Below are 144,179 nucleotides of genomic sequence, written 5' to 3' on the forward strand. Positions count from 1 at the left end.
CCCGACCCTCATGAATCCAAGCTTATTGAGTACCTCTTGGCACCCGGCTCATGTCGTCAACATATTCCCAAACTCAGCAAAAGTGACATCAGACAGTCCAGGTTTTCCCAGGTACCTGTGATGTCCTAAAACCCATGCTTATTTTGAGAAGGAACTTTTAAATGCTATGCAAGACTAAAGTGATGGTGTTAGACCAAAGCCCGAGCAACTTCCTGTGTACTATCAACTGACTGATCACGGCTCATTTCTAGAAATCACACACCCAGACAGGAAAGTTCCCCATCTTAAAAATCACAGGAGTCAGACAGAAATGCTGTCCCTTGGTAGGCGGCAGCTTCAGAAAGGTCCCTCTGACAAGCGGCTGTGATACAGTGGGGCTTATACTTTTAGTGGGGCAGAGGCATAAAGCTGGGATAGAACAGAGACTGCAGACATGCAAACAGTTCAAACAGGTTTTTACAAAAATAGCTCCTACACTTGCTCTGGAAGCTTTGCTATGGGCAGAGAGCAGATTCCCCTCAATTATATGGCTATAATCACTTTTACTGGAATCACCCCAAAGGGCAAGTTCTGTGTGCATAGGGCCACAGTCAGCTTTCAGCATGTTTGCACCTTCCAGATTCAAATGTCCTTTAGCAAGGTGGGCACGATATGTGTGGTTTTAAAACTTGCAGGCTATTTTCTGATACTTCCCCCACCCCACCCCAACCCCCGATGTTTTGGAATATTTGAGGATGACGCTAATAGACTCCTCTGCTTGGCCAATATTATCTTTCAAAACTGAAATAAGTGTTATAGCAATCCAGTTGTGCTTACAGATGTGCCAGAATGCAGAAACACTTAAGGCACCCCCAGACTCCAAAACCTTATTAACATCCTCATTCTTTTTTCCATCCCATGTGTCTAGAACCACACGTGAAACTTCTTGGGAACAACTTTAGCTCTGCAATACCAATGCTGCATTAACATTGGAAGTAATTATGTTTCTAATGAATATGTGTATATGTTTGAACTGCCCTAACTACTTAAAATTTCATACACAAAGTTTTTTTTTAATAACAGATAAAGCAGACTCCATTTATGAAACTGGCCCAAACTCATTTCATCCTTTTGCCATCAGAACTAACATTCAGAAATTAATTCCTCACTTTATTTTGTATTTTATACTCTATTTTAAGGATTATATTGTATATTTTCTGACCATTGGTTTGCAATAACTTAGGGACAGAATACATAGATTTCTGCCTTGACCTCTCCAGTCCTTGCCTCAGTTTTCTTACCTGTAAAATGGGACAAATAATATCTGCCCTATTTACATACAGGGTCGTGATGAAAATCGTGAGAGGAAAATGGATTTGCAGTGAGCATGAAAGTCAAGTGTTCTCTTTGCTGATGTGGAGAATTAGTTTAAAGTGAAGTTACACACGTGCATGAACCATTCCCTTCCCCCAGCAGGATTTGGCTGTTCTGTGTGTAATTACTCAATGTGAACTGTGGGTTTCATATCACTGGTAAAATCAGCTGCCTTTGTCACTTCCTGTTCTGGCATTGCCCTGCTGAGCACCTCGTGATCTTGGGAGAGTAGAAGCCGGCTGGTAGAGCATCCCAGGTTTGGATTAAAAATACAGTTCTTGGATTGTTGGATGAGGTTTCCTCTCAGCAAAACCCCAGGTAGAGGGAAGATCACAAGTTTGCCTTTCTGCAACTGGATCCCTTTCCCTTCTCTGGTGTCCCCACCCCTCTCCACAATGCCACTTCCTTGTCCCCTGTACCTCCAAGCCCATAAAATTGGGTGTGTCATTATTTGCACACGTGTTGGGCCAGCAAGAATGGGCTCTTGAAACCACACCGCTGGTTTGTGGTCCAGAATTAGTCACCATCCCCAGCCTCTCAGCACTGCAGTGCTTTGTGGACAGCCCTCGCCCTTCCTCGCATCTTTCTGTGCCCCTCCCAAAGTGTCCCAAGTGGGCTTTGCAGCCTGTTTGGCCTTTTAAACAAGAACGGCAGGGCCCTCCTGTTCCCCTAGTTGGAGCCAATATAGCACATGTTAACCTGTTAGCTATCAGCTTACTTTCTTATTAAGTCACATGCACTGGATCTTTGAGGGCTCTTCAGGACACCTCACTTCACCAATGAAAATTATTTTCTTCTCTAACATTTGTTGAGAACTGGCTACATGCCAGAACTGAATTGACTGTTTTGGATGTATTATCTCATCTGATCTTGTCAGCTCTGTGAGATAGATATAATTCACATGTAAAATAATGCATTTTACGTGTGAGGGAAGTAAAGCTTTGACAGGTTAATCAACATGGCCACAGCCACATAGGTGGTCAGCTGAGGAAGCAGGATTCATACCCAGGGAGTCTGATACCAAGGTGCCTGCTCCCGATAGGGCTTCTCACCCCCGCTCAGGCTCCTGAACCCCCAGATCCTTCCACATCACTTATGGGTACATGAGTGCTCAAGGACAGCTGTGTAAAGCACTGTGCAAAGGACTTAGGGCAAACACGAGCGAGTGTCACTTGGTGCAGACACCCCTGGGCAGGTGGTCAACAGGCACCCTATTTCTCCACTCTCCAAACTAGGGAAAGATGAGCTTGGCCTGGGGCTCAACTGGATGCGTGTGGGCCTGTACTCCAGCAGAGGGGTACCACCACCTTTTTACTCTCTTTTTATGGGACAAGTGTGACAGTGGCTGTGTTTTGCTCTTGAGCTGGCTATTCCAGTGCTCATTCAGAAACATTGGCTATGGTTGTTACGGAGTGTGGAATAGCTGGCAAATTCCATGATGCTGGGCCCCCTGAGAAGCATTGGTCATAAATGGAGTTCCTGTGGTCAGAGCTTCCCAGCACACGACAAGGAAGTTACTTATAATCTAATAGTCGATAGCCATCCACTCAGGAGAGACAGACTTCATGCCCTGAGAACATGTTCAAGAAAGGAAAGCAGGGCACCTGTAAAGTTAGTCTGCCATTTGTGGGCCAGGCTAGCCCCTCAGTGGGTTGAGTCCTGCTCACTTAGCTGCCACAAGGTATATCTCTATGTTGATTCCTTGTTGGCCTTCCCAGTCTGTGGGGGCTGTTCCGTCCCCCGCGCTGGGTCTGAGCAGGGACCCTGTAGGCCGCTATGGTCTGCTGTGGGTGTACTATAATGGCTGCTGCATCCAGAGGCTCCTGGGGGCCTTTCTCAGAAGTGGTCCCTCCTGTAGAGCATACCCCACATGTGTGGCTGAGAAGAGGGGGACCTCAGGTATGTCCTGACCCTTCATCCCATGGCCCCAGCTTGCAACAGTGATGGTACCAGTGTTTTCTCTGGCACAGTGTGCCATTGTGGAATGAATGTTGCCCAACTTGGCATGCAGAAGGGGTCGATGGGGTCCTCCAAGGTGGAAGATATTTCCCCTACCCCAAGGGTGATAGCAGGTCAGGGGAGGGCTGTAACCAAGGTGACCAGCAAAGCCCCTGAGAAGGCTGGTCACTGGCCCTATGGAGGGGTGGTGATGTGGTGGTCATGTCATCGGCCCTCAGAAAACTTGCATGTAGATTACCCATATGGGGGGACCTGGGGCCATGAGTCTGCTGCCTTCATTCCGTTGGCTCCTCCTCACGATGGCAAAGTGCTAGGGGAAGAATGGGGCCCGAGATGCTTCCCCAGGATGGAGCGGTTACTGTACTGATACACCAGGGGGGCCTTCTGTGGAAAGAGAAGGAGGCTCCCTAAGGCCCAGGCCGCAAGAATGTCTAGATGGAGCCTCTATGCAGGTGAGTAAGGCCAATGGCTGGCAGGTGAGAGTTAATGCAGGTCTTTTTGTTGTAGAATGAAGTACCTAGGCTGGCTGGCCCAGTGGGGCAGACACACCTGCCTCAGTCTTGCACTGGACTCACAGTGAATATGTTTGCATACCTATGTGAGGCAGGTAATTTCCCAGAGACCCCAGATGCAAAGTTGAACACCCCTGCCAAGACCGCAGGCACCACCTGGGCTCAGCCTGCCCTGTCAGCGTGTACTCTAAGATTCCAGGCAGGATGGGTACAGCTCCTAGGTTCCACCCAGGAAAGAGTTAGGAGGCAAAGGCCAGAGGAAGCCCAGGAGGGGAAAAGGGGTGGGCCAAACTGCTGTCAGAACGCCTCACCTAAAGCATGATGGCTAAAAGCAGTTTTGTTAGATGAGAAATGGAGGAGTTTCTAATTCTTAAACCTGGGGAAAATACTGAAAGCCTGACAGGGAAAGCCAGGCTCAGCAGAGTCTTGGGAGAATCCCGGCAAATGCATGTGAGTGCTGTAAACCCCAGCTCTTGGCTTGGTCAGCTCACACCCCGCAGTGGGCTTGTGTTCAATGCCAGGGGGATGAATCTGGGCTTAAGCGAGCCTGTGGTCAGCCACCTAAGTGCCTGCACTGTGGCTGCCGGTTAAGGGCAAAAAAGACTCAGTGGAGCCAAGGTGAAGGAAGTGGCTGATCAGCCAGTGGATGGGGTGTTCTGGTGGATTGCCCATGCTGGGCTCCAGGCAGCCTGCCCAGGCCTATAGACTTAGTGTGGGACCAATTGTGAAGCATAAGCCACTGGGCTACCTCAAAACCTGGAGGCCTTTGGAAAATTATAGGAATGGGCTACATTTATTGGGAACCTCCTTGGGGGTGGTGTATTAGTTGGGGCAGAATAAGAAAGGGCAGATAAAGACCTAGAGCAGTTCTGAGAAGGAGGGTGACCGGCCCTCAGGACATGGTCAAGGGTGGAGGGGAAAAGGGCAGCAAGGGCTCCCTTCTTGCTCTAGGGCTCCCTCTAGGGATCAGTGAGCAAGCCCCCACTCCTCACTGGGTTTCAGGGACTTAGAGCAGAAAAAAAAGGGCACCAAATCTTGACCATTTCAATCCATCTTTGGGGTCTGGTGTGAACGGAGTGCTTGGGAAATGGTGATATGGAGTACTCCTTGAGGGCATAATTGGGAGGCCCAGGGCCCTCTGCCATGGGGACACCCCTGGATCCTTGAGAGTAGAGGCATGAGGGATGGAGAGAGGAAGGAGACCGGCTCTGTCACTGCCCATAGCCAGTCAGTCTGAGATGGACACAAATAGGACACACAGATGGGTCTTGGGTGATTTTGCTAATACACTTTCTGGTCCCTTGAGGTTACCTATGGTGGCAAGATGGAGACTTCCAGATTCCCACAGAGCTCATTGCTCCAAAGAAATGAATACATAATCTGGCTCACTTTGGAAGGAGAGAAAGAGCCCAGTTGGTTGGGCTTGGGCACGTCTGACACTGGGAAGTGAGTGGGATGGGGAAGATCACCTCCCTCTTCTTACTCCAGATACGACAGCTGTGTCCTTGATTGATGAGTCGCTGGGGTCAGAGAGCAGAATTGGGGCTGAGTGGGACGGTCTCATGAGTGACCAAAGGAGTTCTCTGGATGACCAGGAAGCATGGCTTCTCTTCTTCCAGTGGGGAAGGCTGAGACCCTCCTGGACTCAACTTCCCACTGGACTGAAAGCTCCAGCTCTCCAGGTGTTAGGGAGCTGACATTTCCCTTAGTCCCCTAAATACCTGGCCTGTAATTTAGACTGCTTGGCGTCTGAGCCTATAATGTTCATTTCTCCTGGGTAAAACCTCTCTCATACTAGTCCCATAAAAAGAATAACTGTGGGCAGCACCCCAGCTGGGGCAAGCCCCACAGTGCATCATCTCTGCAGGATGCTAAGAGAATGGAGGCCTTGGGCACCTGGGGACTCTTCAGGTTATTACCAATGACACTGGCTGATGTTCTTCCCCTGCCACTTTGGGGAACCAAAAAAATGTAAGGTCAAAGAAATGTCTTTTCACATGATCTAAAATGTCTGCCCAATAGACCTCAGCCCTGAACAACAGACTCATCTCCAACTGCCTCCTGGACCATCTCCACTTGGATTTTTGCTGGGCATCTTTAGCTTAGTATGTGCCGACATCCACTCCCTCTTCCCAACCTCCTCCTTCCCCGTCTTTCCCACCTTAGCACAAGGAAATCTGTTGTTCCATTTTCTCAGCCCATGATCCATGCACCTTCCCTGGATTCCTCTCTTTGTCTCACAACCCTCATCCAGTCTGTTAACAGACCCCATAGGACCAATCTGGGATGTAATTAGAATCTCAGCTCTTCTCACCAACTCACCAGAGCCTGTGTTGGTCCCTACGGCGCTGCTTTTGTAAAATTGAGAAAAATGTCACCCGCACAATTAATGGGTGGACAGAACCTTTGTGCAGAGAAAGGTGCCCCTTCCTCTGGAGGTATGCTGCTCCATATTAGGCCCAGGGCCTTCCAGCATTTCAGCTGCCCCTTCCCCCCGCCCGCCCCCCCCCCCAGACCCACACCTGAGTAGTGCATCAACAGCACAAACATGTGTGGTGTGCTGGCTGGTCCTTGCTGGTGACATCCTCTGTCACCTTGCACTGTTGTAACAGCCTCTAAATTCTCTGCTCCTGCCCATGCCCTCCCCATCTTTCAGACTACTCACCCCTTTCTGCTTCCTCCCTGACTGCTTGAGCTGGGACCTTACATCTCATTTTCTCCGGTCCTTGACTATGGATGCCATAGCAATCTTTTAAAAGTACAGGAAAGTCAAGTCACTCCTTTGCTCAAAACCTCACTCTAAGTAAAAGCCAAAATCCTGGACAGGTCTTGGACAGCCCTGTACAATTTGTCCTCTCTCACCTCCTTGCCTGTCCCTAACAATCTCTCCTCTTCCCTTTGCTGCAGGCACACGGTTTTTCTGCTCTCTTTGGTCCTACTTGGCTTGCTCGCACCCCTGCACTCACTCTCCCTTGTGCTGGAAGGTTCTTCCACAGATATTGACCTGGCTCTTTCCTCACTTTTTCTCCCTAGGTCTTTACTCAAATGTTGTACTGTTCAACTATTTAAAACTGTAGCCGTGCATCCTGAAGCCCAGCCCCTCTTGCCCCTTCTCACAGCACTTTTCCTTTCTTCCACAGTACTCACCACCTTTTAACATACGTACTTATTTTCCTTATTTATTGTGTTTATGTTAGTCCCTTCTCACTAGAATAATCCTCAGATGAACAGGAATTTTTGTCTATCTTGCTTTGGGCTATACTCCCAGCACATAGAACAGTGCCTGGTACCTAATAGGTGAACATTTCATTTGATATTTATTCAGTTAATGAGTGGCAGGAAGCAGAGTAGGCATCTTACATCGAATCGTATGAAATGATTGTTTTTGTGGGTTAAAAGCAGTCAACTATCAGCAACTTCATGTGGTTCAACCTAACATAATGTAACCCGTAACAGTGGCCCACAGGCGGTGTTATGTGGGGGACATTTCCCCCTGCTTTGCTCTGTGTGCTCCCATTCAGAGACTTCAGGTTCTGTTTATAATCCGTTGGTAACAAATGTCTCATTTAAATAGGCTTTTCTCTCCCTAATCTCATGATCCATGGCACAGGTAGAGCCTTGGCAGGAACAGTACCAGTCTTGACCTTTAGAACACCAGTTGTATCTTTTTTTGGCTATGAGATAGTTGGAAGAGTGAAAGTTAACAGACTATAAAACTGACCAGCCAGCAGAATTAACATCAGAAACCTTGGCTGGGGCGAGATCAGTAATGAGCAGGACACGTCCCCCTCACTGTTTAGTCCCCTGAGGAAGGAGGCTCGAAGCCAAATGTCTGTACTGAGTGCCCCAATAAAGCAGAGTGTTCAGAAAACAAGTCTCTTCCTCTGCTAGGTGGGGCTTTTTCTGTTGTTTGGTTGTTTTTTTCCTGTTTTTGCTATACAGCCAAGGGAAAGGGAATAAAACCTTGAACTTGTGCCTTCCATATTCCACTTCCTTAAAGATATAGACTCTTAAAATCCATATGAAGAGGATCTTTCTTTTGGGATCTCCAAATGCCACATTGCAGGACACACATTCTGGAGAGTGCAGGAATTCAGAGTTTCGTTTAGGGATGGTAAACATGTCCTAAAATTGATTGTGGTGATGGTTGTACAGCTCTGTGAGTTGAATGTCATTGAATTGTACACTTTAGATGGGTGAATTGTATGGTGGGTAGGTTATATCTCAATCAAGCTGCTAAGAAAACAAAACAAGAGACATGAAGAACAAACATGAGAAATTGTCTCAAAATGCAGAGGACAGTAACAGAAGTGATGAAATGAAAAACAAGGAGGCACAGACAACAATTTAGTGGTTACCAGAGGGTAAGGGGGGAGGAAGATGGTAGACAAGGGTAAAGGGGATCAAATATGTGGTGATGGAAGGAGGACTGACTCTGGGTGGTGAACACACAATTTAATATATAGATGATGTATCACAGAATTGTACATCTGAAACCTATGTAGTTTTGTTGACCATTGTCACCCCCATACATTTTAATTAACAAAAAATACTTTAGGGGAAAAAAAAGAAAAACAAGGAGGCAGCAAATTGAAGAGCTAGCATGCAGATAATTAGAGTTTCTGAAGAGATCCTAGAACGAGTGGGATGAAAATCACAAAGAATGATCTAAAAAAAAAACCCCTTCCCAGATTCCTTACAAAATCGCTCAGACACATAGATACCTAGACATATCTGACCCCTATAAATGACTACTAAGTACATTAAAAAATAACTTCAGTTTCACTATTTGATAAAGAATTTTTGCCTGAACAATTTGCAATGATTTTTAAAAAGACAAAAACGATGTCAACTGTTAGTGATCCAGGTCCCTCAGACCTCACTGGGGACATAAACAGAACCTTCCAGGGGACAGTATGGAAATACATATCAAGTCTTAATGCTTTCTTAATCCACTTTCCCACGTTTCCACCTCTAAGAATTCACCTGGGAGTCGGGGGGGGGGGGAGTGAATTGACCTAGAGATGTATAAATTTTGTGAAAATTTGTACTCATCTCAAAAGCCCAATGATACAGGGATTTGTTGAATAAATTTGGCGCTCACCATATAATGAAAAACTATGAGGTCATTAATGATGATGATTTAGAAAAATGCTTAATGACAGGTCTGTTTTTTTGTCAATGGAATATAACAGTTTATAAAACAGCATGCCCACTATTTTTTATTTTAAAATACATATATCGAGGGTGCCAAAAAATGTATACAAGTGGACACTTTGGTCAACGTTGCTTAAGCAGTAGTTCGCCATAATCAGAAGTGTCTGGACGCTGATGGTAACCACTTTGGGCACCTCTTGTAATTGCAGAAGTCAAATGTGACTTGTATTCATCTTTTGTTATCGGTGTATATTGAGTATTACAATTTTAGTAGTTTTTTTCCTTTCTTAAAATTTGTATATGTTTTTTTGGCACCCTCTGTATATTTACAGGATCTAATACACAACATGGTGACTCTAGTTAATAATAGGGTATTGTGTACTTAAAAGTTACTGAGAGTAGATCTTAAGCATTCTCACCTCATACACAAGACAAGGGTAACTACATTAACTGTGAGAGTTGATGAATGTGTAAATTATCTTGGTCTGAGTAATCATTCTACAATGTACATGTATAGTGAATCATTACATTGTACACTTTAAATATATACAATTACACTTGTCAATTATATGTTAATAAATAAAGAGAGAGAGAGAGATGCGGACTGAGAATGGGAAAAAATTTTATTACACTTTAAATGGTAACAGTGATTTTTATTTTCTTTACGCTCATTTAAAACTTGCATAAACTTCTATAATAATAAATATAACAACAAAAAAGGAATGTTTAAACAGTCCTCCATTGACTGTCACCTCAGGGTGGAGTCTACCCCCTCAGCCGGTGCCCGAGGCCCTGCTCAGTGGCTCCTGCCACTTCTGCGTCTCCTCCTTCAGCCTTACCCTGTAGCCACCCACCATTCCTCAATGGGTTTCATGTTTAAGCAGCTGTCTGCTGTTTCATCTGCCCGGAAGTCCTCCTCCTCCTCCTGTACCTTGCTTCCTGCCTGAACTACTGTCTCCTGGGTCACCTTTCCTGGGAAGCTGTCCTGGGCCACCCAAGCAGATCTCACGATTTCTTGCTCTCACCCTACCCTGTGCGTGCACTATTTTCATTCCTTTAACAGCACTGCTGTTATGTTTACACTTCTTGCTCATGAGTCATTTGAGGATTAGGTTCTTAATCATCCTTGTTTACTCAGCATCCTGCACAGTCCTGGATAAATGTTTATGGAGTGAATGAGTGAACAAACAAAGGAATCTATCTACTGAGCTCTAGGCTCACATACCTGCAGGGCATCTGTGCTCAAGTGCCCCTTAAGTCTCTAAACACAACATTCCCCAAACTGAGCCCAGCATCTTCTCCCTGGGGTACCTCGACTCCCCTCCCTTCTCCTCATTAGCAGCCCTCCATTTTGTCGTGCTCTCCTCATCTCTCCTATTGAAGTCAGACTGTGGGCATCTCTTTTTCCTCCTACAGAGATTCCCTGGGGCTAGCAATCCCACCACGTGAATGGCTCTTGCCTTGTTTTCCCTTCCTTACCTGTACGCTGCTGATTACTTTTCTCCCTCTCTCTCACACTCATCTGGATATTTGCCACACCCTCCTCATTCTGACCCCAGTTAAAATCTCCTCACTGCCTTCTATATCCTTCACCGTAAAGTCAAAACTCTCTACCAAGGCTTACCAGGAATCCATCCCCCGTTCAGCCCTGTCTATCTCTCCAGTTTCATCTCTCCTCCATCCCACCCTTTTTCATCCTTTTCAGGAGCAACCTGATGAGTTCTTTCCTGCCTCTGTGCCTCTTGCATGCTGTTTTCTTTGTCTGGAAGCCCTTTTCCAACTCTCTTACCGCCATAACTCATTCATCAAGCCTTAATTTAAAAGACACTTCCTCCAGGATGCCTTCCCTCATGCCCCACATTTCAATTAGGCCTCTCTGATATAAACTTCCATAGCTCCCTACACTTCCCCCAACATAACCCTTCTCATGTTGTATATAATTGTTTACTTAATTATTCTTCTCTCTCAACAGACTGTAAGTTGAATGGGAACAGAAACCAAGTTTGTTTGTTCATGAACATTCCTTCCATGTCCAGCAAAAATAAAGTTCCATCCCAATACATGGTTAGCATTCAATAAGCAAATAGATGAATGAATTTTTGCTTTTGCTTTTGCTATTTCAGATGCTGCTTCAAATTGTGGGACCAGACAAGGCACCCAGTTCTTCATTTTCTAAAGGTCAGGAAAAGGGGAGCCGCACTGCAGCAGAGCCTCACTCAGGCTGCTGACTGACTCACAGTGGGCTCTTTGGAGGGAAGGCTGTGTGGGGCCTTTCCGGGGGTGCTTTTCATCCGATTGCCTTCCCAAGTACTCACAACCAACTTCCCCATCAGTCACGAGTTTTTCCAAGCCTTACAGGAACCTACCATAAAGAGTAAAGGAAGTTCGCTGTATGTGCCTAAATGCTACCTTCAAAAGATTTTCAGAGTTCCCGAGTCAAAGTTCTCAAGACTGAAACTTTGCTTGGTGTCAAGTTCCCTGTGAAGATGCTACTGGGCTGGGGCTCAGGAGAGCTATTTACTGCCCCTCCCCCCAAGTCAGGATAGAAAAAAGATCAGTGGTGTTTAGGTCTGGCAGATAGTAATGCAAAGTGGGGCCTTCAAAGTCTTCAACTGGCTGAGTCCAGTTCAGAGAAATCCAGCCCCCTTGGGGAGGTTGGCAGGTAGCTGGGAAAACTAGGTTGGTGTGATGGTTTGGGGTCTTGATTAGCAAATATTCACACCTGCCTCCCTTCCCCTGCCCCCTCTGGGCTGTGTGTACTTCCTGCCTCATTCACTTTGGACTTGGCCATGTGATGTGTGTTGGCCACTGGAATATAAGCAGACAGGATGTGAGCAGAGGCTTTAAATATACCTGTGTGGTTCTTCCCTGTTGTGCACCTTTCATTCACAAGGAGCAGAATATGCCTCAGGTCAACACTCCTCCTTCAGCCTGGTCCCCTAAATATAAATGTTGGACATGTTTAGTTTGATATGGCTATTAGATCTCTCAGCAGAGAAGTGTATGATTTTGGGATGCAGAGGGTGGTCTGGGCTGGAAATCTACAATGGACTCATCAGCAGATAAATGGCATTTAAAGCTTTGAGACAGATGAGCTCACCACGGTGTGGGTATCGACGGGAAATAAGTCCACTGAGTGAGTCTTAGTTTCCTCCAATATGTAGAGGTCAGAGAGGCGAGAGAAAGAAGCATAGAAACGGAGATGGAACAGCCAGAAAGGTGGGCAGATAGGCAGGCCCGGGAGGAGTCCTGGGAGGCAACTGGGAAGAGGTCTTGGAGTTGGAGACAGTGATCAAATGTACCCAAAGCTGCTGATAGGTCAGTGAGATGACACGGAGAATTGATGAGTGGGCATAGTGACAGAGATGTCATCACTGTCTTTGATAAGAATGTATGCTCTGGAGTCATGGGGGCAAAAACATCAACTGAGGGGATTCAGGAGAGAAGAACAGTAGAGACCTTTGCAAGTGTAGAAAATTCTTACGAAAGCTTTGCTCATAAATGAAGGAGAGAAATGGGGCTCTTGCTGAAGGGGGAAGTAGCATCAAGAGAAATTTTTTTTAACCATAGGATAAAAAATAATAAGTTTGAATAATGATGGAAATGATCCAGAATAGAGAAGAAAATGCAGTAGAGATGGACGAATGATGACAGTTGATTCATCTCTGTAACAGGAAGAAGGTTGAGTGTGCAGGCTTATAGGCAGGGAGTGGGGCAGATTTAGCGGTGGGAGCCTGCAGACCTTCTCTTCTAATTGCATCAGCTTTCTCAATGAAATAGGAAGCCAGGTAATCAACAGAGGGTGAGCATGTGGGAGGTGAAGAAGAATGTATGACAGAGGCATCCAGGAGAGTCCAAGAATGAATGGACTGAGGATTTGTAGCTTGCATGCTGGCTAGCAGTGACTCTTTTACCACTAATAAAGCCTCACAACAGACCTATGAAGTAGGCTTTATTATCGTCTCACTTGCAGCTGAGGAAATTCAAGCACAGAGTGGTCAAGAAACATGTCCAAAGTCATACAGTAAGAAAGTCAGAGAGCCAAGATTTGAACACAGGCAGTCTGGCTCTGGGCCCAAATACTTAATCACTAGGTTAGGGTGACCCAGTTAAACACATAAAAGCCTGTCACGGAACTGAACGAAATGGAATGAGGGTTGAATTAACATTTGTGGTGCAACCACTGTGTGTCAAGTTCTGTACTAGATGCCTTCACAACTCTGTGCAGTGGTGGTTGTTATCAACCCTATTTTACTGCCAAGGACATTGAGGCCCAGAGACATCCAGATGCTTGTTGAAAGCTGCAGAGCTAGGAAGCGGGAGAACTGGCTTTGGAACCCATGTCAGTCTGATTCTCAAACCCATACCCTGTACACAATGTCAAAGACCCATTATAACATGTGAGAAGTCTCCCCATCTAAAGTGAAGTTATTAGCTAATTATATCACAACCCTCTCTACATCAGTTTGGGGTCACTTGGAACCTTGATTCTGAGCAGGTGGAGAACTTACTATGGGGTTCTTATAGCAGGAACATTTTAAAGGAAAGTGACGTTAGGGGAATGCTGGTTGTCTGACGATTTGTGGATACCTCATGCATTTAGTGAGGAGGACAGCTTAGAGGTATATAGCAAGAATCTTAGAATTTTCTTTCTTTTTATTTTTCTTTTAATCAGTGTTATAGCCTTATATCAGAAAAGCACTTGTACTACTTATACAAGCATTTCCAAAAAACATTGTCTTAAGAAAGTGTTCTCATAATGCATCATCTACACTGAACAGCCACCACTTCCTCAAATGCAAGGAAGCAGACAGTTTAAAAAAAAAAAAGCCAAGAGGCCGCCGTTGTTTATCACGACCTCTCCTCAGTGAGGCCTGAGATTCTTTAGAACAGGAGCTTTGCTTCCCATGACGCAGAGCAAAGTATCAACTGGGATATTTCTGGTAAAACTGAAAGCAAGGGAAGCAGGGTGCACGCTTCGCAAGGTTCCAGCCCCCCGGGGGCTGTGGGTGGGGTTTGGTGGGGGTTCGGGTGCCATCCTCAAGTCACAGATGAATGGACCTTTCATCTGAAAGAAAGGAGGACCCGGACTGGGAAATCAACCTCCAGCCGAAGATTGCCTGTGAAGCAATCATAAAGGGGAACACACACACACACCAGCTAGAGGGAAAGATCGAAAAGGCAAGAAGGGTGCGAATTGTGACTAACTCACCGCTTCAGCAGCTACTCACCCGAACCAGAAGAAAAATGTCCCTCAAGTTGCCAAGAAACTGGGATTTCAACCTGAAAGGAGAGGCTGGGAAAATAGGTATGGTCCATGTCTTTTGGTTACCTTTGTGGCTCTTCTACTTGAGCACCCACCATTTGCATGTTGGTCTGCAGGGAGCATAGTCTACTTGAAAATGGATCTTGGCCAATCTGGGTTTGGGGGAAAATTTGCATTCAAGTTGATAAGATGGCTCCAAGTTCCCAAACACTGGGAGGGGGTTCTCTTTTGTTTGGAGGTGGCGGTGGAATGGAGCTCCCTCGTGTGTGGGTTCTGGAGTATGTTGGATGGGCTAAAGCTACAGATCACACAGGAAACTGTGAGTTTTTCTCTATGTATCATGGAAGTCTTGTTTGAACGCTCATCCATATTTTGAGTGGTTTTTGATAGGGGCACAGAGAGTAGATAGAATCTTTTGAAGTGTTTGATCTGTGAGTAAACTCAAGGCGTCCCGTTTTGTGAGCCCATGGGGTCTCCAGGCCCTCTCTGTGGACTTGAGCTGAGGTGGGGTTGCTTGTAGCAAAAAGTGAACAATGAGGACGAGACAGGAACATGGAAACATTTGAAGGTATAATAGACAATTTTAGCTAAAAGGACAGAATGGAAGGGAATTTTTAGATAGAGGAGTTGAAAAAGAACAGTGCATTTTAAATTAATTATCTTAAGGGATCCTGGCATGTTTTTCTGAGATGTTGTAGCCTTTAATCCATACCTCTTTTCGTTAATGATGATAGTGACACATTGATTTTATTTATTTTTATTGTATTTTTAAAATATTTTTTATTAGTTTCAGGTGTACAAAACAATGTACTAGTTAGACATTTATCATTTATATCCCTCACACAGTGATAACCCCCCTCCCCCATCTACTACCCCTCTGACATCGGATACAGCCATTACATTTCCACTGTGACACGTTGATTTTGATCTGTTATATAATTGTTATTATGAATTTGTTTATATGGGTGTCTTCTACTATTAAGTTAATCACAGTAATTTAGGGTAGAACAATTGGGCCCAAAGTGATTCCCTGTGTTTTATACTTCTACCTATATGATGAATTTGATATTCCTTGATTTTAGACATAGATAAGTGCTAAGGTGTTTCTAATGGCTTAAAAAAGTTTTGCTTGGAACAAGGTTTGGACTTGGGCTTTTAAAGACAGTTAATGTGCTGCCAAAATAAGTGGTCCATCACAAAGTCATGAAACGATGTATTAATATGTAGATCTGAGAAAGGATTTGAAAGAAAATCAAGAGTAATCAGAGATGCCATTTATCTTGGTAACGAGGGAGGAATAGCAATCCTAGTCGAGGTTGGAATCATAGCATGCGGAGGTCAGTTCAGAGAGCAGGTAGCGTGCCTACCTCTTCCATAAGCAAGAGATTCTTCTAATTGCTGTTGACACCACTATATTTGGCTACTGCTTGTTCTATTATATGTGATAAAAATTTGTTTTTACAAGTAAGATTTCTATGGTTCCGTTCCTTTGAAAGGATCCTGCTTCTGTTTACATGGGGTCCTTCTATCCTCTCACCATTTGTGTTTGTCTTACTCCCCTTCTGTTTAAAAATGGGAAATGTGAGATAATGGATGATTAAATGATTGAATGGTTACATTTTCTTTTTCCCCCAGAGGTATAGGGAATTACCACATTAGAGCTCAGGTTTGCATATTCTGAGACTTGGGATTAGGTTGGGTAGATTTCATGAGTACTACTAATATTTCTTAAATCATGGTCCTGGGGAAAGCCCATGTCAGAGTCACCTCAAGTGGTTGCTCAAAATGAACATTCCTGGGCACCATCCTTGTTTGTAAAATCAGAATCTCTGGAGGGAGGCCCAAGCCTCTGCAATTGAACAAACACTCACCTCCATCCCACTGAGGAAGAAGTCCCGCTGTAGGGGCTGCGGCCTCAGTGAGTAGTCTCGGAGAGTTACACTCATCCAGCATTGAGCATGGTGCTGGGTCCTACTGGGCATGTGACAAATATTTGTTGTCTGAATCAATGATTGACTACAAGCAGATGATATTGTTTAGTATAATTTAATTTCAAATAACTACATAATAAAATGTAGAGGAGCCCTTGTCATTCTCTATAGAATTTTATAAGTTTGTCATCCTGAGAGATTGGACTGCAGCCAGAATACTTTTCACGAGTGTCACAGCAATGAGAATTCAGATTACGAGCTGACTCCTCCAAAGGGACAGAGTCATGGACTCAGAGGAACTCTGATCCCATCTCCCACACCCTGTGTCTATATGTGAATGTAGGAACGGGCTTAACAATACGTTAAAGAAGCCCCCTATTAAGAAGACACGTGGAAGCCAATGACCTGTGGTTTTCCCAGCCTGGGCTAGTGAGGAGTAGATCAGGATTTCTCAGCCTGGATACTGTGGATATGTGGGGCTGGAAAATTCTTAGTGATAGCGGCTGTCCTGTGCATTAGAAGATGTTAACAGTGGGCTGGCCTCTACCAGATGATAGTAGCACCCCGTTACCACCACAGTTGTGAAAACCAAAAATATCTCCAGGCATTGCCTGATGTCTGGGGAGAGACACCTTCCCTCGTTGAGAACCACTGGAGTAGACGATCACCTAAAGGATGGGATTATAAAGTCACTTAGGACTGGAACCCAAGTATTACCGCATGACTCACTGTCTAGGTCAATTTTCAAGAGGCTCTAAGATAAAACTTCAGGGGGATGGGCAGTAGCCTAGGGAGGATGCCAGGTTCAGCACTTCCTTAGGGAAATAGCAAGAAACTAATTCATTATGTGGCCCAGAAAGGGGCCCCAGAATTTTTTTTCTTTTTGCGGTTTGTGCATCCAGTTTCCCCTAAATCTTTCAAGTGCTGAGCCAGGGCTGACATGAAAGTGAAAGTCTCTGAGAGTGGGAAAGGGGCTCTCTACTGTATTTCCACCTCAGAGACCTGGGGAGGGCCCTGCTAGATGGAAGGGCTGACCTGGAGACCACCATCCTGGGCCTGGCAGTGGTGGAAGAACTTGAGAACTTGACCCTGGCCATCTTGCACATGTCCTATTATGGGGTAGTGGGGAGGAGGAGGGGATTACAAGAAAGGGAAATGCAGAGCAAACAGACTTGACTTGAGGTGGAGCCAAGAGCATACATTTCTTCCTTTGATCTTTTGTCATCTTCAATTTTAGTCCAATAGTTAAAACTGTGACAGCTGTCCACTGTTCTCACGCACTGTTAGGCAAATCTTTCGCTCTTTCACATATTTGTCTTTCCAACTCAGTTGCAAGCTCTGAGGTCAGGTTCTAGGACACAGCATCCTTTCTTGCACTGTCTGGGGGTCAGACACATCCATTGCTTTGCATGTAGGTGGTCTATGGAAACAGTATTGACCAGCCAGGGAAAGCTGCCCTTTGCCCTGTGGTTTGGGAACATTTTGTTGGAAGATTTCTGGGTGAATTTCAGCACCACCCTCATTGTATCCAGTCACATTTTATTTTTTTCTCAGTTTCCCCAAGCCAGAATAGGGGAAAACATGCCCTAGAGAGCATGTGACTCTGAGATACCTAATGAAAGTGACTATGGAGGGGAGGTTGTTTTAACTTTTTTCTCTCTGAAATTTAATGTTGAAAAAAAATATTCAGAAACAAAAATTCATTATCTTAGACTCCCAAGTAGTAAAGTGAATAGTGACAATAGTGGAGGTTTTTTTGTTTTGTTTTGTTTTTTCCACTTGGTAAATCATGATTTGTGTGATATGGAGTCTAGTTCTGTCCCTTAGAAAATCAGAGTAAAGGGAATGAAAATATTTGTTACTTGAGACCTTTGTAACTAGACCAATTTTTAAAACCGTAAGACTTTATGCAATGTAGGTTATTATTCTCATTAAAAGAAATCATATTTGAAAGTATAGTTTTAGATAGATACATGCATAGAGAGATATATAGATACACAGGGATAGAAAGAATCCAATATATAAAGACATTCTATGAATCAATAAAAATGATTCAAAATGAACAAACAACATGAGCGGACATCTTAAAAGCTAGGAATAATACTGCCAGTAAACATATGGAAATAATCTTAATCACAATTAATTCGGAAATGTAAATTAAAAACATAATGATATATTTTTTCTCACCCACCAAATTGGCTAAAATGAAAAGGCCTGACAAGTCCAGTGTTGCCTAGGACGTAGAGCAATAAGAACTTTCCTTCACTGAGGATATAACCATTTTGGAAACCTGTTTGGCATTGATTAGTGAAACTGATGATGTGCAAACCCACAAAGCAGCCATTTCACTCGGGAGACTGTCGCCTGGAGCAGCTGTTGCTCATGTGAATGAGAACAGATGTACGGAAGTTCCACGGCAGTATTGCTGTAATAACAGGAGGCAGGAAACAACCTAAATGCCCATCAGTAATAGCATGGAAAAATAAAGGATAGTATCTATAAAACAGAATGCTACCTAAGAGCAAAATGTAATTAATTATAGTAATACATTTAAGTGACATTGAATAGCAGGAACTTAATATTGGGCAGAAAAAGGAAGTTATGAAAGAGTGGAATGAGATTCATTTATATTTAGATTAAGAGCCACAAATATATGTGGCAACACTATAAAGAAAAATGAGTTGACTAATATAAAATTCAGGGTGAGTGTTACTTTGGGAGGGGAAAGGAAGGGAAATGCATTTGGGAAGCTTCAAAAGTACCTAACTCCAGTGGTAGGTACATGAGAGTTTAGTTTATTATTATATGTCAAATGAACAAAGAAACGAACATGTAAATAAACCCTCAAAAATCTGGAAAAATGTACACAATTTGTTAATAGTAGTTAACTAGGGGTGAAAGATTTATAGGTAAGATATACCCACACCCATATGTCTTATTATTTTATAAGTATTTTGCAGGCTTTTTATAATGAAACAGTATTCGTTGTGTTAATAAAAATAGCCAAAGCTAAAACGAATTTCAAAGCGCTTGGCCAGGCATGTTGGCACATGTCTGATAGGCAAGGCAACTGTAAAACCCTCGTCTGACTACAGAGTTTGGAACAAGCTAGAACCCATAGCTGATCACCTGTAGACTTTCTGGGCATCTGTACTCAGGATACAGGTTTTCTTGAAAGACTGACATAGCCCCACAGGGACCAGGCCAGCCTGCTTTAGCATAGTTCTCACTTTATCTGAACACTGGAATGCTGGTTCTCCAGGTTGGTCTTTATTTGGTGTTTAGCTTTGCCAGACTTACAATGCCGTAATCTGGACCAGCCTGGGTTGTGCACCAGATGTAGCCTATGGGCTGTGGCTAAAGCCTTGACACTCTCTGAGCGGCTCCTGATCCCTGATGGATAGAGGTCCTATGCATACAGGCAGAGATAAGGACAAGCAAAAGCCTTCCTCAGACAGTGAACTCTGACACGGAGCTGTGCCCCTCTCAGGGCCCATACCTGTCTTTATTCCTTGTTCAAGAAAAAACGTCTGTCTCTATGTTGTCATTGACTTACCTTTAAGCATAAATTCTTTCCAAAAGGTGTATATGACTCCTGCTGCCCAGACTGAGAGTCTTCTGGCCTCTTGGGGAACAGGGACGAATGTCATCCTACACAGCAGCAGAGTGGTGACGGGGCGGGGGGGGGAATCAAAATCTCGTTTTCTGCTCACTCGCGGGCATAGTCCTCCCTGCAGACACTAGGCAAAGTTGACTCAGATTCTGTACTTTGTGTTAGATTGGGAGCCAGAGGGTACTTGGATTGGCGGAAGTGAACTCAGTGGCTCTCAGTAAATGTGTCTCTGCAAATGGATTTAGAGTGCGACACCACATGGTCCTGGCATGGTATATACAGAGCCCTACATAGGTACCTTCCAGACACAGTAGTGCTGCAACTGCTGGCTCTCAGTTTACCTATAAAGCATGAGTGCAGAGCATCTAGTAGGAGAACCCTAGGGAGACCCCACCTGTCGCCTTCAGAGCTGGAGCATGGTCCTTCGGGTAACGAATGCCCATGGTGTTGGAATGCCCATGGGGTGTTGGAAAGATCCCGGGACTGACTGAGAAGAATAAGTTGATGATGATGGTTCCTTCACACATAAGACTGCTTGAAAGAAGAGAAGTATAACCTCTCATGAGGCAGCACTGTGGTTGGGTAATTGGATACAAGAGAAGGGAGTGTGTGAAGAGCTAAAGGGAAGCCCCAGTGATGGCCACAGCAATTGAGACCAAAGGACACCTGTGGAGAGCCAGGAAAACACCACGGGAGATCCAGGGGGAGGCACAGGCCAGTCAGAGGGGCTCCATCCAGAGAATAGTATGTAAATTTTGTAGACTTCCCAGATGGGAACTGAGATATGGAAGTTACAAAGAGAGAAAATGATTTACAGATTTTGTCTTATGCTTTGCTCATCACCATTTTTCTCCCGTTTTTCCCCTTTGAAAGCTTTCTAAAAAACAAAAACAAACAAAAAAAATCACCTTACCAAAAAAACAAAACAAAAGAGTTATACCCATAGGTCTGTCGGCCAAATATAAAGGCAGTCCTGCTCTCTGCTTCTTTCTGCAGGGCTTATAGGCTAGTTGGGTACCAACAAGGAAACAATGATAAGACATCGAGAACAGCCTGGGATGAGAACGGCCGTGGGAGCCAGAGGAGGGCAGCTACGAGTAGGAATTCTGGTCCCACCAACTCTATCCTATCATTGTCATTCCTTTTTTTTAAAGGATAGAAACATGTACATTCCTCAGTGAATCCATCTTTCTCACACTGGTGTTCCTGTACACAGCCTCTGTTTCTCTAGAGAAAAAAAATCGTTGTAATTTGGTATAACTCCTCCTTGTGAAGGGATTAAACTAAAAGTCCATACAATCTGGCCCCGCTCACCTGCCTGCTTGCCTCGCATGGACACACACACACACACACACACACACACACACACACACACACACTCCAGACCTCAGTCACATTTCACCTCTTTCAGTTCCCTGCTCATTGACCTGGAACCCTCTCTATTCAGGGCTTCTTTATTACCACCCCATTCCTAAGTCACCAGTGTAGACATCTTGTCCTCTGCGTCTCCCTAAGTCTGCACATCCCTGGACAGAGAGGATAGTTATCCTTTCCCAAGCTATTTAAACAGAGAAACGCATAGCTCTAGAGACTGTAGACTTCCGTTGAGGTGAATTCAATGAATGCTTCTGAACTTGCATGATATGAGTCAATCCTACCAACCGGCTGTTTGGTTTTTGAACAAAGAAAATAGTCGTTAATTAGTAATATACAACACCAGCACTCCAGGCCCTCCCTGGAGAGAATAAACTCTAATTGCCTGCAAATGGCACTGACAAAAAACTGTCTAAGGGACAAATTGCCCGTTGACTCTCCTTGATAGGAAAGTGGGAGTGCAGGAGGGGCATGTAGCACAGAAAAGAATGCATGGACTTGGGACCCTTCTGCTAATTTGCGGTGAATCCCAGGACAAGTTGCATAACTTAACTATTAAATAGGATTAACATTGCGTATGTTGAGAGGAAGAAAATATTTCGTGCACATAATACATTAGGTGTTCAGCAAACACCTGTTTCTTTTCTTAGAGATAATCTCATATCTAACCTCAGATCAAACTACATTACCTTGGCACCCTCACAGAATGGGCTCACCGAGTTATGTTTTAATGGCACAACCTCATTTTTTTAAAAAATCATTACAGCAAGGAATGATTTAATGAAATTTGCTCCTGATTGTGTTGTAAAAATGAGAACAAGGAATGGATAATGCCAACGACAGTCCCTTGTGTAAGTCTGTGTGAGAAAAATTTGTTGAGCATTCAGTGCTCAGAAGTACTATGTCTCTTTTGAGGGTCTGCCATGCTTCCTCCTTTTATGATAAGACAGTTGTGTAACTTACTGTGTTTCTCATTTTGTCTTGGCTGACAGGAAGCTCAGCGCTAAATTGAAGCTCATTCAAAACTTTCACCCATTCAGCTATCACACCTGTTTTCCTTTGTCTTTGATACAAATGTACTTGTTCATTGCAAATAAGTTTTCTGCTTGAATATTAAAAACTCCATTAATTTCCTTATTTGAAGAAGAGAGTGTAAGTATATGCATTATATCAGTACACCGCTCCTCAGATAGCCTATGGGTAGATTTCATACTTACTAGTAGTAGCAATTGGGCATTACAATTTTTCTAAGAATACACCATTCTTTTAGTTCATACATGAACAGTTCTACTACCACTCACGTTTTTCCCCTGGAGTTGCATTAAATGATAGTATCTTTAGAACATTGACACCTACCATTTCATGTCATTCATTCATTCATTCATTCATTCATTCATAAAACATCTATTTCCTACCCTCTATGTGATAGGTCCATTTCAAAGACATTCTTGATGTTGTACTTCTCATGCTGACAGCACTTCCTCACCTACACCTTTGTCTTTCTGGAAAAAAAAAAAAAATGTGTTTTTCAACTTTGGTGCCACCACATCTTCTCCATAAGCTGTGAAGGGTCCGTCACCAGAACTGTGACTGACTCAGGTGACAACTGCTTCACTTCCTCGCTTCCCCCCTGTGCTACTCACCCACTCATAAAATGTGCACACATAGGTCTTAGTTCTAGATGGGACTGGCGATACTCTACTGCTGGACCCCTAGCCTACGGCTTCTGAACCTTTGGTGTGATTCCTTGTTGGTTTGGGAGTTTCCAAGTGAAAGAGGAAGTGCTACTGTATGAAGATTTTGAGGCTGATGTAGAATTTTTTTTTTAATTTTAAAATAATTTAATAAATTTTACAAAAAGAATTTTCTGACAGAGTTTGAACTAGCTGTAATAAAATGAGCCAACTATACTTAGTATGACAGTCAGAAAGTCAGTTTGGAGTCAGATTGACTAAATTTGAATCCCACCATCACTAATTACTAGCTATGTGACCTTAATCCTCAGTTTCTTCATCTGTGAAATGGAGACATAATGCTAACCCATATGGTTATTGTGAGGATTAAAGGAGATGATTTTTGTAAAACCGTAATATCATCACTGCTATGTGCTTCATAAACATCAGTTGTCATTATATCACCACTCTGGGCCTTGCTACCGTTTACGTATGATATCAACTCCTTCTAACCAAGTCATTGGTGAAAGCTGCAGCCAGCAGTGCTAGGGTTTTCTTTGTCTTGGCGCAGTTTAGTTTTTTCTTCCCTTTAGACAAATGGTCCTCACAACATCCACTGATCTGCTTTCCTGCCCAGTGTCAGTCCCTGGCCCAAAACAATCATGCTGGTCTGTAGCTGACTGGCTATGTCTTGTTTCTACTCCTCTTACCTCCAGTGTTTGAATGTGCTGTCCTTCCTTAATGCCCATGAATTTTATCAATCATGCTTATGTAGCTATATATGAGTTTTCTTCTTTTTTCCATTTTCTTTCTTCTTTCTTTCTAAAAATTTTCTCTCTCTGTCTCTCTCTGTCTCTCTCGCTCTCTCTGTCTCTCTCTGTCTCTCTCTCTGTCTCTCTCTGTCTCTCTCTCTCTGTCTCTCTCTCTCTGTCTCTCTCTCTCTCTGTCTCTCTCTCTCTCTCTCTCTCTCTCTCTCTCTCTCTCTCTCTCTCTCGCCATTGCATTCCTAAGTCAGTACAGTGCCTGACTTGTGACTTTCCTATAAGATTAATGAGGAGCTTCTGGTAAGGTTCCAGCAGAATGTCTGCTGTAGAGATATCACCGTCTCTGTGCCATTGTGATGGGAGAAGTTCCTCAAACTTCCCTTACTTTGGGTAGGAAAAGAGAGACTCTGCATTGTGCGTTGCCTGGAGGACCCTCCCCCGTCACTAAGGAACCACTTCCCTCAGAGCTGCTAATGTCTCCTACTGTCCCATGTAGCTCTGGCCACAGAAGTGAAGTTGTATGTTGTTTGTTTGGGCCTCACTGGCATCAATGTTTAATGTCTGTGGTCACTTGCATGTGGGTTACAGCAGCAGTAATCTGCTAGTGTTTCTGATTTACTGCAAGAATCTTGCATGTGACTTACTATTCATTTTCAGATCCTTATTTTTAGATGTAATTGTGAGGAAACAGCAGGACCTTAGAAATGAGACTCCGACTCCCTGTCTTTTTTTGGCCTCAATTCTGCTGTTGCAACCCAAGGGTTCTTGTGAGTGCATTCTTCCCCTCTAACTGTCCTCCTACATTTTATTCTGTGTGCTTGGTCATTATGACCCAGAAACCCATTTTGCTAGTGGGTGAGAAATCTCACCATGCACACAGCCCAAAGTTATGGTGATAATAGGACCGAGTACAGTTGTCATCCCTGGTCCATTCTCAGCCAAGGTCCTTCATGCTCTGTTCTGAGACCTACCTGCCTTCTCTTCATTTGGCACCAATCCCCTTCTGAGCCATTCTGAGTTCTCTGGCTCAGCTCCGGTGACAGCCTTTCTGATACGCCTCTGACTCAAGGGGTTCCTGAGATATGAGGCTGTCAGTACAAAAACCAGAAAAGGCATCCTAATCCCAGCACTCTATATCTGAGAAAACCAGGTATTTTGAGAAAATAATGCCATTATTGTGATAGGTGCTCTGTATAGCTATTGAATTGAATTTCTGGTGTGGTCACACCGTTTAGGCTAAAATGATACTATGGGAAATTTTCTTAAAACCTTGAATTGTTATGTTTGGGGTTTTTTTGTTGTTTGTTTGTTTTTTTCAGTACCCACAGTGAGAAGTCCTTTCAATTTTTTTCTTCAGCTTACCTGAATCTGCCATGTTAGCTTCCTCCACCTGTGTTTATGACATTTTTTAATTCTTGCTCATACTTTCTCTGGAAGGATGGGAGCCATACTTGTCAGTCCTATGGCAGGTACTTCTTTTCAGAGTCACACAAAATTCCTGCCCTGTCGAATCTATATCTGGCCCCAAGGTTTGCTATTCTACTTTCTGGATTTCTTTTTACAACTATACCCCTCCCTCCCCATCACTATGGCCACCAGCACCCATCTCCTTCTGGAAGCCTTCCCAAATTGCCCAAGTAGGATTATCCCTCTTTCTTCTGTGGAATTAAACTTTGCTCATTTTCCTTCTATTCTGGTTGATACATATTTACCAGAAACCTACAATGGGCTGGGAACTGTACAAGGCTCAGGATGTAAGAAAATAAAAATGGTTAAGATCTTGACCTCAAGTAGCTCACAGTCTCACTGGAGAGACAGTGAAGCAGACAAGTGATGTAATTGCAATTGTGACATTTAAAAATCTGACACAAGGTTTGTTCTATAATTAAAGTTTCCTTGTTCCACTTGAGCTATAGTCCCTAAATATCTACAACGGGAAAGCTTTAACTTGTTAATTCAAGTCTGTACTCTCCAAAAAAACCAATCCCACACTGCTATTCTTACTAATAGCCACTAGAGGGAGCCCGCAGACAATGCTAAACTGTTTTTATTGTTTCTCTCCAGAAAGCCCTGGATTTAACCAGTCCCTGGTCAGCACAAAGTTATCCCCACATCTCATCCTACTGTGGCCTGAAATGCCCAACGTTATAATAAAAGTTAGTGGTGATTTAGTTATCTTTGTGTCTTTACAGATGAAAAGTGAGGTTCCACATAAACAGTTTCTTGAAAGAAAACACACACCCCCATCACCACCACCACCACCACCACCACCACCACCACAACTCAACTAAGAAGCCAGATGTCAGTTTAGTGTGTTCAGGGGGTGTCTTTAAGAACACCACCTTGAAGTCAGATAAGCGGATTTGATTTCCAGCCTAGACTTTTATCATCTCTTTGACTTTGGGCAAGTGGTTTCCTCAGTTTTGTCATCTGAAAAATGGAGCCAATAGTCCTACCCACTCTATAGGTTTGTTATAAGAATCAAATAATGTGAGTCCGTCACATAGCATAGTGTCTGACCACAGACCGTTATTTTGTTATTGGTAGGATCTCTCCTTTGTTGACTTCATCTCCAACAATACTTCCTCCAACCAGCTCAGCTGCTCATAATCATAAGTCAACAATGTCATCCCTATAATTGTATCATCTCCGAAACCTTCCTTCTGGGCTTTCCACACTGTGACCACCACACCCTGTGTGCCCAGCTCGCCCACTCTAGCAATTCTCTGATCTCAGTGAACTACCAATCCACAGGTTCTACCACGTTTTCACCACCAATCATCCATTACGTCCTCTTCACCATGGATTCCTAACACCGACATTGTAGAACTGCTGAACCAATACCCTTGAATCCTCTGGCCTCTCTCCTACTATCATAACCATCTGGAAACACCCTTAACCCTGTTTGAACCAATGATCCACCTTCTCAGTGCCTGTACCTGGGCAGCCGAGCATGGCTGGGAAAAATCGGACCACTGAGCTGCTTGGACTTAACTTAAAATTTGTAACCAATCCTATTAGGTAGACATTCAACAGAGCCAGAGAAGCCTATTATGCCTACCTGGTAAATGTACTTTCCTTTTCCCCCCAAACCTACTTTTTTTCTCCTCAAGGTCTTACCACCTTCTCTCGCCATCACTCTCACTTTCATATTTCATAAAGAAAAATATTTTCTTCATGCATTTTTTGTAACTGAAATGACATTCATTTGTTTGCCTGTCTATGGCCTAGAACCCCCACTAGACTGCAAGCTCCTTGAAGGCAGGGTTTTGGTTCCTTCACTTCTAGATCATCGTTCCAAAAACAGAGCCTGGCATACAGCAGGTGACCAAAAGATCTTCTCACTTTCCTCCACCACAGAGCAATGAAGTAAGTTAAGGCCAATGTATGTTTTTTGTTGTCCTTATTAGGGTTGAGCCACAGTTTGGTCTAGAGAGGCAGTTCTGACTTTCTTGTGGAGAAGGAAGTAGGACTTTCAGTTTCTGAAGTTAATTTGGAACAGCATGTGGGTGACTGAGTATCAGCTATTCTTGAGCAATTTCAGGCCCTAAGTCACACAAGGGGTACTTCTTGCTCCTGTAATCAAAGTCTTCTTGGTGGCTGAGACTAAAGTGTTGTCAGAGTTCCTTCACTTCAGACTCAGGGGACTGGAGGTGTATGTTCATCAGCCTGCTTCCCCTCCCCCTCTTCTCTTTAACATTGGTTTCATCTTTAGCATCCAGGGAGTCCCTAACTCAGGCGCAAAGTAGCTTTACTCAGGAAACACAAATACAAAAGTTATGCATCAGTGTTGTTGGATGATCAGTTAGTAGAGGTGGAAAGCTAAGGTAAGAGGTGAGGAGCAAGACAGAGGACACATGGAAGAAAGACAGAGGGAGTGAGACAGAGGCACTCAGATGGAGACGGCTGGGAAAAGGAGGAGGAACAAATGGAGAATGTGAGGTGGGTAGAAGCGGAGCCTCCATGTAGGTGTGCAGTTTGGGAGGATACTCTTCAAAGCCTTACAAGTTGACTTTCACCAGCCACCCATCAGCAGTGAAATTGAGCTTATCAACCACATGTTCAGAATGTAAGTACGCCCTTAGGCAATTACCGATGACAAAGCAGGCTGTGATTGTTACTGTGGACTATGTCACTCAAGTGTCATTTTACGTTTTCTCTCTTTGGAGAGACTGGAAAGCTGAAATCCAAGATTTCTCAGACTCTCTTGCAGCTAGGATTCTAGAAATAGATTACATTCCTCCAGTTAGATTTACTCATATGAGATCTGGAAAGTGGAAGTAAAGTGCAGACATCTTCCCGTGGCTCCTTTCTGGCTCTTGCTCCTGGCATGCAAAATTGGAGCACATGAGGCATCTGGGCAGCACAGCTTCAGTGTCCACTCTCCAACGTCCTGGGCACAAGGTTAGTGGCAGCAGCCACTGTGCTGGGGTCTTACTTGTGGAATTTCCCCAATGATGGCTTCCCAGGTGGTAACTCCCTGAGGGAATCAGGTCTGTATTGCTGTGGGGTGGGGGGGGTTCCAGGGACTTAGCACCAACTCCTTCAGCTCTTCCAAATATTTCATAAGCTTATCAACCACCTACGATAACAATAATTCTTGTAATAATAATAATCATCATCATCATCCTTATAATCCTAATAAGATCATAAGCCTTGTAAGGTCGTTTCTACTTCCTGCACTAAACTCTGATCAATATATTGGCTTATGTCACCATTTTGCATGCAACTCTATCTTCTCCACTTGGAATGGCCCACTTTATAGACTCCTTCACCAGTGTCTCTGACACCATTGGCACCTCAGCAGTCAGTTAATGCCTGGGCAAATTGTAACCCTCAGGGACACACTTCCGCTGTTCAAATATTCCACAAGAATTTCACCAACCAGGAGGAAAATCTCCTACAATAACTCTAGCTAGCACTTCAGTGGGTCCTTCAAAGAGCCAGAGTCATCAGTCCAGTGGCCTTCCATCTCTAGTTTCTAGTTGTCTCTCTCCATGCATCCCCTTTATTGTCCACTCCTCCCTGCTCTATCAAGTTGCCAAGATCGCCTTCTCAGGACTGGCTGTATAGATGTGTGACCTGTGCATTCACACAGGGACCCAAACTCAGAAAGGGCTGGAGTTCAGTTTAATGCTTTGCTGTCACCATCTTGAAAGTCAATCATTTTTGCCCAAGGGGACCCATATTTTCATTTTGCAGTGGGTCCTACAAATTATGTAGTTGACCCTGGCGTTCTCCCACCTTGTATCCCAGGAACTGGGTCATTATTGAACTCGTCCTTGACTTCAGGACCTTTTTCTACTGCAAATAGTGCTCACCAGACCTATTAATTCTATCTCCTACCTCTATGTTAAATCTGGCCACTTGTCTTAACTCCATTTCAGGCCCAGATTACACTGCAAGCCTCCTAACCATTGCCCAGCCTTCAGTTTTCATGGTCTTTTACTTATTCTCTACAAGTTTCCCAGTCCCTGTGCGTGTGGATAGTTTCACTGATCAGAACAATCACTCCAGGACTCAAGGGAATTATGCGAAGTTGGCATGAGGTTCCTGAACTGAACCTCCCTTACCCCTCTTCTAAACCATTGGTTGTTCAACTTGACTGACACCTGGGGAGGATTTTAAAAACTCTGCTCCTTAGGCTCCACTCCAGAGATACTGATTTAAGTGGCAAGGGGTGTAGTCTAGGTATTTGCATTTTTATAAGCTCCCAAGTGCCCAGATATGCAGCAAACCTGGAGATCTGCTGCCCTGAGTGCTGCCACAGCCCAATGGCAGCTCCCGTGTCAAGTTGGAAAGGGGACCAGAAACAGTGATTCCTGAAATGTTTGGTGTTGTGTTACTTCATTTTCATTGTTTTGAGTTTTGAAATTTTTTTCTTCTCTGGTAATGTACGTTAAAGCATTCTTTATATTTCAGAGTATAGCTGTGAGTAATGTACAACAGTCCATGAGGTGGGAAAAAAAAATGATGTTTTAGTATGTTGCTGAAATCAAAGGGTGAAAGTTTTTTTGCTTATGATATGTGTGTGGGGGGAGGGGACACTAACAATAGCTATTGATGCTGGAAAAAAAGAAGTTTCATCCTTTGTCTCCCAGCAAGTCCAGGTGATCTAAACATGAATTGATTATCGAGTATTCTAGAAGGACTTGCTTTGGGAATAATATTGCAGAATCCAAAAATTGTAGACCACTTCCAATTCTCTCAATAATTTTCACCTGCACACAGAGTCTCATCCCATCCCCAAAGTTCAAGGATGCTTGTCTTTATTCAGAGCCCAGAAAAGGTGCAGGACTTGCTATGCTTGCTCGGTGAGTTGGGGTGCTGACCTAATGCCAGCCAGTCTTCTCACTCCCAACTCAAGCCTCACTGCTGGTCTGCCAGGGACTCTGGACAGGAACTCGGAGGGGTGTGGGGAGGGCCAGGAAAATTTCAGGTGTGTAAAACAAGAGCCCGATGTTAAGGGTGAAGAGAGAGGGTGTAGGATACACAGCATGAACACATATGGCTAAAGAGCCATATGGGCATTTGGCACATTTTAGAGGATAGTAAGGGCCTTATTATCCTCCAATTAGTATAGCTTTCCTCTTCCTTCTTTCATGCCCACCCCTGCCATTTTTCCTTTCTATTCCTAATGACTTCAGAGCAGCTTATGATTATCCATATAATACCCGACTAACACCTATATCAGGTCAACTTCAATATCCTTCCAGTTTGTGCCCTGGATTGGCTCCGGTAAGCCCACAACCCTCCTGAAGTTGTACAAAAAATTATATGTGTACATGCAGATTCTCAAAAGGGTCTGCAATCTTATAATGGTTAAAACCTCTGGTTGATGTTCCCAAGCAGAGAAAAACCCCTCAGTAAGGAAACCTATGATAATTAGCCCAGATATAATGTAATAAGCAATTGGCTCCTGTTCTCTGTCCTGCCTCTCCTGCCCAAAAGGATTTTCTGGGTGTTGTGTGTAGAGAGATGTGGAGGAAAAGATAAGGCTGAGTAAGGAAACATCACATGGTTCCCTAGTCCACAGTCTTTTTCTGGTCTAGTCTTCCTGGCCGGAGCTAATGCAATGATGAGAACTAACTGGGAAATTCCTGGAACTGCTTCTTATTGCTGAACTGCAATGCAGGTCTTGGCCAACAATGGGACCGCATCCTGTTCCTTGATGTGTAAACTGAAGCAGACCGTGGCCACCAGATGGCAGCACATCAGCAGGGTCTGGGATGGCTTGGTTGGCGCAGCCAGACTTCTGGAGCTGCTCCTGGAAAGCTGAGCAAGTTCATGGCTGCCATCTCATTAGCTTCAAAATAATGTGACCCTGTGGGTATAGTCGATGATTTAATTTTGGATCCCACTTATTGTGTTAGGGTAGGGATTTATTGTACTTTCTATCATCTCACTTGGTCTTTATATCATAAAGGGTAGGCAGAAAAATTATTTTCCATACCCTGACAGCTCTAAAGGGGTACAACTTGATACTGCTAGAAAGAAGCAAAACTTATTAACTCATGAAATCAGTCTTGCAAAGTATGGAGCATAAGTTATGGTTCCATTTGTACTGTAGCAGTGTAAATATTGCAAATTGTTCTTCAAGATAGAAAGGAAAAAAAAGAGAAAGATTATGAATTCCATTTCAAGGAGGGACTTGCCATTTCTGCTTCCGGGTGACCTGAGGTCCACAGTTACTTGTTTAATGGTAAGCTTGTAGAAGATGGGTGGTGTTATTATCACTTTACAGATAAATGTAATGGGCCTCTTTGGGTCTGTTCTCCCCAGTTCCCCCTCTGAGTGCTCCCAGCCCAGTCTCCATGGGTGGCCACAGGCTTGGCCCCTGTAACCCTTCCGCTTTGGACAGAGCTGACTGGACCATGCTGAACATCTGACTCAAGCTGCCTCTATCTTTTCTCCCAGTCTGAGGTTTATAGAGAATAGGCATTTGGAACTGAACCCTACAAATTGTAGGTCACCAAGAGGAAGACCCTTAAACTCTGCTAAGAGCTCAAAACTTGCAAACTCTACCTTGATTTCTACTCATTCTGAGCCATGATTTTTTCCCCAAAACTTTCTTAGGTTTTTTTGAGATAATATGTTATCCTTAAAAATAATTATACACACATGCAGACACATTATCTCTATATGCACGTGTGTGTCTATATCAGGGTTTCTCAACCTCAGCACTATTGCCATTTGGGGCCAGACAAGTCTTTGTTGTTGCGGGTTTTTCTGTGCATTGTAGGGTGTTTAACAGTAGCCCTGGACTCTACCCACTTAATGTCAGTAGCAGCCCTTCCACTATAACAACCAAAAATATCTTTAGACATTGCCAAATATTCCCCTGGGGTAGGGAAGTAAGACCATTCTCAGTTGAGAACCACTCATCTATTTATCTGTCTATCTATCTATCTATCTATCTATCTATCTATCTATCATCTATCTATCTACTTATTTTTCTATCTAGCCAACTAACTACATTAAACCAACTTGATTCAGAATCTGTTTCATGCCAAAAATTGTTGACTAAAATAATGAGAAAACATGGAAAAATTACATGAACTGCCCAAGTACAAACACAGCAAGTTATCAGCAGAACCAGGCCTGGATATTAGGTCTCTTGAATACCACCCAGTGGGCCTCCTACTACTGTCCACAAGAGAACTCCTTTGCAGGGTCTCTAACCGCCCTAACTTGCCAACACTGTGCTATCCCTTGTGCTAAAACCCAGTGCCACTGGAATTAGGAGATTGTGTTTATGGAATGAAACACCCCTGGCTATATTCCCTTATTTGTTTGGGATACCAAAATGAATAATCTGGATGAGAAGCAGGGTTGGACTTTTTCCATAGGAGTGTGGGCTTGTTGCTGGGGATGGCAAGCCCTTGGCCTACGCTAGTGTCCATCAAAGGGACACCATCAGCTAACTCTGGGATCCTGCTCCCTTATAATCTGGGGAGATTTAGCTTGATATGATGGTCCTCTCCCTGAGGCCACAGACCTCACCTAAGTCACTGTAGACTGGTAGGTGTCACTTTTGTCTCATTCAGAACTTGCGTAAGCTATGGAAACTTTTGAAGGTCAGGACAAGATGAGAACGTCACACAGTTCTGTGTAACAAATGTGTAATAAATGAGCAGATAAAAATATTTTGAAATTGAAATCTAGTAAAATTCAGTCAGTTTGATCTGCAGTTATATGAGTTCTGGCAGATGCATAGAGTCATGTGACAACCATCACACTCAAGATACAGGACAGTTCATCACTGTAAGGAATTTCCTTCTACTTTCTCTTTGTTTGTGAACCTTTCTTCACCAACCCTAACCCTGGGCCACACATCTGTTCTCCGAACCTTCAGTTTTGTTTTTTCCAAAGCATCATATAAATGGAATCATACAATACGTAGCCTTTGGAGTCTGATTTCTTTCACTCAGCAGAATGCATTTGAGATCTATCCATGTTTCTGCTTGTATCAATATTTTTGTTCTGTTTATTTGCTAACTAGTATTGTGGTTTTGCTTTATGTTTTCCTAATGACAAATGACATTTAGCATCTTTTCACTTGGTGAAGTGCCTGTTCAAATATTTTGCCTATTTTAAAAATCAGTTTGTTTGTTTTCTTATTGTTGAGTTTTGAGAGTTCTTTATATATTCTGAATACAATTCCTTTGTCAGATATCTGATTTGGAAATATTTTCTCCCATTCTGTGGCTTGCTTGTCATTCTCTTAGTGTCTTTCATAGAGTAAAAAGTTTTTATTTTGATAAACTATAATATTTTTCTTTTGTAGATTGCATTTTTTATGCCAAGAGTTGTTTTTGATAATCCCAACCCAGGATACTCTATGGATATCAAATGTTTTATGAACGTTACAGACTCTTTGAGCCTCTTATTCAGCTCTTGCCTGCAATAGTTTGCAAATATTTTCTTTCATTTTTCCTCTGCAGCACTGCCCACGTGAACACACCCACACACTTAAGCATTACAAACACAGATTTCCTGTGTCACTGTGAACGCTCAGCCCTCCCTTCCCAGGCCTCCTCCCAAAGATGACAAAAGTCACATTTTCCAGTGTTTTTTTTATCATGCAGGGCAAAGAGCTGGAAGATTGGAATAGTCAGTGCAATTTTTATGGCTGAACACTCCAGAATATGATTCTGGATCCTCTTTCTCAAAATTATGCAAATAGAAATAGCATTCTGGAAACTCATCTCCTCAAAAATACGTTTGTCCCTGGTATAACAAAACTCATGTTATATATCAATGGAACTTAATGTTCAAGTCAATTAATCGGTTTTTCTATTTGTGTTTTGGAACGTCTTACTGTATGTTAAAAGGAAGAGATGCTTTCAGGAGCTGCTCTTAAATCTGGGTACAGCCCCCTCTCACTTCTCTTAGGTTTGATTTGAAGTCAGCCATTTCACAGTTGGAACAATAAAAAATGCCAGGAAGAAAAGGAGAGAGGGAAAAGGTGGAGTTGAAGGAGAACAAATATGATTCTTGAGCACATGAAGTAAATCCTTACCATGTCTCTCCGAAAATAAGGCCTAACCGGAAAATAAGCACTAGCATGATTTGTCAGGATGCTCGTAATATAAAATAAGCCCCAATGCATCTTTTGGAGCAAAAATTAACATAAGACCCAGTCTTATTTTGGGGAAAATACGGTAGGGCTTGTTTTATATTACGAGCATCCTGAAAAATCATGCTAGTGCTTATTTTCCGGTTAGTTCTTATTTTCAGGGAAACACGGTATTTCCATTTTTTATTTCACATTAAAATATTACTATTTCTTTTCTAAATGTGCCCCATGCCAGTTTATTATAAGATAGGTCAGTTATTTTATGTTTGATGAATCTCCATTTAGTGTACATACTGAGTTTAGTGAAATTATTCCACTAAAACAAAACCCAATCCAAACATTGCACGTTACTTTTCACCTTGAAAGGGTTTCTTATGCTAGAAGATGTGCCAGGCCAGAGGCACATCTCAGAATTGGGAGTGAATTAGGTGTGTCACAGCATCAGTCACAGAGTCACCCATTCGTGGTTCCTCTTCTTCCACTTCCTGTTTGTCCATCTGTGCTTCCTGCTTCTTCAGCTTCTGCACCCAGGAGTTCGATGTTTAGTTTGTTCTTTCGTGAGCATTGGCTAAATGCAAACACAAGGATAGCGAGAAAAGAAAGAAGAATGATGTTCTTCTAGTTCTTCTCTGGACAGCAAGAGACTTGGGGGTGAGGCTGTGAGAACCCTCAAGGGGTGGTCAACCACAAAGAGACATATCAGGGCAGAGTCTGTGTTTGACCTCCAAGAAAGCCTAGGTCAGACAGGCACTATGGTTGCTCACGGATGCATACAAACTAAATCCTAATATTTTTGCAAGGACCTTGAGCGATAAAAGGGAAACCCCCTAAAGCATTTTTTTTCCAGACAGCTGATAAATTTGACAGCTTCAAAGAGGAAACAGAACTGCAGGATGTCAGCAGCAGATTCGCAGAGGAAATCCTGCATTCTGCACAGCCTCACTCAAATACTGTGAAACACGTTCTGAAGTGAATAGAAATGCTGGTAAACGACATAATTTTATGACAAAGTAAATTCTCAATAATTTCCCACAAGTCAGTAATTCTAAGAAAGCCTTTGACATTGATTATTTTTTCTATTTCATGATGTTTCATAAAGTTAGAATGATTTCTTCTGTCAAACCGTAACAATTTTTAACAGCATTGCAAAATGTCACAGCAATGAAACCTTTCTCACATTCCACAGCCCTCAATTTTATGATACAGTAGAAGTGTCAGAAATTTTCTGCCGTGTCGTTTTTTGTTTCTTTGAAGTATCTCACCTGGACTTCATCATTTCTCCTTACACTGCTAAAACACCAAACGCTTGGCCTGATTCCTAAGAACCTATGATTTTTCTAATTTTCAGTAGTTGAATTTTCAGAAACATAGAGTGTCCTCTCAAGTCCCTCCGACTGGTTTGAGATAGACATTCTTTTTTTTTTTCCAATAAAGTTTATTGGGGTGACAATTGTTGTTACATAGATTTCAGGTGTACAATTCTGTATTACATCATCTATAAATCCCATTGTGTGTTCACCACCCAGAGTCAGTTCTCCTTCCATCACCATATATTTGATTCCCCTTACCCTCATCTCCCATGCCCCTCCCCCTTTACCCTCTGGTAACCACTAAACTATTATCTGTGTCTATGAGTTTTTGTTTCTCATTTGTTTGTCTTGTTTTTTTTTTAGTTTTTGGTTTATATACCACATATCAGTGAAATCACATGGTTCTCTCCTTTTTCTGTCTGACTTATTTTGTTTAGCATTATCTCAGGATCTATCCATGTTGTCACAAATGGGCCTATTTCATCTTTTCTTACCACTAAATAGTATTCCATTGTGTATATACACCACAATCTCTTTATCCATTCATCTATCGAAGGACATTTTGGTTGTTTCCATGTCTTGGCCACCGTAAATAAAGATGCAATGAACACTGGAGCACACTTGGAGACAGACATTCTTAACACCTAAGAAAGTATTCTTCTATTCTTGATAATTAATTTTCTAATATGAATCAATATTGAACTTTATCAAATGTACCCTTACAATCTTTTGAAAACATAGGGCTTTTTAGTTCTTTTACCTATTGATGTACTAAACCATTTAATAGTTTTCCTAATATTAAAGTATCCTTGCATTCTGGGAGTATTCTAGATACTTGGGAGAAATGAGTGATGAAACAGAGGCAAATCTCCAACTTTGTACAGTGTAGGGTCTATTTAAAATGGTCCTTATAAAAGGAAATAGGAATTATTCCTCATTTTTCTATACAGTCTGTTCAGTTCCTCACTGCTTCTATTGTGAGTTTCTTTTGTGTGTATGTGGCCACTAAACATACATAGTTCTCGATTTTTCTTTTTATAGCTTTGTTGAGGTACACTTTATATACCATAGAATTACTGTAAGTGTACAATTCAATGACTTTAGTAAATTTATAGCATCAGGCACCAATCAGCACAATGCAGTTCTGAAACACTCATCGTCCTAGAAAGTTCCCTCCTGCCCATTTGCAGTCAATCCCTGCTCTCATCCTCAGACCCAGGCAACCACTGAACTGCTTTCTGTTTCTATAACATTGCCGTTTCTGGGTGTTTCTTATATAACGAATAGTAATACACTGTCTTTTGCATTCAGCATGATGTTTTTGAGGTTCATCGTGTTGTAGCATGTGTCAGTACTTCATTCCCTTTTATTTCGGGGTAGTGTTGCATTGCACGGCTATACCGTGTGGTGTTTACCCATCCATCAGCTGATGGACTCAGGATTGTTTCCATTTTGACCATTATGAATAATGCTAGTGTGGACATTTGCATATGAGAAATTTTGTGGACGTGTTTTCACTTCTCACGAGTAGATTCCTAGAAGTGGGATTGCTGGGTGGTATGGTAAGCTTATGTGTAACTTTTTAAAAAGCGTTCAGTTTGGGGAGTATCTCCCCCTCTGTTCATGAAGAGTTTCTTAGTTTTTCATTCATTTTGAGGTAGCCCCATGTTAGTTGGAAAAGTGCCCCCTACCTTCGCTGGTACGGTGACTCGTTTAGGAACCGTCAGGGCCACCATGTTTTCTCTGGCCGGACTTTCAGCACTTGGGGTAAGCTGGGAATCACATGCCCAGCCAGGCCTCTGTTCTGTGAGAACTTCTAGAAGTGGCTGTTGGCAACCCATCTGTTCCTCGTCTCTAGTGCTGCTGTTCCTTTCTAGGAACTGGTGCAGATTCTTCTTGGGACACAACCTTTTCTGGGGCAGCTGTTCCTCACATACACTGAATTATCAGTTGGTCAACTCTTTTCTCAGTCCAGCCCTGCCCATCGTACATCTTCCAGAAATCCTCCTCCCAACAAATAGCATCCTTCTTTACTTTTACTTTCATTTCACATTTCTTTATTATTATTATTATTATTATTATTATTATTACTGAATTAATTATTTGGCCATTTCAATGGAAATTTGGAAAAGGGACTGTTACACCATGAGGTCAAACTGCCAGGAATTCCAGGTGGTTGTTCCTCCCTGAACACCCGCACGGCTCCCCCCCTCATGCTCCCTCCAGCAGCCACGCTGTCCTTTTTCTTTCCCTAACACCTGCCCTTTTTTAGCCCCAAAGAACATGTTCAGGTTCTGTGGTTTCTGTGATGTTTTGGCTGACAGCTCCAAGCTATACTGTCCCCTTCTTACTCTGAGAGCTCTTTTATTTTCTTTCCCAAATAAAGATTCCCTCATATCTGCTTCCCTTTTGCTAATTGTATACTCTGCATACATTATGATATTAGTAGAAACTGCTAATATACAGAGAACAGAAGAATTTGGAGGGGCTGAGAAGGACCTTAGCAAGCATCTTCTTCAACAACCTCATTTTGTATATGTAGAAACTAAGCGCTGGAGAACTTATTTTTGTTCATGACACTAATAATAAGTAAATCTATTCCTACTTTCTATTTCATAAAAGACATTTACATATCGTATCCTGCTGGCACACAATTCCATCAGGCAAAGGAGGATGATTTGCCCAAGATGACAGAGGTAGCTCCTGAAATGCTCTATTTCAAAACTTTTGGAATTCGCTTTGGTTTATATTTTATAAATTCTTCCTAAGATTGGGACTGATTCTCCTCAGTGATTTCTTCTTTCTTGATTCACTTGAAGTCTTAAAATTTTTAGATTGGGAGACTCAGCCATATAGGTGATTGAACAGAAAACTGACGTAGAGCTTTTACAAATAACTGTTGTTTTCTTTATACAAAATGACAGCAAATAAAGATGTAAAAATTATCCATAATCATACCTTTCTGGAAAACAACCAGTCTGGGGTGAATCTTGCCATTATGTTTTTCTTTGCTACACCACGTATGTATTGTGCTTCTTCTGTAACAATATGTATGTGTACTTTTTTTTAACAAAATGAAGTCACCCTGTATATACTATTTTGAAATAAGCAATTTTTAATCTAAATACATAAATTCAATGTGTTCCCATGCCATTATAATCTAATAAAACATCATCTCTAAGGATACATATTATTTTAGTTTCTGGCATAACATCCTTCATTCAACCAATTCCATGTTGTTGGACATTTTATTGTTTATACTTTTTACACAATAAATGTAACAGTGAGTACCCTTATAAATAAACTTAATTAAATACATTATTATCTCTTTAAATTACTAGAAGACTTCCTTGGATGAAAGGGCATGGATGTGTTTGCAGTTTTTGATACATAGTCTGATTTAGAGTTGGAGGGATATATCCAGAAGATGATGGCTCTGTAATATTTGGGAGCTAAAGTATTACTCCAGAATAAATCAGCCACGTAGCCTATTGAGCCATCAATGTTTGAATAATAATTACAGTCGTTTTTGTCTTTGTACCTCTTACCCCGTGTTATTACTGGGACCTCTCAGGGGATCTTCTTTGGGCTAATGTTAAAATTCACAAGCACTCTATCTAGGAGTGTGTCAAATCATCTTGTTTGATTAAAATCAGCCAGATTATGTCTTTCGCCAAGTCCATTTTTTCTTAATATTAAATGAATGCATCTCTAGAGGCATTTGTTTTTTGTATAGAACTGGAGTCCTGCCTGAGTTGGCAAATTAAGTTAGACACGTTGCAACTAAAATAGGATTACCACACAAAGTAGTTGGCTAAAAGATGTTTTATAGGTCAATCAAAAAAAAAAAAGAGTTGGAAATGCCTTCAAGATGCTTTATTTACATCCTTTTATTTTACAAATGAGGAAATGAAGGCTCAGAAAGGCCAAGAGAATCCCGCAGCTGGTTTGTGTCTGATCTAACTTGAACCTGGATCTGTTGGTGCCCAATCAGATACACCTTTCACTGTACCATCCTGCCTCTCTGCCACGGGGCCAGGGGAGCTGGTGGTCTACCAAGTGCTGGTGGTCTGCCATGCAGTGGTGGTAACCTCTGGACTGTCACTTCCTCTAACTTCTGTCATTGCAAACACTGATAATCAGTCACTCCCTTCTTTCCAGTGCTAGGCCTTGGAAATGTCCTCAGACATTATGCCCAGTCAAAGGGAAATGTCATGGAAGACAGAGCCTCTCGGCCTTCCTTGCAGCAGCTGTTTTTCAAGGTGGGGCTGTCCACTCCTCCTTTCCCTACCCTGAGGAATTACACACACACACACACACACACACACACACACACACTCACACACACACCATCACCATCAACAACTCTTTGAATAAAAGTTGACTTTACAGGAAATACTATCCATGACTGGACGCCTGAGGAGTCTCTCCGCTCTTCCCGTTCATTAACTGATAAAATGACAGTGCCGGGGAAATGGAGGGGCAGGATCTGTCCTGGAAGGAATGTGTACGTGTGTGGTATAGCATCTGCATAGTATCATTCTGCTGTGCTCAGAGGAATAACTAACAGGTCTGGAAATGCAGGCCTGGGAAAATGAGCAAGTTGAAGTTCAGGGCGATAGCTGATGTGTGAAAAAAAAAAAAAAAAGCCCCTAAAAGAATCTATTTTTAAAAGACTAATTGAATGTTGAAAAAGAGTTTTTATGACTCACACATTTCAAACACCAGCATAGAGAATAAGTATAAGGACCCCCCATATATGTCTATTATTGAAATTTAGCAATTATCAAGATTTTGTCACATTTGCTTTGCTTTTTCCTTTGTCCTTTTCTTTGCTGAGATATTTTAAGGCAAATCCGAGACACTATGTAATTTTGTTCCTCATGCTTAAGCATGCATCTTGAAAAATAGGGACATTTTGTTTTTAACCACATTGCCTGATCACACCTAATAAAATTAATAATTTATTGGTATCATCTATCCTCTATCCATAATCTAATTGCCTCAGTATTTAATAGAATCTTTTTATTGGGTTGTGCAATAAGAGAAACATTATGATTTGTGTGTTAAGCCCATGCACTGCAAGAATTGTTCATTGCTCACACTCTTAGCAGCATTGTAAGATTAAAGATCATTATCTCTGAAAACCAGCGACAGCCCTAGGGACAGCCTGGAGTGACACCTGTAGGGTGGGCAATGACTTGTAACCTCATCAAGGCCCAGTGCTTGGTTATCGGTGCCAGTTCCTGAGCATTGCCCTGGCTGGCTCATTGCTGTGAAACGCTGGGGCCACAGAATTCATTCGGGCTTATAGAATACAAATATTTCAAGGATTCCAGGGCACTATTTATTTACGATTGCTAGTGACTAAGCAAAACCTCTTCACTAGAACAAATGACTAGCTTTGGCAACGGAAGGGTCAGTATTCCTCCTAAGGCTTCAGCACACCAGAGTCCTGTGTGACGCCAAGTCCTTCCTTAACACTAGTGTTTGGGAAGCAGTTAGCTTTGATGCACCGTTCAACAACCACGCTGGCCACCCAGGGTGCATTTTCCGGCCCAGTTGCCAAATCTCCATTTCACCTTGTGCTGAGGAAGAGGCAGCCCCCGGCAGTGTTCAGGAGGAAGCATTCACAATTCTGTAAGTTTCTTGTTATTATGCTTGGCTTCCTGTTATGCAAAGATAGGCAGAGGGGGCCAGTGAAGTGTTGCAACCAAGAGAGACACACACCCACAAGGAGCGACTGCACTGGAAATTCCTAAGAAACATGAAAGCTCCCAACCTGCACCCCAGAGGCACCCTAGGTCCAAGAATGTGCCAGAGTGCAGAAGACCCTGCAAGCCTAAGAAGAAACAGAAAGCCAGTTTTCTCTCTCCCTTCCTTCCTCCCTGTCTCCACCCCCTCACCTTCTCTCTCTTTCTTTGTCTCTCTCTCTCTCTCTCTCCTTCATGTTGTTACTGAGACCACATTTTTACCTTTTCCTGCAAAAGACATAGCCATGTCTTTCCCAAAGCAGAATTTGCTCTTTTAGGTTGAAATACGCACTGGTCAAACAATGTAAGACATTCCACAAGTTACAGAATATGGGAAAATGAAACCAGCGTAATTCCTGCATTTGGAGGCAGGCAGTCAGGGAACAACTCTCAGCTATTTCTTTGAATTAGGTTAGTAAATTTATCTCATGGGCGAGTGTCCCGGGGAAAGCCTGTGTGATTTACTTCCGGGTGCACAGAACCAGCCCCTTGGCTGTCCTTAGTCTTACAGCCTGTTGCCCTTGGCAGGGGATAAGTTTTTCCCAAAGTAAAAAATGAAACTTAGAAATAAAAACAAAATCCAGGACAACGATCACAGGATAAATTTAACCTAAAGCCTAAATACCAGGTTTCGAAGGTAGAAAGACTCTAAAAGTTCACCACCACCCTGAATGATGGGTGCTTTAAAATGGAGGGCAGCTTGCCTTGGAGAAGCAAAAAAAGGGATAAAGAAAGAAAGGTTGGAAGTTCTGAAGTTAAAAAAACAAAAACACCACACCTAATTTTCATCAATGAGGGCCATCTTCCTACAGCGTGATAACTGGACAGACCAAGGATTTGCATGTATGTGGTATGTGTGAGGGACAATATGTGTGTGTACGTGTGCAGGGTGTGATGACAGGCCTACTGTTTCACGCAGTTCCCCAGCAGCTCCCTTCTCAGCTGTGGTGGGGTGCCAGCTGCCAGCTGCCGTGTGACCTGAGCCCTGGGCCTTAGCCTCAGGTTACTCCTACGTTCCTCCCTCCCACGCCATGGCCACATCGGGCTTTGGTCAGCATCCTTAGGTCTCTTCACATGACCTTAGGCAGAGAGTTAGTAAGACATGGCAGGACCACCTAGTATGTTCATTTTCCGTTGGGTGTCAGCACAACCTCCGTGATGGGCTTGAGGTTTCAGTGCCATTGCTTTGTCACTTGTTTTTCCAAGGCCTAGCTGAGCCTTGCAGAGCATACATTGAATAGAAAAAAGCAGCACAAAGTTGTTTATGCATAAATTAAGGCAGCATGGGTGGAGGCGGCGGCAGGTGTCTCACGCAATAGATTAGGAATATTGGCTCTGTTCCCTTTCCAGAGGAAGAGTGGCACCGTCTCTCCTTCCCTGTCTAACCCTGTGAGTTATTACACATTGATTCTCAATGTAGATGCCTCTCTTTGCCGCGAGGATGCTTGCTTCTCTGAGGGCTGTATGGCTTAGGTATGGATACTGGGCTTTGAAGTCAGATCTCTAGCCATGTAGCTGGGACCCATCATTTATCTTCTCTGAGCTTCATTTTGTCATCTGTAAACGAGGATGGCAATTAGGGTGCTTACCACAAAGACTTAACCTGGGCGTTAAGTGAAACTAAACTTGTAAAGTATTTCACTGTGGTTGACACTTGGTAAATACTCTGATGTGTAAATACATTGACGTGTACCATTATGAACGATAATTATATCAGGAATCATGTCTTCTACTGGCCACTCTGCTAAAGTGGGCAAAAGTAAACATATCTAGAAATCCCACAAATAGGTAAACTGGTCAATATTTGTTGCAAATATAAAATCCTGATAGTGCCTTACATTTCATTGAAAACGTTTATTTTATTCACTCAACAAATATTTAACTGGCCAGATGCTCCTGTAGGAGGTGTGGTTAGACTGGTGAAGAAAATCTGTAAAAATCCCACTTTCAGATGGTTGAGCTTTCATTCCCCATTCTTCATCAGTGGTATTCTCTTCCCTTTCTGATTTTACCAGAAAGAAAGTCTCAACTAGATGCTAATCTCTCCTTAATACTTTGTGGTTCATGATTGATTACTAATCCCCTGTTTTTAAACAAGGAGAACATGACAGGACTCAGACCCATCATGAAATAGGGCTGCGACTGAGGCAGCCATCGGCAACAGAGGGTGGTGGAATGCATTTTTGTGTGCCAGAGTACACAGTAAATATTTGAAATCCCACAGGTCCTGAGTTTACTAAAAGGGTTTCCTCTATTTGTGAAACCCTGCCCGTTACCTAACACCATGCCCTGCAGATCAGAAATGTCCAATAAATTTTTTGATTCATTAATTAAAAGGGTTAAGAAAGACAACTTTCTTTGTTAAAGAGAACCCATTTTATGAATCTATTATTTGAACATGATTTTCTTTCCATATAATGCGCATGTGTTCTCTCTCTCTCTCTCTCTCTCTCTCTCTCTCTCTCTCACACACACACACACACACACACACACACACACAGTTCCTTCCTCTCTTCATTCCTTCCAATTAACTTTTCTGAGCCAGACACTGGAGGGTCCTTAGGATACTGAAATGAACAAGGACTTCCACAAGGTTTGGGGTTGGAGGGGCTCCATCCTCATTCGATGCACACTGGCTGAGTGTTTACCGTGCACCAGGAACTGTGTTGGGTTCTGGGATATACGATCAACCGACACAACCCTGCTCCCAATAGCTCGTTGACCCCGGAGGCAGGGAAGCAAGTCAGAGAACAAGGTGGGTTTGAAGAGGTAGGGAGTCACGTACTGGGCATGATGAAATGGGAGGGTGTACCGAGAGTTTTAGACTTCCCCAGAGTTCTGGTATTGTCAGGTAAAGCCTGTGGATTAAGAAGTTGGGGCGGGGGAAGAGGTGCAAGGGGAAGCCAGGACATTTGAGTGACATGAACATCTCAGATCTGAAAAGTAACACAATAGATGTTCAGAAACCAAAGAAAAGGATGGGCACAGAAAACATTATTAGCACGAAGGGGAAGCATTTTTGACTTGAGGCTATGGAGATAGATACAAGACAGAAAAGATTACTATTTTCCTTGGGACTTTAAAGAGAGCTTGCACTAGGTCTAAGTATGGAAGAAAGAAAGTGCAGCAAGAAAATCCATTATCCCCAAGAGTTTGGGGTTGGAGCAGGGGACTGCTGCCTCAAAGGGGAATGAAAGGAGACAGGCTGTCATACTGTGCCCAGCAAAGACCCAGGGTCAATTCTTGCCCATTCACACTCTTGGGACAGAAGCCGTCCTTGGGGAGCAGATGGTGCCTTTGGGTGGAAAAATAGGCTCCTCTGTCTCTGAGTGGATGGATGGAGCCACACACCAGAGTAACATCTTGATGAAAGGAGCACCAGCTGAGTTTCAGCCCTACTCACCCTTTCTGCCAAGACCCTTGTACACTGCCTACTTACACACCCTCCATGTTCTGCAAGAGGTCATGTCACGTAGGATATAAAGCACCACTCAAAAGCAAGAGGTCCTTTTAAAAGAAGTGTTCAAGTTTCTGATCTCAGTTTTCTCTCTTAGAAAGAGATGTTTGACTCCCAAGGTGAGCTGAAGGCACAGTGGCCTCAGGAATAAACATCTTCAAGCTTTTATTGTATGGCTGCAGTTTATAAGGTGCTGGAGCTATAAAAAGGTTTTGAAGGGCCAGGACCAAGTCTAAACGCTCAGCCAGTGTGCATCGAATGAGAGGATGGAGAAGGCTGCCTTCCCTGCGCCCCTCCAACCCCAAACCTTGTGGAAGTCCTTGCCTCCCACTGCTCCTCGTGCAGCCAGTGGCTGAGGTCTGGTGGTCTGCATCCCAACTGCCTCTCCTATTCGTCCCTTTCCCACCGCCACCATCCTAATTCAGGCTCTGGATTTGCACCTGGAATGTCGTACAACGTCCAGCCAATCTTCCTTTTTTCCTTTTCTTTCTCCCTTTTCCTCCTTTCATCACTTCCCTCTTTCATTTCTTCTTTCTTGTCTCGTTTAACATAAAATCAAGTCCATAGTATGATAACAATGCAAATAATAATTGCCTCCATTTAATGGCTATGTTCTAAGAGGCAGACATTGGCTGGGGCCTCTGCACTTTTCATTATTAATCCTTATAGGCTGGCCACCCCACAAGGTACATATTATTATCACAGTTTCACAGAGGAGGAAATTGACCCTCAGACAGAACATGACTCACCCATGGCTGCATGAAGCCCGTGCCGTCTGCTACTTCACCCCGCCTGCTCTTTGACAGGTGCTGTGTTAGGCGCTGGGGATACAAGGATGAACAAGGCCAAAGCATTAAGGCACAGCCCCCGTCTTAGAGCGCTATGGAGAGGGTTACAGAGTAAGAAAAAGGACCAGGTAGAAAGATAAGAGCTTTGATAAGCATTTGTCCCCAGTTAAGGAGAAACAAAGCCCAAGAAGTGACTGAGTCTAGCTGGGCTGAGAAAGGTTCTCATGGGAGGTGTGGCCTGAAATAAGTCTTGAAGGTTGAACAAGTTTTCCAAGAGGTTGAATTGGGAGTGGGTGGGATGGGTCGAGAGAATATTCCATCAGAGGGAATAGTATATTGTCAAAGATAAAGAGCCAGATGGGTATGGAGAAAGAGCAGGAAAGGCAGTAGGAAAACCACAAAGGACTCTGAACCCCATGGTAGGACGTCACCTTCGTCTTTCAGGATGAAGGTGTTGGAGGGTCATCCAAGGCTTTTAGGCAGGAGAGTAACATCAGATTTGTGTCCATAAACAATGTCACTAATGGACTGAAGGTGAATCTGGTAGGAGGGAGATAGGTCAGGGACCTACTGTATAAATCCAAGGAGAGGATAGAAGGGTGCCCAAAACCAGGTAGGTGTAGAGAGGAAGGCTAGGTCAGAGAGACACAGAGTTGTGGATTGTGATGACCGCAGGAATGGGGCAGCTTTTTGATTTGGTTGGTTGGCTGGGAAAAGGTCATTCACAACACATCATAGAGACCAGAGGAGATAAAGGAGACTTGGGTATGTTTGTTGGTGCAAAGCAGGGGAATGATGGGAGATGAGGAGGTGGGAGGTAAGTTTGATTTGTCACATGGTGACCTTGAGATTACCAGTGAGGTACATGCAGGCGGTTGACTAGATGGGTCTGTAGCTCGCGAGAGGGTTTCCGGGTTAAAGCCATATAAATTCTACTCCCTTTTCAAGTTCATTTAAACATGGTTCCCAGACTAATGCTCATATCAACATACTGAGAAAATACCTTCAGTGGTTCCCCAAGGTTTGAATGAACTATTCCTACCTCACCCAAACATTCAGAGCCATCTAAAATGTAATCTAAACTAAGGCAAAGTTGAGAGCAGAAATATCTCACAAGTAGACAGACCCTAGAAGATTTTGTGATTATTTTGGGGGGTTGTGGTCAGAAGATGGGAAAATGAAGAAAGGAAGTGATAACGCTTCCCAAGCTGACCTGTTTATACTTCCTTCTTTAATTTTATCTTGCTCCAACTTGGGGCAAAAAAAGAGCTAACTTTTACTGTGGAAACAGCATCCCTGGGAATGTGCACTTCTTCCATTTCTGGAGCCCTTACTCAACTGCAGACTAAAATCAGCATATGCAGTACAGTTATATAACTTGTCTGTATTTTGTCATGGGCCTCCCTTGCTAAGGTACATGAAGTAGCTCCCTATTACCTCTCAGACAAAATTGAACTTCTCACTCTTCCACTTGAAGCCACTTTTTCTCTGGGTCCTTCAACTTGATTTCTCTATTTGATGAAATGTTTCCCCACCTTTATGGCCTATTTTGTCCCATGCTTAATAATGATAACACTCAGATTCCAGGAAGTGCTGAACAATAGAACTTTCTGGGATGATGGATGTGTTCTCTATCCGTATTGTCCAATAGTCTAGCCAGGAGCCACTTGGGGCTCCTGAGCACTTGAAATGTGGCTGGTGTGACTAAGGAACTAAGTTTAACTTACTTTAATTCATTTTCATGTACATAGCCACTCACAGCAAGTGGCTACTGTATTAGACACCATGATGCTAGGGGCTATTCTTTCTCTCTCTAGTAAAGGGTGGGTTTCTGATTTCATGAGACCCACATTTTCTCCTTCCTCAGAGTGTTCTGTAAATGCTAAGAAACTGCCTTCCAACTTCCCAACTCCCCATCTTGCCTCCCTGGTCTGCCTGCAGCCCCCTCTCCAGCTCACAGCCTGAAATCCTTCCGGAAAGGCTGGGAGTATGTACTCAGTGGGCAATGATTAGCTCACAAGTGAAGCTCATCAAGGTTACTATTTTCATTATGAGAAATAACTCCATTAATAGTAACAGATTTCTTTGTTTACTTTATCCGGGAACAAGTCACACCCACAAAGAAGAGAGGTCATTCAAAGGAACTAACAAGGAAAGTTAGTCAAAACCAAGTGAAACTCAAGGCCCACCAGGCTTTCTTCAGTGATATCTGTGTTACCTCATGATGGACAATGCTGAGGGACAAGGTGGGAGCTGGCTCTGACATGGGACACAGAGTTCGCCTGCTTAGTCAGTCACAGGCTCATCAGAGCCCCAGCTGTCATCGCTTCCATGTTTGGGTCTAATTTTTCAGCAGTACGGAGGTTTGTACTGAGTCATCCACATGCTAACTTATAACACATGACCCAGTGGCCATCGTCATAGAGTCTACACTGGTGACGATAACAGGCATGCGAGAAACACTAGGTGGATGTATGGGTTAACAGTATCATTTCCAGAATATAAAACACAGTGAGTGAAGGCCGTGGCCATATGCAGACAGACAAGGTGGCTGCCTATGTGCGAGAGGGGCATCTAAACCCCTCTTGGCCAGGTCAGAAAACATTGGATCCCCAGACCTACCCCTGCCTTTGCCAGGCCATTCTGTGATGCACAGATACTTCCAGGGGGAGGTTTTGGTTTTTGTGTTCTTGCTTTTTTCCCCAACAGAACATAAAACATTTCCTAGAATGAACCATAGAATAGTATCCAGCAACTGTGCTGAGGTAATGCTCTTTAATCTATAGCGTCTTTTTGGCTCCTGTTCCCTGCATCCCACTTCTTCAAAGCTGTTGGACACCTTCAGTTTCTCCGATCTCCTACAGTGGTTCTCACTATTTCTGGGGGTCTGGGGAAGTGGGGGGCTAGCTCATGAGGCCTGAGTCCCTATAACCACCAGGTGGCACCTGCCTATTTCCCTCTTCTCCTGAGGCTGAGTGAAGACTCCTCCTATGTCCTTGCTAGGAGGGGAGTCCTCCTTCCCACGTCTGATACTACTTCTGCTGCATGGTCACAAAAGTCACACTGGACTGGGTGACACAAAGGCTACTCAGATGGGGAGAGTCCCCCTGCATCTGCCAGGCTTCCTGACTCTTTCATTTTCTCCAGAGATTGTGTGTGTGAACCATTCTTTTCATCTCTGCCTACAACTTGCCCTCTTTATAGGATACAAGTCTTTGCAAGTTACATTCTCTGACCTAGAGAGACACAGAGCTTTATACAGGTCTTCAAATTCCCTCCTCCCATTGTATTCCTGCCAAAACCCTGTTAACATTCCTTTAGATCTTCTTCACAGTCTTAGAGTAAGTGACCAGCCCCACTGTCCTGTGAGTTATAGATAGGAGGTCTTGAAGATAGCAGTTAACTAAGGAGCAAGAGATAAGACAATTTTACCTGGGTGCCAGGACACACGGATGTATAGCAAGCCCTTAATAAGCATACTGCCAAACTGTAGTCAAAATGTGAAGTTACTTGTTACTACAGCTGAGTGTATGTACTCTTATGATGACGTCTGTCTAACAGGAGATTGGATCAAGTATATCTTGCCCCCAGGTGTACAACATAATATGACCTCTCCAGTCCCTGGTGGGAGGTAAGGGGTGACCGCAAGCTGGCACCTGGGAATGAGTGTACGTGACAGGAACAGACATGTAAGGGAGTGCAGTTAGGGCAGAGTCCTCTTCAGACATTAATACAGGGTTGGAGGGTGACACACACAAGTAGGGTGATAACTCTGGATATACAGAGGATGCCAAAAAAAAAAAAAAGGATGCACATTTTAAGAAAGAAAAAAAAACTATTAAAATTGTAATAATGTATAATAACAAAAGATGAATACAAGTCACGTTTGACTTCTGCAATTACAAGAGGTGCTCAAAGTGGTTACCATCAGCATCCAGACACTTTTGATTATGGCAAACTACTGCTTGAGTAACGTTGACCAAAGTGTACACCTGTATACATTTTTTTTGGCACCTCCGGTAGTTAGAGTCAGTGGAAGAAAGACTCTGTAATGCCATATAAAATTCTGATGTTGGAACGTATGCCATGAACATAAACAAAGTTTGAAAACCACACACCTAGAAGGATATAGAAAAATAAGAATAAAAAGCAATGGGAAAAGTTATCGATTCAATACATTAAAGATAGGAATGAAGGAAGAGGAAAAGCTTAATGATGGAGCAACATTTTGAAATAAAGATGGAATCTCCATGCTCGCAGTAGTAAGTCATCTGTTGATAAAATTTGTCAGTTACATTTGCTTACCTTAGACCAGGGACTGTGCTAAGTGGTTTGTATATGTTAGCTTGTTTTATTTACACAACAATTCCATAGAGTAGGGACTAATATTATCCTAGTTTAACAATCGAGGAAACTGAGGCTTAGAGAAATCGCATAAAGGACTCAGGGTCAAAGTGCCAGGAAAGGAAGAAACTATCTCTAACCAGGTGGGAAGCAATGGGAGAGAGTGGAGGTGGCTTAGTTCAACTAAGCAGTGAATGTTCTGGGGAGCGTCAAAAGCTGAATAAAGGGATAATAAAATGGAGACTTCCTCCAGCAAGGAGAGGAATGCAGACACAGGACTGGCAAATGTGAAGAGAGTGGTCCTGGATGTGAGTGACCACGGAGACAAGCTCTGGACACCTGGCCCCGATCCAATGGCGGGACGAACTCTTGTGTAAAAACAAAAGCCAACTACACAATGCAGTGAGTCGAGGGGTCTGGATTAAAATTCTGCTTCTGCGTTCTGGCAGATTTCTTTTCCTTTCAAATGCTTGTGTGCTATGAGCCACATGAGAGGGACAACCTGACTGAAACGATATAGGAAAGCGGCCACAGGAAGGCCCTTGGTCCAGTGTAAATGGCTGTAAACACTCTTAGCAGGCGGGGCACAGAACAGCCCTCAATGACACTCTGCAGGAAAATTCAGGAGGAGTCAGCTTCCTGCATGCTGGCTGCGGGGACAGGGGCCGGGGTGGCGGGGGTCTGTGAGGGAAGGACTCTATTTGACAGTGAGGTCATGGCGAACACATCAGCTCCTCCTCGCGTGAAGAATGCCCGGCAGCTTCCTGTGCCTCCGCAGCTGCGTCGGACGCACCCTGAACCCTCAGAGCGAGGCATTATTTTCTCCTCTCTTTTGTCAGATACTGACTCCCACGCAGGAAAAAGGAAGCACCTTTTGTCAGATGCTGTGGCCACTTCCTCTTCAGAAGGCTCCAGCCAATCTTTCATTTTGCAGAATGAGGGGGCCGACCCCAGCGGCCGGACTGCCTGCGCCCTGGGCTGCTGGCTCTTGCCTCCGTCTGGGTCTCGGTCTCGGTTCGGCCTCATCCGGAGCAGGCCTCTCGCTGGGTCATGGGAGACTTTCTCTGATACGGATCTGGACCTGTGAGCCGGACTTGGCTGGGGCCCCACCCGCTGCTCAGCCCCTTCGGGGGTTCCTCTCGCACCTCTCCGCCCACTCTTTGCACACTGCTTCATATCCCGCAGTCAATCTGCCTGTCTGTTCCTCTCCATAGCGCGGTCAAGGAGCGTTATGACCGGCGAGCAGATGGCGGCCTTTCACCAGTCGTCCACCCCCAACCCACTGGAAAGGCCTATCAAGATGGGCTGGCTGAAGAAGCAGAGGTCCATTGTGAAAAACTGGCAGCAGAGGTACTTTGTGCTGAGGGCACAGCAGCTCTACTACTACAAGGACGAAGAAGACATGAAGCCACAGGTACTAGCTGGGCCCTCTGTCCCCAATACTAGTTCTCTCTCTCTCTCTCTCTCTCTCTCTCTCTCTCTCTCTCTCTCTCTCTCTCTCTCTCTCTCTCTCTCTCTCTCCAGGCATGCAGGAGGGGGCTGTGGAGCTCAGCTAGATGGCATACAAACTCACAGGGGCCTTCTTACTAGTACTACACTCACACCCATTTGAGAAGAGGTCGCTCTCTCCTTTTCACTGTTTTCTATATATATAACCTGAATTGCAAAGATGACAGTGTGATCCTCCTTCAGGAAGCCCCGAGACGAACGTTGTGGAGCTTCCTAAATGCAGCTTTAAGTCAAGGCTAGCGACATGACCTTGAGGGTGACACTGAGTGTAAAGGCACAGAGAGAGAGTGGATTTGGTTATAGGAAAAATGATTTGGGGCTTCCATGTATGTGTTTAATCAATATTTATTGAGCATCTACTATATGCCAGACACTGTTCTGGGTACTTGAAATAACCCAGTGAGTAAAACAGATAAAAATCCCTGGCATGTAGAACTTAGAAGATGGGTGGAAAGGCAGAGAATAAACAGAATATATAAGGAAAGTTAAGTGGTTTGTTAGAAAATGACATGTTCTATAAGTAAAAATAGAATGGGTTAAGGGGGGGGTCAAGTGTTTGGGGAAGTTGTTACAATTTTTAAAAGAGTCGTCAGAATGATTTGATGAAGAGGGTAACATTTGAGCAAAGAGTAAGGAGGAAAAACAAGTAATCAAGCAGATCTCTAGGGAAAGAACACTTTAGGCAGAAGGCATAGCCAGTGCAAAGGCCCTGAGGTGGAACATGTCTGATGTCCATGAGGAACAGCAAGGATGCCAGTGTAGGAGAAGCAGAGCTAAGGAATGAGATAATCAGAGGGGAGGATGAGGTCCAAGAACTGGGGGTGGTTGTGGAAGGTTGGAGAACAGATAGCAAAGGGCATTGCAGGCCACTGAAGTGACTTGAGTGTTTACTCTGAGGGTGATGGGGACATTCCCAGGAGAAAGGGAACATTATTTAACTTATGTTGTAAAAAGATGTCTCTGGCTCCTGTATTCAAAAATAGATGCAGGACTGGAGGGAGGAGGGAGGAGGGTAACCTAGGTGAGAGGTTATGATGTTGAGAATCTCAGTGGGAGTTGTGTGCTGCAGGAAAATGAACAGGTTCCTCATATACTTTAGAGGACAGCAGACAGGATTTCCCGATGTAGTGGACGGGACTAGAGAGGGCTTTGACCTTAAACCTTGGGCCTAAGTCTTTTTTCCCTGCGTCAGTGATTCCTCACAGCCATCTTGGAACACGAGAGTGCAATGGAGACTGTTAACAATTTCCCTGGGGCCCCAGGTATAAACTCTATGTCTCAGGACATCTAGTCATACTATCTACACCTCATGTCTTTGGAGGTAGAAGAGTGGGCTTGGCCAGAAGGAACTTATTAGGGAAGACAGACTCTAGAACCTTCTGGGGTCAGAAAAAAAGCCCCAAGAAGGTTGAGGATATTGGGGGTGCATGGCAGGGTATATAAAGAAAGGAGATAGTCATTTTGGAAGAGACCAGTTCTCTTAAAGGCAGACTTGAGGATCCGTGATGTGTCAGCAGCATCTGGTTAACCAGGCCCTCTACTTAGAGCTGTGAGTGTCCGTCACTGCAAAGGTTGCAGAAGGGCCAGAGACCCCCACCACAGATGGGGTTCTTGCTCAGTGTCCTGTGCATGGTAACCAGACTTCCTTCACTTTGTGAACCAGCCAGACACTATCATGGCCAAGCAATTACGGGCGAACATGATGGTGACTGGTGCTAGTAGTGACTGGTGCATTACTAGCGGATGCAAAAAGTCTTCCCACCTGCAGAGAGTGAGGGAGATGGCAACAATGTGTGGGCCTTCCTGAATTAGCAGAAAGGACAGCTTGGTGCTGTTTACTCCCACAAGTGTAGAGGGTGAGAGGGTGAACGGTACAGTATCTCCAAGCTCATGTTCTTTTCCTGGCTCTACTACTGTCTGGCCATATAATTATTCAATTTTTCTGGATCCCTCTTTCTTTTTTTGTAAAATGAGACAATCATACCTGGCCTTCATTTGTCACAGGATCAAATGATATGAAGCAAGTGTAAAAAACTGTTTTGCAAAAGCATAAACTGAAGTAAAAGGGTTAAATAAATTATTGAAGGTCCTAGCTTCTCTCCCGTACTTCTGGAGAAGGCAACCCAAAGTCCTCTCAGGATTACATTAGCCTGGGATAATTAGGTAAAGCTGCTTCCAGGATGACAAGTATGGTTTATTTTGTAGGAAATCTATTAATATAATACATCAGATCAATAGGTCGAGATCAATAAGTCAAATGAGAACAACCACACAACCCCTACATTGATGGCTGAATAAAGCATTTGATAAGATCCGATACTCATTTCAGATATAAAAAGTTGTTTAAAAAAAAAAACTTTTAGGAAAAAATTAATTTCTTAAAAAGAATATTTTACTTAACATGGATATGTATTTTTTTTAATTACAAAAGCTATATGTATGTGCATGGTAGGAAATTTGGAAGATGCAGAAAAGCACGAAGTAGAAAACAAAAATATCCCATCAGCAAGAAATAGAAAACCAAATTCTCATTTCTTCCAGTTTTCTCTAAACATAAACATTTATAAACTCATCTGTTCTAAGTGCAAAATTGACAGAATAATATTCTTTAATTTAAAAAATTAACAATATGTCATGAATATTGTCCCTTATTATTAAATATGCTACAATGTAATTCCTAATGGTGGCAAAATAATCTATGGTATAGACATTGTATAATTTATGTAACTAATTTCGTACTGGAAATTAGTTGAGAAGTAGGGCTGATGTTTGTATATTGTTATTACAAACAAGAATTAAGAGGACATCCTTGTAGACTTCACATATCCATAATTATTTTATTAAGATAAAGAAAAATCAATTCAAAATAAAATAATTTTATTATTATTGTTTAATATTATTTTGGGAGTCACAGACATTGCAAATATCTAGAAATGAAATGAAAGTTACAGACATGAGCTAAATCTGGGGGGAAAAGTAAAGGTATATTTCTACACTATGTTTTACACCATTCATGATTCTGGATAGATTAAAAATTTAAATATAAAAAATGAGTTTATAACAATCCTAGAAAAAAATGCAGTTATCCCCATAATCTTTGGAAGACAGGTGATTTTTTGAACACAGCAACAAAAACAGCACAAGAAAAAGACTAATTTGTATAAATAAAAATGTCTATACCTTAAAAACCAACAAAATAAAGTGAAAAGCAAATAATAAACAGGAAAAATTTTTTATATACACTATTGTTTATAGATTCTTTCAAATCTACAAGAAATAGCTTAATAGAAAAATGACACAAATGGGCAATTTTCTCAAAAATGCTGTGACCAAAAAGCATATATAAAAAGTTTAACCTCAGTAATAATTAGAGACATGCAATGTAAGCTAATGAGATACTGTTGTCCCCTTATCAAATTGGGAAAGATTTTCTAGAAATTTCAATGTTGGTAAGGACTAGTGAACAGGAATTTTCATGAGCAGCTGGTAGAAATGAAAATCTATACCACCCTTCTGGAGGGTAAGATGCCTTTTAAAAACGCAAACCCTTTGACCCTGAATTTCTAGTTCTAGGATTTTAACCTAAGTGGATGATTAACACTGGCATAGATAATTAAATTTACCTGTGCAGGTTTTCACCACAGTGTTGTTTATAATAGTGATATGAAAACAATGCCCAGTAGCAGGGGCTAAGTTATATCAGAGAACTTGTATGTATCTATACAACAGAATATAACTCAGTCATTTGATGCCCTAAATTAATACTTTTTGAAATTGAAAGATATTCATAATATAATTGTTTGGGGAAAAAAGCAGTTTACAACAGAATACGATGTGTATTCTAATCCTGTTCTTGAAGGAAAAAAATTGTGACTATATTTTTGGGAAAAGGCTTGGAAAGAAATGTACAGAGGTATTAACTGTGGTTATCTCTGAGTACTGGAGTTACACATAAGTTTTAATTTTCCTCTTTTTTGTCTACTTTCTAATTTTTCTACAATATAAATTCATTGTACATTTAAAAAGAACACACACACACACACACACACACACACACAGTACCTAAAAAACTCAAAAAACAGAAGACACCTCAAAAATATTAGAGCAGTCAGATGAAAAAAGGCCCTCAAATGTACTGATGATGTGTGTGTAAATTGGTGCAACTTTTCTAGAAAGCAATTTGGCCAGATTTCCAAGAGCCAAAGAAAGTTCACACCCATAAACCCAATCATTCTAGTTTTAAAAAACTATCTAAAAGAAATAATATGATATATTCAGTGCTATGTATAGTGAGAAACATTGAACCTAAGGAGAATGATTACCTAATTATAGAACCCTAATGATGGACTCCTGTATCTGCGCTTTCATGAATCTTGGGGTTCGATAGAAGGGTTCGAGAAATCTGTGCAATTTTATTCTCTGAGTTCTCAGAAAGGTCTGTCTAGCTCTCACCACATATGCTCTGTAACTCTATGACCTAGCTTTATATAAGTCATTGCAAAAGGTTCTTTGTAAGGGAAGTTGTTTAAAACAGAATCTTAGCAAATTGCCTGGAAGTCTCTGCTTGAACAATGACGGTTTTAGATAATCCTGGCTTAATTGTCCCATTGTCTCATCTCCTGCTTTCTGTGAAGTTACCCAGGCAGTTGTCTATGGGTGGTATGCTGGTAAATGTTTAACAAATGTCTCTCTGGTGGGGAAGTTAATTTGGATGCAGCATTTGTCAAGTTCTGTGGTGTAAATACTCCCACCGAAGCTGATTCAAGCGACCAACATGACATCACTGAACACGGGGTTGAGAAGAGATACGCAGTAGCACAATGTTATGTAGTATTTTGACCACACAGATGGATTAGATGTAAATAACCACATGAACAGAAATCATAGGCAAATATAGTATGTAATTTGGAAGTGATGAATTCTGCATATTATTTCCTTTATTTTTAGTATAGAATATTTCATTGTAAGTTATTATAATTTTACTTTTTAAAATGGCTCTGTTTAACAACTGGCTCACAGAATTCCTGAAAATGTAACAGCTCTCCTGAGCCAGTATAAGTGGGTTCTGGCATACCAGCATCCCATTGCTCTCCCTGTCATTGCTGTAGGAATTGTGGCCTCCAGCATAAATCTTGCCCTCCTTCCATCTTTGCACAAGGTCTACCCTAATCAACTTGCCAAGTACATGGAAGTGCCCATGGGCAACTTAGGCCCTTCCTTGTCTGGGACAGTTCCTGCTGCCCTCACCCTCACTAATGTCTCTTTTGCTATTTCCTACTCTTCCTCTCTCCTCTATTCATTTATGATGTTCAAGACTCTCTTGCTCAATATGAGGAAATAGATACCAATTTGTCATTTATGCCTTAGTGTGATTACGTTTAATTCTGATCATGACTTCTTCCAGCAAGTAAAGGGGATTTGTAAGTAAAGCCTTACTTGTAATTCTGGAATCCCACTGACCAAGGTTTGAATCATAGCTTTCCTATTAACAAGCTTTGTGATCTTGGATCAGCTAGTTAACCTCTCTGAGCCTTACTTCCTCGTCTCTCCAATGGGGGAAAATATCAGCCCATCCCTCATAGAGCTCTTGTGAAAATTAAATGTGATAGTATGTTCAGGGCATTTTGCACAGAGCCTGGCACCTAGTAACATCTCACTAAATGGTATTTATATATTTTGTATTTTCTTTTTACTATTTTTAAATGAAATGATTTGGGGTGTTAAGTATTAGTTTGGAGAGGTACTTAGGAGAGGCAGGTACCCCTGAAATCGCACTTTCTTTTCCTTCCTACCAGGCAGTGTTCCCTTCTATCTAAAAATAACATGACCTTTTATTTTGGTGCCATAACTCATGCAAAGTAGCCCAACAGCACAACCTCAGGGTCATTTTTTTCTGAGGCCATAGATATTTAAAGATGTGGGTGGGTGGAGGCTAGTTCTAAGTAATAAAATTAGAGACATGTAAAAAAAAATGCAGAATTCCCTTTTATAGACATTTTTTTTCCTTTTTCTTCTCCTTCCCCTTCCCTCTCCTCCTTCTTTCCCTCTATCTTTCCTCACCTCCCTTCTCCTCTTCCCCTTTCCCTCCTCCTTCTTTTTCTTCTGTTCTCTTTCTCCTTCAGCCTTAGACATTTTTATTTCTAGACCCTCAAGATCCATTTATTCTTTGAAGCTCCTGAGCTTATCTAAGAGTTCCTTAAAACTCTTGCTTTTGTAGCTTCTTTGTTGCCAATCTCCTTCATTCGTACTTGGTTCTAGAATAAAGACACACACGTCTATTCTCTACAGCTCACAATCAGACATGCTACCTCCAGTAACCACTGAGATGTAAACCACAAGTAACTAACTCTAGTACAAATTAACTCTGTCCCTTCATGCAGTCACTTAGCCTTTCACCGTGTTGGTTTCCTCATCTGCAAAGTAGAAGTGGCAAATCTTGCCATGCTATTGCTATGAAGCTGTTGTGAGGATCTAAAGAGATCCTGCATATGACAGTGCACAGTAAATGGTAAAGCATCAAACCTACCCATCGTGAAAGTAACTTATTTTTTCTAATAACATAATCAGGTAGAAGAGGTCACATACCCTACTGCACCGTCGCTCCCCTCCCCTAGGGATCCATGATCCTCCTCCCCACTTCCAGGGGACTTTAAGCTGAAGGGTCCCTACTATGACAAGACAACTATGATGGTGAAGAGCACAGGCATTGAACTTACTTCTGAGATGAATTAGCATTCAGCCACTTACCATGGTTCCTCAAAAATAAGACTTAGCCGGACAATCAGCTCTAATGCACCTTTGGAGCAAAAATTAATGTAAGACCTGGTATTTATATTATATTATATTATATTATATTATATTATATTATATTATATATTATATATTATGTTATTATATTATATTATATATTATAAGACCGGGTCTTATATTAACTTTTGCTCCAAAAGACGCATTAGAGCTGATTGTCCGGCCAGGTCTTATTTTGGGGGAAACACGGTACTACCTCTGTGACACTGGGCAAATTATACAACCTTTCCGATGCCCAGTTTCCTCACTTGTAAATGGGCAGGATGATACCTTGCTTGGAGGATTGCTGGGAGGGCTAAATGAATAATATATTTAAGGCACTTAGCAAAGGGGAAGACCCCATCCCCTAGAATGCTAGTTGTGGTTCAGTCCTCAATGGCCCCTCTGGGAGCCCGGCAGGTAGTATGCTCCACTCAGACTCAGCATTGCCTTCACAGAGATCAGGTGTCTGGTTTCACCAGGAAGTTGGGATCTTGGAAAAATAGGACGAAGCAAGTGTTGGTGAGGGCGCCGTCTCAGCTCATTCTCCTGTCAGGACCTTGTCCTTTTCTCTCTGGGCCCCCAGTTTGCTCTCACGTGGCTACCACTTAATTTGACTGAGGCCTGAATAGCAGAGGGTCCCATTCAAAGCTAACTTTCCATGCTCTTCTCTACCTATTCCACTCCCCAATCCCATCATCATCCTATCTGTCCTCCAACTTAATGTTAGTTCATAGGAGATAAAATTGCTGACTTTTGATATTTCAGGGTTGTATGTATCTACCAGGAAGTACAATCAAAGAGATCGCCATAAACCCAGAAGAAGCGGGGAAGTTTGTCTTTGAAGTCATTCCAGGTAGGCGACAAAAGGTGGGACAGATGTGTATGACATTCCCATTTTCCTTCTGGATCCTAGAAGTCAAAGCTATATTCAGTGAGTCTGTCAACAACTAACCAACCAGCCTAGTAAGAATACACAGTAGCTCTGTATAGAGTTAATAAACTATACTAGCTCAATAACTAACATGTGAGCTCAGTGGGTGCTGGTTTGGTTCAGTTCTGTAAGCATTTAATGAGCACAGACTTGGAGTCAGGTATTCCCACTAGGCTCTGGGACACCAGTCTGAAAAGTACACTATCTTTGCTGCTAAATGGAGTTCAGCCTAGGTGAGTGGGACATTTAACATTAACCGTTAAAATGTAAATTGAACCACGTGAAATTGCCATTTGGTAGGTGGAAAACTGTCAACAGTCACGTCTCCTATGGTTCAACATGACCTAATAAGAAACAACAGCTCCAACTTACGGAGCACCTAGCATATGTCAGGTGCTGTAATTCACCTACTGCACATGTTAGCGGCACCCTGGAGGGCGCTTTTCCTAATCAAGAGTTCCTTTACCTTCCTCAAACGCATTTGGGGCAAGGGGAATTTGTCTCGAGTCGTCTCAGGGCAGTTTGCGTTTGTGTGAACCAGTCACACTGAGGCTGCTTCTCTTGCTCCTTCGCCAGCCCCAGCTCCACCAGAACTCCCGGACTGTGACTCCCAGGGTGCAGCCAGTCTGCTGGGAGGTACTAACACAGCAGGGGAGGCCACAAGTGCCCTTAGCACCCCTTTCCTTAACTCCCTCCTTACCACTCACAAGGCTGCTGTGGGCATGAGAAACTCGATGAAGAAGGCAGTGTAACAGAGAGGTTAGATGGGTCCAGTCTGGGGCCACCCTGCCAGGGTTTAAATCCTGGCCCTGACACTTACTGTTTGTGTAATTGTGATCATGTTATTTAATTTTTCCCTGCTTTTATGTCTTTATCTGTAAAATGGCAACAGTGATGAGGGTAGTTAGGATTATATTAAGAACTATATATGAAACACTTAGTACCTGGAATACAGTTAGTGCCATGGAAGAGTTTGATATTTTGGGGGAGAACTAGAGGAAATGACATTGTAGAAACTAATCCTAGAACTGGCTATGACTATTTATAGAAAACAAAGAAAAACTTTTCTTTTTGAAGTTCAGCTTTTCCCAGATGGCCTCTCATGGGCCCTTCCTTGCTTTTTTATCTGAAGGCCTATCCATCTCTCTTCCTCCTCAGAGGAACAGCTTATTTTTTCAGTGTCTCCTGTCTAGGATAAATCCACTGCTTTCCCACAGGCTTCTTCCATTCCTAGGATCCCTTTCCCAGCACAATTAATGGGATGCAACCATCCATGGTGACACGTGTCCCAATTTCTGAATTTTCAATTTGGGGGAGCCCTACTGAGAGCTGCAAATTCACTGTGGGCTTTGCACCAAATGTCAGTACCCTCGAGGATTGCTGTGCTCCAGTAGGGTGAAGCTCTGTCCTCTCATTATCACTCATACTTGCAAAAACGTCTCCTGGGCTGCTAGGGGAATTCTTAAACAGATTCTCTCTCTCTCTCTCTCTGTCTGTCTCTGTCTGTCTGTCTCTCTCTCAAACTACAATTCTAAAGCAATACTAGTAAGGTGCAGAACGATTTTCCTAAAGGCACCATCATTCCTAAGCCTCTACCCAACCTAAAGTGAAACAACTCTTTATTTTTTATGATGCCCAGAATTTTCAGTCTCTCTTTTTGTCATCCTCTTGTGCAAGATGATTCTCAGGGGCCAATACTGGCATAAGAAATGGCTGTCCCACCCAGGGCCCTCTCTCTGTGATTGCCAGTGTTGGTTGCACAAAGGCTATAGAGAAGACTTATTGTAGTTACGTTTTTCTTTATTTGTGACCGGTAAAAATTTAGGGCAAACTTTTCTCTTCCCATTTACCTCTAGCAGAATAACTGTCTCTTCTCCTCCCACCCAACGGGAGTCATCAAGGATAGGAGGGTTATTTCTTCTGTTGCATATATTGCATTTAATTCTCATATTTCGTTATTAGATGTTGTCATTCATTTAAACAATAAGTTTATTGAGCACCTGATATGAGCCTGGCACCCATTGTAGGAACTGGTCCAGCAAAGAACAAAACAGCCTGCATGCAGCTTACGTGGGAGGAGACTGACAACTAATCAGATAAATGAGTACATTATAGTTTTATGATGGGATACATACTATAGAAAAATTTTAAGCAATGGAAAAGTGCTGTGAGGTGGGTATGATTGATTTGTCATTTTAAATAGAATGGGCAGAGCAGGCATCATTGAGGTAAATTTTGAGCAGAGATCTGAAGGAGCTGAAGGAGTAAGCCAACTACACATCCGGAAGACGCATCCCAGGAAGGGGAACAGCCAGTGCAAAGTCTCTGAGCCTATTCACATGTTTAGGAAACATCAAGGAAACCAAAGTAGTTACGGTGGAGTTGTGACGGGAAAGAAGAGTAGGAGATTTAGTTAGGGGTGGACACAGATTTTACAGGCACTGCAGGCGATTATAAAAAGTTTAGTTCTTATCCTAGAAGGACGGGAAGCCATTTGGAAGTTTTGAGCAGCAAAGTGGTATGATCTGACTTATGTTTTAAAACACTTTTGAGTTGAGAATAAAAAGGCGCTAGGGCAAAGCACAGAAACCAGTGAGGAGGCTATTGCAATTATTCAACTCAGAGGTGGGTACAGTGAAGGGATGAGAAATAATCAATTTCTGGACATATTTTGAAGGTGGAGAGGACTTCATTTGTTGATGGGTTGGATGTGGGAAAGAGAAGTCAAGGTTGACTCCGAGGTTTTCACTGAAACAATAGGAAAAACGGATTTTTGCATGGAGCAAGTTTTGGGTGGAAGATCAAGGCTTTAGTTTTAGACCTATTAAGTTATTACCTAGATTTTAATGACAAGGAAACCAATGTTCGGGATAATTTAGCTACTGCTATGACAGAGATAAGGATAGGATGTTAATTTAAAGTGGGAAGAGTTGATGTTAAGAAAGTGTCCTTAGAAATCTGTGTGCACTGTTGGTGGGATTGCAGCCACTGTGGAAAACAGAATGGAGGTTCCTCAAAAAATTAAAAGTAGAACTACTTTATGACCCAGCAATTCCACCTCTGGGTATTTATCCAAAGAAATCCAAAACACTAGTTTGAAAACATATAAGCACCCCTGTGTTTACTACAGCCCTATTTACAGTAGCCAAGATACAGAAGCAACTTAAATGTCCAGCAAAATAGATGATTGATAAGAAGTGATGCAATGGGATATACAATGGAGTATTACTCAGCCATAAAAAATGAAATCTTACCATTTGTGACAACATGGATGGACCGAGAGAGTATTATGAGTGAAATAAATCAGAAAAACACAAGTACCATGTGAGTGAAATAAATCAGAAAAACACAAGTACCATGTGATGTCACTTACATGTGGAGTCTAAAGAACAAAATAAATCAAACCAAACCAAACCAAACCAAAAAACCAAAATAGAAACAGACTCATTGATACAGGGAACAAATTGATAGTTACCAGATGCGAGGTGGGGTGGGAAGCAAGGTGAAAAAGGTGAAAGAATTAAGAAACACAAATTAATTGGTAGTTACAAAATAGTCATGGGGATGTGAAGTACAGCGTAGGGAATATAGTCAGTAATAGTGTAATAACTATGTATAGTGCCAGGTGGGTACCAGACTAATTGGGAGGATCAATTCATAAGTTATATAAATGTCTAACCACTATGCTGTACACCTGAAACTAATATAAAATAATATTGAATGTCAACTGTAATTGAGAAAAGACTTTAGAGAAGATGATATTTGAGTTAGGTTTTGAAGGGTGAATAAGAGTTCTTTAGGCAGTGAAAAAAAAGGGAAGTTTCTTTCTGATAAGGAAACACCCCAATAAGTGACATATTTAAACTGATTGTTTAAGTCAGAGAAAGTATGTGTCAGAGGGCAGAGTTGCTATTCATGGGCTTTGTATTAATGTTAGGCAACTTCCCTTAAAGCGACCTGTCCTAGCACCCCAGTGTGCCCAAACATGACTTTTTGTTTTTTGTAGGGTAGCAAAAGATTTTCAAATTCCCTTTGGTTTTGGTTTCTTGAACCTGCATTAATATCACTGAGCCTTACCTTCTTTACCCTTTGGGATGACCTGATTCTGAATCCATTTTGTCATCAGGTCATCAGAACTTCTGACCAGAAGGGTCAGTCCATGGAAGCCCTGGCCACTCAGAAACATTCTGAGAGCTATTTCTCAATGGTGATCCCATGATGGAACTAAAGGATTTCCCAGAAATCAGGGTAAACTAAAAAGATGTGTTCTTGACAACACAGTAGATTGGAGTATAGGCATGATGGGAAAGGATGCCAGATAAATTTTGGCCAAGGTCAAATTTGAAGCAATATGGGCTAATGGAAACTCTTTTGGAAGAAAGGAGACAAGTGGTCTTGCCCTGAGTTTGGCAGTAACTTGCTGGGTATCAATGAGCAGGTCCCTTCTGATTTCTGGGCTTCAGTTCCGTTATCTGGAGAGTAGAAATGATATTAGAGCCACATTCTATTTCAAAGGGATATTGTGATTCCTACAGACTTTTCAGTTCTGTTCTGAGCACTTTTTACTTTACATTTCACTTCTGGAAACACCCAGCTCTCAGGATGTTCCTGAATGGCCAGGGAGGGCTTCCATGGACTGACCCTTCTGGTCAGAAGAGCTGATGACCCAATTATAAGATGGATTCAGAATCAAGTTGTCTCAGAGGGTCAAAGAAGGTAAGGCTTGGTGACATTAAGATAAGTTCAAGAGGCCAGAACCAATGGGAACTTGAAAGTCTTTTGTTTTCCTGCAAGAAAATATAGGTTTGGGCACAAATGTGGTACTAGAACAGGCTCTCTTTAAGGGAAATGCCCTGACATTGAGAGAAGAATGGGTTGGTGTCTACAAATGCACTTCGAAATTTAATAGCATCCTGTAATTGAAAGGGATTACTGTTATTTTCTTGTCCTTCCTAAGACCTATGTTTGATTCTTTCCTTCTCCCTGTTTTCGCCCTCTTTCCCTATTGTTCTTTTTGTCACTTTCTCTCATTCTTTCTTTTCATCTCTTCTTCCCCCCGCCCCCCATTCCCCCTTGTTATTTCCTTCACCGTTTTGTCCATTTGAAAACACAAATCCAGGAAACACTATCTATGTCTTTTTCTAGTCTTGGGTTTGAAGAGAAAATGGTAAAGAAAGTCCTAACAAACTTCATTTGTCCATCATGTATATATTGAGAACCTACAATTTGCGATGTCTTGTGCAGGCAGGAGAGCAGTAATCCTGAACAGGAAGCACCAGTTTTGTGAGAAAGGCATACATGTGTTCACTGTCTCTCTCCTCAGTCCCACAACTGAGTTCAAGGGTAGCTTAGGAAAGTATCCATGATCGGCATGATGGACTGAAGTCTCCCAATTGTATGTGCTCCTCCTGTCTCCTCTAATGCTCAAACTGCCTCTCCCCACCCCATGAATTTCCTCTTCCTTTTTGGTAGAAAATGGCTGCTGTCCTCCAAGGGAACACCTCTCAACCCAAGTCATCCCAGTTGCAAACCATTGTGGTCAATGGTTTCTCTATAGAATTAGAGCTTCAGCAAAAACAATAAGGGTGCACAGATACCCAGTGCCACTGAGGCTAAGTAGGTAATGCTTTGGTGTTGTTTGACTGGTTGTTTCGTTGAACCAAAGAGGCAGTTCAGGTTTGGCATCTCTTTGCTTCCCCTTGCTCCAGCCCTTTGCTACTCTAAGACCTTCATTAGTGTTCCTTCTTTCTCCAGCCTCAGGGGACCAGTGTCGCACGGGACAGGACTCCTATGTCCTGATGGCCAGCTCTCAGGCGGAGATGGAGGAGTGGGTGAAATTCCTTAGGAGAGTCGCTGGCACGCCCTCTGGAGGTAAGGACCCCTGCAGGCTTACCTGTATTATTTCAGAGATGGGGAGGAAGTAGCTCCAGACATGATCTTTCCTTGAACAGTGTTCAAAGAAGACTATTCAGAGGCTATACTGGTTGCCAAGCCCCTAGCTTCCCTCCCCAGGTGATCTCCGCTGGTGTGTGGAGTCCACCTGTGAACCCAGGATCCGGGGCAAGGAGGCAGTTCTGTGGCCTGGGACCTGCCGAGTAGGGGTTACAAGAAAAGAAGTGACCTGAATGGGACAGCCAAACTCAAGAGTGCCTGTCCGAATCATCCTGAACAGTGGCAACCTATTACAAAAAAGAGTAGCATAGTTTCATTAACCATTTCCCAGTTCCTAAACACAATATTTTTTATGGTGCTGATCAGGCTGAGATGAGGCTTTTATTTACTAAAGTTCTTATTAGATACTGTCCAGCCTGCAAAAGCTTAGCTGCAACCTTCCTTATTGCCCTGGATTGCGAGATTGTTGACATTTTCTGTTTTCCCTCATCCAGCACTTTAGGCTGTCTGTATTGATCAGGGTAGTGGATGTTGCCTAACTATGCACGTGCTCTGAGTCAAAATGCTGCCTTTGCACTGTGATCAGCATCTGTACCCTGTGCGGTGCTCAGCTAAGCCCTGTCATAGTGAACTGCTGCACTCTGTCATAAGCCACACAGGGATTTTTGCCCTCCCCCCACCCAAGGCCACCAGCCTGAGAAGCAAGTGAAGCATACATCCTGTAGGCAGGGGAAAGTCCAAGGGAGGAGAAACACGAGTGCAGCACTCTTTATTTATTCAAGAAACAGTTTGGCTCTGAGGTAGCATTTAAATGCTTCTAAGCCTCTCCTTGAAACCAAATCGTAGATCTCAGGATGAGAAGGCATTTGAAGACCGAAGAGTCCAGTCTGAAGCCCCGGGGCGAGTCAGACATTTGTTCTTCCTGTTTGTAAGTCAGGAAACTTTGGTCCTAAAGAAATAAATGATTTTTCCAAGGAGCCCAGCACCCCAGGGGTAGAGCCAGGGCTCCTGCGTCTGTAGACAGCTGTCTTCTGCCACAGTGCGATGCCACTTGTAAAGCACCCCTAATCTGGGTCTACTACATCAGCAGTGCCTGCCCCCTCAAATATCTGAGAATGTTGCTGCAGCCTCGTTGCAGCCCTTTGTGAAACTTTCTGTGGCTTGTTGTACCCAGAACCTGTCCACTGCTCACGACCTTCCCTGCTACCATCCTGGTTGAGGTACCATACTATCTTGTCCAAATTACGGTCTGTTTTCAACAGAGCAGCCAGAGTGAACGTGTTAAACCTGTCATATCAAGATCCTTCGCCACTCAACACTGTCCAATAGCTTCTTTTCTCTCTCAGAGAAGTCTCCAGCCTTACGATGACTCATAGTGCACAATCTGCCCCCACCATTACCGCTCAGACCTTGTTTTCCAGAACCCTCTCCCATGCTCATTTCACTCCAGCTTCACCAGTCTCCTTGCTCTTCCCCAAACACCCCAGGCATGTGTCTACCTCAGAGCCCTTGCACTTACTGTTTCTTCTGTCTGGAATCCCCAGGTAGCTGCATGGCTTGGGCTTTTGCTTTCTTCAGGTCTTTGCTCAAAGGCCACCTCAGTGAGCCCATTTACCTCTGAACTGCTTCCTTTCCCTACTCCCAGACCTCTCTATCCCTCTTTCCTGCTTCATTTTTCTCCTTGGCACTTATCCCCTTCTGACATGCTAAATATTTCACTCATTTGTTTTGTTCACAGTTGGTCTCCCCTCACTAGAATGAAAGCTTCAATCGACTTTGCAGATTTTTTCCCCTTCTGTTTTGTGTAATGCTGTATCCCAGAATCTAAACAGTGGCCTGACATAGTAGGTGCTCAGTAAATATTTATTAAATGAATAGGCAAAGGAATGGCCTCCTCTTCCCATAGCATCACTGCGTTCTACTCCCCTAGGCTCTCCAGGTACTTGACTATCAGTTTATCTGTGAAATTACTTGGTAAATGGGTTGTTCCCCCTAGAATGATCTCCTCCAAACATGTTAATGGTGAGCTTCAGTGAAGTTCTTTATGGTTCATAGACCCCTTTAAAGAATTGCATCAAAGCTATGGATACTCTCCCCAGAAAAATGTTCAGACAAAACAATTTTGCATTCAGCTGCAGGATACATTCAGACCCTGTAGTCTATCTATACACCTCAGGTAATGAATCCCAACTTGAAGTTTTAGGGGTCACTCTAGTGACAGTTCTTCAGAGCTAAGGCCTCTTCCTGCCCCAGTCCTCTTTCTGGCTCCCTGTCTCCCTTGATGGGAGAGATGGCCCACATGGTTCTCATGGCACACCCAGCTTCTTCCCCTTGGCTCCTCCTGCCTCGTAGCTGGCTCCAAACATTCCTCTCATCTTATCTGATTCTGGAACCACTTCCAATGTGGGTGCATAGGTATTTCCCTACATGTCTTAGACACCAGCTGGGTGTCCTACAAGTTAACTCAATTCTGACACTACCTACCTGGAGACAGCATCAGATTCCACAGGGTAAGGGATCGGTCCTACAAGACTGCCCCCGACCGTGCACACACTTCAGATGCCACTGGCAAGTCCACGTTGTTACCTGTGCTCTGACCGACTCTCTATATAGATCCAGGTTCCAATCCTTGGATTTAATTAATTTGCAAGGGCAGCTCACAGAACTCAGGAAAGCAGTTTACTTACTAGATGCCAGTTTATTATAAAAGGATGTAACTCAGAAATAGCCAGATGGAAGATATGCGTAGGGCAAGGTATGGAGAAAGGGACAGGGAGCGTCCATGCCCTCTCTAGGAGCTCCACTCTCCTCACGTCTCCACACATTCACCAACCTGGAAGCTCTCTGAACCCTGTCCTTTTGGGTTTTTATGGAAGCTTCATTATATAGGCATTGTAATAAATGCCTATGATTGGTCAAATCATTGGCCATTGGCAATTGATTCAACCTCCAGCCTCTCTCTCCTCCCCTGAGTTCTGAGTTGGAGGGTGGGACTAAAAGTTCCAACCCTCTCACATCACATGGTTGTTTCCGCTGGCAACCAGCTCCCATCCCCAGGTGCTCTCCAAAAGATAAAAGATACCTTTATAGCTCTCATATGAGAAATTCCAAGAGTTTTAGGACCTCTGTGCCAAGAAAGGAGTCACAGACCAAATACATATTTCTTACTGTAAAACATAATATCACCTGTTAGAGGGCAGCAACTTCCCCATAAGTTCTGGATGCAATTCCAGGTTTACTAGATTTAAGTAGGAGAAAGGGAAGAGAGGAGATCACATCTCCACTTCTGGTAACTTGTTCCAAGACTCACAGCTGCCCATTTTCTCCAAACCACCTACCCCCTCCTTTTAGTTAGAGAGCTTTGCTTTTCCTGGATCTGCACACTGAAACCTGGTCTCTGTCCCATCTCCAGGGAGCAGGCAAGCCACATTACAAATCGTTACTCAGTTGGGACCTGCTCTGCCCTCTTCCTCTGGAGGCTGGCCATCAGAAGTTTTTCTCAGGCCATGCTGGGCGTATAAGCACTGCACTCAATTGTGCATAGCTCTGCTGGGCCCAACCAGATTGTAAGAGCCTGGGTTGGCCCCATGTGTTAAGTGTGTTTGTGTGTTTGCTAGCACGAGGCACAGAGAATATAAATGTTGAATTGTTAAATACCTAGGGTTCCTTTGCGTCCTGTCATTTTTTAAGTTCTCTGTGTCTTTCAAAGCACGATTTCACAATCTACAGCACAGTTTAGCTTGTGGGAGTGTGCTATCTCTGTGATTCGTTGTTACTCCATGTGTTCTGGCTAAACTGGACATTAAGAGGGATGATTTTTACTTATTTTCATTAACTCTCTCATTCCTCTCCCCCCAAATCTAACACAGACACGTACCGATTCATTCCCTAACTCAAATATTTCTTGTGTATGTGTCATACGCCACACACTGTGCTAGCACTGGGGGTACAACAGTAAGAAAGAGAGAGAGAAAAAAGAAAAGACAAAGCCCTTCCCTTCAAAGAGCTCACAGTATAGCAGAAGACACAAAAATTGATTTATAAAACCCCAAAGAAAACCATAAAGTTACGACTCTGCAAAGTACCACACAGGAAAAACACATGATACCATGTGGGGGGAAAATTTTTGTTTGTCAAGAAGTTCAGGGAAGCCTGAACTAGTGATGAGTAAGCTTACGTCTGAAGGGCCAGTAGAGGCTAACTAGGCAGAGAAAGGGGAAGAGAAGTGTCTCAGAGAAACAGCACATGCAAAGGTCCTGTCACAGAAAGGAGAACAGGCTCTGGATTGAGAGGAAGATGATAACAGTGAAGACAGCCTTGTCAGAGATGTTGGTCTTCCTTCTAAGGTGGCAACATTGCCAGGACGTAAGAGTGAATTCAACAAGGAAGGAGAATGTGGTATCAAAGATGAGTCCTCTCTCTCTGGCCTGTGTGTGAATGAAGAGATGAACACTTGGCTGCCAGTATCCCACTGCCCAGGGCCCTTCCTGGCAATCCTTCCTGCTCCTGCCTATCAGCACCCCCCCAACCCCCACCCCCCACCCCAGTGATGCCGAGAGACCTTTCAAGTCTCCTGGGCCTGTCTGGTAGCATTGCTGTACTATTTGCTAAATCATCTCAATGGGAGGGGGGAAATCATTTCAGTTTATCTAACAACCCACCTCCAAGACCGTTCTCTCTGAAGGCTTGACTGAGCCACCTGCAATTCTGAAAGCATTTCCAGGGAAGGGTGGGCTGGCTTCATCAACGCTAAGTGAAATCCTGTGTTCCTGCCAGATGCTTTGATATATGGGGCGATGCTGGTAAGGGCTTGTGTGGGGGATTTTTTTTTAACCCACCTCTATGGTATCCCTTGAATGGCAGTTGACAATTAGCTGCTAAGTAAAAGGAGGCACTTATTTTTATTGTGGGCTGTGACAGCTTTATGTTCACTCTTTAAAAGCCAAGAGTCATGTGTATAAAGGTGAGAGGGGAGGGGAAGTGGTGTGGGAAGGAGGAAGGGAGGGCTGGGGCAGGTGCCGACAGATCCCAGAGTTTCTGTGTGAATTCAGAACCCAAGCAATATTTACAAGCATGTGCTGGTCTGGAAGCGAGAGAGGATGGTTCTCCCAGGTTGGGGAGGAGGAAAGGCTTGAGGCTGGCCCAGCAGAGGCTGCGATTCCTCACCCTTGCCTGCCTCGTATTCCCAGGATGCCGCAGTGGGAACTGGGCTGTGGTTTTCCCACCCTGGCACTGATCTTTTGCTGGAATTTCAGGAGGAAAACTCCCAAGCTCCGAAAGAAAGGTATTTCTTCCCTCTTTTGTGATTCAATTCTTCCACTAAACGACACTTTGCCAGCTCCCCTTCTCTCTCCTGTCAGAGATGGGGATGCTCCTGGAACTGAATCCTTGGGAAGCAGGTACTAGTGCTTGGCCGACAGGGCCTGTGGGGAGGGGGCGGGGCGGGCACTCCTGGCCTTGTTGGGCTGGACTGGAGGGCTTATCCTGAATCCAGAAGTGTTTGAGTAATGGAGAAGGAGGGACCAGGTTAGGAAGGAAGTGACAGCTAATCTTTCCATTTCACTTTTCCCACCAACCCTGTGTCCTGGGCGTTTTTTAGCAAGTCTGGGGAGGGGGCCTGAGAAGTAAAGGCTGGAGCATGGCCTGTGAGCAGAGACTGGGCAGCTCTCCACCCCTTTCTCCCTCTCCTTCAGAGGTGATGATGTCTGAAATTTCTCCTAGACAATTTTATCCCACTGATTTTAAACAAAAGGGATTAAAACACTGAATTTAGAATCAAGGGACAAATATGACCTTAGGCAAATTGCTAATCTGACTCTCAGTTTTTTTATCTGGTAAATGGAACAGTAATATCTACTTCCTAGGGTTCTTGTGAGGACTAAATGAGAGCACATTTAGTTTGTCATAAAATTAGCTTAATTAAATTTATCAATAATTATAATTGTTATATTACATATTATAATTAGCTAATTAATTAAATTTTATACCTGTTGCAATGGAAATGCCTTCATTAATGTTGACTGATCCAACATGAACAGTCCTGAGTGAATGAGTTGCTGGAAGAGGGTAGAAAACACAGTAAGGCACTAGTTCCCTGAAGGAGCAGGTACAACTTAGGAGGGCACGGTACAGAAGGGGAAGCCTGGGTTTTTGTCCCTTGGTGTCTTTGGGGGTGAAGAATGGTCTTTGCTTATCTCCCACCCCACTGTCCGCTGTCTTCCTCCTTCACCGGCCCCTTCCTTAGTCTCACTGGGATGTCTTGGTCCATTAATTTCCCCATATCTAGGCTATTTCATGTCAGTCCAGTATCACAGGGTAGCAATTAGGAGCCAGAAGTCAGAGGTAGGTAGAAGTCAGGATTGGGTCTCTGGGGTTGCAGAGAATTTTAGACTCGAAGGTCCTTCTATACAATCTGAGATGAAGAGTAATGAAGCCTGACAGACAAATTAAAGAAAAAAAGGATGATCTTTCTCTCACGTAAGAAGGGACCCTGTTGGTCCTGATGTCTCTAGAACTTGCAGTGGTTATGTCTTGTTGAAGGGAATAGTTTTGACTGATTTCTAGCCTGGAGAGGGAAAGTTTGAAGTCTTCATCATATGGGTGATATTTAAAGCCCTTTGGTTATGAAGTACGCACAGATGGGGAAAGGAAGACCTGGGATACTTTGATATTCAGAGGACAAGGAGAGAAGGAGGCATCATCAGAGGAGGCTGAGAAGGAGCAGCCAATGAGATAAATGGAGACCTGAGAGCTTGGTGGACCAAAAGCCATGTGAAAAAGTGTCTCAGGAAGGAGGGGTGATTTGCTGTGTCACATATTGCTGATAGAGCAATTAAGATGAAGACTGAGAATGTGACCCCAGGATTTAAGAATGTAAAATAGGCCATTGATCCTGAAGAGTGCAAGTTTGCAGAAATGCTGAGCAGAGTGCATTCAGGAGAGAAGAGGCTGAGAACAAGAGGGATGGGAGACAGCAGGTAGTAACAGCTCATTAAGGGCTGGTCCATCATGTGTCAGGCTCTGTGCTGGGAGATAAAAATAGATGGTGAGCCAGACGGGCTGTCTACCTTTGAGGCGCCCACAGTCCAGTGGAAGAGAGGGATGTTGAAATAAATCATCATAAAACTATATGAGAAGTGGAAGAATAGAGGTATATACAGGAGTTCTATGAGCACAAAGGAGACAGTGACCAAGTCCCGCTGAGGGGAAGACATCTGAACTCAGGCTGTAGGAAGATCAGGTCTCCAGGTGGGGAAAAGGAGGAAGGGCGTTCATTCCCAAGTTTTCAAGAGCAAAGACCATTGTTCATTCTTTGTGTCAGGATCTCCAGCTACCATAGTGGCTGGCCCACAGCAAGTGCTCCATCTGTGTTTGCTGAATACTTTGTGAATTCCAGTGGAAGAAATTTGGAAGAAACAGAGTTGCAAAAGAAACCATTGCAGTAATTTTGAAAGAAGCAGCAAGGATAGAGAGGAGAGATGGTTTAAAGTATGTTGTAGAATGGATTGATCTGTCTGGAGGGAAAGAGGGGTGTTGCAGATAATTGGAACACTCACAATTTTGCTAATTGGGTTAGTCTAGGGCAGGTACCTTATGTTAATGGCTTTGTGTTCTCAGTGCCTAGGGAAGTGCCTGGTGCTTAATCGTTTGATTGGCTGGCTGAAAGCTATGGCCCGCGAAGAAGGCTACAGGAGAAGTGGTGATTTGTAAGTGTTGGCAGTGGCATGAGAGCAAGATTGGAGAAGACACTGCAAGAACTGCTATTAGATGTTGAATATATGAAATAGAGGAAAGAGAGGGAAAGAGAAAGAAATGATGGAGATAGAGATCACACACACACACACACACACACACACACAGAGAGAGAGAGAGAGAGAAATCTTGACCAGATATGTGGATGTATGTTACCGGTTTATAGGTGGTAAGTACATGTGTGGAATCATGAACTTTCCCATGGAGAATGTCTGGAATTGGAGGATGTCTACGTTGGAATGCCAGGAAATGATACACTAAAGGAGCAGATGGAGGAAGCAACACAAGAAATGAGACTACAACAAAGTCCACACGGAGATGGGAATAAAATGAGAGTGCGTAGTTTTGTAGTCATGCAGGGAGAAAGTCTGGAGGAGGAAGAAGAATCAGCGTCATCAGAGTCTGCAGTGAAGACCGGAAGAGTGAGGAATGAACACAGGCCAGATTTCCCCATTAGAAGGGCACTAGACATTTTATTGAACAGATTAGATGGAAAGATTCAAGCGGATAAAACCAGATTGGGATGGATTGAGAGGTTGAGAAGTGAATGCTAAGGGAAGAAGTAAAGGCTGTGATAGTAAACGACTCTTTCCTGTAGACACATTTTTCGATGAGTATCCTGGCGAAGAGAAGAAAGGCAAGTGTTGGTTGTTGGAGACCTGGGATAGGAGATTAGTCTTTAATAAATTGATAAAGACTTAAACTCATGTGGGTTGTTTTCAATTGAAAAAGAAAAATTTAAGATGCAGAAGAGAAGGAGTGAAATCCTGGAAGAGGTGAAAAGGGATGGAACTTACAGTTCAAGTAAATATCATTTTAAGAGGAAAGCGTAGGGTCCTTCTCTTCCTCTGAGAGAGGCCCAGAAGACAGACAGGAGGAAGGATAACAGAGGCCGGGACCGGAAATGAGAGAGTTCACTCATAATATCCTCAGTTTGGGGATGAAAGGGAAAGTGGAGATAAGGTCACCTGCTGAAAGAAAGAGGAGAGGGAATGGGTGGTGAGCTCAATGGGAGTGGTAAAGATTTGGAACCAAGGTCTTACAGGGATTGGAAATACAAATTTCCGTGATGTAGTATGCTGTGTTCCCTCGTAGCTCTCAGTGGCCTGATGGAGGCATGGAGAGGGGAGTGGAAACTGGCAGAGTGGAGCTAATGAAGAGGAAAGGAGTGCTGGGAAATGAGCGTACTGATGAGAGTGGCATTGAAATGACTGACTGCGGAGTATGGGAGGAATAGAGAAGGAACACGGGGTAAGGCAGATCGACTCAGAGGAGGAGAAGAGTTAGAGTACTGGCTATGCAGAGAAGGGTAAGAAGAACGTGATTCTATATCACCTGCAAAGTGGAGTGTTTGCCTGGGGACCTCAGAAAAGGAGCTCACATCTGACAGCTCTCATGTCTCCATGCACACACACCATCACGTTGGGTTTGGGCGATCTTTCCCTATGGAGTCCTGTTTCAACTGCTCTGAAACACATCTGCCTTTCCCTTTGAAGTGCCTCTCTGTGGACCCCTCAAAGGGAATTTTACAAATGCCGTGTGGTCTAGAATTCAAGTCAGATCATTTCAATAATTTCCCTCCAATTTGATGAAAGTATCTATTCAGCTTCTTTCCCAAATAGGAACCGAATTCTATATTGTATATATCCTCTAATTTTTTTCTCATGATTTTGCATGGGTTCTTTCATTTTTCATAACTCAATGGTGAGCTAAATGAATGTAAGAACTACGTCTTCCATTCCCTTATCTGTAGAGTCCATTCCATGTGGCCTACTGATGGCACATGGCAGGGCACTCAGTCAATGTTCTCGTGAAGCTGAACTCATCGACTGAGGCGATCTCTCCTAGTGTTTAAACTAAAGAAATGCCAAAATTATCATTAATCACAGAAAGATAAAATAATTCATTAAGTAATTTAGCAAAATGAGTTGACATTCTACCAGGCTTTACGCTAAACATTGGGAATAAAAAGATTGTCCCCATGTTTCCAGCACCAGGGAGCCTACAGTTGTGCAAAGGGCACAGGGACATACAAATAATCATAGCACAGTGTGGAAAGGGATCGGGATGTTCGAGAAGGAATACAGGTACACAGAGTAGGGACAGAGTCTCTCAGGCCAGGGTTGGGAAGGCTTAGCAGAGGTAACAATATTTGAGTCAGGCCTAGGAAGACAAATAGAATTCCAGCAGACAGGGAGGAGAGAGAGAAACTGACTGAGCAGTGAGAAGCGACCATCCAAGGGCACGAAGACCTGAGAGCACTGTGGGCTTTGGGAACACGAGGGTGAGGTGCTTTAGGGGAGTGGCAGGAAATCAGGCAAGAAAGGTAGGTAGAGGCCAGGCTGAATGCCAACCTCAGTAAGGAATGCCAGCCCCAGCTTTCAGACTTTAGCCACAAAAATATTTAATCAGTCGCACTGAAATGCAATAAGACAGACAACAGCCCAGCGGGTCTGGTTGGGAGTAGTGAGAGCAGAGACCCACCTGCTCAGCTCCTCCTGTGTCAGATGCGCTCCTCTCTTAGCCTGTGGTGTGATGAGGGAAGGACTGCAGAGGAACCCCCTAGGACCTTGGACGGGTTACTCGAAAAATGCTGTGGCAATTGGGAAATAATCGGATGACTATTAAAAACGGGCAGGGGGGTACGTACTCAGGTAGAGCAGTAGTTTAGAAAGGTAAGTAAAGAGGGTTTAAACATGTTAGAAGAAACAGTCATGGGTGGGAGAGGAGTCCAGCCTGGCCTAGGGCAGTGGGTGGGGGTGGAAGGGACATGAGAGATTCTAGAACTCATTACAGCTTTTTATAGGTGGAACCCACGCTAATTAGAGAGTGAATGTAGGGAACCAACAAGAGAGAAAGAGAATCATGGGGAAAACCAAAGGGCTTTGGGAACCCGTGTCCATTGATTGAAGTGGTCAGTGCAGTAGATATTATGACAGAGGGAAACTCAGGCAGGACAGAACTGAAGCCATGACCTGTCTTCTGAACCTCCAGGACACAAAGGGTATGGGGAAAACAATGGGTAGCCAGCAATTCTCCTGATTTATAAACTAACCTTGTTATACGACTGGGGTGGAGCCAAGTGCTGATAGCGCTGGGATGAAGCTGGTCCACACATGCTTTGCTGGAGGCAGTGTAATTTGGAAAAATATTTTTGAAAAGCAATTTGCATACCATCGAGTGATAAAAATGTTCAAACTATTTCACCTAGTAATTCTACATGTGGGAATTTGCCCTAAGGAAATAGTTCAAAAGAATGAGAAGCCCATGTTCATCCATCCAAATGTCAAATAATTAATTAAGCAATTAATTAGAAATAATACATTGCACTACATACATTCCAGGATGACTGTTCTCTGTGGCAATGTAAAAAACAGTAAATAATCTAAATGTTTAAAAATGCTGCAATGGTATAATACACGATGGGACATCCATGTGACAGAGTGTTGTGCTTTAATACTATATGACACAAGCAGAATTAAAAACGGCCTGCTTGCTGCTGTGGTTACGAGCACATTCTCTTGTGTTTACTGCCCGGGCTTGAATTCTGACTGTACTGTGCTCTGGCACCTGAGCTTGGCAAGTTCATCAGTATCTCTAAGAGTCAGTGTCTTTAACAGGAAGGCGGCTATAACAATACTACCACTTCATGGGGGTGCTGTCAAGATTAAATGAGAAAAGTTGTGCAAAGTGCTTAGCACAAGTCCTAGTACACAAGCACTCGGTAGAAGGGAGTTGTTATTTTAAATACGTGAACATATGTGTCAATAGAAAAAGACTGACAGAGACTGACCCAATGTCCAGCCCCAAATTTATAGCCCCAGGAACAATTAGGGGTGATTTGTTTCCTTTGTTTTGTTTAGGATCATTTCCCTCCAACCGTTGAGGTCATAGGTAACTGAAAATCAAGAAATAGGCAAAGCACTTTGACCTGTCAGTTCAGCCAAGGGAAGTCAGAGTAATGGACGGGTCCTGCTTTTCTCTTCCCAGCGGTGTTTGGCCAACGCTTGGATGAGACCGTGTCCTATGAGCAGAAATTTGGCTTCCACCTAGTGCCCATCCTGGTGGAGAAGTGTGCAGAGTTCATCCTTGAGCACGGCTTGAATGAAGAGGGCATCTTCCGACTGCCTGGGCAGGACAACCTGGTAAAGCAGCTCAGAGATGCTTTTGATGCCGGGGAGCGGCCCTCCTTTGACAGGTACGCTATCCTCACCTTGCCCTCTCCTCTGCCTTAATTGGGTAAGAGGATCTCTCTCATCTAGTTGAGCTATGAGACTTGCGCAGACACTTCCAAGAGCCCTGGCTTGCGACAGAAAGAGCCTTTTGCTTTGCTCGTAATTCAGAACCTGGGAGCCTGGAGCACAAGAGGGTATGGTGATCAATTAATTGCCTGAGAGATGGTGAGAACTAGAATAAAAGCCTACTGGGCAGAATCAAGAGATGTTACGGTATAGGGGAAGTGCGGAGTAGGGGAGACACAGGGAACTAAGCTTCAGGCCCACCCTTCTGGGCAGATGAGGAACGTGGAAGAGCTGAGCTGGTTGTACAGCATATGTGGTGTAGGGGAGAACGCACCGTATCTAGAAACAAGGGCTCCTATAGTCTTCCTCACTTTTACTGAAGTGGCCAGAATGAGCACTCAGTTTGGGAGACCACAGTGCTGTCCAATTCGGAATTTAGTTCTGAGGCCTTATGGAGGGAGTACATACTGACAGCTTGGCAGCCTGGTGTTCTCCCGAGTCTCCTCTGTGGAGGTTGTCCAGTCCTGTTGGGGGCATATCAAGGGTAGGGACATGTCTCCCCAGCGTCCCCCTCCCACCCTACCTCCTCCAGCCACCCAACCGAGGTTTTCTTCTCTGTCGTGCTCAGGTAGTATAACTCCCACCCTGACATTGCACAGTGTCTGCCTGTTGTGCAATATTTGCCCTGGTGGCCTATGTGTGCTTGTCCTGCTGGCAAGAAAGAGCCTTTGTTCTTTCCAAATCAGCAGCCCATAAACTGAGATTTAGTAAGACTGAATGCTATGCAGTTTCCAAAGGTTGAAATTCCCCAGGAGCTTATTTAGGACTGAGGAACAGGGTGAACCGCTGCGTGTCATGCTGTATGGACAGTCTCACTGCTCGTCTCTCCCCCACCTCCCACTCCAGTGCTCAAAGTTGCCCATTCTCCCTCCTAAGTATCTCTAAAGCTCATCTATTTCCATTCTCACAGCCACTGTCCTAGTTTGGACCACCATATGTCTGTCTTTGTTGCCCTTGGCCTGTAATAGGTTACTTTACCAAGGGTGCTATATTTTAACAGAAAATCAATGGGTGCAGTTGTTCCTGGAACTATAGCAGATTATGGGCATCCAGGACCTTTTGGCATCACCATAAATCGCATTTCATGTCATTATCAGTCACCTGCCAATGAAGCTCACCACCTTTATATTCAGTTTTCTTCTTATATTTTTAATTAGCTTTGAGTTGATCGAAGATATAGGTGGGCTGTTGCTAAAGAAACATGCACAATCAACCATGAAGAATAGAGGTGATTTCTGGGTTTGCCAAATACCTGCCCTAGGCTTGAGCTTTTGCACCTATGAAATCAGCACGAGCGACAGAGTCAATTTTTGATTCCTCTGAAAAATTTGGGGCTGGAAGGAGGAAAGTCGTCACACATCTCCACTGCCAGAACTGAGGGGTAGAGTTTATACATCCATAAGTAGGAAGGGTTCTCAGGATCTTCCAGGACCAACTCCCCGGTCCACATGACCCTTGTGGGTACCCATCTGGAGCCTCTACATCGTTCATATGTGTAGTTCCACTGGGAGATCCCCCAAATTGCTTCTCTAGAATGAGAAAAACAAAGGAGCTGTAATTTGACAGATTTAGTGCAGGTGTATCCAGCTCTCATTGAACATATCAATATGAAGTGAAAAACTTTCTGGTCCAGTCTCTACTGGGCTGGATACTGACCCACCACAAAGATGATACGTTTCCGATACCCACATTTCTATGACAAATACACGTAGACATTCTGCATGATAAGATCAGTGCTTCAAGGGAAGGGTGGGCAGAGCCATTTAAGGGGCCTTGGCTAATCTCTGGCAGATCAGGGGTTGAACTCAGAAGCCACCTGGCTCCTGACTTACCCCTAGTCCTTGATTTAAAAAAAAAAATCATTCAAGAATTTCCATTGGGTTGGAGGAACACAGCAAACTCAGGAAAAATCATGCTGGAAATTTACACTATAAAAATGACATCTGAGTCAGCCCTGTTCTAATGGAGCCCAGACACTAAACCAAAAATTTACAGAAATAACTCTATCATTTCCATTGTGTTACGTGCTAAAAATGAAAAATAGATGGTACTATGAGAATTTAGAAGAGGGGGCTTTTGACATGGTCTGGTGAATTTAGGGAAGTCACTAAGAAAAGGACATTTAAGCTGAGACGCAATAAACAAACATGAGGAGTTTATTTTTGTCTGTGAAATAAATCCACCCTTATCTTCCCCTGGTAAAATGCATCAGGCAGCTGTCTATGGATTTCAACTTTCTAAGATGATTTATATAGCTAATGATGTCCTTTGATTATAACTTTGAAGTGTCTATACTGTATCTGTGGTTATAATTCCTATTCTAATGTTGGATATTTTGGGTGCCTTAGTTTCTCCTGATTAAAGTATTGAATAGTTTCTCTCTTTTATTATTGTTTCTCTTCAGAAGAGTCTGTTTTTGACGTATCATCCACGTTGTTGTTCTCATTTTAAATTCTTCATTTTCTACATTCATTCCCTTGGTGTGTTTTGTGTGTTGGGGGCTGTGTCAGGCCAGGGATAATGCATCAGTGAATGGAACCCTGGAGGCAGGAGGCCAGAGAGGCGGCTGGGCAAAATCCTGGCAGAAGAGGAGGGGAGGAGTTTAGAGTGATTCACATGACATTTGGATAGTAAAATTGTGGGTGTTTGGGAGACTGATTGGATGTGGGGTAGCGGGAGGCCTCAATCAAACCAGAGACCTTGGATTCTGATTCCGTCCACTGTGTGGACTCTAATGCAGGGATGTTAGGAGAATGCCACTCCTGCAAAGGTGTCAGCTGGTTGTCTTTCTGACATTTTCTTGGGACCTTCTCGTGTATTTTGACAAGAGGGCTTTGTCCAGGGTATTTTTAGGCAGTGACTCAGCACGGAAGGCTTTTCCAGAATCCCCACCCCTGATTTCCTGAATGCATCAGTGGAGCATAGACAGGGCTCTGTGCCAGCTGAGTTCTCCTGTTGAGGTACAGAGTTCACAGGCTGCAAATTCAGAAGACAGCCCCAACCAATGGCTATTAAAAACAAACAAACAATGTACACAAAATGCCAAAACAGAGCTTTACTGTCAAGTCCTGGGATTCTCGTTTCTGCTGCCTCAATGCCTCCCTTCTCCTCCTCCCGTCCGTCCACCCTTCCTGTCTCTCCTCCAGGAGGTATTTCTATACCCAGCAGATTGTATATTCCCCATCGCTACAACTAAGGAGACGCTCAGATTAGCTGATCCTCTTATACATGACAGCTTTCGAGATACTACCAGGACTGCCTCTTAAGAATACCAGTCTTTCTTGATATGAAATAAATCAATATTTCTTCAAGTATATGGTAGATTGAGACTTATTTTTGTCTGTGAAATAAATCCAAAAGCTCTATAAACCAGAAGTCAGCAGACATTTTTTAAAGGGCTACCCATGAAATTTTTAGGCTTTGCAAGCCAGACGGTTTCTGCTGCAACGACTCAACTCTGCTCTTACAGTGCAAAACCATCCAAAGACTATAAAAATGAACACTTGTGGCTGTTTTCCTGGAACACTTTATTTGTGGATGCTGACATTCAAATTTCATATGATTTTCAAATGCCATGAAATATTCTTCTTTTGAGCTGTTTTGCCAACCATTTAAAAATGTAAAATCCATTCTTAGCTTGCAGGCTGTGCAAATATAGGCAGTGGGCCAGATTTGGCTCCTGGGCCATGTGTACACCTCTGCTGTAACCCAGAGATGCTGAGCTGAAGAACCCGTGTCTCTTTCAGCTAATTAGGCGATCGAATGAATGCTGTCCCAGTTCCTGCAGTGGGGCCTCCTCGCCCCACATTCCAGGCTGCCTGCTCCATGCTATAACTCATCGTCACTCTACAGACCTTGTCTGAAGAGTCTCCTGTGGACCTTTAACTACGCATTGAGTATCCCTTTTTCATATTTCCATACAATCCCAGGTTCTGGACTTCCTCTGTCATGGCACTAACCATACAGTATTATAATGACTTGGTAATGTTTGAGTCTCTGTAGCAATGCGGCTCAATGAGATGAGGGATTCTGTGTGTCCCTCAGGTTCACTGCTGAAATCCCAGTCCCTGATGTAGTACCGTGTTTCCCCGAAAATAAGACCTAGCCGGACTATCAGCTCTAATGCATCTTTTGGAGCAAAAATTAATATAAGACCCGGTCTTATTTTAATATAATATAAGACCGGGTATAATATAATATAATATAATATAATATAATATAATATAATGTAATACAATACAATACAATACAATACCCAGTCTTATTTTAGTATACTATAAGACCCGGTATAATTAATATAATATAATATAATATAATATAATATAATATAATATAATATAATATAATATAATACTGGGTCTTATATTAATTTTTGCTTCATAAGATGCATTAGAACTGATGGTCCGGCTGGGTCTTATTTTGGGGAAACATGGTATCATGCACCTAGTGGCTTCTATCAGTGCTTACTGTTGAATAAATGATTGCACAAATATATGAATGAATCCCAGAACTATTTCAAGGCTCTGAGGGATCGAAGAATCAATAGACCATGGATGTAAAGGAGTTATCACATGAAAAATGAGACACTAAGTACAGAATGCTAAATTCTGGGGTGCTAAGTGACTTGGAGAAAGAAGAAAGCAATGAAGACTAAATGGTTGAAGGTTTAATGAAAAAATAAAACTTGAAATTTTCTTTGAGGCAGTTGGGTAGAAGAGGTAAAGAAAAAAGTATTGGAGGTTATTATTCCAGAAGGGAGAATTAGCAAAAGTATTTTGGTTGGACACACCTTTGTCAGACTCTATTCTTCTTCAAGACTCCCCTTTGGAACCTGGGATTCTCTTCAGTGGATCGCCATGGGGGAGGTGAGGAGAGTTCTGGAGTTCTGCTTTCAAAGAGCATGGCTTATTTTCTTCCAGAGACACAGATGTGCACACAGTGGCCTCCCTGTTAAAGCTCTACCTCCGAGACCTCCCAGAGCCTGCAGTTCCCTGGAGCCAATACGAGGGGTTCCTGCTCTGTGGACAGCTCATGAATGCAGATGAGGCAAAGGTTGGTCTCTCATTGGAGTGCGTTGTACTGCTTCAGAAGGAGGTGATGTTTACTGAACCCCCTTCTGGTAGACAAGCAACAGTGGGTCAGGGGGCCCATGCCTTTTGGTGAGATATTCTGTTAAACTGGGACTTCCTTGGCAACAAAAGGCAGATGAAGCCAGTCATGGTGACAATCTGCATGGGCTGTAGCAATCCAGTAAAGAACTGGATTCTAATCAAATACCCCCAGGTCACTTTAAAATTAGTATGAGAAGGAGGATGCATCTGAGAAGGGTTTGAGGCACTAAGGCATTGTTGGACATGAGGTCAGGCTGACCACACTGGAGGGCAGGTGAGAGGTCAGAATGCACCAGCTCCATGGCCCTGAATGTCAGGCATGGGCATCCAAGGAATGCACGTGCCAAAAAGAGGAAGGATAGGGGGCTTTTCTTTGTTTCTTTCAGCTTCAGTGACCTATAGGGTCTGTAGCTTCCTGCCCTTCCTCTCTCTGGCACATGCATTCCTTGTATGACTGTCTCTGACATTGAGGGTCATCACGAAGCTGGAATATTCTGACCTCTCACCTGCCCTCCCGATCGGTCAGCCAGCCCTTGTGTCCCAGCTGGTCTCAGCAAGGCCATAATTGCTGAAACCCTTCTCAGAGCATCTTCCCTCTGCAATGACTTTTAAAGTGACTTGGGGGTATTTGGTTATATTCCAATTCTTTATTGGAATGTTACAGCTCAGGCATTCATTAAGCAAACAGTTATTGTGAGTACGAGTTGTCAAATGGTACTGTCTCAGCATAGCTCTGAGTTGAGGAAGAGGACATAACAACAGACAAACAAAATAATAGACTACAAAAAAATGGTGAGCCTCCCAATACTACTTTTGCAACATCTTGTGAATTAATTGTTATTCCAAAACAAAAAGTTATTAAAAACACACATGTAGAACTATGGGCACAGAAGAAACTGCCCAAGTTTGCTTTTCCACATACACACCAGTTATGTTCCAGGGTCTCAGGGCTGGCAAGGGAGCAGGCTCATTTACGGGTGTTAAAAATCTCTTTCCAGGCTCAGCAGGAGTTGATGAAACAGCTCTCCATCCTTCCTCAAGAGAACTACAACCTCCTGAGCTACATCTGCAGGTAAATGTCCCCTGCCACGTCAGAAAGCCCCTAGTTAGAGGGGGAAAGAGTATCTCTGAACTCAAAGATTCTGGTCCAGATTTTGGAAGGCCAACTCTATTCACATAGCTCTGACAATTTAAAGGATCCCCTGGAAATTTGATTGGCACACAAAATGTCCATGCTGCCTCCTCAGGCCCTCCCCAGCTCTGCCCAGAGAGACCCTGGGACATGCATGCAACAGAACCCAGCATCCTTATAATGTTTCTAGGACTATCTCCCCTCTTCCTGACTCTGGACCATAACTTAACACTCCAGCGACATTCATTCCAGGCCACCCTTTCTGTTTCTCTTTCTGAGCACCTACTATGTGTCGTCTCTGTGGCAATATGTAGCGTGTGGATTGACCTAGATCTGGCTGAGTTAGGAGCCTGAATCTCCACACCAGACAGAGATGAAATTTATCTTTACTTTTAAAAAATAATTTCTAGCAGTTTCTAGATTATAAAAATGATACATGCTTGATTTGGAAACCAGGAAATTGCTATAAATAAATAATAAATAAGAAATAGAAATTACCTACAGTGCCCTCACCCATCAAAAATCACTATTAATGCTTGAGTGTGTCTCTTTCTGGATGTTTTTCTCTCTATGATAGATTTTTTTGCATCAATATAAATATAGTGGAAAATTTTTTATACTGAATTAGAATTATATATCATATATAGATAGATATATGGATATAGTTGTATCCTGCTTTTTTTTTGGCTTAGTGCTACATTGTGAACATTTTCCTATGTCATGAAATAGGATTATACATAATTCCATAATATTCCATAATGTTGCCTCCTTTGGACCCACCAACACTTGTTTGATAATTTCTCTGTATTTGGAATTTTATGTTGCTTCAGCCTGTCCATTTAAAAATGGTTTTTAGAGAGAGTATTTAGAAATCCTTTGTTGACCTGCTCAGTTTCTTTTAATAGTGATTCTGAGAACTGTATGCCTCAAATAGGTAGAATTATAGTAAAAATTGTTAATATTGAGCACCTGCTGAGAATTTGAGATGTTTGGTGCTGTCATCGGAGAATGAGAACAAGGAGGCACTGTGAATTCCCATCTCTGAGATTTTCTCATGATACAGTTTTCTTCTCTCGAGATGGAGTGGGATGGGTGCTAAGAGCCTGGGAGATAAGCTTATAAGGGCAGAATAAGAGGCAGTCATACCTATTTTAGTCCTTCTAGTCTCTTAGCTCCCTGACCTGGATCCTGCCTTCACCAGTGTGACTCTCCTTCCCGTTCCCAGCCCTAGGCCACCGCCATAGGTGGGCAGGCCCCTCCTGGTTTCTCTTCTTCCTTGATCTTGAAGCCTCTTTTCTGGGTGAAGCTAAACTCTTGTGGGCAGAGCAGACTGGTCCCTTTCCTGAGATTAGGAGGAAAGAGTTGGGATCCGTCTCTGAGATCTCGTTGGTACCCGGAAGTGCTTCCTTCTGGCAACTTCCTACTTCCTACTCAGGATTTCCTGGCTGTCCGCAGGTTCCTACATCAAATCCAGCTGAACTCTGCTGTGAACAAGATGAGCGTGGATAATCTGGCTACTGTGATTGGTGTGAATCTCATCAGGTCAAAAGTGGAAGACCCTACTGTGATCATGAGAGGTATGGCTGGTCCTGTGATGCAGGCAGGTGCAGAGGGAGTAACAACTGTTACGACACTAGTCCTTACGTTTGTGCGCTGATTGGCAATTTGCCATACATTTTCAGCTGATTATTGTGTTTGAATTGTAAAGTAGCCCGGACAGGAATTATGTCCACTTTTTTAGATCACAGCAGAGGTTAAAGATTTACACAATGGTCACACAGTACAATAGGCTAGCACAGAAAGAGTTAGCTAGTGTTTCTTAACCATTTATTATGTTTAAATACCCTTAGCCAGAGAGAAAAAATGAGTTTCATTTTATAAGCCAAGTCACAAAAAGGCTACTTGTTAAAGCTGTGTTGAAAAGTCTTCTGAGATTGTCTGGGTTCAGTAAAAAAAGTCTTGGCATAGAGTACTGATGTCTTATGTGGATTGCAGAGGCAGTATGCCTGTCACTTATTCACTATGTGTGCAATAAGAAATCAAATATATTGAGGACCACATTAGGAGAGATAGATGTCTTCATTTTCTCTCCTGTTAGATTGTTCATTTCCTGATTAAAGACGGATGCAGGAGAGTGTAGGCTGAAAATAACCCGCATTCACCCCATTCCAACATCCTTCTTCTATCCCTTCCATTTCACCACAGTCTCCTACCTCAAGCAACTAAGAAGGGTTCTGTGAGGAGCAAAAGGAGGTCCTTTGGGGCCCTGTGTTTTTAGAGCCACGTTTGGAGACATCCCGTGGGTGGAAACCCTTGAGGACTGCATGTCTCCTGCCCCATGGTCAAGGACCACAAATCTTTCTTCTTCTTTAAGGTGCTCCTCAAATTCAAAGAGTGATGACCATGTTGATCAGAGACCATGAAGTCCTTTTCCCCAAGTCCAAGGATGCACCTCTGTCACCCCCGGCCCAGAAAAATGACCCCAAGAAACCTCCAGTGCCTCGAAGCTCTGTGGGCTGGGATGCCAGTGAAGATGCCCCAATTTCCAGGGCAGACAGCTTCAGTAATGAGGTAAGGTGCAGAGAGCCTTCCTTCTTCTGTCTGACTTCCTTTAGTCCATGTCATTCTATTTATGAGTGGCTCTGGGGTGGCAAGTTGGGGAGTTTGGGATGAGGCTGTGGCAGTGGGCACAGCTGGTACAGACTCATTTGAACTCATCTTGAAAGCCGGGCCGCTTTCAAAATCTAGTCTCTTCTTGCATCCTGGTGGTGGGGTTAGGGACCTGTGTGCCAATCACCAGAAGACTGAGCATTGGGACTCCTTACTGAAGCCCACTCCAAAGGAATACACTTTGAAACACAATCCAGGGAAGTTCAATGGGGAAAAAGATATACCACCTTGTAAATGTCTTAGTGAGGGTTGTTGAAAATTCCCGGCAAAGTCCAGAGAGAACTGGTTTCCTGCTAATCCATGAAACGTGATTCTTTGCTCAGCATATGTGATGTGTTCGTGTAATATTTCTCATTCCCTGATAAGCTGTCTCAACAATGTCAACCTCCTCGTTTGTACTGAAGGGTTGGGGCTCACGTTCCTAATGTCAGAAAACTCTGCAGACTCTGAAATTTAGATTATTTAGGTCAATAATTTACAAAGGTCAAATATTTTTATATATTTATAGAAACAAATATTTTTTTAAAAAAAAGAACATGTAAGCTTTATATAGCAGCCTAATTCTTTATGTGTGACCAAGAAATGAATGAGAATGTTTTGGTTGTCCAGGTAATGTAAGTTACTTACAGTATAGTAATCCTGAGGATGATTAAGAAAGGACTGAAAAAAAATGAGGTAGTGATAGTAGCGATGGTGATTTTTCATAGGTGATATCTGGACACAATGCACCTTACTAACACTCAAATATTAAATTAATGTTTAGAAATGCTCATACTTCATACAATGGAATCATCCTAGGAGTCCTTGCGAGTAGCCATTATTATGTTCACCTGACAGATTTCTGCTATTGATTGTAACTGTATGGGCATCTGTGGGCAGGTACTGTGCTCGGAAATTAAAATAGATCACCTTTGGAGTCCTCACCGTAACTCTGTAGGGCAGAATTTATCATGGATATTTTATGGCTGAGGACCTGAGTCTCAGGGAGGTTGACCAGCTGGCCCAAGATGGCAACACTAGAATGTTACAGAATGGGATATAGATCCAGTTCTCACCCAAGGTCCAGATACTTTTGATTCTATATGGGGTTGCTGAAGCAGGTGATTAGCTAAAAGGGTTAGAAGGAGAGTTAGAGCCCTGATTTTCTGTGTTTATATTTAGCAGTCATTCTTTTTCTTTTTAAAATTTAACTTAAAAAATATAACATGTACACATTTCAAAAAATAAAGACAGAAGTAAAAGAGATACATGGAGAAGTCTTGCTCCCTCCTCTATCTGTACCCACCCTATCCTTCCCTGCCTTTAATTTCTTTTTTTCTTTATACTGTACTTTACATCCCCATGACTATTTTGTAATTACGAATTTGTACTAAATCATTTCACCCGAACCCCCAACCACCTTCCCATCTGGCAACCACCAATTTGTCCTCTGTATATATGAGTCTGTTTGTTTTGTTTGTTTGTTTATTTTGTTCTTTAGATTCCACATATAAGTGAGATCATATGGCATTTGTTTTCTCTGTCTGACTTATTTCACTTAGCATAATATCCTCTAGGTCCATCCATGTTGTCCCAAATGTAAGATTTCATTCTTTTTTATGGCCTAGTAATCTAGTAATATTCCGTTTATATCTATCTATCTATCCACATATATAGGTATATATAATATATTATATACGTAATATATTTTACATATATAATATATATTATATATATAAATATATATAATATATATAAATATAAATATAAATATATATATATATATATATATATCACTTCTTCTTTATCCAGTTGTCTACTGATGGGCACTTAGGTTGCTTCCATAACTTGGCTATTGTAAATAACGCTGCATTAAACATAGGGTGCATATATTGTTTTGAATTAGTGTTTTGGATTTCTTCAGATAAACACCCAGAAGGGGAATTGCTGGGTCATAAGGTATAGTTCTACTTTTTTTTTTAAGACCACACATTTAATTAGATGCGTTTATTTTTATGACTTTTTAAAATTAGTTTCAGGTGTACAAAACAATGTAATTGTTAGACATTTATACCCCTCACAAAGTGATAACCCCCCTCCCCCAATCTGCTACCCCTCTGACATCGTATATAGCTATTGCAATTCGAATGACTCTATTACCTATGCTGTATTCCACATCCTGTGACTGTATATATATATATATATATATATATATATATATATATTTAATTATAGTTGACATTCATTTTTATTCAGCTTCAGCTTCAGGTGTACACTGCAGTGATCAGGCATCTACACCATCCATGAAGTGATCTCCCTAATAAGAAACTGTCCATTGGATACCCTACAAAATCTTTACAACATTATTGATTATATTCCCCAAAATTGGCCATAAAGAAGAGTGAAATTTTACCATTTGCAATGATATGGATGGACCTAGAGAACATTATGCTAAGTGAAATAAGTCAGATGGAGAAAGATAAATACCATATGACCTCACTTATGTGTGGAATCTAAAGAATAGAATAAATGAACGAACTAATCAGAAAGTCTCAGAGATATAGAGAAATAACTGAGGGTTCCTAAATGGGAGGGGGCAGGATGAGGGAGAAGGTGAGGGGATTAGAAAGGTAGTTCTACTTTTAATTGTTTGAGGAACCTCCATACTGTTTTCCATGGTGGCTGCACCAATTTGCAATTCCACCAACAGTACATGAGGGTTCCCTTTTCTCCACATCCTTGCCAGCTCTTTTTGTTTGTTAATTTATTGATGATAACCATTCTGACAGATGTGAAGTGATATCTCATTATGGGTTTAATTGCATTTCTCTGATGATTAATGATGTTGAGCATCTTTTCATATGTGTATTGGCCATCTGTATGTCCTCTTTGGAGAAATGTTTATTCAGGTCCTCTGCCTATTTCTTAATTGGATTGTTTTTTGGTGTTGAGTTGTATGATTCTTTAATAAATTTTGGATATTAACCCCTTACTGGATGTATCATTGGCAAATATCTTCTGTCATTCGATAGGTTGTCTTATCGTTTTGTTGATGGTTTTTTTTTCTGTGCAAAAATTTTTAGTTTGATGTAGTCCCATTTGTTTATTTTTTCTTTTGTTTCTCTTGCCCAAAGAGACATATCAGAAAAAGTATTACTAAGAATAATGTCAGAGAGTTTACTGCCTATGTTTTCTTCTAGGAGTTTTATGGTTTCAGATCGTACACTTAAGTCTTTAATTTATTTTGAGTTTATTCTTGAATATGGTGTAAGAAGGTGGTCTAGTTTCATTTTTTGCATGTATCTGTCCAATTTTCCTGACACTATTTATTGAATAAACTGTCTTTACCCTATTGTATATTCTTGCCTCTTTTGTCAGAGATTAATTGACTATATAGGCGTGGGTTCATGTCTGGGCTCTCTGTTCTGTTCCATTGATCTATGTGTCTGTGTTTATGCCAGTACCATGCTGTTTTGATTACTACAGATTGTAGTATAGTTTGATATGAGGTAGAGTGATACCTCCACCTTTGTTCTGTTTTCCTCAAGATTGCTTTGGCTATTTGGGGTCTTTTATGGCTCCATATAAATTTTAGGATTGTTTGCTCTTGTTCTATAAAAAAAACAAAACATTGCTGGTATTTTGATAGGGATTACATTGAATCTGTAGATAGCTGTGGGTAGTATGGACATGTTAACAGTGTTAATTCTTCCTATCCATGAACATGGTATAAGCTTGCATTTATTTGTATCTTCTTCAGTTACTCTCTTCAATGTCTTATAATTTTCTGAGTACAGGTCTTTAGTTTCTTGGTTAAATTCATTCCTAGATTTTCTTTTTTGATGCAATTTTAAATTGGATTGTTTTCTTAATTTCTCTGCAACCAGTTTCTGAATATTAATTTTGTGTCATGCTGCTTTACTAAACTCATTTATCTGTTCAAATAGGTTTGTTTGGTTTGTTAGTTGGGTTTTTTTTTTTTTTTTTTGGTAGAATCTTTTGGGTTCTCTCTATATAGTATCGTGTCATCTGCAAATAATGACAGTTTTACTTCTTCCTTTCCAATTTGGATACTTTCTATTTCTTTTTCTTGTTTGATTGCTGTGGCTAGGACTATCCAGTGCTATGTTGAGTAAAAGTGGTAAAAGTGGACATTCTTATCTTGTTCCTGATCTTAAGGAAAATGCTTTTAGCTTTTCCCCATTGAGTATGATGTTAGCTGTGTGTTTGTCATATATGGCTTTTTTTCTGTTGAGGTATATTCCCTCTATTTTCACTTTGCTGAGAGTTTTTATCATAAATGGATGCTGGATTTTTTTTAATGCCTTTTCTGCATTTATTGGTATGATCATATAATTTTATTTATTTATTTGTTTTAGGTACACAAAACAATGTAATAGTTAGACATTTATCATTTATATCCCTCACACACTGACAACCCCCCTCCACCCATCCACTACCCCTCTGACATTGCACACAGCCATTGCATTTCCAATGCAATGTACTCCACTTCTTGTACATACATACATATACATATACATATACATATACATATACATATACATATACATATACATATATATATATATATATATATATATATATATATATATATATTTGACATTCATTACTGTTCAGTTTCAGCTTCAGGTGTACAGTACAGTGCCCAGGCATCTACATCATCCCTGAGGAGGTCTCCCTAGTAAGACAAGTGTCCATCGGATACCCTACAAAATCTTTACAACATTATTGATTACATTCCCCAAATTGACTTTCGTTTCTCTGTGACAATCTTGTGGTTACCGACTGTGCTTTCTAATCCCCTCACCTTCTCCCTCATCCCCACCCCCCTCCCACCTAGCAACCCTCAGTTTTTCCTCTATGTCTCTGATACTGTTTCTGATTAGTTCATTCATTTATTCTTTTCTTTAGATTCCACATATAAGTGAGATCATATGGTATTTGTCTTTCTCTGTCTGACTTATGTCACTTAACATAATGTTCTCTATGTCCCTCCTTATTGTTGCAAGTGGTAATATTTCCTTCTTCTTTATGTCTGCGTAATACTCCATTGTATAAATGTACCACAGTTTCTTAATCCAGTCGTCTACCGATGGGCATTTTGGTTATTTCCATGTCTTGGCTATTGTGTATAGTGTTTCAGTAAACATAGGGGTGCATACATTTTTTTGAATTAGAGTTTTGGATTTCTCCAGATAGATACCTAGGAGTGGAATTGCTGGATCATAAGGTAGTTCCATTTTCAGATTTTTGAGATCATATAATTTTTATCCTTTATTTTGTTTATGTGGTGTATCACATTAATTGATTTGCTGATATCGAGCCAAACTTGCATCCCACGTATAAATCCCACTCGATCATGGTGTATGGTCTTTTTAATGTATTGCTGAATTTGGCTTGCTAATATTTTGTTGAGGACATTTGCATCTGTGTTCATCAAGGATATTGGCCTATAATTTTATTTCTTTGCAATGCCTTTGTCTTGTTCTGGAATCAGGGTAATGGTGGCCTCATAAAATGAGCTTGGGAGTCTTCCTCCTCTTGAATATTTTGGAATAGTTTGAGAAGGATAGGTGTTAATTTTTTTTTTTTTTTTTTTTTAATTTTTGGTAAAATTCACCTGTGAAGCCTACTGGTCCAGGGCTTTTGTTTATTGGGGTTTTTTTGATTACTGATTCAATTTCATTAGTAGTAATAGGTCTGTCAAGATTTTATGTTTCTTCTTGATTTTAGTCTTGGTTTTATTTTCTTATTTATCTTCCCAGTGTTCCTTTATGTAATTATAAGCAGATATGAATGTAAATTTTTATTTACTTACCTTTTTACACAAAATGTAACATAAACTCTCACATACATACTCTCTCACTCTACACACACACACACACACACACACACACACTCCACTTTGTATCTTGAATAATTTTACTTAACAGCATATCCTAGAGACTTTTTCATGTTATTGACATGACATAGACAGCTGCCTCATATGACCTAATATTTCATGTTTTGACCTCAGGTGTGTAGTGTTCCATTCTGCACATGTACCATTATCTACTTAACCAGCCCCTATACATAAACAGGTTGTTTTCCATGTTTTTGTACTACAAACAAGACTGCAATGAAAAATTTTGACCACGCTTCATTTTGTATTCAGGTAGATGTATTTCTGGGCTAAATTCTCAGAAATGGGGTTACTGAATCAGAGGTAAATAGATTTGTAATGTGGAATTTTGATTAAAATTGTCAAATAAAATTTGTGCCACTTTGTCCTCCCATCAGCAATGCATAAAATAACCTGTCTCCCTACAGTTTCCCCACCAGAGGTGTGTCGTCAAATTATGTGTTGTTGTTTTTTTTTTTTTTGGGGGGGGAGGGTGCCCATCTGATAAGTAAGAACTGATATTTCAGTAATTTCAATTTTAATTTGTTTCTCCTATTATAAGAGAGTCCAAACATCTTTTATGTTTGAGGGCCAGTTGCAAAAGACAGTTGCCTGTTCTTTGCCCATATGTATATTGGCTATTTGTCTTTTCCTTCTCAATTTTTGAAAGCTTTATGTATTAGGGAGAGCAGCCTGTTGTCAGTGATATACATTGCAAATATTTTTGCCAGTTTTTTCTTTTATTTTTGACTTAGCCTATGGTGATTTTTGTTTGTTTCAATTTTGTTCTTTTTAGTTTGAGGTGTCTAGGAAACCCATAGAGGTTGAATTTATCAAACTTTTCTTTTATGTCTTCTAGATTTTGAGTCATAGTTAGAAAAGCCTCCCCATTCTAAAGTTGTTAGGACTCTTTTACCGCAAACAAACAATGCTTTTCGTCAGTGCTTTACCTCTAGAATATGAGTTCCTTCAAGTACAATTTCCTTCAAATCCTTTGAGAAAAGGCCACTCAGATAGTCAACTTACGTGACAAATGAAGAGATGGTCTTCTAATTAATAATTTCATAAGTGTGCAGCCAGGAGACACTTTCTTTCAAGTTTCTAGTCCTTATCTTGGAGCATGACACATGTGGGAAAAACCCATGTAACATCCATGGCTATTTTTTTGTAGATCAGCGACTCAGAGGCAACCAGCCCCACTGGACAACAGCCGAGTGACAAGTGTCAAGAAGATAGTAGCAAAGCCCCCAGGGAAAAGCCAGGAGATTGGAAACTACAGTCACGAAAAAGGACTCAGACACTCCCTAACCGGAAATGCTTTTTGACAGCAGCTTTTCAATGTGCCAACAACAGCAAAGTGGGGCTCTTTAAAAATGAGTTCTGGTCATCTTCTTCAGAGATAAAGGCAGGGGAAGGGCATAGAAGAACAGCATCTCAAGGTATGCCAAACTTTTCTGACCCCCAGAGGACTTCCACCTACGATAATGTCCCTACCCTGCCTGGGGGCCCTGGGAATGAAGCAGGTGCACTTTCTTCCCATGCCTGTGACTCCAAAAGAGATACTCTTGCCAGCCCAAGTTCTGAAACCGGGTCTGGGACAAAGAACTCTGGAGAAGAAGAACTTGAATCTTTGCAAAAGATGGTCCAGGAGCTGCAAAAGGAAATAGAAACACAGAAGCAAACGTATGAGGAACAGATTAAAAAGTAAGTCACATACAGAGGGTAGCCACTTGGCTTCCATCTTAAGAAGCAATATGGGTTGTTCTCATCTGCCAAAGAAGTGCCATTATACACCTTCAGTTTAGAAGACACAGGAATTTATAGAAGTTGGGCCTAATAAGGAAAAGGGTAAAGGGAGCGATGAGATGACTAAATTAGTGAAAACTCTAAGCTTTAAATTAAATTGATGAAAAGTTAAGTATGTAGCTTAAGTAGCTCAGTCAAATATTTCCAAGTAGTGGTTCTTCATATAATTTCACTCACATGTAGGATATAAAACTGAAAGCAACAAACGAATAAGACAAACAAAAACTCACAGACACAGACAACAGTTTAGTGGTTACCACAGGGAAAATGGGAAGCGGGAAGGTAAGAAAGGGTAAAGGGGAGTCAAATATATGGTGACAGAAGATTTGACTTGGGGTGGTAAACACACAATGCAATACATAGATGATGTATTATAGAATTGTACATTTGAAACCTATATAATTTTATTAACCAATGTCACCCTAATAAACTTAATTAAATAAATAGTGGTTATTTAAGGATCAACATGCTTTAATGAGTTAAGAGGAACTTTAAAAAATTTTCATATTAATGTGATTCATTAATACTGAAAATATTTATTGAGCACCAACTGTGTGCTAGTCACCATCCCAGCTGTTGGGGAATAGCACTGAACAAAACAGACACAAGTCCCCGTGCTTATAGAGCGTTCCTTCTAGCAGGGACAGACAGACAGTACAAATAAGTAATGCCAGATGGTGGGAAATGACATGGAGGGAAACAAAGTAAGTCAGGAGGTTGGGGTGGGGTTTGAGAAGGGGTGGGGTTAAATAGGGTGATCAGGAAGGCCTCACTGAGAAGGTGGCATTAGAGCAAAGACCTAAAGCAGAAGAGAAAACAAGTCAAGTCCATATATGGGGGAAGAGCAGGTCAGACAGACAGAGCCAAAGATGGAGAGGCTGGGGAAGGGAGCAGGTCTAGTGTGGTCGTGCATAGGAAGAGCAGTGCTGGCTGGAGCAGGGGGGGTAACTGAGAGGAGAGAGAGCAGAGAAGCGTAGGAGGCCAGAGCACATAGGGGCTTGTCGGCCACCTTAAAGCCTGAGTAAGACAGAGATCCTGGAAGGTTGGACCTGGCTGAAACGTTACCAGATCGTTGGCTGCCCACTGAAGTCTGGCTGCAGGGGGCAAAGGAAAGCAGGTCAGTGAGGTGGCTGTTGCCACAATTTCATGCATATCCCTCAGAGGCTTGGACACAATTTGCTCTCCTGGGTAGATAAACTATTTTCCTGAAGTCTTTCTCCACACCTGTGATTTTCCCATGAGCAGCCTCAATCCAGCTTAGCCCATATGAACACTAATCGTGAGGTAGCGAGATGTGAACTAACGAGGTTTTCAAATTACAGGTAATTTTCAGTCCATTAAGACTCAGGCTCATGAAAGGAAGACTTTTGTGAGCCCTCATGCTTTGTTCCCTACAGTGAGCTGGCCGTCTAGACGCAGCACGTGGCTCCTGAAATCAATCATGTATAGAACTGTAAGGCTTGTGTGATGTCTTCACAGTGGCCAAAGCAGCCCCAGAGAAGACTCCCCCTGTACGCTACCATGAATGTCATTGACAGACTAGGGAAAGAACTGGCTGCCATGGAACAAAGTTTTCTGAATCCACCATCAGGAGGCCTCCCAATCTTGGCAGAGGAAGGAGAATGAACAGCCCATAGTGTCTAAGCGTCATGCTTCAGGCAGACCTTCTCTAATCCCCACAGCAATCCTGTGGAATGGCTAATGTCCCCATTTTACAGAAGAAAGGGGGCTTGGAAAGAATAAAAAGATGCCTGAAAGTCACACAACTCATCATTGGTTGGGCTGGGATTTGAACCTAGGTCAGCCAGCTGCCAAGCCCACTCAGATCCTACATCTCCCCTGGAATGAGTGGTCAAGATAGAGCAGTGTCTCATCTGAGATGTCCCCCAAAGCAAGAGGCATATGGAGACCTCAGAGAAGGAAACTACATTTGTTATGGGAGGACCAGAAGGAATGAGACCAGTTTCATTTTAAGAAGAGATAGATAGGGATAGACAAGGCTCTGAACAGGGGCCATTGTGTGCAGAATGGGCCAAAGTTCTTGAAGACAGAAGCGAGGCATGGACTCAAACGGGAACTCAAGTCTCCATTTAAAATGGTCAGGCCACTGGGGAAATGGAGGCAGCACCTCAAAGAATGAAATTCTGAAGCAAATTTCCAATCACACAATTTCCCCACGTAGGCTTAAAAATGGCCTATGTATTCTCATTCGTAAGAGTTAATTCAGCACAGCTGGCAGGGGGGCACCTGGGACTGGAGTAGGATTTTGGCCAGTAACAATGAAAATCCTCCAAATTCAGGAATCCAACAGATTCTTGACCTGGAGCAGGATCCAGAAGTGAGGGTGGGACTGCTAGGACTGCTCTTCCCGAAGGGAAGTTCCCTGTACTTCTCCAAATCTTGATCCCTACCAGACCGTAATAATAGAAGGTTCTAGTCCATACCCACCATTGAGAAGGCACTCACACGTGCAAAGGTGTTGGGAATCTGGAATGTGGATGGGGCTTCAGCCGTCAATCAACATTTCTTTTAAGCAGAACAGAAGCAGGGTGCTGTGGGGGTGAAAATATACATATATTAGAGGTAGTCCCTTCTTCCAAAGATGTTACTATCTGGAGGAAGATACAAAATGTAAAATGACATGAAAAGCAACAACACAAGGGATATCTCAAGATGGTGATAAATGACAAAATAGGAACTCAGACATGCTCTGGGAATTCAGGTTTCCTAGGAAGTGCTCACGTGGGGGTTGGGACATAAATAAGAGGTACAGGATGGGTATGGGTCTTGTGATACAGAAAGGACAATGAACAGAAGAGGTTGTGAGCAAAGATGAAGGGGCAATGTAGAGGTAATACTCAATTCTTTCATTTGCTTCTTTCCTTCCTTGTAGCCTTGAGAAGGAAAATTATGACGTCTGGGCTAAGGTGGTAAGGCTCAATGAAGAACTGGAGAAAGAGAAGAAGAAGTCTGCAGCCTTGGAAATCAGCCTCCGCAATGTGGAGCGCTCCTGCGAGGATGTTGAGAGGAGGAACAAGGCCTTGGAAGAAGAACTCAAGGAATTTGTCAAATCGATGAAGGAGCCCAAGATGGATGCATGAGCGTCCCCCGAGTACTGCAGAGGCAGGCCGCAGCGGCCCAGCCTGCTTCCTTTCTCCTTGCTACCTGATGACTGGGAAGCAAAATTACTCCCTAAGAGGAGAGAACATTTTGTGAGGAAATGTCACACTTCCCAGTCCATAGACCAATGACATTTGTAGGAAGATGAGGGGAGTGGGGACATATGTGGACATCTAAGACTGCCTGTGGCTGTCTTCAAAAGGATTGCATATTCCACTGTGGTCTCAGGCTGAGTGAAACAGAACCTTCCATGGCTGGATGGCTACGTCCAATGGAGCCATTGGAGGCAGGCCACATCCCAGGACCCAGGGAGCAGGCTATCCCCAACAGAGGCTGGACTGAGGCTTAGTTCTTTGGTTTCTCTGTGGAACAACTCACCTAGTCAGATGGCCTCAGGGTGTCTCTGAGACTTAGGGGCTGAAAATGGTCTTCAGCTTTCTAGTGTTTACCGTGGTGTGCTGTTTTGAGGGGCTGCACCTAAGGAAGCCAGAGCCCCATTCTACCACTCCCACAATGATACACACTGTCCAAGGATTGGAAATTCAAAAATACTACTAATCTAAGAGAAAACAAGCAATAAACTGTATTTATGAAAGCAAAATGGATGAGAAAATTATATTCAAATACAGCAAAAAAAAAAAAAAAACAACCACAAAAAAACAGGCCTGCTGTTGATCCATACAATGCCTTTGTGACAGTTAGTAAACAGTTCCCCTTCCTTGGAGCAGATGCAGTCCTCTCTAGGTACACAGCTTGGTGAGCAGGGCACAAACTGGATTCCAGTCCCTACTTGCCTTTCAGTGACCACAATTCTATAGGGCTGGCCCATTGTAGTGTGATTTCCTTAGAGGCTGGTTGGAAGTTTAGATAGTATAGTCATGATAGTAATATTTTTTCTGCTTCACCAAAATGCAACTGATTTCTAGTGGCGTGAGGCACTAGAGAATAGCTGGGAGAGGGGCTTTTCCAGCAGGCAGCTGACTTTCCTCTTACATTAAGCCAGTTTGGAAGAGGCCCCTGGTGAGGCCCCCAGCTGTGCCAGGTAGGATGATAGAGTCCTTAATGGTTTTCTAGTGAGGTGGTCTCCAAGCTCTTTGGACTGTGTACCCCATCAGTAGAAAATATTTGAGCATATACCCCCTAATGTAGGAATATTTATTTATTTATAAGTTAAATACATGTATTACTAATGTATTGATATGTCATGTGTATTATAAAACATACACAGAACAGAAATCAGATAACGATGAGATAAAAACAAATATAAATAGATGTTCCCAAATGTGCTTTCAGCTCCGGAGACCACTGGTCCGATTTCCCAGTGGGTATTACCCGTATAGTTTTACACATGTTTTCCCACTGTTCCCATAAATTTACTTGAACACTTGAAGCCCCATGGCTTCATCAGTGGCTTGAAATCTGTGGTTATCACGGTGAGAGTTTACCCTTCCTCAGCATATGTTTCCTCCATTATTCCTTTTTCTCCCTTTGTTTTCTTACATTTTCTCCTCCTCTGTTTTCTTCCCTCTGGTTATTTCCTCCTTGCCTGTGGCCATGGCGTATGACTCACAGAGTGAAAGATACAGACGGGGGCTCAGTGTTTTTCAGTCCTGCTACGCAGGTCCTGCTTCACCCAACCCCCATCCCCCAGAGGACCAGACCAATGGAGAGCAAGGACAACACCTAGAACATTCTCTTAGAGGCCTGCTTGCAGAAGATTGGGAGGTAGGAGGGAGTGATTTGGAACATTATTAAGTAAAGCAATAAAATATTTGATTTCCTGGGGTTTATGTTTTGTTTTGTTTTTAACTACAGAATAACAAACATGGGAACACTTACTGAACACCTAATTTAGGTTGATAAGTGTCTGCAGGTCTGCCAGGCATGTGTTCTTTCCTGTGTTCTCCTATGGGTTACTTACACTCATTCTTGGGGTGCTAAAACAACTCAAGTAAGAAAGTAGCTGGCATCACAAATCCAAAGGGAACAAACATGTGTTTGAAGATGCAAAGAGGAGGCCCGGAAGTCTGTTGTTTGGAGGTCCATGTTGTAGAATCTTACCGGTTCGGAGCGAGAGCTCAGACTGAATGGAAAGACTACTTTTGAATCCCAACTTCCTCCTGGGCTCACGGTGCCCCTGGTCCTCTTCCTTCCACCAGTACTATGAGATAACAGAGCCACCATTCCAGCTTTAGAAGCTGGAGTGTTAGTTCCTCTTTGCGATCAAGAGGAAAGCTGGCTTGCTTAAGTTGCCACTACTTGCTCCTGTGCCACCTTCCATAAGAGGGGAATGCAAGAAAGTTTTTCCAGGACTTCCTCATGAGTTCCAGGAAGGGCCAAGAAAAAAGATCTGGAGTCTGGTGCCACTGTCCTCAGTGCCCCAAAAGGCTACACATGAGATGCATGCCAAGGTAGTTCCAGGGCCCACCTGGACCAAAGTGCCAATTTCTGGAAGGCAGAACTCAGAGACCTATGTCACTGGTACTCGATTGGACCCTGGAGCTCCCACGTTTACTTTCAAATCCCTACCATGGGCAGGATCTACTAAATCTGCCTTTTTCTAGCCACCCACCTCCTTTATCTTACCCCTCTTCTACCCGCACAGATACTGAGTCTAAAAAAGTCTGCAGCATGCACTTTAAAACCTCTTCCCACCAAAATTCATTTACCTCACAAACTTAAGCATGTCACGTATCAGAACACTTTTCTCTTGAATTTGAGGGAGATCTGATGGTTTTCCAGTGAATATATGCCCTAGGAAGGAGGACACTTTGTATTAGGGGATTAGCTGGGATGATTCCTGCCTTGGTCCCTTCAGGCTTCTGTAACAAAATACCACAGCATGGGTGGAATTTGTCATAGTTCTGGTGGCTGGAAGTCTAAGATCAAGGTCAGGTGAAGGATGTCTTCTGGGCTGAGTTGCAAACTTCTCCTTGCATTCCAACATGGTAGAAAGAGCTAGGGAACTCTGGGGGGTCTCTTTTTTAAGTCACTAATCCCATTCATGAGGGCTCCACCCTTATGATTTATGTACCTCCCAATGACCCACCCGCCTCCTAATATCACCATCTTTGGGAGTTAGGAATGCTACATACAAGTTTGAGGGGTGAGGCACAAATATTCAGTCAGACCCTAGCAATTTCCTGCCAATGGATCTCAGGGTATGTGGCATGGAGAGATAGAGTGTGACATCCCTAGTACAGAGCCTGCTGCAGAGGATGTAAGCAACAAACATTTTTCTTGTGTTGTCCTGACCAATTCTTTAAGCGCTGCTCAGAGGCCGACTCCTCAGAACAGCACGAAGCAGGAGACTCTGAGGCAGCCCCAAGCTGCCAAGCAAGAGGACAGGGAGTACCAGGGCACAGCAGCCGCTGGCTGTGCTCTCAGGCTCAAGACAAAAGGATGTGCGTGCACTGACGTCATGTAACTTCCACATTCCACCACTTCCTCTGCAGATACCATCAGTGGTCAAGCCATGCGCTTGCTGGGGAGCAGAGTGATCACTTAGAGACTGCTCCTGCAGTTCACATGGGCTGCCTCTACAAGAATCTCACGGAAGCCTTCATCCTGCCAGAGAAGGCGGGATGAGGGAAGCTCAAGGATGGAGGTCCAGCTGCCGTTCACTCAAGGGGCCCAGGCTGCCATGTGGCCAGCAGCAGAGACTGCTGCTGAAAGACTTCAGACAAGGAATGTGCAGAGAATACCAACACGAATGTGCAATGTCAACCTCTCTTTCCTTGCACTTGAAAACTGTCTTAGGATCATAGAATAATAGCACTGGAAGACACCCTGAAGCTTCTCTCATCTAACCTGTTCATTTAATGGCTGAGGAAACTGAGGCCCAGAAACAAAAGCTGAATTGCAAGTGCTCACACAGTGATGAGGAGGGGTGATTTTTCAGATCTCTAACCCACTATTCTGTAGTTCTTGTAATTCTTGGCTTCTCTCCAGGAGTTCTTTTCCCGGGATCATGACGTGACACTCACTGGACATCAGTTGCTGAGTGCTCCCAGAATGTAGACCTAGACTCATCTCTTGGTCACAACTAAAATATGCTATGTTTCACCTACTTTGTCTTACTGATGCTGCTCTAAGACCGTGGTTCTCAGTCTGGGCTACACAACAGAATCACCTAAAGGAGCTTTTAAAAAAATTCTGAAGCTCAGATCCCACCCCCTATCAATTGAATAAGAATCTTGGGAGGTGGTGCCTAAGAATTGTTTTTCCTTAAAAAAAAAAGACTGCCGTTTATTTTAGTATGCATAGGGGACTCTATGTGAATGGATGGTGGTGGTGGGAGGAAATAGGATCGCACGTTCCCCCTCCTTTCCTCATCTTAACATTTTCGCTGCAACATTCATCTATAGTCGAATGATATTTCCCTGCCACTGATGGCGGTGTGCAACTTCACGCTCATGACCTCAGTGTCCCAGAAAGGAAGTTTAGGAAAGCAGATGTCCATTTTTCTATTTTTTTGTGTTTTTCAAGAATGAATAATAGGACATTTTTATACTTTAAAGTAATCATTTATTTTAATAAAATGTAGCACCTTAACTGTATTTACTTAAAAATATAAATACTGTAATTATTTTCTGTGGATTTTTGACACCGTTTGGAGAACAAGGGTGAAATCAATGAATGCAGTGGAAAGGTGAAGATGTGTCATAAGTTACATACAGGCTCTGCCATGTGGAACTCTCCAGCCCAAATCAGCCCATTCTGGCTGGAGGCTTGCAGCTTTGAGTGTAGGGCACTGGAAATGTCTTCAGCCTGTTTCATATGGTCTGGTGGTTTCCGGAATACTCCTGCTAGATCAGTGATCAGAGGAAGTGTTGCCGTGGGTCTGCTTTGGAAACAAGGCCCATCAAATGATGCATTTACCCAAACTTGCCCTCTGTTTCTTGCTTGTTATCATTACTACCTTTTGACTAAGATACAAAGCCCTATTTCCCTTAAAAGTCATTCCTTCCTGGCTACAAAAGAGGGCAGTGGTTTGCCTGTGAGCTGGCCTTGGGCTGAACACCAGACACATTCTGTGGAACTTGAACTTGATCACCAGGAAGCAGGTGGTCTGGATCAAGGACTGTGAATATTTTATAGCTGGATATTACCTTCAATGAAAAACCAAACCCAGTGAGGAAAAGCCAATACCATGCTCTGTAATATTGAGTTTATTCACTTGTCAAAATGCTGATTATTAAGCAAAACTAATACCCTTAGAATCCAGCTATTATCACCTTCGAATTTCTCATGTAAGATTTCATAGTATTAGACCGAATTACAGGTACATCATTACTTGCTATTCATGCACTTATTTAGTCATTGACAGTCAGTGTTGTGTGTTTTCCTTTATCTTCTGAGAGTATTGGAGTCTATCCCCCAAAGAATTTGAGGGTTACTGGAAAAATAAAATACATGGAAATCATACAACATCCAGCATCTGCCATATCAATCTTGAGGTAGTTGATCTCTGCACAATGACATTCTGGGTAGTTGTGTTGCCAGTGATATCTTCCCTTAATACAAGTAAATAGTACCCAAGAGACAATGAAATGTTACAACACTGTCTTCCTCCTGCAGCTGAGTGTTTTAGAAGAGTTACATTTGACTGGAGACATTTAAAAATAAAATACATTTCTTGAGTGCTCTCTATTCCCTTTCGGCTTCACCTGCAACATCTCAATTAAGTCTCACAACAAACTATGAGGCAGTTTCGAATATCACCTCCATTTTACTGAAGAGAGAGCTGAAGCTTCAAAGCTTAAATAATTTGCTTAGTCTCACAGTGTCTTATTTCTAAGAGACAATGTTTTTTATTTGAACACTTGAAATTAATATGTCCAATATGTGTTTGTTCCAATACCACCAAGCAATTACCTCAATTCTGACACTATCTACTTGGAGTTAGTGTCCGACCCCACAGGTGAAGGGTCCAGTCTTATAATACTGTTGCCGCTCCAACACTTCAGATGCCAATTGAAAGTCCAGGTTGTCTATCACCTGTGCTTCGGACCGACCAGCTTTAGATCAGAGGTTCCCACAATCCCCACTTTGGGTGAGAGTGGCTCACAGAACGCAGAGAAACAGTAGACTTGCTAGATTATTGTTTTGTTATAAAAGAATATAACTCAGAAACAGCCAGATGGAAGAGATGCATAGGACAAGGCATGGGGGTGGGGGTGGGGTGTCCATGCTCTCCCCACATCTCCACATGTTCACCAACCTTCTGAATCCCATCCTTTTGAGTTTTTATGAAGGCTTCATTACATAGGTATGATTTGATTACATCATTGGCCATTGATCATTGAACTCAATCTCTAGCCCCTCTCCCCTCCCCAGGAAATAACAAAACCAAAGATATGGACCACTGAATTGGCCCCAGTGATTGCTAGCTCTCTTTTTTTCCTGGCATTCCAATTTAAATTGTTATTTTTATTTTTTATCTAGTGTCTAGTTTAATTCATATAATTTAAATGCATGTGTGAGATTAAAGGGAATAATTGTTTTAAAAGCAAGAATTATCAACATATATTGGGCGCTGAATATTGCCTGCCAGACTAAGTGCTTTAGTTGTATTAACTGAGTTAATCCTAACAAAACACCAGAGCTAGATAGCAGTATCCCTGTTTTACAGCAAAGTAACTTGCTTCTGCTTTTGCTCCTGCCTTTTACTGTGACTCTGCAAACTGTCTCATGTTCAGAGGAAAGCTTTTTTCTGACAGCTTCTGGGGTTGGAGATGGAGTCGGGGCACGTTAGGGCACTACTACAATTTATACAATCTCCAGTAATTGGCTGCATTGCTCCTCTGACAAATTGGCTTTTGGAAAATTAGTCTACTTTCACATCTTAATGGCCAAGCTTGGCCAACTAGAAACAGAGATTTACTGGAAACCATAGAGAAGTGAGAAGGGAGGCAACAGCATAAGTGAAGTTTGCACCTGACAGGAAAAGGTAGTTGCACAGAGACTACAAGGCAGGTGGAGGCCTCTTCCTGGATTACTAAACTGAAGGTCATAGCTGGGGGAGGGGGAGGGGGAGCAATGGTTAGAAACCACGCAGAGAGGATGAGCAGGCAGAGGGAGCTAGCCATTTGGAACTGTGGTGGGTGAGTGTCTCCTGACTCTGGGCAGCCATGTGCATTTATACAGCTGAGGGAGCGAGCACAGCTCCAATCCAGCCCACACTCTGTCCTCCAAACCTTGCACCCTGATGGTTCACCCAGGGGAATGAGGCCTTTTCCTCCACACAGCCAGTGTGCTAAGCCCAGCGCTTGCAGGGCTGCACAAGCCCACGGTAAACACAGTTTTCATCTCACACCAAGGAGCCATATTGACTGCCAGACATCTCTCCAACAGATTGTCTCCGTGGGGGAGAAAGGGCAGCAGAGCACGTGGAGAAAGGGGAAGTCCAGGCATGCCACAATTGTTACTTGTAGCTTGAGAAAAACTCAGAGACAGAGGAGGTAAGAGAATTCTTAGATCTCAAGAGATTTTCCAAGAAGTCCATCTGAAAATAGCTCTTTATTAGTAAGTGAAGCTATTATTATTATTATCATCTATCATTATTACTTATAGCAGATAAGAAGCTCTTTTTGTAGATAAAGAAGTCAATATCAAAAAGTTTAGTGATAGATAGAACCGGTAGTCTGCAAATTCAGATGCACAGACGTCCCATTCTAAAATTACCTCCTTTCTCTAGTCTGGGTGGTGGGTGATCCTGATTAAGTTAAATGGGGGTGTTACCTTAGGGGAATTGTTCCAAATTTGTAATTATTAATCTACTTCCAGGCATACTATCCATCTAATAGTGCCTTCAGGAGACTCTGCCTCAGAAACCTTTGCCTGCCAACAGGACAAACTCAAATACCTTCACTCGGTATAGTGAGCACTTAGAGAATGGTCAGGCCAGTGCCCCTTTGTATTGTAGGGACCCCCACCCACCCTTCATGCATGCACACACCCCATGTTACCCAGGGGCTGCCATGTCTGTTCAACATGTTCCTCAGCCCAGCTTGGCTATCCTCTTGTGGGGCCCAAGACAATTGCTAAGGCAATACTGCCTCAGGAAACTGCACTCAGCTGCTTTAATTGTGTCTCCTCTGTACACATCGTCATACCATTCACTGGACTGGCAGTGTAGTCCCTCGTAGTTACCCTGTGAGACACCACTTTCCTCACCTGTAATGGTGAGGCTGATCCTATCCATCACACAAGAAGGCTGTCAGAACCAAACAGGGTGATACATGTGAAAGCGCTAGACAAATGTGAGCTGTTAGCCTGAGGATTAGGGTGTCCTGACTTCAAAACCCCCAGAACGAAGAATTCTCCTTAAAAAAGGCTTTGTGCCCCATTTCCCTGTTGACACACTGGTTCTCACAGTGAGACCTGCCACCATGTAATACAGTAGCCCCCCTTATCCATAGGGTTCATTCCAAGAACCCCAGTGGATGCCTGAAACCTTGGATAGTACGAAAGCCTATATATACTATGTTTTCCTTCTACATACATACCTATGATAAAATTTAATTTAAATTAGGCTCAGTAAGAGATTAACAACAATAACTAATAATAAAATAGAATAATTATAACAATATAATAAAAGTGAATGTGGTCTCTCTCTCAGAATATCTTATTGTACTGTACTCACTGTACTCAGCCTTCTTTTTATGGTGATGTGAAATGATAAAATGCCTATGTGATGAGATGAAGTGAGATGAATGATGAAGACATTATGATGTAACATTAGGCTACTATTGACCTTCTGATGATCTCTCCGAAGAAGGTTCATCTGCTCCAGTGATCCTGGGTCATCCAGCCATGACAATGTCAATGGTTGAATGTCAGGAGCAGATGGTGTCTATGGTTGGAGACATTTAATATTTGTAGACTGCGGTTGACCATGGGTAACTGAAATCACGTAAAGTGAAACTGTGGATAAGGGGGCCTACTGTATTCTCCCAGTCGGGCAGAGGGTCTTCCCAGCTCCTCTGAATACATTGGCTGAAAGATGAGGGTTCTGCTCACAATGAGGACACCTGGGCCTCTTGATGCAGCGTGAGAAAACAGGCTGTTATCACATATAAAGTCACTTTGGGGAGTTTCACGTTTTTGACCCATTGTGCACACAAGAAGCTACCAGTGCAGGAATGTGCTTACACAGCTCATGGAGACCCCAGGGACCTGGCTTCTCCATTTTGTCTTCAGGAACCATGTTCACATCAGAGCACTTGGTATGGAGAAAATTCCTGGGAGAGATGCAGGAGCCAGACTTATACCTTCAGCCAGAAGGAAGCTTCATGTGCTAGGACAGAGGAATGAAGTGACCCTAATGTACTTATCCTCCATGCCACTTAGAAAGCAATCTTTCTATAAAACAAAACAAGACAAAACAAACATTTTTCCCCAAAATGTTATTTAATAGCCTTTTGAAAGTTGTTGCTTCAAAACAGCCCAAGGTGGTGAACAACTAATAACATTTGCCATTTACACAGATTTCAGAATGAGAATTACCTGAATTTGAATCCCAGTTCTAGTCTATTCTATAATGTCATTATGAATTCTGCTTCACAATAAAAATTACCAGAAAAGCTCCCAACCTTCGTGTATTTGTTTTCTAGGGCTGCCATAAGCAACAGAAATTTATTCTCTCACAGTTCTGAAGGCTAGAAGTCCAATATCAAGATGTTGACAGGATTATTTTCTTCTGAGCCCTTTCTCCTTGGCTTGTGGATGGCTGCCTTCTCTCTGGACCTTCACATGGTCTTCCCTCTGTGTCATCTGTGTCCTAATCTCTTCTTATATGGACACCAGCCATATTGGATTGGAGCCCCTTCTAATGACCTCATTTCACCTCAATTGCTCTATCTCCAATACAGCCTCATTATGAGGTACTGGGGGTTAGGAATTTTTGAGGGGGACACAATTCAGCCCACAACACTTGATAACCTTTGCAGTACTGTCACAGATCTCAATGACGCGGGATCTTTCAGAAATTCTGAAATGTTTCAGAATCTCTTCCGCACATCAATAAAAATTTTAATATCTTTATAACTAGAAATGATGGGCAATTGTTTCATCTTGTTTAAAATTTTCTATCACAGGAGATGAGTAAAATCAGAACTCTAAAAATTTTCTCACCCATAGATGCCATGAGAAGGACGCTGGATGGGGCTCACAAAAACTGGCTTTTACTTGTAGCATACACCATTTTTAATTAGATTATTTATTAAACTATTATTAATAATAATATTTTTATTAGTTCGGTGTGATGAAACAGTATTTTACTTGGCCCAAGAACCCTGCATGTCCAAACCTACACCCACCTAGCTATTGTTGTGGTGGATTTGTGGGGATTTGCCAGACAGTTGTACGTTCTTTATTACTGTAAAGATTTTGCCCCACACTAAGTTGAATCCCTCAGGGTCCTGGGCTGAACCTTATGGCAGTAGAGGGGCCCTTTGTTCCTGGGCTAGATGTAGATCTGCAGCCTAGACTCCGGGACTGCTGAGCAACTTCCCCAGCTCCTGTTTGCTCCCCCCAACCCCCATCTCACCATTCTGACGCTGAGAAAAGGCAGACAGGGGAGAAGCATGGTCAAGGAAACGGGGGAGGAGAGTATTTTTCTTAATCCTTGGAGAGCTTTTCTAAGCCACTCAATTCCAGATTCCCCAGTAGCCCGACATATTTCCTAGCTGGTAGAAGGCAGGGATAATCTAATCTTGTGTGTGTGTGTGTGTGTGTGTGTGTGTGTGTGTGTGTGTAAAATTCACACCTCTTGATTCTTACCAGTCCTCAGAAAAAGAAAGAAGCAGGGAGTAGGGGGAGGCGGTGGTAGCAATGAGGTGACTACACTTCCTCCTAGTAGCTGAGGCTTTGGAGGTCAACAATGAAGAGACATTCATAAAGGCCTGGAAGTATCTTTGTTTCCTGTGTGTCCACTGAAAACTGCCCGTGTTTGGAGAAACGTCCCCATAAAGGTGAAGACAGTGTTTTGGAATTCTTCTTGTAGGCCATAGGCCTAGTTGTTAAACCCCACGTGAATAAGTGAAGAAAACAAATGCGAAGTCAAGAAATGGTGGTTACCCACTCCTGCCACTAGTGGGAGCTCCAGGTTCATGCCTCTCCATCAAGCCTAGGATGGGCTAGAAGGTAGCCTGCGGGTATTTTGGTGGGATCTTGGGCTAGGGGGATGAGAGGCTGAGGTCAAAACTCTCTCCTGCAATGTTATCTTCTGAGAGTCTTATTACTCCAAACAGCTAGTTTGGCAAGAGAGGACTGAGGCCTTGCCCCACGTATTCAGTTTCTTACACATTCTGAGTTTAAAAAACACAGGCTCTAGAGAGGAGGGTGGGGGCCCAGGGCACAGAAGCTCATGAGACCAGACATTCTGCTCCGGGTTGTAAGCTGCATCTTGCCTGGGATCTGGGCAAGAGACATCCATTCTAAAAGCCCCAGACACTCACCCTGGCCCAGCCTCTAGGATGTGTAACAAACGCCTATTGAAATAAAGTGATTTCTCTTCGAGAGCTCCCTCTGAATATCGTTGCTGAGAACCAGGGGTGACAAGATGATACTGAGGTAGGTGTGGGCATCCTCGCCCCCATCCAATGCATCTCATTAAGACTAACATTGTTATCTTTAATTCCCCAATTTTGGACATACCAATTGGTTCTTTGTCCAGGCCGTTGTTTTAGGAAGAATGGTGCTGAGTGCAAAGTTGAAGGTTTGTGGCTGTCAAAGGAAACACCTGCTGAGAACCGAATGTAGATACACTCTTCCCTCAGGCCTGGGAACAAGGTCCCACTGGCAACATGCTGGGTTTACTTCACCGCACTTACCACAGTTTGCATCAGGTTGGTGCAAAAGTAATGGTGGTTGAAAAGGTTAAAAATAATTGCAAAAACCGCCATTACTTTTGCACCAACCTAACAATAATGCATTTTTTTGGTCAGATGATTTGATTAAAGTTGATTTCATCCACTAAGCACCAGTAAGACTCTTGGGGCACAGACTGCGTCCAGCTGGTTCATGCATTAAACCCAGAGTGTGGCGGAGTTCCTGGCACATGGTAATTAACTACTCTGGTAGCTCCTAAACTGTATGCTGAGGCACCCCACCCTCCCATGAGCTTTAGCAAACTGGCAGGAGCACCAAGATATTTTACATTTTCAAGGGAAACTCAGCCATCATCAACATTTACAGGACCCAGAGCAGATTACCAGCTTGAAGTACTTCAGCTTCAACATTTAATCACTCCCACTCTTTTCAGGGACCTCAAATGTATTGAGGCTGGGCTTTTGCTTGTTGCTGTGATAAAATGCAAATGTCACCCAAAAATCAGCATGGAGCAGGAAATGAGAGTGGCTGCGTGAAATCTGATTCCAAAGTTTGAGAAATCATGCAGTGCCCAGCAAAAGCCCAAATCCCTTAAGTTATTGCAATTATTGGTAATTTTTTCGTAAAGTACATAAATCATTATGTACATCATTGGAAAGGGAGGACACATGGGAAAAACTTACACTAACACTCATTCCAGAGCTCCTTCTACATTAAAATAAAAACGAGTATTGTTTTTTTTTTCAATACATGTGGATTGTTTTTCAAATAGCTACTACATTGTTAAGACATAAATGTTTACTGAATTGTTTAGATTTCACTATTTAATAAATGGCATCTTTAAGTATTTCTTTTGGCTCAAGACAACAATGAACCACTTATTGAGAAACTAAGAGCATCAAGAACTGAGAAGGTTTGGGACCCTCTGGCTTAATTAATATTTGTTGATTGACTGATGGACTTAGGATGGCAATTCTGTTCCTGATTACTTTACTACAAAGTAATTCAAAACGAACAAAAATAAAACACCCTTGGAAAAAAAGCATCAATGACCTATTTCACTGAGAAGAGAGTTCTGTCACTGAGCTCTCTTTTTGAGCAACTTAACTATTTATTGAATACTGAACCATTAGGCAGGCCCTAAGTTTTTGTTTATTAACATATTTTAACAGAAGCTCACTTAATCCTCCCAGTAATCTTTTGAGGGAGATTGTTACACAGGAGGAAAACAACCCAAGGAAGATAAGTGGTAAATACAAGATTTAAAAGCAGGTTTGCTTAACTATGGCACCAGTTCTCTCAATAACCATCATAATGATGATGATGATAACAAACTTTGATAATTTATCATGATTAGCTATAATTTTAGCTAATTATACCTTTATTACTATTGCTAAAATTTAAGCTTTAATGATATGTCAGATGTACAAACTGTTTACATGGATTATTCCACTTAATGATAATAAAGTCTTAAGAAGTAGGTATTATTAGGATGATGACTATTTCACTAAATAAACAAATAAGCAAGCAAATAAATAGAAGTTTCACAAGGTCACATGACTAGCCCAGCATCTCACCGCTGTTGCTAGTGGAAACAGATCTTTAATTCAGACTGACTGTGCTTCATGCTAATAATGCTGGCAAAATACAAAGAACTGTTGGGTAAAACCTGGTTATCAGACAGAGAAATTACTACAGTCAAGTCATAGTTACTGGTGTCAAAACCAGAGGGTTGAGAAGCAAGGCTCATTAAATTCCAGGGTTGTTTTCTTGTGTGTGTGTAGTACTGTGTGTTGCAGTCCTTAGAGAACTGAAAGTTTCAAGAAATGTGATGGCCAAGGAAGCTTCTCTCCCCAAGAGTCAGTGACTCTTTTTAGAGGACGTGTGTAGTCATCTGGGGGCACCTGGGCTTCTCAGAGCCAGGGCACTCAATCTAAGAAGACACTTAATTGCTTTGGGGGAGCAACGTGTGTTGAAGTGCAGGGGTGAGAGCAGTGGACCGGGTATCCTCAGTGCCTCTCCCCATCTTCTACAATCACTTGTGCAGTCTGCTCAAGGATAGGTACCCCAAGAAAAACAACATACAGAAAAATATAAGATTGTGTCTTCTCTATTCCATGGTGACAAACAGTATTGCTCTTTGCTGGAGGAATTATTAAGAAAACAATACTTTATTAATTTTTCATCCCCGTCTGAACAGGGAAATTGAGTTGGGAGCATTAGTTGATCAGGACGGGAATGTTAGTCTGGAGCAAACCTCACTGACTCTAGGGTAGGTCCCGTAGGTCTGGCCCCTGCTCTCTTAAAACCTAGAATGGATGCCCAACGCTGTGTCCAATCGTTTCAAAAGCAAGGGTTTTAAAAGAGAATATGCTTGACTCAGAACTGAAGAACCAGTATTCTCAGAGAAGTATGTAGTCCTTCTCACGGGGAGATACCATCCCACGGAAATAACTTTTTGCACGTTTTCCACCTAAACATTTTGGTTTTTTGTGTGTGTCATATTAATGATACTGGCTAGCATGAAATAAGTTTTCCATAACACAAAATTCAAATAATTAGCTTTTGGAAAAATAAGCAGTAAAGCAGCCCTGGGTTGAATTTTAGGTGTTTTTGACCATCATGTTTAGGGCATGTTATTATTTTTTTTAATTTGTATTTTAAATTAGTTTCAGGTGTACAAAACAATATAGTGATTAGACATGTATATACCTCACAAAGTGAAAACCTCAATAAGTCTATTACCCACATGGCACTGTATATAGTTACTACAATATTATTGATTATATTCCCTATGTTGTACTATAAATCTTGTGACAATTTCTTTTAATTATAGTTTATATTCAATATTATTTTATATTAGTTTCAGGTGTGCAGTGTAGTGATTAGACATTTATATCATTTATGAAGCAATCCCCCCAATAATTCTAGTACCCATTTGACACTATACATAGTTTTTACAATATTATTAACTATATTCCTCATAATATACTTTGCATCCCCATGACTATTTTGTAACTTCTAATTTGTACTTCTTAATCCTTTCATTTTTTCATCTAGTCCCCCAACCACTCTCCCATCTCTCTGGCAACCATCAGTTTGTTCTCTGTATCTTTGAGTCTGTTTCTGTTTTGTTTGTTCATTTATTTTGTTCTTTAGATTCCACATATAAGTGAGATCATGTGGTATTTGTTTTTCTCTGTCTGACTTATTTCACCTAGCATAATACCCTCTAGGTCCATCCATGTTGTTGCAAATGGTAAGATTTCATTATTTTTATGGCTGAGTAATATTACATTGTATACGAGTATGTGTACCACTTTTTTTTTTCTGCGAAAAGCTGTGTTTTAATTTGGTCCATGGCATGGGAGAGGGCTCACATGTAGTTAGAAGGCTGCCTAGTGGTTGCAGGGAGAAGCGCAGGCAGAAGCCCAATGCCAGGGAGACTCAGAGGGGCCCCTGAAAGGCCTCTGGGCTCCAAAGGCTCCTAGTCGAGCTTGAGGGTGAGCCTTTTAAACACATACTCGCCAAACCCAACCCGGGGGTTGGCCAGCCTGTGGAGGTTAGTCAGATGGTCGCCCATCTTCTTGACGAGTTTCACCTTTTCATCCAGGAAGTGGTTCTCCCGGAAGTGACGGAGGTGTGGGTCTGTGCGGGCAGCACCCAGGGCCTGCAGATCCAAAAGGGCCTGGTTCAGGTTCTTCTCCATGACCATGGCGGCTTCCATGGCATCCTCAGTTTTACCCCACTCATCTTGGGGAGGCTTCTGCAGGTCCTGGAAGAGGGCGTGGCCGTCACGCTGGTTTTGCATCTTCAAGAGACGCTTGGCAGCCTCACGCTTCTCCTTGGCCAATTTGTGGATGAAGTGGCCCATGTCCTCCAGAGCCACATCGTTGCAGTGGAAATAGAAGCCCAGAGAGAGGTAGGTGTAGGAGGCCCGCAGATGCAGGGTGACCAGGCGGCTGATGGCGGCCTCCACCTGGGTGGAACAATTCTGGTGAACTTGGGAGCTCGTGGTTGCTCAGTAAAGGAGTTAAGCTCAAACAATGGTGTTGGCTGGTCTCAGAGGCCAAGGATGGCTGAGTTGGTTCCGAAGGTTGAGACTAGAAAAGAGGTTGGAGGGTGTTCGGAAGGTGGAAGAAGGGGCTTCCCTGCGTCTGTTCCTCCCCGACACTGTTATAACAAGAGTCAGATCTGGGGGACCACTGAGGGCACTGTGTGTACCACTTTATTCTATCATCTACTGATGGGCACAAGGTTGCTTCCATATTTTGGCTCTTGTAAATAGCACTGCAGTGAACATAGGAGCTATTCATTCTGCTTTAAAATGTGGCAGCTGAAGAATTACACAAGCTAGGAATTTTGGAGGGTAAATTTTTACCTTAACTTTTTAATTCCTAATTTGACTGTGTAGTTCTTCAGCAGCCACATTGGTCATCTGCTGTACAGAATCCATTCGGTCTTTATTATCTCATAGTGACCTATGGCTCTGAGCCCATGTGGGCCACTCTCTATGGAACTTCTCTTGTCTCCACATTGCCCCAAAGACAGTACAGGGAGCCCGGAGCATATTTTTAAAAAGAGGAATTCCTCTATTTTACTTTTATCTTTTGAAACACCTTTTCTCCACCCCCAGCAGTAACTTCTCTGCTCTGATCTTCTATGCTCCACCCTCATCTCAGTCTCAAAATCACTTTCTCCACCCACAACAGAGATGTTTGGTTGATTTGTGTGTTTAATCTGAACTCCCCCTACCTTCTTCTCTTGCCATCTCTTTAATCAGTATATCAGTCCAGCTTCTCTCATTTGTCTTCTCCTAATTATTTCCTTTTATCTGTCTCTGTCTTTCTTTGCTCATCATCCAACTCTGCATCATACAAGTGTAGTAACCTGGCAGACACAGACAGAGTCCAGAGAGAGAGCAGGCCCTGGAGTCTAACTGCATGTATTCAGTGCCAGCCTCCCTCCCAATCACCAGCCTTAGCAAAGTCAGTGGCCTTCTCTAAATCTTAGTTTCTTCTTCTAATAATTATAATAATCTGATTCAGTTCAGGGCATTTGGTTGCAAGTAACAGGACACCCACCTAAGAGTGACCACGCAATGAAAACATGTAATTACCTCCCCTAATGAGAAATCTGGAGGTAGGTGGTACAGGCATGGAAGGACAGCTCCTCAATATCTTAGGGGTTCAGGCTTTTCCCATGCTTTTCCGTCCCTCACCAACCTCGCCTTTTGACTTGTCTCACGCTGGTCACCACGTTTCCAAAATGATCACTTTAGCTCCAAGCCACTTGATCACATTCAAAGTCAAGGAGCAGAGGACACACTCCTTTCTCTTTTTGAGGCACTGATTTCTTTCACCTAGAAAAAGAAGCATCCCTGGAAGACTTGCCTTTACGTCCCAGTGCTCAGAACAATCACGTGGCCACCTGTCACTATAAAGGCAGCTGGGGAAGTACATATCTGGCAAAGCAGAGCGGAACACCTTGGTCTGTTCAGATCAATGATGAGCTGTGCTATGGGTATGAACTAAATTAGGGTTCTCTTAGAAAACAAGCAAGAGTAAGCAAGGCACCTGTTTTCACCCGCTACTTCATGATGTTGCCATGAGGATTAAATAAGGTGACAGTCTTGAAACACTGCCTAGCACTTAGTAAGAGCTTAGTAAATGTTAGATATTATTTTTTTATTTTGATCTTAATCACTTTAGATCCTGTCTCATCACCCCTGGATGTAGCAGCTGGGGGGCTTACGCGTAACCAGTTCATGCTCACTCTCATGCTCACTCTACGCAACACAGATGAAGGGACCTAATTTTTATAGGGGAAGCAGCAGTGGTAGGTGAGATCCACAGGAAGGACAAGGGACCCAGACCATGAGAAGAGAAATAAAGGCTTGGAACACTCCTTTACCAAGTAGAAGATGGAGATGGCTGGTGATACTTGAGAGGATTATTGCACAATTTTGTGGTCTGGAGACTCTGAGACCATGGAGAGTCTACCTCCGTTTCCTGGCTATGTGGTTTTTCCCAAAACAGTCCCAGAGCAGGAGTGAAGAAGACAGAAAGTAATATAAATTCAGGCTAAGAACTTTGCCTTATGAATTAGCTGAAAGGACAAGGAGACTAGGTGACTTGAGAATTTAAGCCAGAGAATGGATGGACTGATGGACACTGGACACATAGAAACATGACACATAGACAGGGGAGTGAAACTTGGCGAGGCTGATAAATCAGGATAAAGTGGAAGGAGAGGAGGGTCAAGGGATCTGGGGTCTTTTTAAGTCCAAGAAGAGGTACAGTCAGTGAGAGTGAAGAAGAGAGAGCCGGAAGAGTGGGCACTTGGCTGAATGTCTAAAGTATCCCTTACAAATTGAGGACCAAATAAATTTATTCCTGTTTGCCTATACCACATGTTACAGGTTTACCTAGTTTGGCATATGTATTTCTATGCAATTATTTACAAGTTTCCATTTTTCTATCAAGATTTATAAATTCCCATGTATTTCTGTGATCTTTTCACTGGTGCGTTCCTCCTCCCAGCACAGCAGCCGCAGAGTGAAGGCTAACAATGCAGAAACTACTGCCTCCGCTGGGGTCATGCTCAGGGATGAATCTTTAACTAGGGCTGGGCCAAGTCCAGTGCCTTGCTCTGGGTGTCTCCTACTGAGGCCACCACAGCCGCTACCCTACATTTGTCACACTGACCCAAAGGCCACAGGCACAGCACTCACTTATTGAAAAACAGGATGCATTTAGCAGGGGTCTCTACCCCAGGATTTTGAATAGAGAGACAGGTAGTTGACTATATACAGGGCAGCATGTGGTGGGGATCCATTGGGCCCTCTTCCAGTTTCTTAGTATGGGTCCCAGCCCTGATCTTTCTCATATTTCCACATTCTTATTTCTAACTGCTAGACACATCCACTGCAAGGGTGGTTATCTCACACTCAATGTTTTCAAACTGGAACTCTTGATTTTCCCTTTCAGATACCCCCCTCTCTTTCACCATTCTTAGTAATAGTGTCACCATTCAACCAGTCATTCAAGCTACAAAACATGGAATCATTTGGATTTCCCCACACACTGCTCTCTGTTCCCATCACATCCAAGCTCAAGTAGTTCAATTTCTGAAAATATCTCTTGAACTATCTTCTTCCCTTCTCAAGCACTGATACTGCCTCAGACCAGGTGTTTTTTTGTTTGTTTGTTTGTTTTTTGTTTGTTTGTTTTTTTAATCAACTTCCTTGCTGGACTCCCTACCTCCCATAGCTCTCAATTAGGAAATAGAGCAACACTTGGAATCAGTGACTGTGGTGGAAAGCGATGGACAAATAGCTTGAGTCACGGTGAGTGGCCACTGGGTCTGAAGAGTCAGTGACCTGCAGCTGTTTCAGCTTCTGAAAGTAGAACAGCAGGAGACGCTGTCTAGAAGTGAGCTGCTGATATTCTGGTAGGCATTGCTTCTGGATTGGAGCAGAATAAGCCAGGCATCCCTGCTATTGAGTACCTGCCTTATTCCAGTCCTGGTCAAGGCATTAGACATATCAAGCAATGAGTGAGATCAACATGAGTCATGCTTCATGAAGGAAACTTACAGTCTATGTGGGAAGACAGATATTAATCAAATGTGTTGAATGTTACAAAGGAGAAGAGCAGGGTCCAGTGAAGCACAAAACTGGAGGATTTTGCTTCGTCTAAGGGGTTCAGGGAAGCCTTTCCTGGGGAAGTAATAAGAAAAGAGTTTGTAGGTCGGAGGAAAGGAGAGAAATTGTGTTCCAAAGAGATGAACAAAGGAGGCAATTTCCCTATTCATCAATTTCAAAATACATTGGACTTTTCTAATATATAGAAAGATTTTCTAATGAGGCACATGGCTATGATATAGCTGCTTCTTTGAGACACCTGGTTTTAGCAACACTATAGTTTTCTCAAATATTTCCACTGACATCTCTCTCAAGCCACTGCAAGTAAAAAATTTTTGACAATCTATCATATTTTTAATATTTATTATTTTCCACTTTTTCTTTTAGTGGCTAAACATCTGGGCCACTTAAGAACAGAATTAAGAAACACAGACATAGAAGTTCCATTGAAGAGTGTTTATTCTTTCATCCAACAAATATTCATTGATTACCTACTATGTCAGGCGCTGTGCTGGGAGTTGGGAAAAATATAATATATGTGATAAGAACAGTGGTACACATGTTATGAAAATTGTTTTAAGTATTGGCCTTAGGGTAAAATTGAAGTTCTAGGAAGATGCCTCAGGTTGTAACCTATGACTTTTGTGTATCTTGTGCACATAGCTACACATCTCCAGGGGAACTTATGAACCCCAATTTCAAGAACGCTGGAGTAAATAGTAGAAAGGGTTATAGGTTGGGAGTTCTCGACTCATTCCTGCTATGGAAGCAATATCTGATCTAGGAAGTTCATTTAGCCTTTTTGGCTTCAGCTTCCATGTCAAAAATAAGAGGGTTAAACTAGATGAATTCGAAGCCACTGTCAGATCCATAAATCTATAAATTTGTACACTTTTAGAGTTGGAAGAGACCATAAACTCATCTTGCCTATCAAATATGTAAATTGGTCATTAGTAGATTCTTGAGGAAAGAGTGGCTAAACATCTGGGCCACTTAAGAACAGAATTAAGAAACACAGACATAGAAGTTCCATTGAAGAGTGTTTATTCAGAGATACAAACATACAGAAGCTTTACCATGAGGTCACCTTCTCCTTATCTCTTCAAGGCTGATGGAATATACACATCTGTCAGAATTCTTCTCTCAGAACTCCATGAGTCAACCAGAAACCAAATTACAAGTAGGTCCACAATTAACCCTCGAGGTAAGTGCCTTTGCTTTCTTATCTCCCCACCACCTTCATTTCTCTGGTGATGTGAAAGTGAAAATTCTCTGAAGCCTGGAGGAGTTCTACAAAGAGCAGAATGCACAAATGTAAATCAATCTTTCCTTCTGAAGGAGGATAAGAAGATACAACCTTTGCATGAACTGCCAAATTTAGAAGAGGTGGCACTCCTCCAAGATTCACCTCCAAATCTTTTCAAGTGCTTGCTATGGAAAAGTCCTAGCAAGGCAGCTCTCTTTTTTTTCAGTCTGGGATTTTCTTCTCCGTGGTCATTGCAAAGCTGAAAATCTTGGGAATTCCATTTTAGCCTGTTTCTGTGGTACTTTCATTGCCAACAGAGATAGTTTCAGATCAGCCTCATTTAAAAATGTGTTTTCCAACCCCCCAAAATTCTGGCATGCCAATTCTATCGGGCATTGGGAAATTTCTTTGCCTTCACTTAGCATGGACATTGGGAGAGTTTCCTGAGAGCTCTGTGCTGGAGCCATTCCAGGGTTGTAAAATGGCACAACCCGCTCTCATGACCAATATCCACATGTACACATAAAAGTATGATAAAATCAGCTTTATGTTCAGACTTATGGCAAAAGAATGGGAAAATAACAGGGAAAGGTGAACAAAACATCAAAGGTGGGCCAAGGTTTTCAGTGGAGGAAAGTGGGGCTTCCTGCTTTCCCTTAGTAACACTACTAATGGACGTTTATTGTTTCCTTACCCTTTGGCACACACTATTCCAAGTACTTTGTGTGCATTAAAACATTTAATCCTCACAGTAAGTCTATAAGGTGCTTTTATTCTTCTCACTTGGCAAATGAAGGAACTCAGGTATAAAGAGGTTAAGAGGCAGACAGGTTGGCTCAGCACTCAGGCTTTTAGCCACTACGTCTCATTGTCCCTTCAGGAGCAGGAGGGAGGCAGAGTTGGCTGAGGCATGACTACAAGGCTATCTGTATGTTCCCAAATCTTGGTAGTCTAGGGAGAACTTAACTCTTCCTTTCCACACCTCTGGGCAGCTGCACAAGTGAATGTACAAAGCGCTATCCACTATTAAAGATTTCAAGATTCCTACGTTTATAAAAATGTGGCCAGGAAAATGTGAAATTTCTTCCAATTTCTATATTCCCTCTCCTGCCCCTCCTCTACCTCTTATAGTTTTATTGCCTTCCACGTGACTAGACTAAAGTGGTCACAAACATTTGTTCAAATCAAATATATTTTAAAATGTCTGTAACACCTAAATAGCTGTGTATACACACATATCGAAATAAAAATTCAAAGTAAGTTAAATTATTTTAGGTTATTTTCCCACTTTTTAATAGAATTGGCTTCAGAATTGAAAGAAGACTTAAAGTTTATTGAATCCCATAGGTCTAGGCTGTAGGCAATATCGCCTTCCAAAGGAGTCTCTTGAGGGTCTGGGTGTGTCATAATGATTGAGGGTGGGGTCGCGCTATTTGTATTTAGTGGAAGAGCCATGGATATTAAATGTCCTATAGTATGAGGGATAGTCCCTCACAGCAACAATTTTTTCTGCCTTGAACGTCAGTGGTGCCCCAGTGATAAACACTGACGAGTTTCAAACTTCCATGTTACAGTTGAGAAACTGAGCAATAGCAAGGTGAGGAAACTTTCTTTCTTTCTTCCTTCCTTCCTTCCTTCCTTCCTCCCTCCCTCCCTCCCTCCCTCTCTCTCTCTCTCTCTCTCTCTCTTCTTTTTTTATGATTTAAGACAATGAAGATTTATTCTGTCACTGTTCTGGGGACCACAAGTACAAGGTGTTGACAGGGCAGTGCCCTCTCCAAAGGCTCTGGAGAAGAGTCCATTCAATGTTGCTCTTCTAGCTTCAGGCATTTGCTAGCAATTCTTGGTGTTCCTTGGCTTGGGGATATATCAGTCTAATCTCTGCCTCCATCTTCACATGGCATCCTCCTTTTCATATAGCATTCTCTTCCCTCAAGAAAAATTTCTTAAGGTCACTGAGCTAGTTAGTAGTGCAGCCTGAGGTAGGATCCAAGTCGATGTACGGGGGTTGCCAAAAAAATGTACCCAAGTGGACACTTTGGTCAACGTTGCTCAAGCAGTAGTTCGCCGTAATCAGAAGGGTCTGGACGCTGATGGTAACTACCTTGAGCACCTCTTGTAATTGCAGAAGTCAAATGTGACTTGTATTCATCTTTTGTTATCGGTATATATTGAGTATTACAATTTTAATGCGGTTTTTCTTTCTTAAAATATGTATACATTTTTTTGGCACCCTCTGTATTTCTAGGAAAGGGCTCTTTCTGCTACACCAAAGGGTCCATAGAGGTCAAAGCTATTTTCATAATGATACTACAACATTTGCTTTTATCACTCTCATTCTCTCACAAAGTATGCAGTGGAGTATTTCAGAAGCTGTGTGATATGTGATACTGTATAATGAAGTGTGTCAACATTCAGAAGATCTGTGAACAAATATTTTCTAAATGGCAAATGCATGATATTATAGAATCATTCTTGGATAAAAGATCCATTAAAAGTGCAAGAAGACCAATGGATTTTAACTAAGTACAAAGGGTTCATTGATTTGATTTAAGATTTCACCATGCACCTAACATTTAAGAAACTATCATTCATTGAGTTTTAGTGTACTATCTGAGAAAAATATCTACAACGAACAAGCTATTAAAATAGGTCTCCCCTTTCCAATTATAAATTTGAAGGTCACATTTTGTTCATCTGGTATTTCAACCAAAACAACATACTGCAGAGTACTGAATGCGGAAGCAGAGAGGAGAATACAGCTGTCTTACACTAAGCCAGACATTGAAGAAATTTGCAAAATTGTAAAACGATACCAATCTTCTCATGACACCAGTTTTGTTTGGGAAAATATATTCATTATTGACAAAAATTTTTATAATATATTATTTATATATTATTTATAATATATTATTTATATTAATGTGAAATGAGTTTAATTTTTAAAAGAATTGATATATATAAAATTATTCCTCAGATGATTCTGATGCTCAGACTAGCTTGAGATCATTGACACAGAGTCCTTTTTGTTGAAGAATGTCCCATTCTAATGTTGAACTGGAGGAACGATGCCAGCATCAAGGACAAGCCTAAATCGGCCTGTTGGGGACTTCAAAGATACCCTTGGCTCTGCTTCACCAAGGAGCAGAGGCAAACTCCCCAGAACTGGGGGTGGGGTGAGGAAACACCCAACGCAACTCCTGATCCATCTTGACCAAGAGAAGCAGCTGGGAATCAAACAGAGAGAATGAGCCTCAGGAGGAACACTTCCGGTTCTAGACACAATGGACAGAATTATGGTCCCAATGGGAAAAGTCCCAGTCCCAGTCAGGAGAAATGTGAGTCTCCCAGTGTCCCAACTAACTGCAAGGCCGGAGAAGGCAAAGAAGTAGCTTATAGGCCAAATCGGGGTCCCAGATGAGCATTATTTGTATTTCCAGAATGTAGACACTTTCTGGAATCAGATGGAAAACTTTTTTTTAAGTTTTAAATTCCATAGCCCTAGTTTATCTTAAAAATTGGAAAATCTGATAGAGTGGGCCTAAACTCGACTGTGGCAACAATTCTCTGGAACTACACAGCTGCTGCTGCCAACAGTTGGAGCCTGAGCTCTCTAGTGATCCAGTCTCCAGGGTGCCTCACTTGTCTAGGCTCTGGGTGGTGGGGCAGGGGGATTGCTATCCTGTTCTATCTAGACTGCTCAAAGAGAATGGGGGGATCTTTTGATGCTCTAAGAAGAAGACAGGGACTAGAGCTGTACCCGTAGACAAGATGGCCATACAGACTCAGAGTGGCATGGCAGAGCCTGCAATCTCTGGGACTCCAGGTTTGTCTGATTTGCCTGAGCAAAAGGGTTAGAGGCCAATAGTTTGATCTTTCTATTATTGATTTTCAGTTGTTGTGTTAGTAGTAGCACTAATTTTAGTTCCAAAGGGCTCAAGTTAGCTTTGGGTGATTGATTAACTACATCTTATTGGTGAATATCAGATCTCAGAGGAATCAGTATTCTCCGTGCAGTGTCTTATTTTTGTTACAGAAATGTGGAATGCTTCATGAATGTGTGTGTCATCCCTGTGCAGGGGATCTTTTCTATATTGTTCCACTTTTAAGATGTGTGCTGCCAAAGTAAGCACCATTTAGTGTCTTTTTGACATTTTTTGTGTGATCATAAAAGGAGTAGTTATAATAAACCCCCTAATACCCTCCATATGTAAGTTTCTTGCTGTGTTGCTGAATTTTCATATTCAGTCCTTGTCAAGCCAGTTAAGAAAAGCTACTTCCTCAGGTGTCAGCTGTGGATCCAAAAGCATCTACCAAAGATAAGCAGTTGTCATGGCAAAAAACAACAAACCTAAAGGTGATGGATCATGAGACTTGGTTACTGTACTTGCCTTGTGAATCTACACTGCCTTCACTCTTTACTTAACTCCACACGTAGCTTTTCAACACCATGGCCTGGGTTGTCTCAAAAGCACTTTGCTTCTCACTTTGCAGCTCCTCAAGCCAATGGCATTCAGCCATGTTATGTAGATTCCCTACTTACTAAATAATATTTCTTGGCAGTATTTATTTGTTGAAATTTGGCTTTTGTTAAAATGCATTCATGAATGCTTGGAAAATAAAAAATATACTCTAGTTGGATCTGAATTTTTTTGTTTTCTGATCATTAAAACAAACAAGTATTGAAGCAAAGCTTAGGATACAACTTCACTAAAAGCATCTCAGTTGCATGAAGTTGAATCCTGTTATAGGAAGTTGTGATATCTAGGTAATGTGATTAATTCTTCCACTGACTGATTAGATGACTTTAGTTAAGTTACTTAATTTTTCTCTGATTCCTTTGTCCAACGAGCATGAATTCCGAATAGAGCTTTAAATCTAATAAACAAAAAGACTGGTAAGAAGCCTGTAGCTCTAGCTTAAACATATTGCTTAATCGTGAGTCACCAAGTTTTAAAAACTTATCATGATTTGACTTAATTAAAAAAAATATTTTGCTATTAAGGAAATATTTTCCATACTTACAATTATTCTTTAAAACTTGACTTAATTTATTTTGAATGTATCCTCATTTACTTCGACTAGCTTTTGTTGCTGGAGTTAAGGGTTACGGGGAAGAATGCCTGCTCTTCACTTCATGTATAGTAGAGTTGCTTCAAATTGTACCCCTCAAAGAGTTTGATATGTGTCTCCTGTGTTTGCGGTGAGGGGCATCACGGACTCAAGTCTGAGTACAACCCAGGAAATGCAAGTTCAAGAAACAAGCTGGTGACCTGATCTGGCGGAGGAGTGAAAAAAAGTTACTATTGAGCAGGGATGGTCTTGTTCTCTCAATACCTGTACGATGGGCTTGTTCTCTCAATACCTGTATGTTTCCTGTGGACCTGGAATGGGCCATGCACAGAAGATACAGAGAATCAGCTGAGAGATTGTTTTGGTACTCTCTATGAGGGTTTTAAAAGATGTCTGAAAATTTATCAAACATGGCCCCCGCTTCAGAAGATGGAGTCTAATTCCCATCCTGTCGATTATGAGCTGGCTTTAGAGACTCACTCCTGCCAAGCAGAATGTGGCAGAAGTGACGTTGCATGTCTTTCAAGGGTAGACAATAAAAGACAGTCAGCTTCTGCCTCACTGTCACTCTTGGGGCACAGACTCTGGAAAACATCTGCCACCATTGAAGATGTCCGATTACTCTGAGGTAGCCATGTGGCGAGAAAGCATGAAGAAAGACTCAAGGAGCCCCTGGCCAGGTGCAACGTGTGTGAGTGAGGAAGACTTCAAAATAAGGAAACCACAGCCACCGTTTTGTTTTTGTTCCAAGAGCTGTTTGGGTATAGTTTGTTACACAGTGATAGACAACAGGGACACCGTCCATTAAGACTGCCTAAAGACATGAAGGAACATTAGTACCAAAGAAACTGGGGTGGACCCTTGGGTCTTTGGGCCATACAGAAGGAGTAAGCAACCTGTTCTCTGGTCACAGGAACTACAGATTGGGAGACAATTGCAAAATTGGAGGATTTTGAAGAACTTATAAAATAAAGTGAAGCTTTAAACTTTTTCCGTGCCCAGTGTGAAATTGGCTTATGATGGTCCTAGTCAGGAAAAAAATTTTCCTATTCCCTCTATCTCTTCTCCTTCCTTAGAGTTTTTGATTAAGCCAAGCCAAACATTGCCAAAAAACATTTTAATAATTTTGAGATGGAGAAACGATTTCTAAGCATGACCCACAAAACCAAGAAGCCACAAAGGAAAAGATTGACAGATTTGAGTAAATAAAAGTGTAAAACTTTTGAACAGCAAAATATCATATGTTTTAAAAAGTTAAAAGGTGAGCAACAAATGGGAAAACTACTGATAGTATGTAACAAAGGATTAATTGCACATAATATATAGAATTCCAACAAATCAGTTAGAGGAACATAAACAACAAGTAAAAGACAAGGAAAATCTTGATGGAATATGGAGAATTAGTCAAGAACTATATGAACATATATTCAAACTCACCAATTATTAATGAAATAAATTTAAATTTATTTAATTAAATTTGCTGTACTTCAAATTTGTATTCGTTTCCTGGGGCTGCTGTAACAAAGTGCCACAAACTGGGTGGCGTAAACAATAGAAGTAGATTGACTCACAGTTCTGGAAGCTAGACGTCCGAGATCAAAGTGTCAGCAGGGTTGGTTCCTCTGAGGGCTGTGAGGGAGAGTCTGTTCCAGGCCTCTCCCCGAGCTTCTGGTGGTGTGCTGGCAATCTTTGGCTTTCCTAGTTTGGAGATGCATCTCTCTGATATCTACCTTCATCTTCACATGGTGTTCTCCCTGCATTCATGTTGGTCTCTGTGTCCAAATTTGCTCTTTTGATAAGGACACCAGTCAAACTGGGTTAGGGCCCACCCTGATGACCTCATTTTACCTGATCATCTCTTTGAAGCCCCTATTTCCCACTAAGGTCACACTCTGAGGTCCTGGGAGTTAAGACTTCAACATATCTTTTTTAGGGGACACTTTTCAAGCATAGTAGCCTTTCACTAAGAAAAGCAATAGTATTGAATATTGGAAGCTGTGTGGAACCAGCACTCCTATATACGGCTGATGGAATGTAATTTTGGTATACATTTTGGAGAAAAACTTGCTAGTATCTCTCAGGATGATATATTCTAAATGTACATATCCTTTTCTCCCATAATTTCGCTTTTATGAATGTAGCAAAATCTAAACTAGGCAAAGTCAACATGAAAAAGAGAAGTTTTGAAGGTAACATGGCCAGAGAAATGGGAAAGAGGATGTGTTAGATATGGCCACTGTTTTAGTATTAGCCGGTATTATGGTCAAGTGGACTTCAACCTCAAATCTCAAAGTTGTTCTTCAACAATGAATACTGACAGACTCGATCTATAATCCTCTGAATAGCTCATTTGGGAATGGAGGGGATAACTACTTCATTTTTCTCTGGCTCTTTCCATTCACGTAACCTTCTGAGCAATATCTGACTAACACGGCCAGATTTAGAAAATAAAAACACAGGACACCCAATTAAATTTGAATTTCAGATAAACAATAAATTTGTTTTCAGTGTAAGTATGTCCCATGCAATATTTGAGACCTGCCATACTTATACTAAACAAATTGTTCATTGTTTATCTTAAATCCAAATTTAACCGGACATCCTGCATTTTATCTGGCAACCTGATACCTGACCCCAAACTCCACACAGCAGGTGGGCGTGGCCCTTGGGGACATGATGCTATGGTGTGATTTCAGTGTATACTTCATTCAGGCATCTTCTCAATTGTGCTTTTTCAGGAACTTTTAAAACAGCAAAAACAGAGAGCAAAACATGTGACAATTGCAGCAAAAGATGTCACAGGAGCTGGTCTCATGTAAATATTATGTTAATTAAAACAGATGAGTCTGGAACATAAACAAAATAACTGCAGGGGGGCTGGTTTTTGTTCTGGCTGACTTTCTTAATATAGTAACTCAGTTCCCATCCTGTTAGCACTCTTCCCTTATCAAACATTGAACTGGGGTATAAGGAAGTTTAACTTACCAGTGATTGGAGATCTGTTTTCTAAACACTTGAAACAGATGGTTTACTGTCTGAAAAGCATGCTTCTTTTCAGGGAATGTAATGTTGAGCTTGGTTATTTCAGGAAAAATGTTTTGTTGCAGCTCGTGTATTGACATTAGGTTTGCCACACTGATGAGCAGTTTCCCCTCTCTCTGTTTCTTCCATTGAGTTTGCCTACAGGGCAAAGGTCTTATTTTTAATGCTGCACGCTTGCTTCTGAGACATTGTATTGGGCAAAAGCCCAATACTCTTCCCATGCAACTTCTCACAGCTTCAGAAAAAGAGCAATAACTATGCAGAAGGTTTTTTAAAATGCACGTCAGTTCAGAGTGTGCAGTTGATAGTTAGACACTACCAGCTGAGCTGCAGCGAACTTAACAAACAAACAAAAATAGTGTCCTTTTTGCCCATTTTGGGAGGGTCGGGGATCCAAGCCAGGTCACGTGTTGCATTTAGTTGTCATGTCTCTTTAGTCTTTTTAAAGTTCCTCAGTCTTTCTTTACCTTTCATTGATGCTTTTAAAGAGTGCAGTCTGGTTATTTTGTAGAATGTTCTTCAAGTAGGTTCATGTGATATTTCCTCATAATTGGCCAGGATATATTATACGTTTTAGGCAGGAATACTAATAAGGGGTTACAACTGAATTTTCTAACACCATTTTCGTGCTGTGCAAAAAAGTTGGCTGTATCCCATGAGTGAAATTTTTCTGCTGAAGCCGTGGGGTTTCATGCCTCCCACCAAAAGAAAAAAAAAAATCTCAATTTAACTGAGTGGCCTAAACTTTTCATAAGATTCTCAGAATCACATTTAAGAGTAAAAACAAATTTGGATGTCTGTGCTTTATTCTGGGCTTTATTCTCAGGACAAGATGAGCACTTTGGATCTGTGTGAATGGTCTGAGGGAGGTTACGAGAGAACAGGGACTGGTTCCTGTAAACTGACAGTTCGGGAGAGTGAGTCGGAGATAATCGCATAATCCATTTATAACCATCCAAGTTAACAAGCTCTCACCTTCTCCAAATAGGACCCTTCTTCACAAATAGTCACTTCTGCGCAAAAGTGGGCTCTCATCCATGGTACTGCAGTCACATGCAGCCAGTCTCATGGCATTATTTTCCTGCAACAGCACAAACATCAACTCACAGTAGGAGCACTATTAGGAACTGTGACATATTATTCCATGTATAATCTGAGCTTTGAAAATAATTTCCGCTCTCCCCCACCCTCACACCAAATAGCTGGCAGCTGTGTGTGCCCAATGCAATCCCAGACGATCAGTAGACTAGAAACTCCTAGAACAACTGTGGCTGGTTCTGTGCTGCCGTGCTCAGGTCAGACCACATATGGAGAATGAGTCCAGGCACCACACTGTGAGAAACATCCATAAATGGAATTATTTACAGAAGAGAATGAATGCATTGCAAAAGAATTCAACATTGAGACTAAGAATGGCTTTTCAGGCCTTTTCAGTTCAGTCTTGGCCTAAACCCCAACTTGGGTTCAGCTCCCTTTCCTCCATGACTAGAATACTTGTCTTGCTCATCTTATCAGTTGTCCTGATAATGAGGGACAAAGGCTGTGCTCCTTGCTGACGCACTTGCCAGATATAGCCTGTCAGCCAGGACATCAGAGGATTCCCCCAAAAGAGGTACAGGATGATTGTCTGATGGAAGGAATTGAGTCCACCTGGGACTGTATTTATGCCCTTCCATTCCCACATTCTGCCATAAGAATGAACTTCCTTCCAGAACAGGTAGCAGGGTCTGTCTGTCGTCCAACAGGCCTGTTACCCACTCAGGGGCAGGTCTACACCCAGTGCAGGCTTTCCATGTATTTCCATCTGACTAACGGAGCTCACTGTGTCTGGACATGTGTTCAGACACACACTGTTGCAGGAAATTACTAACAGTGGATCCAGAAGGACAAGAGAGCTATTTGCAAACTGAGACGCTGTCATGAAGATGGATTAGATGTGTATGTGCAGCCTTAAGAGTCATGAACTGGGACATTATGAGGGACACAAAGAAAGACTTCAGTTCCATATAAGGAAAAACTCTCTAACAACTGTCTACCTACCTCCGTCTCTCCTGCAGTGACTTTTGAGCATAAGGAGCTACACTATTTATTAAACTGAGTACAGTTGATGTAGAGCCCTTTAAAAATGGAATAGGTGCCCTTAAGAAGGTAGTGCGCTCCCTTCTCTTTATTAACATTTACTAATTATTTGCAAGAAATGAGAAAGGCTTTGGTGGGCTGCTGGAGAGAGGGGGGCCCACCACATAACTTTTAAAAGTCCCTTCTAAGTCTGAGATTCTATGAGGTTCAATAATCAAATTTCAGTGAAATTTAGCATAAATATTTTTCCCAAAGTAATTGTTATTTAACTGCCTCATTCTAAACTCAAAGAAGAAATATTTCCCAGTTATTGAGACAAAAGAACCAGTTTCATTTTTGATGTGTGTGTCTGGCATTCATGGGATTTACAGAAAGTTGTGTAAAATGGGAGACCTGTACAACAACAGATTCTCACTCTGGTGAGATCACTTAGAAGCTAAAACCAACTGATTGTTTCTTCAGGCCATATTCTACTAATATAGCAGGAAGCTTGACTCCATCTGCATATACTGTGAAATGGAAACAAACAAACAAAAAAGCAAAGGAGAAAAGCAAAAAAGATTTCATCTCAAGGAAAAATAAGTTGCAAATGATTATCATCAAAATAATGTTTCCATTTTATTTAACAAGATAACTCTGAATGTACACATTTGATTTATGAACACAGTGTAAAATATTTATTCCCACCTTCCTTTCATCTGGTAATCCCTACATAAATTTGGACATAGATAATGAACAAGTTTTACACACAAAAATGAATGTCCTTCAGCTGCTTGGTGTGACTGTGGTATTAGATGATTTTCCATGTTTGTGGACATCGGTTAGGTGGGCACGAGCGTGTCCATGTCCTCCCTGCAACCAGGCCAGACACTCACAGAACCAGTGCTCGTGTGTGACAGAAGCATGCTGATCACAACAAACCTCACCAGGTCATTCCCTGATGCGGTTATACCCTTATGGGCATGTTTCCACACCCAGAAACACCCTTTTCTGTGGCAAGGGTACAGCATTATCTACTATCCTTCTATCTAATGTGTGAAATCAAATGTGTTTGTTGGGGGCAAGAAGTCACAGTAGTGTTCCTTTTTCACCAGATGACAAAGGGTCAAGTACAACACATGGTGACTCTTTGAAAAGATCCACAATCCTTAAAAAGGGCAACATCCTTTCTGTGTTACAGATGAATTGTACATGGTTTTGCCACAACACTGTGGGGCTGAACAGGCTGCCGTGAGTCCAGTAAGAAGTAATATGTGAAATCCCTTGCTATGAAAATATCTTTTACTTAAAGAATATGGATTCGAAAGAATACCAAAACAATTATTGACAGTTCTGGGAAAAGTATTTACCATTAATGTCCCAGGTCAAAAATTATACACAGGGAAAGAACTGGGCACTTGGACATGGACATTTTGGGGAATGACTATGTGAACAATTTTTTACACTTAGAGAGTCATTGGTCCAATTACAAATGGATTTGTCCAATCAAGTCTCTGAATTGGTGGGCCGATGAAGGCAATGGATACAGTCAGAGGGGCAGCACCTAGTTTGGAAGTGAAAAGCCCCCATTAAATGCCAAACAGCAATCCACAGTCCCTCACAGCCTGACAACATTTGCCTCTAACAGGAAAATGACAGTGTCAACTCATGAAACCACATGACAAATTATTAGTTAAATATTTTCTGGAACACCTACACTTCAGTTAAAACTGTCCATATTTACAAATTAAAACTCGCCATATTTACAAATCAGTAAACATGGCAAGGGGCTCACAGCATACTTATAAGATGCAAATATACAAGGTGGTGGTAAGTTTATGGCAAGGCTCCCTAAAAATAACAGGAAATTCTGATGCAGAAAGAGAGAGTGAAAATGCAGGCCATGTATTGTAAAGGAGTCATACTCTGAGGAAGGTACTATTTGAAAAGCACAGAAAACTATTACAGTCAAGAGGGAATCACAAACATAAAAATAAAATATTTGGTATTCTACACTATATTACAAAAATAAATATATCCATCAATAAATAGCAGGACACCTAGAAACTTTTACATGAATATTTTGGTTGTTGGTGGCCCAAATCCCTCTGCTCCAATTTTCCTTGAGAGCCATCTGGGTTTATCAACTTCGGTGATGACAATTCAGCCATAAACGTGTAAAAAAGACTGGTGTGGGATGTAGCCAAGGCCTGTGACTCTATTTTTCCAAGGATGTGATAATTTCATGGCTTCGCATGAATGCAGCAATGTTGGAGAGCTGCAGGCATGCTGCGAGAGGCCTGATGGGAGCTGGAAGGACTCTATTTATAGTTTATGTCTTTTCAATTTTTGATGAGAAGAAAGAAAAAAAAAAAATGCCACTAGCACTATTTGAATAACCAATATGTGTCTTTCTGCACCCTCTTTCCATAGGGAGGAAGAAATCATAAAGGTGCATGTTTATACCTGGACTGTGGTAAAAGGAGAAGCATCTGTGATACGCAGCCTGATCTCAGGCAACCTAGACGTTTACGTCTCCTTCACAGGAGAGTGATTATAAGTGCCTGAGACAAGGTTTCTCCAAGAACCTGGCAAAGTCGTTAGAGGGCATGAGGAAAACAGGGCCTGTACATCTTATGTTCTAGCATGAGGGTGCTAAGAGCAGCAGGGTGCCAGCACCCGCAAGCATGGCTCCCGAGAGCGGACTGTTAGTTTTCAGGAATTTTGCAAGCCATTTGACGTCATATTGGTAGCTTGAAATAGGCCATGGTAGGAGTATTTATACCACTGAGATCCACACACCAGAGCGTATTTGCTGGCTGTGAAGCATTTACCAGCATACCACATATTTTAGACATAAAGAAAATTTTACTTGATCTTTTTCTAACCAACGCTATCTTGTTCAGCCAACATTTTAATGTATGTCTATTACAGTGTCCTTTAGAAAGGATAAGAAGTACCATAGAGTATATGAGTATACAGTGTGTACCGTGCCTGTAAAGGGTGCACCAATCCCACTGAGGGCTCTAAGCGTGTCTATCCAAAGCCACTTACACACACACACACACACACACACACCATTATATGTGGAGGCTACTCCATAAATGAATGATTCTGAGTTGCATGGCCAACTCAAATTGTCTCTCACTGTATACTCACTGATGGTGAGAATATCACTTTTTTGGGACAATGAATTCCCCAGCATCTGCCCTCTGTTTGCTCTCAGAATCTGTATATCCAGATGTATAGAGGTGAGGTCCAAATTGGGCAAAATGTCCTTCAAAATAGCTTCCTTGGCTCTATTTACTAGTGCAATATGAGTTTATAACCCCAAGAGTTTTCTGAAAGGGATGCCGATGGTTTCCCAGGGCAAAAAAAAAGAAAATGCCAGACTTCTTAAGGAAGAATTCAACGGGGTGAGTGGGGGACAATGTACTGGAAATCACATTCCTGATTGTAGCGTGAACCATCTGTGTCATCTGCCTGGAGGTGTCAGAACTGTTGGAGAATTGCTCTGCTCTGGTTCTTCCTGCAGAAAGCGCGTGATCTTGCATGAGTGGGACACAGGGAGGTGGGGGGTGGGGGCAGACAAGACCACATCAGAGTCTCAGTGTCCTTCCTACTGGCCAACTACTGGGGACCTACCAGACCATTCCTATCAGGAACACTTCCCAGGCCCTTAGTTCTGGCCAGTTCCAAAACAGGAAGAGTGCAGAATGGGATGGCTACAGGGTCTCTACCATGGGGCAAACCTGATTTCAAACTGCAGGCTTAGCTTTCAAGTCATTTGCTTGTGTGCCTATTTATTAGTTTATTTAGATAGATCCATTTGGATTCTCATTTCCTTTTCCTTAAGCATTCTTCATGAACAAAACTTTATATAACGGATATTATTAAAAGAAAATCAAATTAAATATCAGGGCTTTAAAAATCTAGAAATGAGAGCACTAACTCCATTCATTCAGAAAGAAATGCTTTCAGGTATTCCCTTCCAGCTCACAGGAGGAGCAATGAAGGCCAGTGAAGAGAAGGGACACGGAAATGGGATAAAGAGGAAAGAGGGAAGAGGTAAGGTGGGAAAAGCAAGAGGAGAGGTGCAGAGGCAATGGAGAAATACTAAGAATTGATGAAAAATAGTACGAAGCGAAGATCCAACAGACAGATCCCTTCTGATTTTCCTCCTCTTTGTCTTTGATAATTTTATTTTGTCCAAAAGATTTCATTCTCCAATTAGAATTGCTTATAATTTTACAAAACACATCCTATGATAGTATTTAGGTCATTTTCCTCTCCTCCCCTATGAGCCGCCTTCCACCTCCTCAACCCTCTGCAGCAATAAAGGTCAACACACATGGCCTTGCTTTCCTATTTTCTCAGGAACAGGTGTCACCCTGAAGTTTTTCTTTCTTGACCAGGCACTGCCCTGTTGAGCACACTGTAGCCCCATGGGTTCATTCTTTGCTATTGTACCTTAAGACCACTGCCTCTCAAAGCCAATTGGTTTGTCTCAATAACCCATCTCCTCAAACCTGCAGCATCCTTTACTAGGCTCTGCTGCTCTGAGCAATAGCAGAAACTCAACTGACAAAAGCCACGCCTACATTCCTAATACTATTTAGGAAATGTAATACTTCCTAGGATGGTTAAATTCCTGGTGCAAATGATCTTGACATGAATCCTACTCAGAGAGGAGGTGACTGAGAACATACCAGTGGCGTTTAATACACATTTGATTGAGTCATACACGTGTGTGAGTCTAATCCATTTCTATGGAACCAAAAGACTTTTATAAGTTTCTCTATGTACACATATACATACACAAATACCTTATCTTTCTACACCATATATCTGCATAGGGGTTGTTGTTTTCAAATTGATGTAGATGACAAGTAGTATGGGCTTGCCACTTGCTGTTAGAGATGGCACTGCCAGGAAATGACAAGTCCAAAGAAAAACAGATTGGAAGGGATGAGACTGTATAGCAAAATATGCATTTCCTTCTCCAAACTGACCTATGCCTTTCCCTAAGGTAGCAACTGCTATGATCTGTACACCCTTATTAAATAATCTTATTAAATAAGAACACAAAATATACACATTTACAGTTATTAAATAAGCTACACGACTCCTTTTCTATCTACAGCCACACTCAGAGACAGCCATGCCTTCATATTTAAACTTGTAGGTGACAACACCTTTATCTAAATAGAGGATAGAGATGGGCTCTAGCTTGGTGGGGACACAGCAAGCTTTGGAAGCCTTCTGGGAATTCTTGAGATGGACCAAGGCCTGGATAATTGCATGTTTTGTGGGTGTGAGATGCTCTGCCAGGGGGTAGTTGCAAACACCACGGCATTCATAGGCTTCATATCCCGGTGGGGCGATGATCCAAGAGTCCCAGCCAATCTCCTTGAAATCGATGTAGAGCGGGGTCTTCTTGCAGTAATTTCCTTTGGCATTCCTTCTGATGCGGGCAGTGGAGTCATAGATGATGTTTGACCTCATCTGCAGCAAAGCCTCTTCCCCAGGTCCATCGGAATAACCGTCCAGGCCCAGGTTGTCCAGCTCCAGAAATTGCTCATGGATGATCATTTCATTCAGTTCCTCCTTCCGTTCCTTCTCACTGCTTTGGTCATCAGAAAACACAACAAGCAAAGGGTCATGCTTATTCCGGGCACTGGTGTCTATTTCCAGTTGTCCCCTGGCAGTGTCCTCTGTTCTGTCGTGTCTGCTCTCAATGTGGATTTCCAGCTGGTGGGTGGATGAACCTGACTTTTGCCAACGTCTGATGGCATTGGTGACATCAAAAGTCTCCCACTCACTGTTGGTTCCATAGATCTCCTCTGACACCAAGACCAGCATGTTTCTTTCACCTTCAATGTCCCTGTTGTCCTCTAGGACTTCAAAAATGGTAATTTTTCGGTCTACTCCTTCATACATCATGCGATCTCTTTGCACCAGTGTGTACAACCTGAGTTCAGCCATGATGACCTCTTCATGGTGAGGGATGGATACATTGAAGAGGAGAGGGTATTTTCGGAGCCCATGGAAACTGGTTGGTTGGGAAAACAGATCTGGAAAAATAAAAGACAAAAATCAGATTTGCAGTATGTTGCAGAGAAAAGCAGATACTTATTTATGTCATCAGAGGGCCTGTCCATGAGGGGGCTTGAGACAACGAGAATGAGGAGATATTGGTGAAAACTAAGAATGTTAGCATTCTTTGAAAATACTGAGAGGTCAATGGTAGAATGCTAAACTGCGTTAAACTGCCACGACTGAAATGGAAAATGGCAGCCTAATGAACAGCAGAAAACTCACCCAGCCTTGCTTGCATAGCCTGTCAGCCACAGAATTATAGAACTTGGCAGGGCCTTGGAGACTATGGGCAAGCCCTCAATTTTTCTAACCAGGGAAGAGCTAGCAAATGAAATGTGTGGTGGTGGTTCTTTTCTTGAAGTTTTTCAAGGATGAGGCCTTCATGGCTTGTCATATTTCCATTTGTAACTGGTGGAGATCCCACGTAGTTGTCTGGGCACTGGTCTTCCTGAAGACCTCCATCTAGACCAGGGGATGGTAAACTATAGCCCACGGGCCAACAGTTTTTGGAAATAAAGCATTATTGGAACACAGCCTCACCCATTCGTTTCTGTATTGTCTGTGATGACTGTTGCACTATGATGGCAGAGTTAAATAGTTGTAACAGAGAACATATGGCCCATAAAAACTAGAAATGTACTATCTGGTCCTTTATAGGAAAAGTTTGCTGACCCCTGATCTAGACACTTAAGCCTGACAAGGTCAAGAAGACAGCCATAAGCCACGGGGGTCACAGCAGTTGATTTTGGGTGTGCATTATATTGGTCAATGGAATGAGTTTAAACTTTCTAGAATGGCTCCCAGAACCAACTATAACCAGGTCTTAACCTCTTGATGCAGTCATTACTCCCATTCATCATCTTCAGTGCATGGAACATTGCAGTTGCTCAATTGGTATTTGTTGAAAGACTAAATACATTGCAAATCCTCCTGTTTAAAGTAGACTGATATCTTTACCACTTGCCAAAACACTCCTTTGCTTTACTGTATATTGCACCTTTGGCTAGATTCTTCTGATCCTTGGAAAGCCCTATTCCCTCACCTCCACCTACCTAGCTGTGACCCCTCCCTGGGGAACCTTCCTTTCCTCACCTCCCTGGAAGTTTACTTCCCTCTCAGTCACTTGAGTGCTTACTCTCTACCTCTCCTTTGACCTTTGCCATTTACATCCTTGTATTTCAGTTGTCTTTTTGTGAATGGATGTTCCCAACTAGACTGTCATCATGCTGGCAGGTACCACAGCTTAAAGTTCCTTGTATGCCTTCAATCTGCCACGATGCCCTAAACAGAGACAGAGCTTTGAACATATTGATTAGTTGATGATTCTGGGCATCAGACCAAATTGATTGATGGGTACAACATATGTCTTTATTACCTCAAGTAGCTTGGGAGTTGTCCCCACCCCATTAGAAGAATGGAGGGGACTTGACTCCCTATGGACAAGGAACATTTGAAGACCAAAAATAGGGGGGTAGACTGGTTGCTTGACTCATGAGAAAAGTGCAGAATAAAAGCTCACAGTAGTGAGAGGAAGGGATCACAAAGGAGCATAAGGCAACTTTTGGTGGTGATAAATATGTTCACCATCCTGATTCTAGTATGGTTTCAGTGGCTGTTTACATATGTCAAAACCTAAATTGCACCCTATAAATATGTGCAATTTATTGTATGTCAATTATACTTCGATAAAGCTGTTAAAAATAAGTTCACTGTGCATGTTCAAATGTAGTAGCTAATAGACAGAGGAGACGCATTTCTGAACAAATTTCATGTGCCAGGTGCTCTGCAAACATTGTTTTATTTAACTCTTACAATGTCCCTACAATGCAGGTATTGCTACTCTGTTCATTTTACACCAAAAGAAATTGAACCTCAATGCATAAAATTGACTTCCCCCAGATGACAGCAGACCAGTGGTAGGAATAGAAGTCAGGCTTTTTCCACCTTGGAAGTGGCAAGTGTTTTCCCTTGATTAGCTAGGTTTGGAGGGCTTGGGAGTTTGTTTTGTTTTGTTGGTCTGACTCCTAGGCGGCTGCACTGAGCAAACCTAAGAGAGACAATGGTAGCCAACAGTGCAGGATTTGTGTCCTGGGGGGCTGAGCATTTTCACCCACGGGGGTGAGGGGGGCCTGGATTGTCCACAGACAGATGTACTGCCCTTGCTGATCTCTAGTAACTCTGTAAACCTCACTTCCTGACCTGGAGCATCCAAATCCTCCCAGGGAAAAGTAGGAACTGAAAAACTCCTCTTTTGCAGGGAATGCGAGAATTTTCCCACTCACCCTGAGCCAGGCACTAGGGCTTAGCTCCGTGCTCAGCAATGTTAGGAAGGAAGTGTTCCCATCAGGAGGAGGCTGTTCATTTTCTATTCAGACCCACCTCCAAAGGACTCCGTAATTCCAGCTTCCCATTTCCATTATGTTACTAAAGCACATAGCCAATATGTTACTAAATATTAGAAATTTTGATTGTCAACTACATTTTTAAGGCGAATGGTATCTCTAGGACTGAGGGATACCTACTCACCATGTTCTCTAATGCCTAGAATGTAGGCAATTCATTAGTAATAACTGATGTTTGTCCCACTTTTCATAGCAAATGGAATGTTTCTTACTCATAACTTTTTTTAAATTGCTCAATTGTGTTATACAGTATATTATCCCCAGTTTACAGATGAGGACATTGAAGTTCAGAGAAATTACCTGCAACTGCTAAGTCAACCTGTTCTCAAAATTCCAAACCCTGAGCTATTTCTTTGACACTACCTTTCTCATTTAAGAATATCTAGCCAATATCGATCTAAACCCTTTTTTGTACCTGGTTAATGATTATAAAAGCATAATTGGGAAATAGTTTTTCTGAACCCACAGCTTTTACCATAGACATTAGATGGGTTTTTGTTGTTGTTTTTAGCTACTGAATAAAGATCTGAGAGAAAAAAAAAACCACACTTTTCCAGCTGATATTCAAAGCTTGTGCATTACTCTTCATAAGACACAGAAATAAGCTGGATAATTAAGTGGGCCATGCACACTTCCTGGAAACTATAAACAGTGTTTCAAGGATATATTTGTCATATCAAGTGCAGCAAAACTTTAGGAAGAATCTCTCAAATACAAGTTTCCTTCCTGTTTGAACAGTTCTTAAATAAGGTCACAAAATGGAAACGCATCCAAAGTTTGAGCAGAACACAAATCACAACTTTCTATTTTTTTTCGTCTATTTTCATTTTAAGTAAAAGTTGACAAATTTTTGTCAATCAAAAGCCACGTGGAAACTGAAAAATATAAAGGTATAGTAGTAGACCAACATTAAGTTTTTTGTGTTACTTGCTGTCCAAATTTTAAAAATTTAAAGACTCAGTTACAATGTCAAAATGGTACATACTTCATCATGGCTTTGGATTAAAAGATATTCTTTAATACCTCTTAATACAATTTGGAAAATAAGCATAAAAATGATATAGACCCTAATGTGCATTGTTTTGTGTATCTGTCTACACACACCCTCCTATGAATGTATTTACCTTTATGGTCTACATTACTCCCATACATTGTAAATTTACTTATCCCTTCTTGAAAAAAATAATCCCAGCCAAATTTCATCAGTAAAATGTAAACTTACCTTCATTCTTGAAACTCCTAATGATGTTGGCAGATGGCATAGAGGTCCGGTCCGTTGCAAATTTGTTGTAGAGTTCCAGCATGTACTCTGGTGGGTCCACCTTGGCTGAATCCTGCAGAGGGATGTCAGACAGGTTCAATGTCTTGAGAAACTCATCCTTCATACTCTGCAGCAGTGTGTCAAAGTCAACACCGTCTTGCTCTGAGAAGACATCATCGAAGAGGGGCATATCTTCTTCCAGAGGTGAGTGCTCCAGGCTCATGATGGGGCTGCCAGAAACAGAGTGAGCCGCCAGGCAGAGGAGAGCACACAGCTGCAGGGCCAGAGAACCCATGACTCTACTCAAGCCCCCAGGCCAACCCAGGAAGGTTTAGCTCTCCTAGGCTCTAAGTGGCAGTTTTATCTTGCAGAGCGTAAATGTCTCATGTCATTGGAGACAAGTTTGGAAACCCTTCCCCTCTCTCTCCCTCCCCCTACCATTCTTCCTCTTCCTCCAAAAGTCAGGTTGCAGTAATTGGATAACAAAATCCCCTATAGGGGCCTAGCCTTTCTTATCTCTCTAGTGTAAACTTGTGCACTAGATTTTGTTGCTATCTCCCAATCCCTTTTTCTTTTAATGAGCATTTTGTAAACATTTCCACATTCTGACACTGGCTAAGAGATAGGACAATTTTCTCCTTGCAAAGGCTCTGCTTTTCTTCCTTTCAATTCACTTCCTTTTGGCAGGAATGCCTAAATTCTGCTTTTACGCTACTCGGTTTCACACATGCCTGTAACAGATATGAAGAATCAACACAATACACATCAATGGCGATATGTATTAATTTGAGTGATGGGGTTCCTTCCTCCCGTACAATTTCTGAAGAAAGAGCAAATATCCAACATCTCCAAGTTAAGTTAATAGATATAAATGAATTTATATATATTTTACAATCTTACATTTCGCAGCAATAGGAAAGCGTAAACTTCGTGGTCAATAGCCTTTTTTGTAGAGATTTGATTAGGCTGAAATAGCTTTTGAAAAATACGGAGGGCGCTTTATTACAAAAGCAACTAAAATTTATTGGGTGCTTTCCTACAAACAGACGTTGTGCTAAGTGCTTGATATGTACCACCTAGTGTGTTCCATGTAATTACCTTACTATTATCCCCACTGCTGATACGGATCACTAAGGTTCAATAGCTTGTCAGAGGTCACAAAGCTACACAGCGATAGAGCCAGGATTTGAACCTAAGCAGTCTGACTTTCATGAAGAAAACGATCAGACTTCTTAACTAGTATTCCCCTAAACTGGGATATGATCAGTGACGCTGAAAGGCTGACTAAGCCCCAGCCCAGCCTTTCCCCAGACAGTCCACAGTCAGGAGGCAAGCAACAATTTGCAAGTTCTTTACCCAGGCAATGAATTATTAAGATGATCAAAATCTCTGCCAAATCTATCTTCATAGCTAAATCAAATTGATCATTAAATGGCTCCAGTAAAAGCTTGGAGGATACCATTATGAGGCAAATGAAAAATGCCAGAGGCCTTGGTCTGAAAAACAATGGTAGAATTAACTGTGTGCCTGGTTTAGGAAAGACAATCAAGTTCATCTCACTTTCCAACCCCAATCAGTGGTGGTAGCAGCGTGATGCAGTCAGGATGGTCCTGTCAACAACTGGGGGGAGAAGGGGGTTGCTCTTGCCACTGAGGCAGTGGAGCTGGTGTCTCCCTGATGTGCTCAGAGCAGTCCCTGTGTGATGATTCAGGGCCCCTGACATTGTGTGCAGAAGGCTTTATACTTGTACATGGCAATACTCTCTTAGTTTATGAGTTAAATTTTCTGCATTTACCCCAATACATTAGCTACAGTATCTCCACTTTTTTCTCTAGGCTCCCTAAGGTTTATAGTCGTCTTTTGATTCTTTTTTCTCCCAAAGTGCAAAATTTTACAGCAATATTTTGAATTGCCATAGAAAGATAAGGACTTTGAGGGGGAAAAAAAAATCTGTCCTCGAAATTGTCCATTTGTTTAGTAGTTGTTGGTTTTGATTCAGTGCTCTATTCCAGTTGAAGTTGCTGCTCCTACATTAAAAAGACAAGTATAGACTGAAAATAGATTATACCCTAAACAGATCCACAAGTGAGTGAGTCCAGGGGCCCGTCCGCGTCCTGCGGGTGGTACGCTTTAACATGAGGTTTCTGACAGCATGCCAGCAGGGCTCCTGTATCACGTCCTGCATCAAAACAAGCCCCCGTTTATCTTCACACACACACAGATGTCAGCGCACACTCCCAATCTGTACATGGCAGGCATGTGCGTGTAACTGCCACAGGACAGCAGAGTAAGTGGCAGACCTTATGACCCAGGCGCACCGGTTTCAAAGGTCAGGAGAGATGGGCATCCCACTTTGCAGAGTTCCAGTTCTTTGCATTCTCAGGGGTAAGACATGCAACTGAGCTGTCACTGGCTGCCCTGTACTTGCGTCAGAGTGACTATGGGGTTAAATAGTTGGGTTAGTTTCTCATCAAAAAATGTTTATATTTTAAACTGATTTAAAGGTAGAAGAGGAAAATGTCTACCACCACATCTCAATGCTTATGGTTTCTTGAAATGCAAGGTGTGTAAGCCCCACACCTCTGCTGGGGTGGATGAGGGAGGAGATTGGACTTTGTGCATGGAGGAAGGGGACATAATCTCCTTCCCTCTTTTAGGCCTGGGATACCTTACATTTTAGCTGTAGCATCTCTTTGTCCCTGTGATTTTCTTTAGAAGCTTTCCCTGATGACTCTAAAAGGTCCGAACATCTCTACATTCCTTCCTCTATCTTGATTTTTCTGGACACTACCTATTCTATTACTGTGCACTGATCTCATTATTTTGGATGCCACTCATTTGGAATGTGTTACAGTCTGTTTAGACTGACGATCACTATTTTGCTGAGCCCAAGATATGAAATGTATGTCTTGATGTTAAGAGAACCTCCACATGTGTTCCCGTAAGTAGTGCACAGATCCTGGATAAATGTAGTCGATAAAGTTCTCCTGACTGACAAGAGGTCAGTGAAGTTAGGAAGTCTCTGAACATGACTCCAGGTTCTTACAACCCCTTCCACTTTAGACCCCACTCAGAAGCATTACACTACTCTTGCTACCTACTCGGAAATTTTCAGAACTTTGGGGTATACTTTCTCAAACAAAGTGTGATAATAAAAATATTTAGCAAGCTATATAACAGGTCCCAGCCAATCAAAACAGATCCTAGCTGCAGTGCCAGAGCAGCATCCCAGAGAACCAAACTTCACCTCTTGAGCTCTGGATCTTGAGGAGAAATGAGATGCTTGAGAGGCGCTCAGGCAGCAGCTAGTTACCAACCCATACAGCAATATTTTGATATTTTGGCATTAAGTAGTGCTGTTATACTATGTATAACAGGTGACTATAAGTTCTACCTAAAATACCTAAGCTGGAGCTCTGCAAACTACATGCTGATGGAATTTGCAAATTCATCATGAAGACAGATAGCCTGCACTGATTATTTCCTAACCTGTTACTGTGTTTCCCTGAAAATAAGACCTAGCTGGACAATCAGCTTTAATGCGTCTTTTGGAGCAAAAATTAATGTAAGACCCAGTATTATATTATATTATATTATATTATATTATATTATATTATATTATATTATATTATATTATATTATATTATATTGATCCAGTCTTATATTATAGTAAAATAAGACCGGGTGTTATACTAAATTTTGCTCTAAAAGAAAAGATGCATTAGAGCTGATTATCCGGCTAGGCCATAGTTTCAGGGAAACACAGGACTAGAATCTGCTCTCTGGCTGCCCTCTCATTCTCCAATCCAGATCTTGCCCACTGTCCCCAAAACTAGGAAAACATTTGGTGTGCCTCTGTCCATAGGATGGAGCAAGGACCTCCTCCTTCTGTGCTCTTTTCGGATACCATCTGCCCCAGCACCTTCCTCCGGGATTAGACGTTGCCTTGACAGTTGCATTTCTCATCAACTCCATATTCCAGAGTCCACATTTTTGGTCGGAGAAGTGTTCCCTTGCCTCTAGTGACCCTTCAGCCTTTAGATTGCTTCTTACTTATCAGTCTGCCAAGTGGTTCTCACACACCAACACACAGAGGCCATCTCCTCATCTCAGCTCCTCCAATGACGTGGTATAAATAGTCCCTGAGCTCCCTCCTTAAGCAACCTTCCACATGGTCCCTTCAATGTCCACTAAGGCCTGTAATGTGAATTATCATCAATAATTAGGTTAGCAATAAAAAAATTTCAGGTCTTCGTAAGAGTCTTTCATTCAACAAGATTTCTTGTGTGTGCTGACTATGTGTTAGGTACTGCTAAAAATAAATTAATTAATTCAAAAGCCTGAAGAAAATAGACCAAACCCCTGACCTTTTGGAGTTTACTTTCCACTTGGAGGAAGAGAGACAATAAACAAATACACAAATAAAATGAAGTATTTGTTGGGTGAAAATGAGTACAGTGGAGAGAACAAAACAAAAAAAGAAGATAGGAAATGCCAAGTGGAGAGGTTGCTGTTTCACTCTCAAGTCCAGAGAAGGCTCCCTGGTGGAGGTGAGGAAGGCCCATGGAGGCCTATGCAGGAAAAGCATCGCAGACAGAGGGAACAGCCTGTGTGAAGACTCTGAAAATGACAGCATGATTAGGAGGCTTTAAGCATCAGCCAGGTCAGGACGGTTATAGAAAACTGAGCAAGAGGGAGAGTTACAGGAAAAGAGTAAGTGGGGGCTGGACCAATTAGGAGGTCATGGATCTTTTTTCTATTTAGTCATACTATACAAACACACAACTTTGCCTCTTTTTTTTTTTCCACTGAACAGTCCATGTTAAGGTTTTTTTATGTTGCCACTCGGTCTTCACAATGGTTAATTATAGTAATTGTCTAATTCCATTGGGTGGATGTCCCATAACCTTGCAAGATAATTTTTAAAGTAGCAAAGAAAAACTTATATTTCTATTGAAATGTAAAGACTTTAGATTTTTAGATCTGAAATACAATTGATAACATATTCTAAGATTGATAGCACTTAATATATTTTCTTATTTGAAATGTGGGTCAGAGAAGAAGAAAATGTGAAATGGTCAAATAATGTTTATTCTTCATAGAATACCACCAGACTCATAAATAAGTGGAAACTGTTAGTCTGTGTCATATCACCTCTTGCCTACATTGAGGTAACAGGCTACAAACTGGGCCTCCTGCCTCTGCCCCCACCTCCTGACGGTCTATTCTCAACATGGCAGCCAAATCCTGATACAACATCAGATCATTACTCCTTTCCATTCAGACAAAAAGTCTTGCAGAAGATTTCATGGCCCTCCATTACCTCTCTGATGTCATTGCCACTTAACTGCACTCCAGCCCCAGGGTCTCCTTACTATTCTTTAAACACCCACCTTAGGCCTTTGCTTCAACTGTTCCCTCCACCTGAAACAACATTCTCCCTATAATCCACATGGTCACTCTCTCACCCTCTTCAAGTCTTTGTTCAGAATTAACCTCCTCAATGAAACCTGCCCTGACCACTCTATTCAAACTGACAGTCCATCAAGCAACCCTGAACCTACCTACTCTGCTATAGTATTTACTTATCACCTCCCAACATAAGATACAACTTATTAATGTAGTATGATCCTTGTTTTCTGCCTGTATCTCTCCATCATTCCCCTTACTCCCTAACTAGGATATGTATTCCATAAGGCAAGGATTCTAGATTTGTTCACTGATATATCATAAGTGCCTAAAGCTTTACTTGGCACAGAGTAGTTAATAAATAGTCATATTATTGAAGGAATAAATGATAACAGACAATCAAAGATTTTCATCCTTAGATTTCTTTTTTTATCCTTAGATTTCTTACAGTAATATCATAAAAGCATAAATGCCACTTAAAATAAATATCCATTATTAAAGGATTCATGTATTTCCTTGAGAGCAACTATATATGTTGATTGGTTTATATATGATTGTACACTATTCATCTAAAAATTTTCAAATAATTAACTTATCACCCTTCTAAAAGTTTATTATTCAATGTACTATATATGCAAAATGCTTATATAAAGTACATAAAAATGTTTGAAGACAATAATAAAACAGACAAAACCGTGTACCCACTACTCAGTTGAAAAAGTAGAAAAGACATGTACCTTTAAAACCTCTAATGTAACCCTTCCCAGTACATCTCCATCTCCCCAACAGAGATAGTCACTAGAAGGGCTCCTTTCATCCTAAGAACTAATACCTCATGTGCCATCTCTAACCTGAGAAGAGAACAATGAGATAAATGATTGTCCTATCCCTCTTTGCTCAGAAAAAGGGGGAAAGACAGCCCACATTTAGGAAAAGTATACAAAGTGATATTATCTACCAAATTCCTTAGTAGTGAATTATTATTATTATTATTAGCTTTAGAAAAAGCTTCACCAAGAGTTCCTTGGATTAGTAAGTTCCTAAATTACATTTTAAATGGAGTTTGTTACATTTAGCCTCCTTGTAGAAACACATTTATTCATAGAGTGTGGTAAGCTTCACGGAAGATTACATTATCAGTATGTTAAGTAACATTTTCACAGTTCTTTAAATCTAACAAATTATTATTATTTTTTGGCATGTGCTTCTGAAGTAGTAAATGCTAAAAATTAAAGTGCCCACTGACCTAGGATATCCTAGCCGTGGAATGGACTGTCCGTCAACCTGCTCTTAGAATCACTAGAGGTGTTTGACAGCTGTGCTAAGCAACCGTACAGAGAGCAAAGACAAAGACGTAAACCCAGCCAGGGCGCTCTGCCACC

At 42.2% G+C, this 144,179-nt stretch overlaps 2 protein-coding genes and 1 pseudogene across 3 annotated transcripts; 1 reads left to right on the forward strand and 2 right to left on the reverse strand.

The window, feature by feature from the left end:
* The first annotated feature begins 13,833 nt into the window (after window positions 1-13,833).
* On the forward strand, window positions 13,834-98,512 carry ARHGAP25 (Rho GTPase activating protein 25). Of its 2 annotated transcripts, none has more exons than XM_019718366.2 (11): window positions 13,834-14,289; window positions 51,048-51,247; window positions 58,897-58,984; window positions 64,817-64,933; window positions 76,697-76,904; window positions 81,927-82,059; window positions 83,117-83,190; window positions 84,706-84,827; window positions 85,625-85,821; window positions 92,973-93,505; window positions 96,501-98,512. In XM_019718366.2, the coding sequence occupies exons 1-11, from the start codon at window positions 14,037-14,039 to the stop codon at window positions 96,706-96,708; spliced, it is 2,133 nt and encodes a 710-aa protein (XP_019573925.2). In that variant the 5' UTR covers window positions 13,834-14,036; the 3' UTR covers window positions 96,709-98,512. The 2 variants fall into 2 exon arrangements, with proteins under 2 accessions (XP_019573925.2, XP_074188194.1); XM_074332093.1 differs by lacking the exon at window positions 13,834-14,289 and adding an exon at window positions 14,422-14,566.
* Window positions 98,513-121,487: 22,975 nt separating this feature from the next.
* On the reverse strand, window positions 121,488-121,586 carry LOC141571950 (U6 spliceosomal RNA; annotated as a pseudogene).
* Window positions 121,587-128,240: 6,654 nt separating this feature from the next.
* On the reverse strand, window positions 128,241-137,747 carry BMP10 (bone morphogenetic protein 10). Its single transcript, XM_019718378.2, has 2 exons — window positions 137,350-137,747; window positions 128,241-133,700 (listed from the first exon to the last, which is right to left on the reverse strand). Exons 1-2 carry the CDS (start codon window positions 137,681-137,683, stop codon window positions 132,760-132,762), a joined length of 1,275 nt encoding a protein of 424 aa, XP_019573937.2. The 5' UTR covers window positions 137,684-137,747; the 3' UTR covers window positions 128,241-132,759.
* Between the last annotated feature and the right edge of the window lie 6,432 nt (window positions 137,748-144,179).

Source organism: Rhinolophus sinicus, linkage group LG05 (assembly GCF_036562045.2).
Source record: "Rhinolophus sinicus isolate RSC01 linkage group LG05, ASM3656204v1, whole genome shotgun sequence".
Taxonomy (NCBI): Eukaryota; Metazoa; Chordata; class Mammalia; order Chiroptera; family Rhinolophidae; genus Rhinolophus; species Rhinolophus sinicus.

What these genes read in the sequence shown, in the direction of transcription:
- ARHGAP25 (XM_019718366.2), top strand. Translation starts at nt 14,037, where the DNA reads ATGGACCTTTCATCTGAAAGAAAGGAGGACCCGGACTGGGAAATCAAC. An exon ending in TGTCTTTGAAGTCATTCCAG is followed by an intron (nt 58,985 to 64,816) that starts GTAGGCGACAAA and finishes TTCTTTCTCCAG; the next exon opens with CCTCAGGGGACCAGTGTCGC. An exon ending in CAGACAGCTTCAGTAATGAG is followed by an intron (nt 85,822 to 92,972) that starts GTAAGGTGCAGA and finishes ATTTTTTTGTAG; the next exon opens with ATCAGCGACTCAGAGGCAAC.
- BMP10 (XM_019718378.2), bottom strand. Translation starts at nt 137,683, where the DNA reads ATGGGTTCTCTGGCCCTGCAGCTGTGTGCTCTCCTCTGCCTGGCGGCT. An exon ending in TAGGAGTTTCAAGAATGAAG is followed by an intron (nt 133,701 to 137,349) that starts GTAAGTTTACAT and finishes TTATTTTTCCAG; the next exon opens with ATCTGTTTTCCCAACCAACC.